This window comes from Trachurus japonicus, chromosome 24 (assembly GCF_045865225.1).
Source record: "Trachurus japonicus isolate A0001 chromosome 24, Traja_1.0".
Taxonomy (NCBI): domain Eukaryota; kingdom Metazoa; phylum Chordata; class Actinopteri; order Carangiformes; family Carangidae; genus Trachurus; species Trachurus japonicus.
Window position 1 is genome coordinate 16,436,211 of NC_140930.1, and position 110,325 is coordinate 16,546,535.

The 110,325-nt window shown below is 42.5% G+C and overlaps 3 protein-coding genes across 8 annotated transcripts; 2 read left to right on the plus strand and 1 right to left on the minus strand.

Moving 5' to 3' along the window:
- The first annotated feature begins 2,147 nt into the window (after positions 1-2,147).
- On the plus strand, positions 2,148-36,196 carry mettl24 (methyltransferase like 24). The gene is made up of 5 exons (XM_085770055.1): positions 2,148-2,936; positions 20,383-20,481; positions 24,376-24,521; positions 30,261-30,486; positions 34,860-36,196. Exons 1-5 carry the CDS (start codon positions 2,616-2,618, stop codon positions 35,175-35,177), a joined length of 1,110 nt encoding a protein of 369 aa, XP_085626181.1. The 5' UTR covers positions 2,148-2,615; the 3' UTR covers positions 35,178-36,196.
- On the minus strand, positions 34,846-52,330 carry cdc40 (cell division cycle 40 homolog (S. cerevisiae)). The gene is made up of 15 exons (XM_085770053.1): positions 52,127-52,330; positions 51,663-51,749; positions 50,810-50,939; positions 50,625-50,711; positions 50,356-50,495; positions 50,079-50,175; positions 49,569-49,708; positions 48,697-48,771; positions 47,091-47,136; positions 45,362-45,463; positions 43,811-43,926; positions 42,697-42,830; positions 39,545-39,621; positions 37,553-37,697; positions 34,846-36,847 (listed from the first exon to the last, which is right to left on the minus strand). Exons 1-15 carry the CDS (start codon positions 52,316-52,318, stop codon positions 36,670-36,672), a joined length of 1,746 nt encoding a protein of 581 aa, XP_085626179.1. The 5' UTR covers positions 52,319-52,330; the 3' UTR covers positions 34,846-36,669.
- A 643-nt stretch (positions 52,331-52,973) lies between these two features.
- Positions 52,974-109,979, plus strand: wasf1 (WASP family member 1). 6 transcript variants are annotated; one of them, XM_085770093.1, is made up of 11 exons: positions 53,067-53,436; positions 76,984-77,138; positions 78,290-78,424; positions 88,750-88,903; positions 93,507-93,624; positions 99,516-99,599; positions 103,372-103,428; positions 104,240-104,403; positions 105,345-105,521; positions 107,256-107,827; positions 108,225-109,979. In XM_085770093.1, the coding sequence occupies exons 2-11, from the start codon at positions 77,006-77,008 to the stop codon at positions 108,380-108,382; spliced, it is 1,752 nt and encodes a 583-aa protein (XP_085626219.1). In that variant the 5' UTR covers positions 53,067-53,436; positions 76,984-77,005; the 3' UTR covers positions 108,383-109,979. The 6 variants fall into 6 exon arrangements, with proteins under 6 accessions (XP_085626223.1, XP_085626220.1, XP_085626222.1 ...); XM_085770094.1 differs by lacking the exon at positions 99,516-99,599 and having other exon boundaries at positions 52,976-53,436; XM_085770096.1 differs by lacking the exon at positions 105,345-105,521 and having other exon boundaries at positions 53,065-53,436.
- The last annotated feature ends 346 nt before the right edge of the window (positions 109,980-110,325 follow it).

A 110,325-nucleotide genomic window follows, 5' to 3' on the forward strand; every position in this document is an offset into this window, starting at 1 on the left:
AGTGTGAGTGCATTCCTTCCACATCCCCTCATTGCTTCCAGTGCCATTACCAGTTACAATACCAGTTGACCTACATCATTTCAGACATTCAAAGACTGAGTGAGATCTAATCCAATCCATATGGTCAGGAGTGTTATGAGTGACCACTTGGTGGCAGTAGAGGTTGTCAGTGCCAAAGCTTTTCACATCTGTTTCCCGAACCTCTCTAATATAGAGTTTATCTCCTCTGTCTCTCACTTCTCATAATCTTACCGTCTTAACTAGTGAGGAAGAAAATACTAATTGTGCATAACACTTTTTCTTTTTGCCATTTGCCATTTTTGTGATGAAACCAACAAAACCCAGTCAGAGGTCACATGTTGTTGGAGGCTGAAGTTTGACAGAAACAATGGAGGGAAAATGATCTGAGAGGTAGAGAAGGAAGAGCAAAACCATGAACAGTAATTTCAGAATTTCACCAGTTATCTCATTGTCATCAACAAGGACATTACAGTTGCTCAAATTTCTTCTGTGTTTAAAACCTCTGAGAAAAGCTCAGAAGGGTTTCAAGAAGTGTGATTTAAAACTTGTGAAGAACGGGAATGCTTCTATATGCCTTTCAAAATATAGCTCTGCCTGTCACAATGTGTCTCTCTAATGAAGTCTATTTTCACACTTGTACTGTAGTACATATTCTAAGACAGATGTTTATTGTTCTCAGAGGACAAACAGATCTGAAAATACAACATAAACATCAGAGAGTAATCAAGTATTATTTTTATTCTAAAGAAAGCTAATAATACAAATACTGTATGTCATTGAATCCAACAAGCTGACAGAACACAGCTTTATCCTTGTCCTGCATTATGTTTTTTTTTTTTATGTATCTGTATGACAGTGCTTTGTGAAGCGAGGCAAATCTTATACCATAAATACCAATCCATCTCTAAAACATATGGACTGTTAAAATTAAATGAAACATATAGATGCTTTGTGTTTACTTGACATGAACACTCATCCCTTGTAAGCTGGACATAAGAATGAGTGCCGCAGAAGCATTAGAAGAATAGCAGATTCAGTTGACTTTGGAGGGAAATCATTGACAAAGTCAATGAAGTGACTTGAAAAGAAGGCTGACAAATGTACATTTTTGAAGATTGTTGATGAAAAATGAATACAAAAGATAATTTCAGCAAGTTGTCAGAGGCAAAAAACAGAGTTTTATGCAGTGCCTGAAGATACACCTGAGCACTAAGAATAAGTAAAAAGCTGAAGAAATTGAGGTGGGATTAGCCTACTGCTTTCTGCATAAACTGAAGCTCAAATGTGTTGCTGTCTAGAATTCATATGAAGCAGTTGAAGTAAGACATGAAGAAGGGTAGAAGAATATAGAGTGCAAAAACTTTGAGAGATTAAACAATGAGTCACATTGTTTAATGAGTTGGGAGAACAAGCTACACAACCAGCAAGCTAGTGGCTATGGGAGGTGGCTAACCTCCCCCCAAAGAACCCTGCGCCATGGTCAAAATGATTTTGTGCATGCCCATGTAGTGGTTAATGATGTTACTTAGGCGTATGTTCTACTTTTCAAATGAAAGTGCTTTATTCAGCTAGCATCAGTCCCCACATGCTTGTTGTAGCAGCACATTGACCACGTCCATGTTATACCCCAAATTATCTATTTTGCCAGAGTTCCATATGGGGTATATGGGACTCTTGGCCACAGCACACTCACACACAAAAAAAATCCTTCTTTTTTGTCTCCAGTCTCTTAAATTAGCCTTTGATTATTTTCTGTCCCACCAACTGACTCATTAGAAAGAAATGTGCTGAGGCCTGATATAGTGGGATTGCAGCAATCCCATTGCATGATTCACTAATGCACTTCCCCAAAAGCTGTATGCTGGGATATTTTTCATATCCCCTTTTTATTTTTGCACTTTTAATATCTCATGTTTATGCATTTGGCTGAAGTTTCTAGGCAGAGTAGTCCTGCTCTGTGACAGAATTACTGTACTGTAACTGTGTGCAGATGCTGAGAGAGAACTGCGTGGACCCTTGTAGTAGCAGGCCCTGCCCATATCTAGAGTTACACAGTAACCGGAGTCTGTGGGGCGGGAGAGGCAGCTGCAGGGAGGGGGCAAAGCAACAGAGGGGGGTGTGTGTGTGAGAGAGAGAGTGTGTGTGTGTGTATGATGTGAGTTAGATAGAGAAAAAGAAAGCAAATACAAGGGTGTGTGTGTGTTTGGGGAGAAGGGGGACTTGAGTGCGAGGAGGGAGTTCCCAAAGTTTTCAAAGAGGGCGGCCCACATCGTACTTGTAAATGTGTTTGCAGAGGCTCATGATACACACAGCAGCATGCACACTGTCGCTCAGGTTAAGATGCAGGCACGCACATGTGCGTTGGCTCACGTGCAGAGGTGTTTCTCGACATGTTCGTGTTTCATTAACTTCACTGTCTCGGTCTGATGGTGGACTCTGGACCTGAAGGAGAGGCTGGAAGAGAAAAGAAAAGAAGAGAAGAGAAGAGAAGAGAAGAGAAGAGAAGAGAAGAGAAGAGAAGACAATGGGCAAAAACCAAACTTCCAGCTGAGGAGATGGACTGAGTGTCTCGGAGGACAAGATCTTGACTGGACATGGGCAGAGAGCTGTTCACCCTGGGGTTGCTGCTTCGTCTGGGGATCCTGCTCACTACCGTGTATGTGTGTGTCCATGTTTACCTGGAGACAGGTGGGAGGAAAACACCTGCACCTCTGGCTTTGGAACATCCCATCCAGTCTAAGATGAACCCGGGCCAACAGAGCAGAGCCAAGCGGGTCAGTGCAGACACAGAGGAGCAGGATAGGAGTGTGAAAAGGAGAATCTCCTACGTTCGAACGCTGAAGAAGGACGGTCCAGCTAAGAAGAGGGATGAAAGCAGAGAGGCCCCCTCACCTCCTCTCCGCCCACACAGAAAGGTATGTTAAAGCTGAATATCCCCATCACCGTCTGAGTTCTTAATTGCTGCGATTAAGATTCTTGTAAGGTTATCTGATCCTAAATCAGTGTAGAAGGAGACAGAGCAGCTCAATAAGGAGCTTTCACTCCATCTCCGTGAGTCACTGGCTTAAATCTCAGTAATCCCAGGAGGGTGATGAAGGAAGAACAGGCAGCAGAATCAATGCATGTTCACCGGGCGCCTCGGAAATGCTTTGAAGCTGAAAGAGAGAGTTTGTCACTGGAGTTTCTGAACTTACAAAGCTGCAGTTATCGATTTATTTTTATTTATTTTTTGGGTGAATGCAAAGGATTTGAACAGGTGTCAAAAAATCAAACAGTGGCTGTTTTGTGTCAGTAGCAAGTCTATACAAAGCCTGCTCTAACAAAAGGAGCATTCAGATTCAAAGTCCTTTAGAGCAAACAAAACTATTCACATACACACACATGCACACTCTAGGGGCTTGACCCTTGACTTTTGAAGGGTGTGTTAAAGCACCAGCTTAACAAAACTCCCACTTCCCGTCTCTTTTACTGTCTCAAGTGACTTTTCTTTTTTTTCTTCTCTCTTTGATTCATCTCTGCTCTCTTTCCCAACTTGGCAGCCTTTATTTTGTCATTTGATCTCTGCGTCCATCCATCTTCCTCTTTGTTCTCTTTCACCAACAAATTCTACCAACCCCCCCACACCAACACGTATAACCACAACAAATCTGTCTTTCTTCGATCTTGCTTTCTTCTCTATTGTTCTCCTTCCTGTTGCATTTCCCCCTCTCTGGTACTTTGGAGGTAAAATGCAGTATGTTTGTATTACATCTGTCTTTAAATCTTTAATGACTTAAACCAACTGAGTTTTCCTGTAAATGTCATGAAAATCACTGCAGGGTCTATTATGCTTCACTGAGAGAGATCAGCACTCATGCACCATCAATAACACATACCACCATATGCTCACTCTCCTGCTTCTTAACACAAAATTTATCACATAAGATGCCCTGGAGGGACCCTTAACAAAATTTCTGTGTCATGTGCTGCCACCGTTTAACTCCCTCTCTTTCTTTTTCACACTGCCTACATTTCTTCATGCTTTTTCTCCCCTTTAGGCTCACATCTCCAAGATCACTGCTCTTTCGCTCTGTCATGTTACCTTGTTCCTGTTCTTCGTGCTTCTCATCCTTACTCTTGCTTTTTCATCTCTCCTGTCTGTCTCAATTTGAAATTTCAGTCTCGCCTCCCACTTCTAACCCATATTCCTCTTTAGTTTTTCTCTCCCTTCCTTCAGCCTCTGTCTCTCTCGCTCTTTCTCTCTCTCTCTCTCTTCCCTTTCCTGCTCGCTCGCTGGCGCTCTCCTCTCGGCACATCTTCCTGCAGATGAAATAATGGGCAGGAAAAAAGCAGGACTGCTGCTCTGCAAGGAAAATGACAAGGACGCCTCCAGCGACCTTGATGAATAGCAATGAGGTCTTCAGAGTAGAAGCACAGTTATCAGTGGGCAAGGTGAAAAAGGTGAAAGTAAGTTTTTAAACGCTTAATTGCCGTTAAGCTTACAGTGTTTATACCATTCTAAGCACTTACCGATTTTAGCATTTCTGCATTTTATCATTTGGTTTGTTTATCTTGGCATTACATGAGTTGCAGTGTACTATATGAGAGCCAGCATGCCTTCCCCCAAGTCCAGGTGGTTGGATTGCTGTTTAAAAGGTATTGGATGAGCTCAGGCCAAAAGGGATCACACGTTTAGTGGTAGTTTATGTTTCTGTTCCCTTGCCATGTTTGGTGTATTAACTACAGTTTAAGTGTTTGCGCTTTCAGCAGACTGGGGAAGGACTGAAGTTTTATGTTGCTGCAGAGCATAAACAAACTGTTGGCGGCAACTCACAGTTATCTATTTATGAGCTGCTGTTTGCGACAGTGGTAACTTCATCCACAGGAAACTGATATTTGTATTTATCTACCCAGTAGTTTTTCACTTATTCAGTATTAATAGTCTGTAAAAACTGAACATCCATGGCCACATCTCTCTCATTAGTGATAAAACAAATCAAAACAGTCAATCGAACAGTTTATCCACTGATTAGGCCTAGAATAGATCATAAATCATAGAAGAGCAAGCTAGTGAGCTTTATGGAAAACTCTTAGAGTTTTGTAATGAGTGCTGAGTGCTTCCCTTTGGCTTTTTGTTCTTGTTTGCATTGAACTGACCTCACGGCTAATGTTTTTATTGATTGTCATTTAATTTAATGCAGTCTTTATGGTTGATTGGTGCAGACACAACAGACGCTGCCAAGTTTGTCACCAGTTTTAACTGTGTGTATATGTGAGGTCTGCATGGTGTTTAGACACAAGTAAAATGCCTTTCTAACGGACAATGCCACATTCATCTGACTCAATTTTTGTAAAATTTCCACGTTCACAACAACTACAAGGTGAAACAACCTCAAGAACACACTAACGTCTTTATCGTCCCTGCTGGTGTTGGTGCTGAAATGTTAAAAGTTGAGGATCTTTTTTTTGTTTTGGTGCTTTGAGGCTTAGTCTGAGCAAAACAAGGCAAGAACTCATTCAAAACCTCATTCAAGAAGCTAGAGTGTAGAAAAGTGACTTCGGTCTCCTTTGTGCGTGGATGCTGTTTATAGTATATGGTAAATGGACTTGTACTTATATAGCACTTTTCTAGTCTCTTGGACCACTCAAAGCGCTTTACACTGTAGGTCACATTCACCCTTTCACACACACATACAGTGCTAGGCACAGTGCAGATACATTCATACACCCAGTGGACGTATGGGGGGGACAGGTGTGGGTTCAGTGTCTTGCCCTTTGACATGTTGACTGGAGGAGCCTGGAATTGAACCACCAATCCTTCCGGTTAGTGGACAACCCGCTCTACCTCCTGAGCCACAGCCGCCCACGGCTTTGTGTGCGTGTGAGAGAGAGAAAGAGAGAGCGAGAGAGACGTCCATGAGCTTGTTTCAGTAAAAACCGTAAAGAAAATATCATCTTTAGCTGTCAGACTTCGGCACGCACACATTTTCTTGAATCATTCACTTCTTGTGGGCTTTATTCCTCGTTGTCAAAGGAGGAGTGGGATGAGTTGGTAAATTATAGACATATATGAAACGTGTTGGGCCAAACAACAGCAGCAGCAGCAGCAGCATAGATGGAGGGAGAGAGAGTGAGAGAGGCAGGCAGGATGAGAGAAAGACAGAGAAGAGCAGACACGACATTCGCTGATGACTCAGCCTGCTGATTTTAACACACTAATAAACAGACTGCTGCCCCCAAGTCACAGTGACACACACACATACACACACACAATGTAATTTAAATTTATAGCTGAAAGCTTTGAAAAAGACAAGTAGTTGTTTGGCGCTCATAAAGTCACCAGATGACACCATATGCCAACTCGGATGAATGTATTTACTACACCAATCTACTGCTACTGGGACTAGAGGAAGTGCAGCTTTTAACTAGTACCATTAAAATGTAACCTACTCTGAATAATTTTAAAAATAAATACATTATGACAAAGTACCTATACATCAACACAGCAGCTGTGTGAGGTGCATGAAGCCAACACGATGCTTGAGGGTGGCTCCAAAAACGAGTCAATCCCCATAGACTCCTATGTCAACATGGCCGACTTTGCAGCAGAAATGAACATGTTTACAACGGGGTGCACTAGATGTTTTGGTTTCTAGAGCTAATTTTCTCCTACATGACAATTGCACGGGGGCTGAAGTTTTATATAACTCACTAGTTTGCATTTTACTGAGGCTTAAAGCCATGCATAATAGATGACGTTCTGTTTTGCATGACAGGTGAGTGAGTGTATGCTTGCCACAAGCTGGCATGCACCAAAATCTGGGCTCCACACATTTTGCAGAGTCAGGTACTGGGAAGGCAGCGACAGAGTAACAGCCCATGCTAAGCCTTCTTCCATCCTACAGTCTATGGTTTGTGGTTCTAATTCCCTTGAAATAGGTGTCTAAGTTCTGTTTTTGCATTTTACAGCTCATCAGCACTGGCAATCAGATCTGGATTCATAATCATATAGTCTGGGCTAGAGAGGTTCTTGCCCTTCCTGTGGATTTTCCCATGTTTATTTCCTGCCACAGTGTGTTTTTATGGTGATTTAGTCCTTATCTGGACATAGTGGCCCTATGTAAAAAATGTCAAATGTTGGAGAGATTAGAGTGCCCTTTGAGACAAACTGATAGATGGGTTGGGGTTACTATGAACTCTTTCCTCAGAATCCTTTGTCATTTTCATGTTATGCAACTTCCTGTCTCTCATGTCTGAACATTCAATTAGCTGAGAAATGTTGCTGAAATAATAATGTCACACTGACAAATTGAGGTCTACAGTCAATAAGTAATATGAAAGTACAGGAAAAGGCAAACATTTATATTCATTAGACATATTTACTTTCTTATTATGTTTTATGTGTAGTCTGCAAAACATTGTCCACACGTCAGCAACCATTTAACTTCTTGACCCAGCAGTGAACAGCAACAATTGTCTCATTTCTCTCTGTGTTGTCAACTTTGAAGTGCACAACTTTCCGACAGTATGAAAATACAGACTGGACTTTATTTTAAATTTAAAGACCCTTTTTTCCCATATGTCCTGTCAAAAAAAGAGAGAATATAGCTGCTTTTACCTCCAGCTCAACTCGGCAAGCCTCTCTTTTCTCTCACATCTCTGAAGACAGTTTCTTCAGTATCTTCACTTCACAGCTTTGAAGTGATTTGTTCTTCACTTTTCTCTTAAGGCACTCCACCCGCACCTACCACTGACAGAAGTCTCCAAAATGAATGTAGGAATGAATATTTAATGTTAAACTGTTATCCACCCGTGCCCCCGTTCGAAGTTGTCCCATTTCGCAGTAGGGGTACTGCGAGTGTGAGAGATTTGGTACAGGATCTCTTTCCCAGAGTCAGAGATTTCTCCCAGATAGACCAGCTGTCATTCACATGTCACACGTGCTCAACCTCAAAAGCCCAGAGGCAGGCAGCGCTCATAACGCAGAATAAAAGTGGTGTCGTGGATTCCTCTCAGACAGGCCTTGTAGTTTCTGGAGATTTTCTAACATGAAACAGTGAGACAGAAGGCTGAAATGATCATCCAGGGATGTCAAGCTGACAAAAAGGCAATCTGTGTAACCCTGTGCAATAGCTGATCTTTTTATGGTTTACACAGCGTTAAATCATTAATAGAAAGTAGCAGTTTTCTTCGTTATCCTGTTGATTTTGGCAACAATGACAGCCTGTCAAAAATAGACAGTAAGAGACTAAGATGTTTCTATTTGTTCACTGACAGCCCTAGAGAAATAAAAGTGACAGGAATCCAGTGAAACAGATTTCAACACACACTGTTATGGCTCTGTTATGATTCTACTTAAATTCACTCTGTTTCAATAGAGAAGAATACTTGTGATTACGTTAATTGATTCAACCAAAAAACAAAAAAAACACTAATAACCCAAAGCAGCCTGCACTGTAAATGAGATGGTTTCTTTTAATTAGATGGGACACAAGTTCATTTATCCACAAGGCAAGTATTAATTACCTTTGTTCAAATAAGCATCAGTGCGATTCCAAATGAACACTGTGCTGCTGAGTGCGATGGGATAAAGCGAAAGCAGAAAAGGCCACTTTGTGCTGTCTGCGCCAACCACTGCCAGCCAGCGTTGGGCCCCCACTGGAATTTCTAATGCAGAAACCCGGTGACCTTGGTCATGTCTTGGAGAGCTGAAAGACCTCGGCTCAACGGAGAGAGGGAGAGAGAGAGAGAGAGAGAGAGGATGGGGGGTGGGGGGGTGTTAGCAAAGAATGAGAGGGGATGACTTCTGTAATCCCAAAGGTGTGACTGGAGTCAGTTCTCAAGCATCTTTAACCTCTTGCTGGGGTATCTTGGGAATCAGGGAATCACAAGAAACCATCAAAGGGGAAAGCCGACATGTCACAATCAGCATCTAGTGCGGCTGCACTCTGCAGCTTGGGTTATTGACTAATTCTTCAAAAAAGTTGCTGTAACATGTTAGCAAGATATTTGTTCAAGCAAAAATGTACATGTTTACTCACCATGTAGTCCATTTTGTCAGCGTGTCTTGAGTCTTGATATGTAAAGTTAGAGTGCTAAAGGTAAAATTGAAATGTAAATACAGATGAAAAGGTTTCCAGCAACATGTTACATCTTGCTTGTTCAATCTGTACAAAACCAGAAGCGTAAAAATGACAAAGTGCAGTTTTAAAGCGGATTTAAAACTATTTTGGATTATTTCATGTTCTGTGTAGGCACAGACAGCTGCAGGATAACCACCTCAAAGTGTGCGATCAGCCTTGAAAGAAGTATATACAGTGAGGTGCAACAACTCCAGGCGTAAGAAAGATCAGAGCAGGAAAATAAGGACACATGTTAGGACATATGAGCCCTTTGATTTCCTACATTTTTGCTACAAATCAAAGTGACATTCGCATCACTCTTTATGCAAACACTAACCACCCCAGAGAAGTAAACAATTTTACACGAGGCAAACAGCTTTGCTTGTGCAATGTAAGATTAGTATCCAAGTCAGACCAAAAGAAAACAGGGCCGACATGGAATCGTTGCCAAGTTTGGAGAGGAAGAAACACAAAGAGACCTTTTAGATAATCAATCACCCACTCTGCAAAGTTTTTAAGGCACATGATAATTCAAGGGCTTAAACACTGTGTCATAAATAGAAGTATTGAGGATCCCTAAAACAAGCTTTAGTTTTCAAACCTGTGACTGTGTAAAGACTGTTTTGACACTTGTGATCCTGACTTTTAAATATAGTTAGATGCAAACCTTGCCTCGGCCATGATCATAACCATCTGTTTGCAGATGGAGAAACACGGACCGCTCAATGCACTTTATGTGATTGACTGAATAAACAGTGGGTCTGTTGTGCGTGCTAACAGCTTTCGGACAAAGCCGCCCACTGGAGGGGGGAAAAGTCAGTGTCAAACTGTCAAGTCCAGAGTCCTGATCACACAATACTGCTCTCAGACATGGGATGCCTTGTTTGGAACATTCCAGAAAGTTTGCAGCCTCCCTCCCGGCTGATATAAATGAGCGCATTGACCTCTGAAATGGGACACCCTCGCTCTCATCTCATCCTCTCCAGTCACCTACACTGCCCCATCCTTGTACACATGCACTCAAAGAGAACCAGCATACCTGCTTCCAGCAAATGGCACTTTGTGCAGTGTCGCCGAAGAAAGCTGCCTAAGGTTTGTTTGTGTAGCAGAAAAACCATTTCGGTTGCATTTGACATGCACCTCAGCTACCTGTGTTGGCTTACAGAGACAACAGACACACAACCAGCGCCACTTAGCCCCCAAGAGCAGCAGAGAAGACCGCTCAACCTCAAGAACAATCATTTAAAGAGCCTGTTGTTTGCTCTCAGCCTTGTTTAAAACTCTTTCTTTGCCACGTCATCCCTGCCTGGCAAGGATATTTCTGCATCTGTCTCTCATTCTTGCTCTGAATCTGTGGTAGGCAGCTGATACCAAGCGATAATGAGAAAGGAACACATGGAGAGGAAGCGTGCAGAGTAGGGAGATGATATTAGGAGAAATGTTGGCTTTAAATCCCGCAAAACATTATCAATCATAGCTATGATGAGCTAGAAAAATCCTCCCTTGCCATGTCTTTCAATTTCCTTCTGTTTTCATTTTTCAGTAATCATTTATGTGTAAGACACAGACAAACTGGCAAAAGGTAAATTAATGAGCCGGAAAAGAAAATAACCCCCTCCCTTTGTTTATCTCGCTGTCACTCTCTCTCTCTTTCTTTTTTTTCTAGCTACATCTCAGGAAGGAAGCATCATATGGTGCTCAGCATGCTCCCTCTGCTCCTCCCAACTAGACATCAAACACAGATCTCATATCTGGGATAGTGTCCAAGAAGACACTAGCGTAGATGAACGCATACACACACACACACGCATACAGGCTTTAACTGCATGCCCGCTGACAATAAGTCCCCATCTGTCTCCCCGGTCGCTAGCCAAGAGGGTGCAATTCAAAGACAATATGATCACATCAGACAATGTGTCCTCAGTGGTGTCAATCTTTTTTATTTATTTATTTATTTAGTTTTTTACCAAGCTGCATCTCCTACACAACCACTTCAATCCATGCTGTGGTAAATGGAAGCATCTGTGTATGTCCTCATGCATTTATGAATACACGCATGAGTGAAGTTACCATGAAGTGACTGGTTGGTGGGGGGAGTGGGGGGCTGTGTTTCCAAGGCAACAGGCAGCTCTTGAGAGATTTAAGTTGATGGCATGTGCCAGGACAAGTCGAAAGAACACAGCGACTTTGATGTGGATGTGGTTTTTTGTTCGTTTTTTTTGTATATGTATGTGTGACTGTGTGTATGTGTATGAGTATGTGTATGTGACACAGGGAGAATTATATCTGATAAGAGCAGCTGAGAGCTGACTAGAAACCACAAATGACTGCAGGAATCAATTGACAAACCGACACAGACACAGAGCTGCTGTTTCTTCTTTAAAACCACACATAGCAGTGCTGGGTATATTTCATGAGGCAGTTAACAACCGTGATTTCCCACCGTGTAAAGTGTCTTAGTCTGTCATGCTACTTCACCTTTTAAGTCCTGCAGCCTAAACAACCACACAGTGCCTTCTGATAGGAGGGTATAGGGACAAGTGATATTTCCTCAGTCAGTGTCCCTATCTGTGGCAAGAGGGAAACCACAATTAACCTGTTGCTCTGTTACATCACCAGATTTCCTCCTATACCTCTGTCATAATTATTACCACCACTAGGAGTGCTTTGCCATTTGAATTCTATCTCACATGGGCAAGACACAAGAGTGTCGCATAGCAATAAAAATGTAACTATGGGCCATAATAAGCTGCATGCATCAATGACTTATGAGGTCATTTTTACAGAAGACAGTCTCAGCTCTGTGGGTCGTGTAAAAAACGGAAAATGCAGCTTTGTGCTTGCAAGATGCTTTTAAGGACACTAGTTTGATTTAAACTACACAGACTCAAAATGCTGCTGCCATATAGGAAATGGCAAAAAATGCTGAGTGAGAAAGGGTGTGTGCCAGTCTTCAATCCACTTTGATTCACAGCACATGGGCAGATACTGCAAAGTAGTCAGCAGAATGAGAGTGTGTGTGTGGTAATGCAACAGTGTGTGGGGCGCGTAACTGAAAAGACTCAATGTCATAATAGGTTAATTCAGCCTTTCTAGCGTTGCTTCACATGTTTTGCAACTCTCTCTCATTCCCTCTGTCACTCACTTATAGTTTCTCTCTCTTAAAGTAAATGCATTCAAGATGTTGGTTTGTTAGATTTCTCCTTCAATCGAGAAACAGAGTGGAGAAAGAGAACAATCTCTTCATCCTGCATCTACACCATCTGTGCCTTCGCCTCCTACTTTGTTCCCACTCTCCATCCCGCACACACTCAAAACCAACCCTGTCTGTGCTCATGTGTCCCTCCACTCCTTCACAGACTTCTTCCACAGCATTTGCTCTGCCTTTGAGACTGCGGCTCAACTCTTCAGAGATTACTGCCTTTATTAAAAAAGATCAGCGTAATCCTTCGCTTTAATTCTGTTATACCCTCTCTGTCTCTCACTGTATTCTGGCAGTGAGCTGGGATTGGCCGATGAGCCGGGCCTGCCGAGGGAATAGAGATGACTGCAGCGAGTGGAGACAGCTGGGTCTGGTCTGACTGCCTGTCTCCCCATCTCCCAGATTAGTCAGAATGATAGAGCTTAGTCAGGCTGATTCTTTCTGATTATCATGTGTGTATCATATAGTCATGCTATGCTGAGAGCCTGTAAATCCTTTTATTTTACACTTTTTTATTATGATTCAGATATAATAACCCTGAGAATTATAGACTTTGTCCAGTACCTGCTGATATTACACATTATGCATTTAATATTCACCTATATGAAAGTATTTACTTTTATGCTAGTATGCACTCTTTGGTCAGGTCCATTCATTTATCTCATACCTCCAAGATACAGTACGTTCACAGATCTACACTGCAAATTAAATGACAAGGCCTGTCAGGAAATCCTTTAAAAAGATCAAAATTGAACCGATAGATAGAGATAGATAGATTATCCCTCCCTGGAGGTGTCCTACATTGTTAACGTAAAAATCTTTTAAAACATGCCATTGAGCCACACAAAAACACAGGGTGACACGTTACTTCATTGCTATGGATGAAACATTCATTACTGTGGTTGGTTTTCAGCCAATATGCTCCATCATGACACTGCAGTTTTTGACTAACTCTACATGTGTGTTGTATTAATCTGATTTTACTTTTGTATTTCTATTTTTGGACTTCCCCTGGCAGAAAAACAAAGTAACTATCTATCTAGAGTTGTGTTTATCTAACCCACAGATAAAAATATTACCCAACAAATTCCCAGTAAGAGTCCAGCAGTTTGTGGTATTCACTATTTACTTGGCCTCTTCTAAAAAGTGAAACTTGGAACTGGCTACCAAAGACAGGGTGAGGAAGTTGGAAAGTATTAGGCCACACACACACACACACACACACACACACAAAAAAAACAAACACATTGTTGGCTTATAGATATAGAATAACAGGCTCCAAATCCATTAGTGGCGAAACAATCGAAACTTTTGTCTAGAATTTCTTACAGGGCTTATCTCAAACCCCTGGTCAATGGTAGCTATTATAGTAAGTGAGAACCTTCAAGACCTAAACCTAAATTAGATCAAGCTTCAACAGCTTGAGAAATTTTAGCATTTTTAATGTATGAACTCAATGAACTTGGCTGATAATGAGTGATTCGTACACAAGAACCTAATCTTTTCATGCCATCATCTCACTTGAATAAGTTGCAACACCGATAATCAAACCATCATCACATTTAGGACCTAATAATCCTGTCAAATGCTAATGAGAGATAATAACATTATGATGTACTATGTGGTATATGAGCAGATTTATTTGCAGTCTGGTAGTTATATTTCCCCCCATTGGAGCTTTATAGCCAGTTGGTATGAATGAGCAGTAAAGTCCTGTGACAAAGGAGACCAAAATGTCATTCTTCATCTTCAAGTGAAATAGCTGCATGGCTGTCACTGCAAATATGTGAGACTGAAGAAATATGGGGAATTTGCATGTGCGTATAATATATTTAAGTGTCTTTGATTGAAACAGCAACAGTTTTCCCATTAGCACAGGCCTCTGGAGTCTCTGACATGGTCTGTTCACATGGGTTCACCACCTACTACAAATCAAAGAGAGGTTAGTGTCAATCACCCACCAGCTGTTTCATTAAACTCCAACTTCTCTGCCTGCCCACTTGTCCATCGCACGTCTTGACCTTCAATTGGCACACAGCTGAGTTTTTAGCCGTGCTGTCAGAAAAATACCGCCTGTCAGAAGCACACATCCTAACTTCGCGACACCCCACAGCGTTTAAAAAAAGGAAAAAAAGAAAAAAGATATTCCACATGCTACTGAACTGAAAGCTTGGCCTCTTGACTGCACAGCTTCTGAAGCGTCTGGACTCTGGTGAGAGCAATTGCAAAAAAAAAAAAGAAATAAAAAAAAAGAGCAGCTGGTCTGCCACTCAGTCGCCCTGGCACTTCACCAACAGACGGGGGCTGACTTGGCAGCACTCCTTCTGTCGCCTTATGGTTTCCAAATGGGCAGACACAACTCACCTGTGGCTGGCTCCACCGTGACACTCGATACACTGGTGGCAATTTGTTTACTCGGGCACTGATTGTGTGATGTCCCCTCTGATGCTCTGACCACATTGTTATCGATTGTTAAGCTGTGTTAATTCATAGTGTAAATCCATACACAGGTGTTGAACACCTCTTTCTTTACAGTGAGGTGCAGTTCCTCCTCCAGCTGTGTGTAAATCCCTTTTTTTAAAATCTATTTTTAAATTCCCACCTCTTCCACTTCTTCTCACCTACCTTTATTGTTCTGGCAGACAGTCTTCTCTTGTTTTATCCAGCCATCTCTTGTTCACCCATCCATCCCCTTCTCCCCAGGGGATTATTCATGCTTGGCCTGGCTGCTAACACCCAAGCTGAGAGGCACAGATCCACTAACACACACCCAGCTCCATCAGGACATGCAGAGCAGGCAGAACGGCCCCATAACAGAGCAATCAAAAAATGAGACTTTTTTATAATCCTTTTTATATCCCTGAGAAATAAAAGGAGAAGTTAGGGCAATAATGTATCAGTTAAAGAGTAAAATTCAATTAAATTACTCCTGAAGTAAAACTTGCTCTATCAACTTTCTTCTAAAAATTAATTCAATTTATCTTTTTTCTTTTTTTTTTATTTATTATTACCTGAGTCTTCTGCTTTCAGTCATAGTACTTCTGTTCACATTTCAAACCATTTCCGGCCTCAGATCTTTACTGTCACAGAAAACAAAGAAAGAAAACACCTTTTCAAATCTTCAAACTTCCACTCTTAATGCACTGTTTACCCCATCTTTCAGTGCTTTCACCTAAACTGACACCACCTTTCAGTTTCTACAAGTCCACACAGGGCTCTTCCACCTCAGCAGACCTTTTTAGCTCAACTTTCACTTACATTATAACTTCTTTCAGTGTTTGAAGTTCAACTGATACTTCAGTTGGTGCAAACTCAATTTCTTTCCCAACATTTCTATTCTAATTGTCATTTCAGCTTTTCCTAAAAAGAAAATGTTTTAAGCTCACTTAAGATCATTTTAGTGTCCATATAGCAATACCTGACAGCATTGTACCACACCAGCTAATGCACTGGCACCAGTTCCTTCCAACACCTTCAGTTTGACTGCGCATCAGACCTCACTTCATTACTCACAGTTTCAGCTCAACTGTAACTTCAGTTTTACCCACTGCCTCATTTCTTGACATTGAATTGAATCTTTCAAATTTACATTTAAACCTTCACTTCAGCTGGCACTATTTTTTTTGCGTATTCAAACAAATTTAAATGTTTGAAGTGCACATTTCTATTCCAATATCATCTGACTAGCATAATCAATAAATCCCTATATCCATAAATGACAAGGCAACAGCCTTAAATGCTGTATTTGCACTTCTGTCTAATTTTCTAATTTCATGGAACTAAGGTCTGAGGGGCTGAGGCTCATCAGCTCTCAGTGATGTTCTGTGTGTTTGTTATTAACACTGATTACCTCTGTTGTCCCTGAGGTGAGGATGACTTGTTGTTGCCTGACTGAACATGAGGCTTTAGACTAATCGCATCAATGCTGCATGATGATTCAGCAGTTAGTAAGAGCTCGTGGGCATGTATAGTGTGTTGAGCATAAATACAGACAACACATTCAAAACTCAAATTAGGCGAAGAAGGTTGCACAAAAGCTGTTTAGTATCATGTGTTCTTGGATAAAGATTATTTTTCATTTCCACTGAAATAAACACGAGAAAAATAATTGCAGCCTGTGAGGAAAACACACTCTGGTTGTTAGCTTGAGTTGTACAGATGTCAGTCAGACAACTCCAGGGCAGTGCGGCTTCCATTAAAATCTTCACTGACTAGAATCCCTGGATGCACACCTCGCCCCTGGGCAAAAATGTGCCAATAATTAAATTTCCGCTGTCCTGTACAGTTCACGTAGTATGCAGATGTGTGTGTATCTGTGTGTATGTGTGGGTGTATTTTCAACCCTCATTCTATCCTTTGTTTCTCCACTTCTCCCACCTTCTTCCTTCCTGCTCAGCTCCACTTTATCCACCGCTACCTCCCAGTGAGTCCATTGTCCCAGATATCTGCCCTCTGATCAGCAGTCCTGTCTCAACCTGCAGCAGCCTGATGTATGGGCCCTGACAGCTGAGCTTTGCAGGGAGGACTCAGTGAGGAGATGAAAAGGGCAGCATGCAGACAGAGAGCTCTGGGAGCTTTCAGAGTCCCTGAGATGCGGAAAGGTAGATGTTATTTGTCTACGTGCAAATAACAGTCTCCTAGACTGATGTGCAGTCTCTGTGTCTCTATCAGGATCTCTAAGCTTCGGCTGCTGCATCTTTAAAGTGAAGTTGATTGGAATTGGTATTTTTCTTTTCTTCTTTTTGTCAGTTATTGTTTTTCAGATTGCGGGCTTTGCCAGAGAGATGCTTGCTGTGTGGTCTGAATCAATATTGAACAACAAATACTCCACATGGAGGCTGAGTCAGGGGAAGAAGTGAGAGGACATCACACTTAATACTGACCCAGCAACCACTGAATAGGCACAGGATCTGTCCTGCTCTGTAACACATTAATGAGGACATGAGATCAAACATGAATATACATTTACTTGATTGAACTCTCTGCTGTGTGGCTGTCTAATCATCTTCTATCATTTATGGATGTACCGATGAAACAGTGCGAGATGTATCACTTTGAAACAGATTAGATGCCAGCATCACTGTCAAACTGATTTTAAGTTATTTTGCTTTGTTTTAACGATGACAGTCTATCCACTGAATGACACTGCTGGAACTGCACAATAAGCTGCAACTCTGTGTGATGCTTAACAAACATTTATCCTTCCTACTGATTGTGCACCCATGTGACCTACTATTTTTGGAGAAATATTGCAGAAACAAATGAAGGAATTTAACTGAATCCTTCCAAAGAAACAAGCTTAAAGTTAAAACTGATCTAAGACACAGCTCCCTCTCTTAAAGGGATAGTTCACTCAAAATTGAAATTTTGAAATTCATAGTCCTCCGTGCCTTCTCTGAGTTACAGCGGGGCTCCGTGCAGCGCTGCATGTCCATATGACGGTTGCAAATGGATACCACTTTTCTTGTAACAAAAAGACACACCAAAAAACATCCAAATACCTCCATAGTGCTCGTACTGTATGTAATGTCCGTCTTGTATTGAAGCCCCGAAATGAAAGTGGTATCCATTTGCAACCGTCATATGGACATGCACTGCTACGCCGAGACCCTCTGTAACTCAGAGAAGCCACGGATAACTCTGAAACTTCCTTGTATCCTACAACCTTTATCCAGTGAGGAGAGAGAACGGCATGAAGGGCTGTGTGTGCAGCCAAGGGATGCGTGTGAATGTGGTGACGTAGGGACGAGGACCAATAGATCCATGATGAGGGCGTGGGGCTGCTAACTCCATTGGCTGACAAGAAGTCAGCCAAAACGACCGGATCGCTTAATTCTGCTTTAAGGCCATTGTATCTTTCTTTTTTTCAGTTATATTTTGTAATTGTATTTTTGTATACGTGTCCATTTAACTATCTCTCTGTCTTATATTTTGGACTATACCATGTCAAATTTCTTGAAGGTGTATATGGCTGCCTAGCAATAAAAGCTGATCTGATTCTGACTGCACTGCAAACCAACTTAAATAACTTTTTGATTGTACAATAATGCAGTATGCATAGTGATTATACCATGTTAGTTTTGTAATGCAGGGTTCAAGACGAAAAGACCAGGATTTTAAGTAGGAGGAAGAGAAGGAGGAGGAGATCAGTATACTTTCAATGCAAATTACTTTAAAAAATTTGCCACTCCTTTTCTTCATTGCCAAGCTGAGAGAGACAGCTTGAATGAGTGACGTGTGTGTGTGTGTGTGTGTGTGTGTGTGTGTGTGTGTGTGTGTGTGTGTGTGTGTGTGTGAGAGAGAGAGAGAGAGAGAGAGAGAGAGAGAGTGTCTTTTGTTTATGTAACAGGCAAATCTAGAAAATCAAACTGCAGAAAATTAAAGCTATGGTCTGAAACCCACACATGAAACATCCATCACCCTATTTGTCCTGCAGGGTAATTAAGTTGTTCATGCATCGTGGGTGCAATTGTTTTAAGACGGTGACACTGCAGAGAGAGAGAGAGAGAAAGAGATGGTGGCAGAGAGAGGGTGAACGATAAAATGAGTATAAAAATGTTCCAGCCAGAATGGGGGGGTGGGGTAAAGGGAAACAGAGGGATGACAGGTTGCAGAGAGAGAGAGAGAGAGGAGGGGAGGGGAGGGGTTGAGGCACAAGAAGCATTCAGACGTTTTGACACGCTGCAAATCGATTTAAGGCCGAACGCCAAACATTGACTCGTGTTGTGTGGATCCAGATCTGTGGCCATTAAAGGGGACAGCTGATTGTGTGTGTTAGCAGGTCCAGGGTCAGCATGAAGGAGGACACATGTTGCTGTTTTAGATAATGTGTTAGCAGAGTGCTGTAAGTGTAAGTGCATGTCCATATAGAGCAAATGCATGTATATCTGTCTGCGTGTGCACAATTGCAGTGATTTAAAACATAAATGGTGTAAATGTGTATTTGTGTGTGTTTGACCAAACTGACCTGTGCATGATCTTGAAGATAATCAAACATCCAAACATAAACTTTTAAGACAAATTGCACTAAAACTCTTATTTTGAATTCAACAGGATGATTGCAAATGAAAGTGTTTAAACTATGAAGTCCATTGTGTTGTGCTTTCCATCACAATGTAAACTGGAGGGCATGAGTGGAGCCATGGAAACATGGGAGTGAATTCCATCACAAGGTTATTTTTCCTAAACCTGATGTCACCGTGATGCCTTTTACAGACTGTTAACCAGATGTGCCAACAGCATCAAACAAAGCCAAACATGATCTTGTTAGCTAAGCCAAAAAAAAAAGATGCATGCACGGCTGTGGAAAATGTGAGAATAAACTGCAGCGCTCATAAAACTCAGAAGAAGGTAGGAGTGTCTTAGGGAGTTGGCTTTATCATGAAATCATTCAGAGTGATTTACACCACAGCTGCTAATGAACGCTTGGCCGCAGCGTTTGACCCGAGAAATAATTGTGCAACCAACAAATGCATCATCGCAGCTCTGCCTTTTATATTCTCTCCGTCTCATCGTGGCCTCTCCTCTAATCGTAAACAGACACATTCCTGCAGAAACGAAGCAGGCTGCAAGGCAGAGCTCTGCCAGGTCTGAGGAATGTGATCACACAGCAAGCTCTTCACCAGGCTCTGCTGCACCAACCCCTGCTACAGCACTGGCTGATGATGAAGTCTTATTTTTCCACTGTCAAAAACAGCTGGACTAATTATTATTTTATCTGTACCCTGCAGTGCAGGATGCGTAAGAATAAATAGCAGTCAACATTTTTACTAAAATAACAGTGGAAATGAACTTCAGTGGTTTATTTGTCACTAACACAGGTGGGAAAAATAAAATCCTCCACTGAGCACATTGTGACCTAGTTCCATCACTGGTGCACAAGTGGCTTATAATACCTGAAAGAATAATGCTCCCTTTGTTGTTGTCCTTGTACTGGATTTTTTTTCAGTGGCCTACTTTGATGTTGGTTAATTGTCAGTTTTTATGCTCTTTTTTATTCCTAATCATCACCTTTGTATATGTTTGTGTGTCTGTGTGTGTGTGTGTTTTCCTCCGCAGACTCCTCGGTGGCACATAGACCTGGAGCCATGGGCCAGTGAGAGTCATTCCCTGGAGGAGGAAGCTAAAAGGTTCCTCAGCTACATCACAACGCCACAGGTGAATCATAATCATATGTGTCTGTGCAAAATCTGTGCATAATCATATGAATTCTCACAGGCTTGTAAAATTTGAGCTTTAAATATTCAAAACATCTTTTGTACTGTGTGGGACAAAACAACATTAGTAATCAATGTAGCCATTGGTTATGGTCAAATGCAGGTTTTAATGTGTGAACAAATGCCGATATATCTGAACAACTTTTACTTTACTTGATCGTCCTCGTTTCAAGATACTTCACACTTCTGTCCACAGTTCAGATGTTGAATTACACAATTACACTTTTATGAAGTGTGGAGCAAGTCACAATTAAACCATACTCACAGTATTGTATTGTAACATTGTAACATTAAGCAAACATACCAGCATATGTGTACAATTATGCACAGTAGACTGTCTAAATGCATTGGGTTGAAGGCTCACCGTATCTGATCGGGGACAGCAGATATGAGGTTGCAACAGTATTGTGAATGTGTGCAACAGAAAACAGGCTTGTTACTTTATTGGTACAATATGCGCCTGTGACTCCATGTGAAAAGAGTTTGAACATGTCTTCAGAGAGTACAGAAAGTGCTGCTTCGTCAGCCTACAGGCCCCATTCCTATGCTAATGTGGTCACTTTTTAGTTTTTAAATACAGTATATTTAATTCTGTAGATCTGGTCGTGCAGGATATGCCTCATCTCGAAACCTGGCTGATCTGTTTGAAGCTGTAAACTGATGCCTAAATACACCAATAGGACAGTGGTTTGATATAACTGGAGAATCTGCTGCTATTGGAAGGCAGGAAAAGCTTTATTTTGACTGGTCATTGTTATGTATATCAGTGTGAAGCTCAGCTGTCAGTCCGTGGCTGAGACACACTGGCCCCCCTTTTCACATTCACCTCAGCCGTACAGTATTTGTCTTGCTCGAGAGCACACACATAATTCATTACTCTATTGATTACCATACAGATGGAACTCACAGCCCCTCTATTCATACTTAATCAATGAGATGTTGTGGTTGGTTTGTTGGTCTATGTCACAATTAAATTACCTCAAATCGATTAAGACGTTCAGCTGCATAATTTGAAATATATTGAGACATTGACTAAACCCTGAATTCTGTGTCCTCATCTCTGTTGTGAACACACACATTTTCATTTTTACTGTCCCTCAAACACAGATGGACATTTTTTTCTTTTTGTTATGGGTAACATGTGCTCCGTTTTTTGTTTTTGTTTTTTATTGTAATGTTATTGAAATTGGCTCGGGGATAAATCAGTAACTTATCTTTCTTCCTCACACAGCGGAGCCAGAACACAGAGCATTCCAGTCCAAATGACTAAGCACTTGTTCTGTATCTTTCACAAAGCAGACATTCAGCTCATAATGAATTAGCCCCGGGATATGCGTGTGTGTATGTGTGCATGTGTTTGTGTGCATGTGTACACATACATGCAACCACTTGTGTGTATTTGTGTTTGTGTGTGTGAAAGCAATGAGACAAGGACAAGAACAGAGAGAAAGGGATTGTCTGAGCGAGCGAGTGTGTGTGTGTGTGTGTCTAAAGTGTGTGTTTGTGGGAGGCTGTTGAAGGGAACTGTCCGTCATAGACACTGACAGGCGAGGGTGGAAGGAGTTGGTGGGGGCATAGCAGCATCCTCGGCTGTAATGCTGACTGACACAGTGCCTGGTGGAGCTGCTACTCAGAGTGATGGCTTGCGACACAACTGTCCAATCAATAGCAGTCAGTGTATCTTATATGCACCAGCACACACACACTCACACACACACATAGACAGATAGGAGAAAGTTCTTCTATGGTAACATTTTAAACATCCCGAAATGTGGTGTAGATCACTTTCTCCGATTAGGCTAACAACACGAAATAATTACTGTTCAGCCATTTTAATGAATTATTAATGAAAACATTGTTTCAGGTCAATTTCCACTGTTCAGTATTAGTCTTAGTGCAGCAGCAGCAGTCAGCAGTTCAATGCCAACAGCAAGTCTGCAGATATGAAGTGGCAAAATAATCCAGAGTGATTTTGTATTGGGTTGCAGAGTGTGTATTGCGTGCTGATGAATGCTCTCAGCCGGAACACATTAACAATGACGGGCATAATGGAGCGTGTTCCTAATTCATTTAAATACATTACTGCACCACCCACGTGTACAACGCAGGGCTTGTAATCTCTGGGACAAAAACACATCAGGTGACTTTTATTCTTGGTGAAAAACGGCGTCACTGCACTTGACTCCCTGTCTGACCTGTCACCTAAAGGTCTGATTAGACCGAGGCGTTCATTTAAAGGGCAACACAGGAACAAGGCTGTGCCAGAGATTTTCTTTAAAGCTGTCAAAATCTAACTCAGGTGGCCTGACAATGTAGACGTGAAAGTTCGAAATAGAAAAAAAAAATGTAAATTTCACCGTCTTTCTCTGACAGCAGAATATATTTGTAGAGCAGGAATCATTTCTCCATCCATCATTGTTTTTACTTTGCAGTGATGTAGCCGAGAGGCACATTCACATGTTCACACCCAAACACACACACACACACACACACTATGTTGTTTACACTTGAAAGCCGTACAGTAGAGCAGCACACAGGTTTATGTTTCACATCATCCTGTCTAACCCAATATTGTTCTTTCTTCTGCACACTGAATCTCTGCAGCAGCCGGAGCCTTAAGACAGGAGACAGCAGCTCCATTGCAAAAGGCTTAGTGGTTTATAAAACTGCAGGTGTACAACGCAAAACCAAACATTTAGTGCATGTATGTAAACAATTTATGCAGGGCCATGCTCCATATAAACATACAGAACTGACTGTAACATCATCACAAACATACTAATGAGGTGTAGTTTCTGAGTGAGCAGGAGATGAGTTGAGAACATGGTAGAAAGCTGAGCAATAATGAACATTAAAGCAATGCTATAGTTATTTTGCTGTATTAGAATTGAAGCCAATTGCTTTATGGTCTTCTACACTTCTTCTACCATACACATACAGTCACACGCTGATGATACATCAGTGTTTGGGTTCAGTATCTTGTCCAAGGACATTTCAACAGTTGAGCTGGACAATGAAGGAGCAACTCTACTCCCTGAGTTCTAGTTTGGTCACTGAATTAATAATAATAATAATAAACCCTGTCAATCTACACTCACTGTATGAATTCTGTCAGTATATTGGGTACTTGAAGAAGGAATACCTCCATTTCCCTGCTCTCTCACTGTGCTGTAATAGTGAAAGACTTGGCAATTACGGCTGATGCGTCGGTTCCAGCTGCGCATCTCATGATGAATAGTCCGCATGTTGTAGTTTTTGCTCAGAGGTCCAAACCAAACACAGACACGTGGCCAGTGAAAGGTCAAATTCAGTAACAGTTTCCAATGATTTCTAAGGTTTATCTTAAGACACCAGGAGGAAAAGATGTTCAGGAAAAAACACTGCAGACAAACTGCCACAGCTGACTTTCAAATGCTGCTGTGAGTGTCAACTGTATGTTCACACATAACCTCCATACACAAAATCTCTCGCATACTACAATGGTGGTCGTGAACGCTCACTGTATACAGCTCATATGGTTCAGATACTCACATTTACTTTGCAATGTTTGCTTCTTGTGTATTACTGAACTCCATCCATGATTTAAAAGCACAAGGTCAGACGCTCGGCAGCTCTTTGGGAACAGGAGCATTGTGTCAACACTGGAGAATGTCAAATAACAATACAACTCATTCCTCTATTTCCCAGTATAGTGCTTGTTTGGTTGAGACTTCAGACTGCACATTATATCCACACGATGCAGGGAGATGCTCTGAGCACTAGAACAACTTTGGCAGGAACCTTTGCTCCTTTGTGATGTGCAAAATGTTATAACATATGTGTGTTGTGTGTCCAGGTGCTGTGCTCACCATTGGCTGCTGCTGAAGAAGCTGCTGAAGAGGGATCCAAGGGGGCCACAGGTGCCTGGGTGGTGTGCCTGGACCCTAAGTACAGCCTGACCCACAGGATACACAGCAAACACTGCAGGATCTACTCTTTTGGGTACAGACACACAATCACAAACATGAGCTCTTGTTTTACTAAGTTTGTGTGGTCCCTAACACTTTGACAATGGTCTTAACCTTGACTACCACATGTATAAAATTAACATTCAGACTAGAGAATCAATCCTTAATGTGTTTAATGTCTTATTTAACGACATCTACAGCCTGTACAACAGCTTTGAGACATGTACAGCATCTAAACGAGTGATGGGATTGTTCACAGAGCTGATTTTCTTGCAGTCGGTGATGGTGAGTCATCTGCAGATGACAGGGCATCTGGTGCTGTGACAGGCTGTGATATATCTAGTCTCAATTGATGCCACCGTCACTTCACCAATGACAATTTAGATTTTTTCCTTCGTTATAAGGCAGAGAAATTCAGATTTTCATTCACTATTTCTTCAAAAAAATGGGTTATTGGGTATGTTCCACACTCTTTTCAGTGACTCACAGAGCTTGTTTTTATTCAGGATTCTGTTTTTTATGTCAGGTTGCAGTTTGGTTTCTTTGTATGCATATTCTGAACAACTCTGTGCAAACTGTTGTGTAACACTATAATGAGAGTAAAGATAATCCTCCTCTCTCTCAGCCTTAACTATAAACCCACCTGGAACGTCACATCCACTCCACTCCACCTTTGCTTCCTTTCACTGAGTGGCAAGTAATCTTGAATCAAATCAGCCAGGCCACCGAGGTATTTGACCTTCTTAAGATTGTAGAGTCAATCACTCCCAGTTGGCTCTGTGTTGTGGATCAGCTCGGCCCGCTCCCGCCCCGCTGGGTCTCCGCTGAGCTGAGGGGCTGCAGAGGTCTGAAGGGATTTGGCTGCAGGAGAGAAGGAGCTTATTAATTTGACTGTTGAGAGACAGCACAGGTGTGCTGGCATCAACGCAGGCAGGGGCTCGGATATGGACGCAGGAGGGAAGAGGGGGGTGTTGGGGGGGCCGTGTTTCTGCTGGTTCTGGCTCTGTGCCTCTCTAAGGAGGAGGGGTCAAGGGTCAAACGGAGAGACTGAGGGAAAACAGTTCTGATTTCCTCTGGCTGACTGATGGAAAGTCACTCATGCAGACAAGCCACATAAAAAAAAAATGAAATAAAAGGGAACGTTAGGCTAATATGATTTAGGCAAACGTTTCAACATTTGACCTGAATATCAGCTTGGGAAAATGTGACTCACTGCTCTGATTCTTTTTTCAAGTCAATGAAAGCTGCATTACCATTTTTTTTTCTCCTATCAAACTGATCCCTTAAGACCTTTGGAATGAATTCAATTTATGCAAAGTCGCCCTCAACTCTGGCTGATGCAGTAACAGTAAGGAAACCTAAAAAAAAAAAAAGTCATAATAAAAAAAAGAAAAGAAAGAAATCCTATGGAAAACAGAAACTTTACAAGCCAAAGAAAGAGAGCCAAATGTAACAATCAAGTCAAAGTGAAGTTCCACTCTTCTAGATACGCCAAGTGAATGTCTCCTCTCTGTGTCCCCCATTCGGCCTAGATTCATGGTGCACTCATCCCCACACTTCTAGACTTCTTGGTCATACTGTTGAATGTATGCCATGTTTTCCAAATGTCCTATTGTCAGGAGGCTTCTGATTTGCTGTGCAAGAGACTTACAACGGCCTCACCGTCAGCCCACTGCTGCTCTTAAACTGCCTTTAATAGAAATGTCAAATACTATTAAGCGTGCGCTTGTGTACCCTGTTGAATGTGGTGCATTACCGAGTATGTACAGTATATGTGTGTGTTTGTGCATGCGTGTGTACAGTTGATACGTTTCATTTGCACGCTGTTTAACGAGCCGTGGACGGATGTGCCTGGGCAGGACGAGCAGCTGCTCTCTGATTGGTCCGTCACATGGTGGTGAGGGTGCTGTGGCGGGGGCGATGTGAGGGGGTTGCAGGATGTTTTTCCAGATGAAAGTCCAATTATCTACCTTTACCTCTCCTTCCCCTACATCGCTCCTTCTTCTCCATTGTGCCCACTCTTATAGTTCAAGTCTGTCCGTTTGATCATGATTATTATTTCCTCCTCATTCACCGAAGCACACGGGCAGCATGAGCATGTTGAGGATGAGTCATCCATTGCTATAAAAATAATTTAAATAAATAAATAAAAGAAGCCCACATCCTGGTTAATCAAAGCTGGCTTGTGCATGCTGTACTTTTTACCATTAGCGTGTGTCATGCTGTCACCACAGTAGCAATGGGAATATTCACAGTACAGCTGGGGGCAAAAGTGGCTCGTCGCTAGTCGCTGCCCCACTGCCCCTTCACCCTCAAGTGTCACTCAAAGTCAAATGAAGTTATTACTAGTTTTGTTGTTCCTGCCACTGTGGCGGCTGTTGGTAACAATTACATCATCCAAAAAGTTTGCCAAGTTTCAGCTCGGGGGCTGATAATAACATTATCATCTCATCTGTCGTGTTCATTTTGGCCTTTGTACACAAGTAAATGCAAAAACTCAACCAACTGACACTAAAACACAGGTGAGGCATCTCCCACGTCCTCCTCTCCCTCTTCCTTCTAAAATGCACTTTTAAACACATGGCTCAGACAAGGACAAAAAATTGTTGCCAGGGTAACAAAGGCCTGTCCAACATCTTAATTTGTTCAGCTCTTCAATGAGTATAAATCAGAAACAGGAACTTAAAAATTTAAATGAACTGCAGAGCTGTAGAGCCACATGGATCATAATACATTACTTTTACAAATGGACTCTAGGCATCAACTGAATTGATTGAGTCACTTCTTAAACCAAGTGGGTGAGGTTTGTTTCCATTATCTAAAAAGAACCTCTTAAGGTATTACATAAAAGCATAATTCAAGCTTTTATTTCTGTCACTGATGTGGTGTGCAGTGATTTATCTCTGGCCCGTTTGCTTAACTAAGAATGAAGTTACACCTTTTCATTTTATCTTGTAACTCTGTCTATGTCCTTCAAGATGCACAAAAGGGGCAGTCAGACTGTACAACAGCAGGGGGGGGGGGATGGTGGGACGGGCACAACATCTGCACTAACTGAAATTTTATTTTATGAATTGTATTTCTTTTATATGAGAGTGTGTGTGTGTATATATATGTGTACATATACTGTATATATGCATATATATATATATATAGGTGATAGTTTGTATATGTATAGAGGTATATTTTATACTTTATTTTATTCTTTTATATTATTGCTACATCTGTCTGCATTAGCTAAGTACTGAATGTTTGGAGCAGCTGACAGATGAGTTTCCTTCGGGATTAATACAGTATTTATCTATCTATCTTGGTAGTGACATCTCAGTAAAAGCATCGAAACATCCTGAACAGCTCATATCTGCTGTTGAAAAAGGTGTATTGTGCACTAAATGCAAGTGCGCTACATTTAAGTAAAGAAGAAATTCATTGTCTCTTTTTTTCTTTGCCCACAGAGACATGGTAGCAGGCGACAGTCTTGTCAGTCATTCATCTTTTCTATGCACGTCATTGCATTCAGCCTTATCGTGAGCTGACCCCCATCTAGTGCTGAAAAGAGTCCTGTTCCTTGAGGTCCACTCGTTTCTACTATCCTTGCAGACTTGCAGGCCACGTGTGGCGGTTGTTTAAATTTAGAGCACTTATATAGGCTAAAGCGCAGCAAGGGAATTAAAAAAAATACCTGCACTTCATCACTCATTGATCATGCTATGCTAATGTGATGCAAAGTGTGATAAAGGACAAGGAATGGGAGCACTGCAGAGGGAGAGAAACAGTCATGGGGCAGAAGTATTTTGAGAATACCACGGTATCTGAAGCAAGAGGCACAAAAAAAAAAGAGAGATGTCATGGCACTTACTGAATATATGAGTAAAAAAGAGAACAAACCCAGAGGAGAAACAGATTGCCTGTCAGCAAATAGCTTCCCAGCCCACCCACCGTTTGTTACCCAGTCTCGCTTCCAAGGTTCACAACATCCAGACAGTCTGTTGACATAGTAGTTCAGTGCAAGGACAGACGGATTTGAGGATCTGTTTATCAGATTTACAATCTACTGTATGCATGTAGCCCAATATCTCTCTCACACACACTCACACACACACAAGCACACGTTCACATCTGGTTGCCACGACACCTATTCAGCTAGACATCTCTTTGTATCCCTTACAACCCTCATGTTTTGAAGGTGAATCTTTCCCTCTACAGTCACTCTACATATCCTTTAATCCAGCGTGTTACCGCTCATGCACTCTGTAGTCTCATGAGAGAGGAAATTACAGCTAGTAGAGACCCCACTTTATCAGCATTGTCATCCAGAAGAGCTTCTAATGCACTGTGACTCCCCCCTTTAGCCCCCGTTGCTCCATGAGTAATTCCTGATCCCCGTCATCTAAAGTGTCACTGTACTGATTCCCAGCCAAAAAACACCTCACCAGAGAGTGAAAAAACTCTCAATGAAATATTTAGCGCCGTAAAAAAGAGACGTCTAGTTGCATCTCAATCTCCCCCATACACTTATCTCTCATCTCCCTGCTAGTGGGATGCTTTCGGGGGACCCGGTGCCTCATCTGTCACAGACGTGCACTGTGAAATGTACTCCCTCTGCCACAATTACAGAATACAGCCGCAGCACAAACAAGACACGGGGGAGCATGGAGACAGCGACTTGAGAGGAGGAAAAAAGGAGAAAATTGCAGAATTAGAGGAGGGAGGGGCTGGATAAAGAGAGAAAGAGTCAGCGAAGAGTGGGAGTGGGAAGGAGAGAGTGAAGCATGAAAGAGACAGAAATGCAGGGGAATGTGTCTGTCTGCTTTCATTTGCACACATCATAGCTCAAAATGGAGACGCAGGCCACTAGAAAGAGGAAAGGTAGCGGAGGAGAACAAAAGACAGAAACACTAAACGAAAGAGACATAAGAGAGAAAAGGAAACACGTCGTATCTCCCGGCTTAAAGCTTCTGTTCTGTTTGTTTAGTTTAGTTTTAAAGAAAAAAGTTTTATTGATTTCTTTTTAGTAAAAAGGTCAAGTCTGGATCGCACAGTGAGGACGTTTGATATATGGCTCGTCAGTAGCATTTTATTCCAAGAAATCTCTCTACTACATTTGACCTTTGTGACAACTGCTGCTGGTGTTGTTTCATGTCACAACGAAGAGTGATGAGGCTTCGAGGGAATGTTTTCTCTTGATGTTAAAAGTTTTAGCTCACTTCGGATAAGAATAAAAACAGGAAGCCCTCATCCTGGTCTGGGCTTGTAAGCAATTGCCCTCTGTACCATCAAATGACGGCATGATGGGCCTGTCATTCCTGTTTAGTAAAATGCAGGAGATCTCATTCGTAGCTGCTGCACTTTTCTTTTTTCTTGAAGTATATTTCTGACCCTTTTGCCTTTATTTGATAGTAAGTCGAGAGAGACAGGAAATGGGGAGGCATAGAAAGGGGGAATGACAAGGGCCTGCTGCACATTTTAAAGCTGCATTCATTCATTATTCTGTGTCTAGGGCTGGGTATTGTTTGAAACAGTTCAACAAGTGGTGACAAAATACTAGAAACCATTCTCCCAGTTTATGGATGATTTGTCACTTTGATAAGTGTCTGACTCATCCTGTCACCCACCATAATGTTGACATCATCTCATTATCTATGTCCATATTTCCATATGTTGCCTTGCTAATAAATTATAATAAGAGATAAGATAATAGATAATAAATATTTATAAAAAAAAAATTAGGATTCAGCCTGATGATCTTTGTCCTGTGTGGGTGTGTGTGCAGGCTGGGGGCGGACGACCGGACCCTGGAGCAGTTCCTGGCCAGGTCAGGGTGTGAGGTTCACTGCTTCGATCCCAGCTTGAAGCAGCCTCACCTGCAGCAGGATGAAATGTGGCTCCACCGGCTCTCCGTAGACTGGAGGGATCCAAACCCGGCCATCGCGGCCCAGCGTCAGTACGCCAACACGAAGAAACTGGCCACCATCCTGAGCAACTTTGGGCACAGACAGGTAAGAGTTAACACGATACGGCATACCTATGAATAAGTCATGGATGTAAAAACCACCTGGAACTATATGAAAGTGATTTTTGATTCCTCACTGTGCCAGCTTCACTTGCACGCTACATGCAAACACAGGCCCCTTCCTTCCTGTGCATCATCAACATAACACAGCTCATCAGGATTCATCCCTCTCAAACTCCAGGTGAACAAACTCCCATATACGCATAATGTTGCCCCCCCCCCCTTTAAATATTATCATGCTGATTGCTCTTCAAAGCCCCCTAGGGTTTGTGGTCCAGTTCATCAGATAGGGATCAGCATATATGATGAATCACAGGCGCACACACACACACCAAGCCCACGGATAGCATGCATACTAATACACACAGTTATAGATTCAGTGAACACACCTGTTTAGGACTAGGCTGAATGATAATTCAAGGTCAAAGAAAGCAGGCGTCTCTTACATAGTAATCAAATCACAGCTGAGAGGCAGTCAGGCTCTGGTTTCTTATCTCTTTCTCATGAGAAGAAAACTAAACCCATGTGGAGCTTTTCTGCAGATAATTCTTATGGACTTTTAGATTTTTTTTGCACCACAATCAGAAAGTTTATTTTTATTTTTATTGTAGCTTCCTAATCTTTGTCCCGCTTTGTTTTGACTCAGAATGAGCTATAAGCCATTTATATTTACTTATACTTTAACTATATAATTATAGATATGAAGATGTTGTCAGTAAGATGTGGGCAAATTTTGGCATATGTATGCATACGTAATGGCAGGTTTGTGCATGATGCTGTTTTATAGATGACAGCACTCACCTGTTTTGAATGCAGAGCCACGCAGGCATCCTTGTAATGGCGTTTTAATGTGAGTACACAGTGTGCCAGAGGAGCAAGCAGCAGCAGCAAGCAGCTGAACGTCTTCTCCTCAAAGGCTGTGGCCCAGCATCTGTGACGAGAAAAGCGGCAGTGGAGAAAAGGAGAAAAGGTTGAAATATGCATTTGTGCAGCATTTCTTATCTGCGTTGGTTAAAATAACAACACCGATGACTCATTGACCGAGCAGGGGGCACCACGGTGACCAGCTGAGACAGCAGACACTGTCACCACAGGGACAAATGTCACAAGCAGGAAGTCACATCCCATTTATTGAAACGGACTGCATATTGATCATGTCGGTAACTGGACAGTGGAGCAGTATCAGCACTGCTCAGCCATTCTTCCATAGAAAAATCTAATTAGCTATGTCCATATTAAACCGTAGATAAAAAGGAACAAAATACAGCACATCATGCCTTTTGTTTCTGGGAGGGGCTGTCTGTGTCCTTAATGTTGCTGCTGGTTTGATGTGTGTGTTTTTAAGATTCCCTTCCACACTAACCAACCTGCAGTAAAACTGTGAGACATGAATACACTCTTGTTTGTTTTGCAGTCTTTATCACATATTGTCTGAACACCGAATGCACAGGTGAATATGAAGCTGGCTCCTATCGTGGGTCCTTTTGCCAAACCAATTGTTGAAGAGCTCAAAACAGCACAGACACAGCAAACCTCTAAGATGTGTAATTAAATATCTTTAATTGTGATCAGCTCTCGAGTGGCAGGCTCACTAATTAAAGCACATAAAACACAATAAAGGTTGGGTAAGCTGCAACGTTCAGATCTCTGGTGTGCAGGAACAGTTGAACCGTTCTGATAAGACGGTCATTGGAGGCAGGGAGGCAGGGAGGGGAGGGGGCAAATAAAAGTCTCGTTAACAGATGGGATTTGCCCACCGTGAAATAGGCACTTTTCAGACCTCTTAACAATCCAAAGTGTAAACTTCCATTTAAAGTTGTTTCCTCGAATCAGCAAACTTGTTTGTTTACAAAGCCTCAGACAACTCCTCATCAAAAGTGCCTCTAAATTAAAATTTGTCCCAATGTGCTGCCTAATCCTGAGAACCGCTTCACAGAAATAATTACCCAGTATATTTTGATCACCCTCTACTTGAGTCACTGGGACGGAAGGAAATATTTGCCTATTGGTTACCAAAAAAGAAAACTGTTTGCAGAAGTCTTACATTAATTTTTCAGCAGTGGAGGGCTGTAGAGTGCAAAATTATTTTACATAATATTCTACAGAGGCCGTTCTGAGAGATCAGCTGTTATCGAAGAGTGCAGTTTGGTTCGTGGTTGTTTTGAAAGTTATCATGACATGAAGTCTTACAGAATTTTAACAAGACTCTATGAATGACACTCGTCTTTATGCATTTTTGATTTGGGACTGCTCGAGGAAGATGCTGGAGGTCAGAGCGGGTTTGCTGGTGCAGCTCAAAATTCAAAAATAAGCTTAAACTGAAGAAGTCAATTTGTTTAACAGTTTAGGAAGCAGGTAAATTGCTTCCTTGCCATTCCATTCTTACAGCTGTTTGGTGTATCTGTACCTGAGCTTAGTGCCAGAGCAAAGGGAACAAAGGGAAACAGTTACTTGAAATTAGGCAAATTACAATTACAACCCCAAACACTGTTTGTTTAATTTGTAAAAAACTAAACAAAAAAAACTGCAGCTTTGCAGGAGGTCCTGTGTGTGTCTGTTTCAGTCTGCTCCTGGAGTTTTTATTCATTAAAGTGTAGTAAACAGAAAAAAAAATCAAATTGTTTCCTGTGATCCCCTTTTGTCTTGAATAATGTTCAGTTTTTGAAGGGTCTTACCATGGTGGCTGTTCCAAACATCTTGGCGAACTTGCCACTGTTCCTCTGTGGATGCCGGCCGTCTAAATGTCTTTTATCTTGTCATGTAAATCCCAGACTGACTCCATGATGCTGGAATCAGGGCTCTGCTGTGGCCAGACCATCTGTTGCAGAACTGCATGTTCCTCTGGTCTCTGAGGATGGTTCTTTATGACCGTGTGCTGTATGTTTGGTGGTTGTAGTCATGCTGCAGAACGAATCTGGGAGCCATCAAACGTCGCCCTGTTGGGATTGCATGATGGATAACACTCATCAGGCAAACATCTGAATTGCCTAAAACTTTTGCCCTGTGCTGTATTTCACCCAAATGACTTCTGTTTTTGATAAAGAAATAACTTTGCTATCCAGCCACAAGGACTCTCATCATATCTAAGCTCCTTCCAGCGTAGTTAAAGATCACTTAGCGTGGCTGACTCTGCACAGCAGTGGAGCAAAAGTCATCTTTCCAAAGCCCCGACACCATATGGACTTTGCTGAGACCAGACAGGAGCCTTGCCAGGGCTTGTGACTCCTTCCTGCAGAGAGAGCTGATATTGGCAGCATTGAATCGGGGACCACTGAGACAGAGAGGCAATTTAGATCAAGTACACTGAAAAATGAACAGACCTTACATCATTAAGACAGATTGAAGTTGCATGAGCTGCTCGCTCCCGACAAATGCACACAAACACAGTGTGACGCCCGCATATTCTCAGACAAGACGCGCTCTCTCCAAGAAACAGAGTAAATACATCACCTCCTGTTGACACCACATCATTTTCCATTACGACGTTTCCTTCCAATTAAAGAACACATCTCTGCTTGTGGGAGTTTGGGAGAGGCCCATGGGAGGGACGGGGGACAGCATTTGGACTTGTTCTTCAAAGATAAGAGTTGTTTGAGAGTTTTCTGAGAATTGCTCAGTTCCACTAATGAGGCCTGGGAATTCTGTGGCACCACCAAAGGCATCAATTGGAGAGAAATTTCATGGACACTTTAGTATCTGTGCTGTCATAGCGGTAGACGATGTTCACGGTTGAGGCGTAGAACATTTTTCTCTACTAAAAAAAAACCAAGAGAACTCCTGAATTTCCTTTAGCTAGCATCTCAAAGGATTAATGAAATAATCCTTGACAAAAACCCTGGGCTCCTTTTCTGATAAATCCTGTAATCTGAATCTCTCCTCAAGTATTATCATAACTAATTTAGCGGCTAACATGATGTACTAGCTGGGAAAATGCTGAGAGAACAGGGGATAGAAGTGTCGTTGCCAACAAGCCCTTTAAACACATAGAGGTCAGGCAATGGACATCTTCAGCAACCCAGCCGAGTCAAGACTAATCCCAAGATCCCGAGGATGTGCATTAAACTTTGGCCATGCATGAGTCTCCTTACATGGATATAACCTAAGGGTACGATTAACATTCATCTTAGGAAGTGCTTCCTCCCTGCTCCAACACAGCGGGCCTCGTCAGGCTGCTCTCCCGCTCAATTCATCATCAGCATCACTAAAGCAAGAACAAAGGCCAAGCTTCACTTGCTCCTTCTCATCTTTTAATAGCTTTTGAGTTCAATAATTCCACACAGTTTAATGTCATTCCAGTGCTATAACAGAAATCATTTATTACCTGAAGATGGAAAAAAATGTCATCTTTTTCTGTTCCAGGTGGATGTACTGAAGGCAGATATGGAGAGCGCAGAGTGGAAGATTTTGGAGAATCTGCTTCTGGAGGGAGTTGTGGACTCTGTGGGTCAGCTGCTGTTGGAGGTCCACCTGCACTGGGCCGGTTTCGAGGTGGCCGGCGACGACCCGTCCGTGGTGCGGTACTGGTACAGTCTGCTCAAGGAGCTGGAACGCGCCAACTTCCGGCTCTTCCACGTCCACAGCGACCCGGCCAAACCTCACCTCTTCCTGCATAAGAATATCCTCAATGCCAGCAGTGCTTACACATTGAGCTGGGTGAACACACAGTGGAGGCCTTGAAGGATGCCAGACTGAGATCAAACAGGTGCAGCCAAAAACAAGACGTTGGCTGCAGAGGCCAGCGAATTAAAATGTGTAGCAGGAGTTTTTTCCAGTGTGAGCACATATTCTTGATACAGAACACGACTTTTCTCCAACAGACTGTTCTTATCTGGCTTGACCTTTTTGTAGAGCTAAAATCCCTGCTCCTACTTATCCTCCTGCTCTGCCTCTCCTGGCCTGTAATGACCTCAGTCAGTGTAGAGGGACAGAGTAATTGCCTCCAGAGGCTTTCTGTGTTCTACCTCATAGTAGTTGTGTTGTTGGCTGCAGGTCAGCCTCTGAGTCACGCTCGCCCATGTCATCATGGTCTTGTCTGGACCGGGCTCACAGCCAGACGCTCCTGCCTGATATGAGACAACTTAAGTCTACGCAAGAACCAGAGACTGCTGCTCCCAAAAATAGTACATGAGTTTCAGGAAATAGATACACAATGTCAAAGGGGAGAGGTAGATGTAAAGAGATGAGATCCGCTCCGGAGGCGGAAGATGATAACCGTCTGGGCGAATGGACGCTTCGCTGCAGTTGAACCTTGTATGACTGTCTAGAAAACAAAATGCAAAAGTAATATGAAGAACTGGACATTTATGTCTCTAGACTTGTACACAGTGTACAGAGTGTTTTTTGGGATATTTGAATGAGGATGTGTGGGGGAGAAAGCGCACAAAAGACAACGGAATTATACTGTAGTTATTTTTGCATACTGCAGTTCCCTGGGTTATTAGAGAAAACCATTCAGATTCACACACAGAAACATTTTGTGTAACTGTCGGGTGTTTTTTTCTGTCCCTTCTTCGTCTGGTGTTCAGTTGGCCTTAATTCACTATAATTCACTATCTGTGATCCACTAGAAAATCATCAACAACTTTCATCTCCAAATATAGCACAGGCCAAAAACATTTTGGAAAAACCTTCAAAAATGATCCCACTAATGTAATTTGCCAAATCTGTTGGTGCAGTTGAATAAACTAATAAAGAAATGTCTGGGTCTTCTTGTCATGATTTTGTTCTGAATTATCAATGGCAGAAAGACTTTTGCTAAGGAAACTATGCTTCGTTTTACAGAATGTTTATTTAAGGGATGGTCAGACAATTGAAAACAAGGAATTGTTACCGAGAATTACAAAAAAAGTATACTACATACACAGGACGATGCCAATTAAAATAACAAAACATTTAGTCAAAAAATGCCAAATGACTCCCCTAATACAAGTTTTGCAGAAGAAACTGTTTTCTAAAAGTATGCTTGTGTTCATCTTTGTACAGATTTTACATGAGTTTATATTCAGATCTCATGCAAGGATACAAAAATACACTGCTATAATAAGACTGGATACCAGTCCTGTGGTTTCCACTTAAAAAATGTTCACAAAATCCATGGGACAAACAGTTTTGCCCAACATTTTCCAGACCCCGCATACTCCTGTCCCCCAAAGACGCACCCCAGAGACTTCTAGTCCCAGAGTTTGATTTGTCCATCCCATCCGCAGGTGATGACCTTGGAGGTTTCATGTGGATGCCACAGGGCGCTGATGCAAACCTTGTCATGAGCCTTGATCCGGTGATAAAGCTTGGTGGTCTTCCAATCCCAAATGTTGAGCTTTCCGTCTGCATCGCCGGACACCACATAGCTGGTAGAAAATGAAGAGAGGGAAAGAGAGAGGGGGCAGGAGAGGAGAGGGTGGGTGATGATGGAAAGATTAGCACTTTGCTAAAAAAAAGTATTTCTGTCTCCACTTCACCTGCCAAAAAGGTGGGAGTCTTTGAGTTTTTTGGTATTTAGTCTATTCGGGAGTGTTGCTATGGTTACTGAAAGGACACGAGGGCACCTGCTCACACTCGTGGGTGGCGGTGGACGAGAAGAGGGGAGAAAACAGGTCTTAATGGGTGTTTTGTCTAAAATTAGGCTGCTGGACTGCCCTAGTTAGCTCTCCTTGTGGAGCTTACACAGTAGATAACATGAAGAGCACAGATACCTGCACAGGGTGGTCTTTGTGAGCACCTTTTTCTGCTCTTTGCGTTCATTTACTGGAATAAATGTACTCTTTCATTTGGTTCTCATTTGCCTGATTATTCTGTTAATTTCTTTTCCACTTCTCTTTCATTTTTACTTCCACCTCTCTCCACAACTAATCAAAAGGAAGAATTTAATCTCTTTTGACCTGCTTTTATTTTTTTTCCCTGGCACATTTAGATTCCTGAGTGCCAAACAAGTGCTTAATAATCAGCGTGCATCAAATATTAATGAGCTATATGAATCTCTTGCTGAGTCTTGCTTGTATCTCACTGATGCTATCTTTTATCAGAACATGCAGAAACAAAATGAAAAGGTTTACCTCATGTCTGGGGAGAAGTCCACTTGGCAGGCATAGCCAGCCACCATGTGGCCCTTGAAGACCTTCTTCTTGTTCAGTCTGAAGCGGTTCTGGGCTCCAAAGATAAGAATCTGGTTGTCCATGGACTGACATGCAAGCCATTTACCTGTGGTGCGAAACAGGCAAGGTGCATTACATCACACTGCTACAGAACACTTTGTACCATAATACAAAACGCTTACAAATGGGCAATAAAAAAAGGTGCTATTAAAGCATGGTGGTTATCAGAAGTGTTCAACACATCTAAGCTGTAAAAGGTTGTCCCGGCACGTTTTCAAGTGTGTATTAACTTGCTATTTTGTCTCGTTAGCATGATTCTTCACAGCCAATTGTTTAACAAGCAGCCGTGAGTGTCTTTGATGCTGCCTGCCTGTGTCGGTGTTCTCGAAGCGTGCCAGAGTAACAACTCTGATCTGGTGGGACATCAAGAAGAGTGAAACATTTTTAACGACAGGTACATTGTAATTGGTGGATATATGCCGGGCGATTTAGTGAAGAATGAAAAGAGGGTTTTCATCAGTCACTGCTCAGGCGAGATCTACTTTACAGAGCGTTTTCTGCTCCTGACGCCGCTGCGGTCTCCAAGTCACTACACAGTGATAAGAGGCAGCGCTTCAGTGTCAAAGCATTACACGACTCAGTGCACCTCTTGAAAGGAAACATGATGGAAATTATTAATGTGGTACGAGAAGGAGCTCAAGTGTTGGTGTGTGTGTCCTTCACTCACATCCTCCCTCATGAAACATAAATGGAAAAAGACGCTTTTGTCCACAAACAACCGATGCGATAAGATTCAGAGGAATGACAACAACTTGACCGATTTCACTGGCGGACTGAGCCTCTGTCGGTTTCTTGAAGACGATGAGAGGAGAGAGAGGCAGAGGATATAGTGCTGGGAGGGGATGGGAGGGTAAGGGAGGGGGGGGGGGGCATTTAGGCATTAGAGAAAAACTGAATGGCTTCCCACTGAGAATGCATTCATTATTCACACGCTGAGGAGAAACAAATCATGTTGGGACAAATAAGAACGCTGCCAGGAGGAAGGAAGAGAGCATGGAGAGCACATAAAAGGGAGAATCAAAGGTAGGCAGTGAGGGAAGGAACAGCCGACGACAGAGGAGCTGAGTTTGATGGTCGTTGAAGCCGAGTGGGTACAACAGGGAATTCCTGATTCAAACAAGAGGCTGTATATTTGAAGAGGACGGCCGTCTGTTAATCCTGTTATCACCTGGAATGCGTCCTGCTTACAAAACATGGCAACATGCCGCATTCATATCTGTGTGCCGCTGTCATCTCCCGCCGAGTCGCACGTCTGCAGAATACTCTTAAATCAGAATAATATCACACACCACACGTCTTTGTCTCTGTCACATCTGTAGTTTTACTGATTGGCATGTGCAGGGACATCTCTTGGCTGGGTAAGGGCGTCATATGACAAGATGCAGAGGAGTTTTTTTTAAATATTTGGACAGAGCCAGGCGCTTTAACTCTGTATTTAACGTCTCCTGGCTGTGGCTTCATATTTTCTTCAGAGGTACGACTGTGGTTTTCTATTTTCTCATCCACCTCTTGGCAAAAAATCAAATCAAATAAAATGTCAAACTATTCCTTCTGCATCAATTTTCCTTCTTAGTTTTCATTCATTATTCAACACACTGCCCAACAGTAGATCTGTGAAAGCCAGAGTATCTCTCTTCTTCTACCACATGAAACACAACTCAAATCAGCCATTCTTTAAATGCCATGTGATAGGTCACAGGACAATGAAAGAAAAAAGAAAACCAGATGTGTATTGTCCATCATTGTTCACCTGATCCGAGCCAGTCATTGCTTTTTTTGTTCCTGCTGAGCAACAGCCAACAACTTCAATCTGGCGATATAGGCTTAAGTTCCCCAGAGTCCTTTCTGCTGTGTGCTTGTTTGTGACCGTTCTGCCATGATTTCACTACTCACCATTGGGAGAGAGAGTCACAGCTGGCATGGAGTGCATACTGGGCTCAGCGATGTACTTGAAGTCCACAGGGATATCCCTGAAAATAAAAAGCACAGAGCATTTTGAGCACATTTGAAGATGGGTTAAACGCTGGATGAGAACACAATCTGAACAAGAACAACTCAAGGAAACAAGGAAAACATTCACGCCACTGCTGTGTGTTTACAACTACAACTGCTTGAGTCATCTAAAAGAAAAAAAAAAAAAACACTTGTTATGAAAGAGACGACAATGATGAAAAACAGGCGCTATCACCATTAGAGCTACAGAATGTAAATAAATCCATGCGATCTGAAAGAACTAGAAGCTTTTGATGATGCACTGCCGTCTGTACCGGCTACCAATTACTTATTAATCCTCTCTGTCTCTAAGCTTTGGAGGAGCCAGGAAACTTGGGTATTTGATCTTAAGTGGTCTGCAGAAAATCATCCTAATTTACACTGCGCTGTGTTTGTGTGTGTCTGTCGGAATAACAACATGCCAATTTCTGTTTTTCCTCTACTGACCTCTGGAACTTGTGTAAACTCAATCCATGAGTGTCTGTCTGCTTTACTCTGTGTGTAATGAGCACTAATGAGCAATGGCCCTGAACTCATCTTGCTATCTGCTTAAACCAAGGCCATGTCTCTGTCTCTTCGTGTGACGTGTAACAGCTGGAGGAAAGTGACATTGCTGTGTTTGCACACACACAAGCCCAAAAATGGTCTTCGAAGAAGTGAAGACGAGGGTGAAATGAGAAATGAGATTCCTTGCACTCATAAAACACTCTTCAATTCACGTGTGTGCACACAGTCAGACATTAAAGGGGCCCCAGGGTTTGTCAGAGCCAATGTCTGCAGACAAGCCAAGCTAAACTCTGAAGAGATAACAAGGCCATTGGATCTCTTCTTCTGAGCTCCAGAAATAACCGGTGTAAATGTTCTGCTGTCTGGAGAGCCATGGGAGCAGAAGAAAAGAAAACAGATGATAAACAATCTATACACAAGAGATACACCATTCATTAATATTAAATGATTTATCCTTGTTTTAATCATTGTCTGCAAGCTTGATTGACATGGAAGAGCAAACAAAAAACAGCATTTTTGTGAGAACTTTAGCTTTTAAGGCATCTGCAGTGGGATTTATGTCTTTTTTGTTTTTTTTAATCAAGACTGAGCATCTTTCACTGAGAAGGAAATGAAGGAGACCATCTTTGGTTCTTATTTGAAAATGAAGTGAAAAGAGGATTTGACAAAATGTAATTACTATTGAAAGCCCAATAAATGATTTGTTTCAGTTATATTTAGTGGACAAATGTTTAGATAATGTCTGATTCAATGTGGGTTGCATGAGGAGCGTCTTTAGGAAGAGGACTCATTTAAAACAGCTTTCCAGACTGCCTCTTGTCAAGCTGTTTAGTAAAATCATATTGAAAATAAATAAGTAAAATCAAGTTTTGGGGGGGTTTCCTTACTGTGCTTATCCAACAACAATGTCGTTTGCTAGTCAGTGTTCTGCGTTTTTCGTCCTTCTCTATCCATCATCACCCAGAATGACCCACCGAGCCCAACCGTTTCATTGCTCACTGAATGATGCCTTTATGATCAGGAGCTAATTCCCCTTGCTGGCAGCGAGTGGCACATTTCATATTGATTGTAATCCTCCTCCAACGCATACAGCGACTGTGCGCTCGTCGATGACAAACCTTTCCTTCAGATAAAGACGTGAAAAAATATCTTGAATATGAGTAAGAACGAGGAGAAAATTTGAATCGTGTGTGGGTGTTTGCCACTGTGATGTGAATGACTTGTCGTATTGCTGCCTCACAGTCTTTTCTAACCATCTGGCCCCGCCCCCCCTTCAAAATCACCCACCCTGCCCCTCTCTAACAGCCCCTGTTTCCCTTCTAGACATGTGAGACTTTTATTTTTGGTAAATTCAGCTGCTATGTAACGGCTCTCATATGGAGTGTTAGCTTGTTGGAGGGGAAAGAAGGCAAGACCCCAGAGCCAGGTGGAGTCTGTGGGAGAAAGAGGGACAGTAAAGCCTCTCTTTAGCCCGACATACCACTCGCCTCCTCGCTCCCACGCTGCAAACACTGTGGGAGTCTCCCTCCCAAACATGTGTAGAAAGTAGACTCTAGGGATGTCTTTCTTTTGCCCTATGGTATTCTGTCAACAATTCATTATATCACTCCATTTGGACTTGGCATTAAATAACCAAGTCTCAAGCTCTGGAAGAAGAAAAAAAAAAGGGGAGGAGGGGGAGTTCTGACAATGATAATTTCTAAAAACAAATAAGCTCGAAAAATTTATTTTTCTTAAAATTGGATTTTGTTGATAACAAGACAGGAATTGAGATTTTACAAGGGAAAATTAATTTGAACTTTGTCTAACCTGTCAGTCGTCCAAGCAAATCTGTCTTTCCAGTAATATATTATGTGGAACCATTTCATATTCTTATTTATTAAAATATACAACCGGCAACAGAGACCGGGATTAGACGGCTTATTGCTGGAGCGTTGTCAGGGAACAATGTTAACTCCAGGGTATGAAAAAAACAACAACATTGACTCGCAGGATAATAGATGCATGTAAAGCAGGCAAACTGTAGCAGAGGCTGTGACTCAGCACATTAGCAGCACAGCTGGGTGAACCGTCTCAGGCTGGGTCGCGTGGAGGTTTGTTGATGTCTCGTCGTTCTTATTAACGACTAATGAAAGTTGCTGTGCAAGACTGTGACTTCTTCAGGAAACAGTCCCGGACAGAATATAGAGTTTGAGTATTTTAAATGTTGTCTTTTTACACAGAAAACACAAAAAAAGATGGATGAAAACTAAAGTACACTTTGTATCAGCAAGATGCACATTAATGAGGGGGTTGAAAACTGAAATGGTTCCTGCGAAGAGCCTCGCAACCTTGTATAAATGTCTCATTGTTTTCTATCCTTTATTTATCGAGTTTTGGATGACTGAACTTCATCATGTACTTCATTTGTCTGAGCTGCTGCCCATTTCATTATTAACCCTGATACGCCTTGCTTGGAGGCAGAACAACAAACACTAAAACAGCACAACAAAATTCTGAATACATACAGCATTTCAGGCGTAATTCAGAAATAATCCGTTACTCACCATTCCCAAACTCGAAGACTCTTGTCGTCTGATGTGCTGACAAACCGGCGATTCTCATCAACAAAGGTGATGGTGTTGACGGCTCCCAGGTGACGGTCGTACTCTTGAACCACTTCACCCGTTCTGATGTCCCACTGTTACAGGAGAAACATAGAAGAGGAGACAGAGAGGAGGTAAACACAACTGTTTTTTTTCTTATTGTCTGGAAAAAAGTAAAATGAGACACTAATATGAAGAGCCTGTGGGAGACTGGAGTGAAATGACTTAACTGCAGTGGTGTGATGACAGCTATTCACAGGCCTCTGTCTTGAACATCAGTGTTTTTGGAACAGTTTACTCACATTAAAATGTAAAAGAAATACAACCTCATAAAACTGGTCCCCAGGCTACAAACGAATAGGACTCATTTCTGTCCAAACAGATTTTACATCTAATTCTATTCATGCTCTTTTTTTCTTTTTATTCCAACCTCTTACCCCTCGGCTGCTCACGAGAACAACCATCTGTTCTCAAAACCCAGAACAGAGCGGCATGATTTTATACTAACCCTGATTATTGAGCCAGATATTATGGTAATGGTTATGGTTTGGACATTGGGGACATTCAGACATATTTTCAATTTAAGCTGAACTAAAAGTAAAAAGAAATAAAACCAAACTGTTGCATTTTTAGTAATCCCATTATAGAAAAATAAAATCATATTCCAGGCTATCTGTTCTCCCAGTTGGTACGGCCTCGGAGATCCAAGCTTTCATCGGCTCATCATCGGTTCAGGGTTACCCCCCCCCCGCTCTGAAAACTGTCTATTCGGATTTCTAACTTTTTTCACAGATTGTTCTCTTCCCGTTGCCTCTTTTCCACCCTAATGCTGCTTGTGATTAATAACTTGCTCTAGTCCTGACAGCCTGTGAAACCCTTCTCTCACACTCACACTACATCTAGACACACTGTAATGCCTGGAAGTTGAGGCGGGAAGTGTATTTCATGCTGCTGTGGGCACAGAGGGTATACAAAGAAATTCACGAGTGCATCAGCTTGGTCAACTGGGAAATACATGGAGGTGATGGCGGGAGCCGAATTGAATTGCTCACATTGCAGCAAATGCCAGCTTTACCTGAACAATCTTCTTATCCGACATGCCGGCCACAAAAAGGTTCTGTTTGTCCTCGTCTGGGTTGAACTTGACGCAGTATGGCACCTTCCTGTTGGTGAAGCGGGAGATACACTGGCCTGTGGAGGTAGGATTAAGAGTCAGAGCTTCAGAATAATCCACAGAGGCTTCTCAAAAAGGTAACTCAAGCCGTTTAAATTTTAGGGACAGTTTGCAACTTTTCTGTTCTGTATGCTCTTGTCCCTGTGGGGGCCAGGGGCTCAGCCACAACACAGAAAATTCAATATCTCCTGATGTGTCCATTGAGCAGAGATGAATCACCATCGATGCTACCACAATTGCGAGAGCTGAGAAACCAAGAAATTAAAATGACTGCAACATCAAGAAGCTCTTAAGTTTAGAATGGAGGCTTTTCATTAACATAATTTCTGTGTCACATTCAGTGCTTCAACTGCATCTGGGACAAATCTGGAATAAAATCCTAAAACGACCCCCTATACGCCCCTATACTATACAGCTACATGGAAAAGCAACTGCTGTTTATAAATGTATACTAAACAAATCCACAAGAAGTGATTGGAAAAGCAAAGAACCCTTCTCATTTACCAATGATTAACTCTTTACACACACAAGTATTTGGATGACATGGCTACAAAGGGGGTGGTGTTATCAACAAGTGGGGGATTTAACTCTTTTCTGCCCTCTGCTGGATTGGCACTCCTGAATGGAGAGGGGTGGATATACGGTAAAAATGGATGAGCACAGGGGAAAGATAACAAGAGGACGTTTGGGACGAGTGAGAACAGGAACCCGTACAATTCACATAGACATGCACAAAGGAAATCATTTGTAATCTGATTTTATTTATAGACCTGAACCGCATGTATAAAGCGAGACAACAAATTCAATTTGAAAACTCAATACTGTCACAGAAACCGTGAAAATATGAAAACCCATGAGAGAATCTGTCCCCAATCCAGACAGCGTTTTCAAATAAAAGCTTTTGTGCGTTTTTTTTTTTTTAAATATGTCTTCATCAAGTCTGCAAAACCAGAAATTCATAGTTTGTAGTACTGTGTAATTGGCAACTTCATTTGAATATAAATGAGATGCTTATGATTTAGAGAGACTAATGTCCCACTGACCTCTACAGGATTTCTACATACAGCCATAGCAAAGTGAGAAGTAGGCCTTCAACTAACAATTACCTTCTTTAATAATCAATATGCAGATAACATTTAGTAATCAACCGTTTATTCTAGAAATGATCATAAAATGTGATTTATATTATGGTCACAAAAGACAAAGAATAGCTGATTTGAAGGTTTGCAGGTAAACAGTCCAGGTAAAGGGCACGGTTATTAAATGTTCCTAGACTGCATGTTAACATCCTCCTACCCCCCGGACCCAGATAAAAAATGTAAAAGTGACACAGAGATAGAAAACTGATCTACTCTATAATTGGGATATTCAAGTTTACATCTTTCTTAATCCAGTGTTTTCAGAGAATCGTAACAAGATGGAGAGCTTGGTGAAAACAGTGGCAGGACGTACCTGTCTCAGAGTCCCAGAGTTTAAGGTAGCGGTCATAGGCAGCACTGAGGAACTGGGTTCCAGTGTTGTTGTAGCAAATGTCTCGAACTGCTTTGCTGTGACCTAAGACACAGTGGAAGAAAAGTTCACACATAACAAATAAACAAATATGTGCTAAAAAAATGACATTTTATATGTTGCCAAGTCTCCCCCAGCTGCCTCCCTTTGATACCCAGTTCATTTGAGGAATGTGAAATCTAGTTAAGGGAAATCGGGGATGTTGAGGAAGAAAGATGAAGTGGGCTGTGGGACACGAGGGGAATGAAATCTTTAAATGAGCTTGGAGACAGAAAGAGGAAGAGAAAGAAAAACATTACATGCTCCATCTGTCTTTTCGACCGCGCTCCACCTTTTTTCTCTCCCTAATCCCAATCTATGCAGCCTTTTGGCTTTTTCTCATACGGCGTAGGAGATGTGAGGTCCCAGTGGGCTCGGTGTGCGCAGATGCCTCCCTTGTTAAAGCTGGCTTTTATCAGGGTTACACTGTTTCCACGGCGATAACAGAGCCCACTGAGGCTAAGTGTCTGCCTGCTCGCTTGCACTAACCCTGCTTGCTGGCAGACCAAAGGCAACGCCGCTGCTGCAGAAAGCCTTGATGATGTATGTGTGTGTCTGTGTGTGTGTATGTATGAAGGAACATATTACACATAACTACTCAAGACTACTGAAAGCAGGCCAACCTTCATGAAACATACCCTATGTGTCAGACTGTATCCAAACATGAATACAGACACAAAGATAGGCACAATCACTTCTCCACCCATACATCAGCTATTCCCAGTTCTTTTGAGATTCTTCTTACATGAAAAACTAAAAATGGCAATTGAGTTGAAATTCCTCTATTGAGATTGTAGTGTAATGAAAAAGGAAAACTGAACAGTGTTGTAAACAAGAAAGATGTTTCTAAAGACCTCAAGGTCATCCAGACACACAGTGAAAAAAGCAAACAGGATTGTTCATGATGCTGAAAAATAAGTAAAATGGACAATAGATGATCAAATTGAAGGCACAGCAGTGACAACAAAGAGAAAATCTTGTATGTTCTTTACAATCTTGCCCTGCACTACTACCACCGCTCTGCTCATCATCTGCATGTCTGCTGCTTCTCCTACTCACAAACTCCCAAACCCCCTCAGCCAGTCGCGCTGTCAGTTTATTCACTCCTAAACTGTGTTCTCTCTCCCCCTGTACCCCCCACTCCTCCCTGCGCCTTGTGCTCATCCTTGGCCCTTGTTCCTCCTCAGCCCCTGGGCTGCTGAATTATGGATACACTGTGAAGGAGCTGACAAGCAGAACCGCAACTGCAAACAATCTCTATCCTGACAGTGCACCGTCTCCGAGAAGGGGGTGTAAGAGTGGCCCGCATGTATTAGCCTAAACGCCCCAGACTCCATCATTTAGTCAAAATAAATAAATAAATGAACTGCATGCGCTTTGTTAATGGTCAGCAGACGTGTTATTAGCGTTCCAGAAATGCTGAGCTCACAGTCTGTCACTGCTGTGTATTTTCCAAAAGGCTGGTTGCATTTAACCTTCAGCATATTTCATGTCAGCACATTTGCTGACGATCCATTATTGTTAACATTATACCATTTCACACAGTGAATTGTCAACATCTCTTAATTAACTATTATATTATATCAACTACGGATATATTATTAAATGGGAGACTTTTAATAAAGACACTTACCAATAAATGTCCGCAAACACCTCCTCTCGCCATACACTTCCCATAGCTGTGATGGGACAAAAAACAAAAGTGAAATTAGATTTGCTACAGCACCACATTAAATTCAACCACCAAATTTATACCAAAGCTTTGCATTTAGTCTTGACCACCACACTATGTGTAAGATAATGTTGGTATTAACATATTACTTAAAGGGATATTTCAACATTTTGGCAAATTCGCCTATTGCCATAATCCCTATAGTTTTAGGAGTAGGTTCATTACCTTTAATTGTCGGTGCAAGCTGTTTTGAGATCGGCTGGGCAGAGACGTGAGCTGCTCAGCTAAAGCAACAGAGGCTCATGGTATTTCTATGTTTCCCTCATCAAACTACATACACAATCCAACAACTCCAAAATGCTCTTGTGGACAAGTTGTCATCTGCACATTTGCCACGCTATGAAATAATAATGTATAATTATGTAACATTACGACACATGAAGCAAATACTCTGAACTACTTTCACGTTTGAAGTCGAGTAGCCCTGTTGGGAAATGTAGTTCCGGGTACATATTTACCTCGACAACAACTGCGTCTCGTAACGTTCCATTATTATCTCATAGTGTGGTGAATGTGCTGGTCACAGCTTGTCCATGAGAGCGTTTTGGAGTTGTTGGATTGTGTATTTGATGAGTTTGACGAGGGAAAGCCCGGAAATACCACGTGCATTAACAGCTTGCACCGACAATTAAAGGTAATGAACCTACTATTTGGGATTATGGCAATAGGTGAATTTGCCTAAGGCCCCGTCCAGACGAATACGCGGCTTCACCGAATCCGATCTTTTTCTTAATCGTTTTGAAAAAAATCTCCGTAAACACGGCATCGTTTTCAGAAATATCTGCGTCCACACGCATCACCTGAAAACGACCCAAAACGCTGTAGTACCTACATACTGCAGGCGTGTGTGTGGAGCGTGTGTGGCGCTGCAGCGCTGCCTGCCACACATAAACACTTAAGACAGAGAAGAAGACGGGAAGTCCCCGCTGTAATTCAATAGAAGAAGTTCCCCGCTGTATTCAAACTCAAACATGGATTAAATGTTGACAGGGAGTCGTGTCAGAGTAAATATGATGATCAGTGATGATTAAACAGGCGCGATTCAGCTGCAGCGTCTGAGCGACCTGACGGTAGTCGGCCGAGACTGTCAGTGTGCAGCAGCTGCTGCAGCGGTGTGTGTGTGTGTGTGTGTGTGTGTCTCAGGTTACAGGTAGAGCGGCGGGGGGCATGACATCATCGTTTCAGAAAAAACCCGTATTGGCCGTCCAGACGAAAACACTGGGGCGGCGTTTTCAAATTTTCCCACTCTAGGACCCGTTTTCAAAAAATACCGTTTTCACCCCCTGAAAACGCCGGATTCGTGTGGACGCGAGGCCAATCCGATAAAGTATTTATCCGGATTCGAAAAAAACGGATTCGTCTGGACGGGGCCTAAATGTTGAAATATCCCTTTAAAAACCTCACAGCTGACATTGTACCCAGCCATCATAAACTACACTACAAAACATAAGGAATAAATGTGTCTATTAATTAACTTCTCTGAAGGTACTTCTTTGTGAGTATTTACCTTGATCTTACAGTCCATGGAGCAGGAGAGCAGCAGATGTCCAGAGCTTGGAAACAGACGGATAGCACTGACACCCTGGAAAATAAATTGATTTATATAAATGAAAGCAGTGACTTAAAGGGGGAGACATCAATTGAGCCATAAGGTAACCAGAGCAGAAAGGGGTGTGTGTGTGTGTGTGTGCAGATCACAATGCATCTGTGATAGTCATGAAAATGATGATGATTCTCTTCAAGTTCTTCAACCAAACTTTCTTCAAAAAATGCTCGAAAACTTTGGTGACACCATGTGGGCCAACCCCATCTATTATCTCGACATCAGCACTTCCACACACTTATTATCTTTTCAAACCTCTTTGTATTTCAAATTAGATTGTGAAGGCTGTAACTTGCTGCACAAAGTGGAAAGGAGCCAATTTAAAACTTGAGTGATTTCTGTCTCCCTGAAGCTAGCTGGCAGATCTGAAACTTGGATCAGATCTTTCTTGGAATAGCCCCGTGTTTGCCTTTACATTTGAATTATAAAGACGCTGTTTTGAATGAGACAGAATAATCTCGGATATGTCAGGAAGACGCGGCTCCTATACTATGTTATCATTTTATTCAAAACTACCCAGGAGGTTTTTACTGACTGCATCAGAAAATCTTACAAGGACTGTATAATGGGATTTTCTCTATGTATACAGAGATTCCTATGTGACACAGCTCTCACTTTGCATATCAGAATTATTTTAAACAACGCTGCAGTACTAGAACTTATCAGCAAAGCCGTGTAGAGAATTACTTACAGCTGCAGGATTTTTTTCACTGGCAGATAAAGAGATATTCACGTACAGTAAGTCACGCAAATGATTAATGGGCCTTCCCACTGACCTTGGTGTGTCCAGACCAGACGTGAATCTGTTTCTTTGGCAGGTAGCACTTGTCTGGGACATCCGCAGAACGCAGGTTGATACCAACATCCTGTGGGACATGGAGGTAAGATCTGCCCTGGTAGTCATACATGTCTTTGACTGTGGGGAGAACAGAGAACAAAATGTCATGCAAGATGGTGGATACATGTTTTTTTGGAAAGAGCGAGGGCTGTATGCTGCCAGTTTCTCATGGTATTATATCCTCAAGCGCTAAAGACAGATTGCCACTGACCAACCAATCTATCTTGGGTTTTGAACACTATGTCAGACTGTGATGTGAGCAAGAATTTCTTACTATGCTCAGAAAATTACAATTAAAAGGGCAAATCTGCAAATTTATGGTGACCTTATTATGGTGAGATGCTGTCTCCAAGGTCAAATTTAAAATAAATTTGAACACTTGATCATTTCACTGAGATCCATAGCCATTCAAATTAATCCACAAATAAAATTAGAGTAATCACAGTACCATGGAGTATGGTCTTCTCCTCTGCTGGAGCATCTTCCTCATTCCTTCCCTTCTTCTGTCTCTTGGCCAAGATTTCATCCAGCTCTTTCTTCTCGTCCTGTAAAGCGGGGTTAACAAATGAGCTACCACTTATCATGTTGAATACAGGTACAGAGCCAAACATGGACTTAGAAAACTGAAGTGAGTTTACTCTCAAATCTTTTCCCTGTAGTAAATTGGATCTGGTAAACATGTAAAGAGGTGACATTCTCTAGTTCCATATTGTACAGAAACTTACCTCTGAAGGTTTGGCCAGATCTTTCTCATCTACATATTTCGCCCATGGTCCAAGGAAGTTGTCAATCTCTTCAGCATCTCCCCCTTTGACCTTTTTCCTTTTCTCTGACTTCTTTTGTCCAGTCTCAAACACAGTTAACCCTTAAGAAAAGGCAACCAAAGATTAGTGTTCTGATTTTCCTCTAAATACTACGTAACTCCACATATAATTCGATTTATACAGGTAAATGTAAACAAACACATGAGAAATAACGTATCAACTATTATTACCTTTATTTTTCTCAGCCTCATCTACTGCACCAATGTATGCACTAGAGGACATCTGGTGTATGTCAACAGAGGGATCTAAAGCATAACCTGTGGAGAGAGTTATAAAAGGGTCATTAAAATTCTCACAGGCTCCATATATTGACCACATCAATGAAACCCAAGACAGAGGTCAGAGACAAGCGTACCGAAGGTGGAGAACGTCCTCCTCTGCTGTTCAAACATAAAGTCGTTGACATGAGCAGGTTCTGCATAGCCAGACAACATGTTCCTGGGGGCAGCCATCTGCTGGGTTTTATATGGGTTCATTGGGCCAAACTATAAGGGAGCAAAAAAAAAATTATTAACAGCACTAACTCAAGGGGAGGCAGCTTTTTGCATCTACGTGTATGCCCCACGCATCTGGAACAATCTGCCCAAGGCAGTAAAACAGGCAACATCAGTGACCACAAGTTAAACACTTTCCTCTTCACAACTGCATTTGATTAAATTGCGCATGATACTGTTTTGATTTTGTTTTGCCTTGTTTTAAACTTTAAAAGCTCTGCACTTCTTTGTTGTTTGCACTATTATTGCATTGTATTATAATATATAACACACTGAGTCTGCCTTGTGCATGATATACACTTTATAAATACAAATTGATTGATGACAACCTTTTCTAAGAAGCCTCAAAGATGGCACAACTTGTTGAATAACAAGATATGTTCTGGCTTATGTAATAGTAATTGATAAATAGTCCACTTTACTTTTAAGAGGACAATATATACACTCAAGGAGCTTGACTCTACTCATGTTTAGCTTGCAGCTGATTAATAAATAATAAAATAAAATAAATAATAATAAAATACCCCAGTAATATAAAGACACCTTGGGATATCACTTATTATTACGCATGTAATATTTAAGACACTCATATTATACACATTACACATACAGGCCTTCACTGAGGCTGCATAACATATTAACATAAACAAAACGTAGCCTTTAATCTAGTATCTCTCACGTATACAATTGGATTCGGCTGAAAAAGTACATCACCTCTGGTGCAAACATGGTTTCGAAGGTCGGGTTGTATGCGACTTCTTTCAACGACGGGTCCAGGTGTATGCCAGTCTCCACAGCCTCCTAACATGAAGACATGAATATCAGTAAATCAGTAAACGGGCAATTAAGGTCCGAGAGTTTATAACACTTATAGAATGAGAATCCCAACTCGACGGCGGTATCGCTAATGTCAGTGTTACCAACCAAAAGCAAGATGTTTTTAAGCAAAGTTTTACAGGTTAGCATACAGCATCCTCCCGCTCGACGCCCAATGTTTCCCCACGACTTTCTACTTCATCACCAATTCTTAACGCTGCACATCAAAGTGTTTCACGTAGCACATTAATATAATATGTCTTGTTAAAACATCTAAAGCACGGTGCGACTCCCATCTATGTCATGTTTATCGTCTTACTATAACGGGAAGCTAACAAGAGTAGCTAGCTTGGTTAGCTTACCTTAACGGCGACCTCGGGAGCGGCATTGAGTAAAGCCACGGACATCGTGCGTCCAGGCTGCAGTGGTTTGAGGTGAGCCGTGGCGTCTGGGTCCACTTGCTCCACTTTGTCGGCACCGGTGCTGGATTCTGACTCATTTTCTGAATCGGAATCACTGCCGTACGAAACGAGGGAACTTATGGCGGCAGACATGTTGGATGTTGTGAATTGGACGGAAGCAGGAGGGCGGGACTTCCGTTATAGCAAAGAAGATACAATAAAATAAAATAAAACACCGGAAAAATAAAAAATAATGCCAAAAAAAACATGCCATCGGAGAAAGTATAAAGAATATAAAATTTGAAGATAATCGAGCTGAAGAAAATTGTTGGTTTTGGATCCTATTCATTTATTTTTAAAGCAAATATTTCTAGCTTCTTCAATGTGAAGATTTGCTCCCTCAATTTCTGACTAGCCTACTACTTTCTGGTCCAAGACAGGCACTCTTAAAACTACTTAAAACTTCCAGTTTTAAGATTTTTTTCTCATTTTGTTTTATAGACACGTTGAGCCATACACAGACAACAACAACTACCATCAACAGTCTCATTATAATGGGGTGTTGTTCAGTATATTTCACACTATTAAAAAAAAAACAAAAAAACTAATAGGATGTGATTCACTTCATATGACATAATAAATAATTCCGCAGGAGATCGATATGTTTTTTACTGAAATTATTTGTATGTACAATGAGGGCTGCAATAATCAAATCGAGGTCCTTCCCTGGAATCGATTAGACGGCACTAAAGTGACGGTTTCAGATAACAAGCCAATACTGCAAGCGCGCACGCTATCCACGAGCGAGCCTCCGATGAGCGAGCACACATCAGTTGCATGGGACGCTCTCTCTCGCTCTCGCGCCCCAACAATAGAGTGGTGCGTACCATTATCACTGATTATAATGGGGATATTTTCCCGCGGATAAACATCATTTCACAACCGTTCCTTTAGAAAGAACACACCTGTCACATGTGGGTAAATCTGACGGGTGTTTTGTTTTACTACCGGACGTGTTGTCAGCTTGATTCGGCTCGCTTTAATGCCAATTTCACCAATATCTTGCCAGAGAATCCCTTTGGAAAAAAAAGTGCCTGGGCTCTTCTCCTCCTCCTCCGCCGCCGCCTCTTCCATCAGGAGTACATTTGATATCAGAGACAGTACAATCATGGATCCGACCCGGGGATTTAAAACCTTGGACACGGTGGCATGCTCTGCTGCTCAGTGAGGATGGACAGAAAATAAAGAGGAATTTTAACAAACATAATCAGGTAATTATCCGAACATTGTGTACTGAAGCCACGCTGTGTTTTTTTTATTAGCTACTCTGAAATGTGACTTTACTAACGTTAGCTTAACCGTATTGCATCTTAACCACAGTAACCACTACTAAACTAACCCGAGTCACCATGTTGCAACCTTGGACTTAAAAAACTGGAGCTGCTTGACTAAATAACGGTCTCGGTAATTCAACACTGCCTGGCCATCACTGGCTGCCACATTAACCCAGTGCACAGGTGACAAAATGTGGCAACGTTGACTCCAAAGTGGGCAAAACCTTGAAAGTACCCGGTCGTAGGTTTATTAATTAGTGGAGAGAAAAACAATGCTCGTATTTGTCACGGGACTGCTTGAAGGGTGATAAATGGCAAAGCTCAACATCTGCATGAGCTCCCGCAGCAGCAGCGTCTTGACATATTCAGACTGAGGAATATCATGTTGGTGAGAAACCAGAGAGCAAATATTTGGTTTCCCCCGTAAATGATTTAACGTTATAGCAAAAAAAGGAGTAAAAAAATGCTTACGTCTTATATTAGGTGGATTTTATTCGTTAGCGTGTTGTGTTTGAGTTTCAGTGTGATACAGTATGATTAGGTAAACCGCTGGCATCGGCAATACGTGATTTAATTTTCCCACTAAGAATGCATTGACTTGCCTCAGAGAGCAGGATAGGAGCTGGGGTCTATTCCAGCCAGCTTGGTTTGCAGTCATGGGGGATGGTAGCCTTCAGCCCAGTGAAAAATCATGCTTTGTGAAATCCGAAACCTTCTTTGTACTACTTCAAGTGCAAAAAAAAAAAAAGAAAAAGAAAAAAAGTGGGCATGAGCAGCATTGTCCTTTTTGTGATTGTTGTACAGTGATCACCTATAATTGGTGTCTGCCTGAAGATATTCGTTGCATTACATGATGCCAGCTCACGTGGTGCTACATTAAACTCATCATATATTCTGCAGCTTGTCAAATGTAAGCACCAAATGAGAGCAGAGAGCATTGGATGCTGCTATACAGTGAAGCAGGGGTTGCCTGTTACAACACAGAGAGAGAGAGAGAGTATCAGAAAAGTCTGTAATGGAAATGTGTGTTTTGATCACTGATTGGTGATGAATGAATCACCTTTGGAAACATCAGCTGCAGAGCCATTGATAAAAGTCTATGTAGGCTACACTGCTGTGCCTGCTGCGTTTGACAGTAGATAAATGGCGCTGGTTTGTCACTCTAATGCACTAGAATTATATCAAACGCAGTGACGATACAGAGGAGACACGAGGCTATAAGTGTGGTGTAGATCAACTGGCGGCATGTGAAGCATAATGGTTTTATTCATGTTTATTCATTTCCTAAATCCTCCTGTCAATTCAGATCAAATCTTTACCATTTCAAAAGAGGAAATTCTTTTATCTCAACATCAACAAATATGGAGATAACTGATTTTTAGAGCTAAAATCAACCACCCAGCTCTGTACACCTACACTGTCTGGAGCATATACACTGAAATCCATAGAGAAGACATTCCAAGATTTCATCAGGATATTGAATTTAACCAAGGACATTCTGATACACATAATCTGAACCAAATGTGCACACTTCCCAGGAAAGTTTGCAGGGTTAAAGAAATGATTAATGTGCAAAATATATAATGGAGCATGTGGAGGTAGCTCTGGCTCCGTGGACAAAATAGAGTAAGACCCCTTGCAGCTGTTACAATGATCAGTCTGCAACAGTGGTATCCACACACTCACATGACATGAGTGAGTGGAAGCTTTATAGGCTGGATTTCACAACAAGCTCCCAGGGATCATGTATGGGCCTATGCATAAAACAGCGGACATATTGGCTGAATTTGATGTTGGCTTCAAGACATTATCCACTGTGTCTACTCCCAAAATGACATTTGCAGAACCAGTGAACCAAATTCACCCTCGCTCAGTTCTGAGAGGATGTGTGCTGAAGTATGTCTGTTGTTTGCCCCTAGTCCTCTTGCAAGTGGGCATAACCTCCTGGGCTTTTATTTTATACCTAGTTTCTTGTGCTTGCAGGGAAACATAACACGCTGGTGCAAATGTTGAAAGTCTCACCATGTAACTTGCACTTTGATACACGGATCTGCATGATAGGTGCTCAGTTTTACCCAGCGAATGGCCCATACCTTCAGGTACAGTCCCAGAATAGAGCCGAACATATTGCCATGGTTTTTATCTGATGCCGTTTGTGAACTCTTTGCTGCAAGGGATGACATTCCTGCACAGTTTGCAGTTCTCATGTTTTTCTGTGTTTCAGAGGCCCCCGTGATAGAAGAGCTTTGGCATGCCTCCTGTGGAGGCTTTTGGACCTCTCTTATTTGTTGACATTGCTCTGATCCTCTGCCAGTCTCTGGCTTTCTCATGCTAGCAAGAAGAATATCTCTCTGTATCTCTCTCTCTCTCCCCCTTTGTCTTTTTTCCACTGAGGTTGAGTGGGGTGATAGGAGGACAGGCGGAATAACAGGGGCCATAATGAAAGAGCTTGTAGTAAAATGAAAAAAAGAGATGAGAGTAAAATGAGTGATGAGGAGGAGGAGGTGAGAGGAAGGTAGGCCAGAGATTCTGGGAAAGGCAGGGAGAGAAAATTAATGTGTGCGCCATGTGCAACGCCCCTTTAGGTGCCATTTAGTGGACACAGACAGACCTCCTATCTCCCAGCTGTTAGGATGCTCCAGAGGCTCCGGCACACAGGAGCTATTGTTCTCCCTCTTGGCCAGACCCAGCGCTCTATAATGCTGCTTCTGTGCGTGGTCTGAACCGCCCTGACGGAGGGACACCAGGGCTCAGTTAGCCCGTGTGACTAGTGCTTCTTGTGTCTTTATGGCCACTGCCTCTACCACCTCCGTCCCCTCTTTGTCCATATATATGTGTCCATCCTCGCTCGTGATGTTTCGCTCGTAGACCGAGTTACCAGTGACTGTCTCTTGGTATTTCTTTCTGCTTTTTCACTCACTTTTTTCAATTGGTGATAATGTCCTCATTCTCTTTGTTCCACTACTCTTCTCCACAACTCCAGGGACAGAAGTTATTATAGAGGGGAAAATACTTTCTGGAACCTGAAGCACTAAAAGTACTATTTTATTTTTCTGTGATGAACAGATTAAAAAAACAAAAAAACAACTCAAAATATTTTGAAGCTTTCTTGTGTCACCTTTTATCCATCTCATCCATCTCCACATTTCTCCAATAGTTGCCATTCTGGCTCCTTGAGACTCTGTTTCATTCTCTCACTGTCAGCCAGGAGAGGAGAGACGGTTGACAGGGTCTCTCAATGAGTTGACATGAGATAGCTGAAATGGACTTGTCGGACTATGTCTCAGATGCTGCAAACAGGGAGAAAATGTGAAAGTACCAACCGAGCTCAGAGTTCTGCTTCTACACTGGATAAACTAAGCCTCATCTCTATGTCTGTGCCCTCTTTTTTCAGTTCTTTCCCTGTCTTAAGTTTAAAGTACCAGTTATTTTCTGTCTTCTTACTCTCTGACAGTTGCCTTGTGTTTTTGTTCGGTCTTTATGTCTCATACATTAGATCTATACAGCATGTCCTTACTCACTGTGATGCAGCTGCCAGTGTTTTTGACCACAGCTGCTGTTCTTGAATATGCACAAAAGTTTTGTCACTTTAGGCTCTAATGAGCTTTAGAAAAGATTTGTCTTGTAAGGCGTTGTTTTTTGTGTGTGTGTGTGTGTGCGAGTGTGCCAGTTGCAGCTTCGGGTATAAAAGGGTATGCTCTTGCTTTCGAGGTTTAGAAATCATTTCAATTATTTAGACTGAGAATTTAAGTGTCACAACAACAGACTAAATCTGGTACAGAGTTTATAACACTGCCAAAACAAATCCTGCGGTATTGGCAAATATATAGTCAACAGCTACAGGTTCTTGTCTGTTTTCTATAAACTGAACAAAGAATGATTCATCAGTCAGTTAAATCCAGGTACTTGGTAAATGGCGTACCGTGGTGTCTTATGACTGACCTGGTTTCTGTTCTCAGCTGAAAGCCAAAATGAGCCACACAATGGTGTAAAACCATGGACTGCCGAGGCCATTCACCTGGTGTCATGTGTATGTTTGGATTGTAAACGTAGTCTGATATCTTCCTCAGCACAATGTGGCCTTAGTTTGCTGCAGGAGTGAATTGGATACGGGTTCTCCGCAGTCACTGTTAGCTCAAGCACTGGCAGTTGTGTGTGTGTGTGTGTGTGTGCAGTGTCCATGGTTTGGGTATTCTTCGTGTTGACTTTTAAGCAAAGCAATTACAATGTAATGTAGCTGCCCTTTTAGGTCACCATCATATATTTCTGTTCTGTGCATAATGTGGCTCTAAATGCTGCCAGCAGACTTTAAAATGATCCCTGCAGCTGCACTCAGAGAATTTGTGTGTTTTGAATAGATTTGAATATGCAAAGTTTAGCAAAACTCCATGATGAGGAGCACAGCGTGTTCCTTTTTTTCTCCGTTCTGTCCTTCCCTCTCTGTTTATATCCGAGTGCTCTTTTCCTCTCCCCTTCCAGTGTTCAGTCTCGTCTTTCCTCTCGTTCACTGATGGGTTCTTATTGAGCTGGAACGGCCGTTGCCCTGGTCATCGCCGTGATGTGTGATGATTGATGGAGGCTGGAGAAATGGGAGGCGAGGCACGGTTATCCCGTCGGTAGCTTGAATCCCTCTTGTCAGGACTCGGGCGTCAGGATTCAATTACAGACACACTGAATTTTCATTAGGATTTTCATAAGCACCCATTTTTCTTCTCCCGTCTTCTTCTTGCGCTGGGCAGGAGTACAAGGAATAGTAAGGGAGAGGTAATGAGAGAAAGACAGTGAAGGATTAGAGAATGAAACAGAAAGTAAAAGATGTAGTCGACTTTTATTTCTAGCACATAACGTACTACACACTTTATTTCTTGAATTTGTTGCCGTTAACAATTTCAGCCCTTTATTTTCTTGTCATGACTGTCTGGCAGAAACGATCTTTAAAAAAAAAAACTGGGAATGTTTATAAAAATAATCTTTTGAAGAGGAAAAGATCAAGGCCATTCGTTTGTGAAGAGAACAGTCGAAAGTGGTGAGAAAAGAGAATGGGAGCAAAGGGGGAAGTAGACTCTTAGTGTCCTGTGTGTTTGTCCACAGTTGCACAGCAGGGGTGCCTTTGCACACAGACAAATGCTGCCTTCAATTAAGAGCTAATATTTGGCTGTTCACTTACCGCTCACAGCAAGGATCCAGCTCCTCTTTGTATTTTCATGAGGCCGGAGCACAAGGCTCATCTGATTCGTGCTGGAAAGAAGCCCAGCTGGGACCGCGAAGGGTACGCTGCTCCTCTAGCTCAGATGATGAGGAGATTGGAAGTGGAGGCGAGCTCGCCTTCCTTTTTTTTTGTCTTTGATGGTTAGCAGGAAATGCCAAATTCACTTAAACCCTACACAAAAAAACAGTCTCACTCAGTGGTCATTTCATCCGTGTTATCAACGCTTGCGATGCTGTCAGATCACCATAGGACAAATCATCGCTGCAGTGCAGAGGTCAGGTAGAGGTTAGGAAACTGTTACTGATGAAAGACACATCTGCTTAAGAGAGACAGTCAGCGGATGGAGGTTCTGCCTCAGTGAATAACGACACATTATAGTTTTCCTCCCTCCAGTCAGAGCTGTGCCAGAGGAAATGTAAAGACGCGGTGGTTGTAGATGTTTGTGCTTATACAGCCAGACCTAATCTAAACTGTGCTATATTCAAATTTCAGCTGTATAATATTGAAATCAGAGCTCTCACATTAAGCTACGGGAAATGATCTGACACAATAGCAGTCTCTTACATAACTCTCTTTCATTTATAGACACATGCCCACAGCTTGGCGTGTGTCAAGACTACTATTATATAACAGGGTGAAAACACTTTGTGGTTGCACATGTATATACATTAGGGGATGATAACAATCTGTAGCTAACAATCATCCATCTTTGACTTTGACACCGTCCATAGGCGTCGTCTCCTCGTCCTTGCTCTGGAGCAATGGTGTGCAGTGTGCACTCATGTGTGTATGCATGAGGTCAGATGTGTATTCCTCTGCTTTTTTTTTTCGTGCTAGTGCTGTTGACTGGACCACAAGATGGCGGATGTGTGAATGTGATTCATTGCCTCGGAGGTCCGAATGTAGCCATTCAGCCGGCCAGCCAGCCAGCCAGCAGTGAGCTGGAGCTGTGAACCATCATCCTCTTGACATAGCTACTCCCTACAACACTGTTGGCTGCTTAGGATGGGAGGGAAAAAAGGACAAAATAAGATTTAAGGAGGACCAAGGTAGGGGTCAGTGTTGAGCCCCAACTAATTGAGTAGGTACATGTAGGTGAAACACAGAACAGTGTATAAGAACTTACCATTCACTGTGATTGAAGGATGCTTCCCTTCCTCTGGATGGTGTCGTCTGGCGTTGGCAGCTCCAGTGTTGTCTGACATGATATCTTCAATACATTACTGTTTATGTTCAGATTTGCTTGAGCTGTTGATGGCATTTCTATCACATACAACAAATGTTGCACTAGAGGATGCGCCGTTGTTTCTGTTGTTTTAAACATTTTGTGAATTTACCATTAAGAACTGAATTCTTCATGCAATTACTCTTGTGTTAGCTGTAAGTCTAAATCTTCAGTAAATCCTGCAGAATTCAGAGTCAGTCGCACTTTATTCTCACCCCTTATTTGCACAGTCTCTCCATCCCTGCATGAGGAGAGAGGTGCACTTCACTGGCAGTGAAGGGTACACAGGTACACAGGGTACGCCTCGGATAACAGGTGTTCAGGCTGGTGCACCTGTTTGATAAGTAACACAGACATCTCACACATTCTGAAAGTGAATCTGAAATGAGGAGGGAAAAGGATCGGTAGGTCTTGCCCCTTCCCTCTGCGCTGCACTCCAAAGAAAAGCTACTTCATATATTCACTTAAAGTGTATGAATGTATCCCCCCAAAAATCTAAATGTTTCCCCCCAGCTTTCCTCCAACCTGTCGGTACAACAGGTGCATGTTTAAATTCAATAGAAACACGGCAATCATTTATTTAGAAACAGCCACAGAAGTGTGTTTACAAAGCACACAAGCATTCATGCACACACACACGCGCACACACACACACTCCATTGCGAGCTGTGAAAGGAGCGCTGCATGAATCCTGTAAACAGCAGCAGATGGACTGCGGTAATAACAAGGCTGTCGTTTGGCAGGTGATGTTATTCGGGGCTTGTTTAGGGGCCTACATTAAACCAAGACGCCGCGAGGAAGAAAGGGCTGCATGATGGTGCAGTTTCTAATCTCGGAATTTGGGGAATATTTTTGATTCATCCTAGCACCGCTCATTTGTGAGCATCGCACAATGGCTTCATTGTGTATGAATGTATGTATTAGGGACTGACCGATCTTTTTTTTTTCAGGGTCGATACCGATACAGATTGTTAGTGATCAAGGAAACCGATATTTAGAACGATATTCACTTGCAGTAAAAATGTCAGAATTTAGAATAACACACCTGGGATTAGACTGAATAACTGTTTGTTTCTTTTTTTTTACACTGTGAAAATCTGTAATATATTATAAACCTTAAATTTTTGTAGAATAATACTTAAACTCCAACACAGATCTTGGTTCAGTGGGCGGGACATTGTTATACAGCTAGTTGTGACTTCAGGCAGAGAGACGGCTAAGTTAGAGCCAAAGGAGCGCGTTTAAAAAATACATTAATTTTATTGGTCATCGGTGAAAAAACGGCCGATACCGCTTATCAAAAAATGCCGAATATCTGCCATGCCGATTATCGGTCTATCCCTAGTATGTATGTATGTATGTATGTACTGTATGTGTAAAGTGTGTGTGTGTAAGTGTATGCACATGTGTCTTGGTTAAATGCCAGACCAGTGTTTGGAGTTAAACAAGCTTGGCGTGAGCGGCCTGGAGGGAAACCGTGTTCCTCCGGCTGAACAGTATAGCAGCAGCTCACATGTGTAAATCCTGCAGTGTAGGATAAGGTCAAGGGTCATCTCACTGTTTTGTGTGTGTGTGTGTGTGTGTGTGTGTGTGGTTATATAAATGTTACTGGTGACTTGAGGCAAGTGCCTGGTTTGTGTTCCAGAGCCTCTGGAGGACAGATAGGTGCTGACAGACAGGCCTGGCCTCGGCGCTGGGAGTTACTGCTTCTGCCACTGCAGAGGCTCTTCTTCCATCCGTCTCACTCTCCATTATTCTTGTCGTACTTCTTTTCGTGTTTATTCTCTATGTCTCTGTCTTTTCTTCTGTGTCACCCCTCCCCTCCCCACCCTCCCCTCTCCCTCCATCTGTTTCCTACGCGTCTACGCCACACTCCATCTCCATCCTACGTCCTACTTTACATAAGCTGGAGCTGCTTTCAAGGAGGCCAATGGTGACTGCCAGTTTTGCAGTGAACGTTACGTCTTGGTTGGGCCTCGGCATGTTGTCTGGGGCTTGACCTGGTTTACAGTGAGTTCAAACAAAGGTAATATTACTATGGAAGAGAGGAAGCGGAAGGAGCAGGGCATTATTCACCAAGCCAGATGTTGCCCGGAGCTGCAAATTAAAATTTCCTCATGCAACGTGGATCAAGTGTAAGAATAGTGGAAATCTTTGATGAGGCTAATTTCAGTAAACCGTGCTCTCTCATTTCATCCAGATTGCCTAATCGCCACGTAGCCGGTTGCATTTTACACATTGTCATTGAATTATTATGAGCGCTCTAACTCTAAAGATTTCACAAGCATATTTTTATTTTTATTATTATTAACACTCACACACTTTCTTCTTGCAAATCTCTCAGCTTCAGGTCCATCATGATGCAGCTGTGTTTGCCACATTTTGCATGGATATCCAAGTGAAAATGAGGTCATGAAAGACGAATGCTTAACTCGTGTACTACATGACTGCAACATACCCACTTTGATTCCAGCTGGGGAACTTTCTTGCATAGCGTATCCTTTCTTTCTCATTTCCATTTGCAAATAAGGGCAAAATGAAAAAAAAACAAAAGAAAAGAGAAAAAGAACGTGAGGCTCTTTAACCATAGTAGAGAACAGGAGGAGTGAAGATGTCTGGACATCTTAAAGCATGTAAATCCCCAAACTCTGCTTGCGGAAAATAAGAGAACAGGGTTGAGCGTGTCTTCCAGCACTTAATTGGTGTCAGAAATTATTCTAAAGCTTTGTGGGGTTTGCAAACTGGTGTAACAGTTCAGTCAGGTAAAGAGCTAAATTGTTATATAGTATGAGGGGGATCTGGGCCTGCTTCGGTGGTCGTGAGGTGAAGGGGCCCACCTGTGTGGCTAACAAGGAGAGATAGACCATGAGCAGACTGAGTAGTAATTGCAACACGACTGAGAGAGCTCCTGGTTCTCGAGCAATGCTCCTGTGACTGACTGTCAAAGGTATGATGACTTGTATACACACACAACAACAACAACAACAACACACACACAAACACACAGCGGTGGAGTGATGCAGGGAATGACAGACAAGCCAAAGTCTGAATGACCAGGATAGATAACAAGAAGAAGTCATGTGGGAGCAGTGATAACAGCTGCAGTGTGTGTGTGTGCAGTCTGTCTCTTATGTAGTTAGTTTTGTACACAACGCACACACACACTAGCCTCACAAAATACTGAAGAGGATACTGCAGGGACTTGAAATATGCCCACTGATAAGAGTGAAAAAAAAGGAAAAGAAAAAGAGGCAACCAGGAGGAGAGAATAGGGGAGTGAGGGGACTTTGTACCTGCAGGAAGAATTTGATTCGCTTCCCTTTCAAGATGTGTCGATTGGAGACAAGCAGAGAGCCTCACAATGCCCGGTGACGGCTGAAAAGCAAAGAGGGAGAATAGGTACCGAGAGGTGCTTTTGTCTCCACCCTCTCCGTCCCATTGTCCCCCCTATCGCCTTCACAAGACACAAGACACCGCATCGGGCTTGATCTAATGATGAAATCTATATGGACGAGCAGAATATGTGTCCGTGTGTGTGAGTCAGCCACGTCAGTAGATTGAAGAAGACCGCATTGTCTCGGTCGTGGCCCCAGCACTCAGTCTCAATCTAAATATAGCAAAAACTGAATCATACAGACATCGTAAGTAAGTAAGTAAGAGTCTGCCACAATGTGAAAATCTCATCTCGCTCCTTGTAAAAAAACAAAAAAAAACTGCCTGCCAGGCACCGTGGATCAGTGTCTTTATCATTGTTCAATATAACGGCAAAGTAAGTGGATGACCGAGGCCTTAATTGAGTCAGTCCTCTATAGTGCAGTTAATACGAGCCTGTTAGGCCACATTTTGTCCTCTTTACCCCCCCCCCCCCTCCTTTGCTCTGCAGACACATCATCTTTTCCCTCCCACAATGACTTCCTTTCCTTTACATTTGCATGCAAGAGAATATTCACCACACGGTTTTTGCCTCGCAGTGGCATGTTTAAAGCGTAGCTGTCAGGACCGCGTGTGGGTGCACAGGGCGGAGGGTGGTGTAGGGGTGCTGACATGTCATGAGGACATAGGTCACATGACGCCTGCAGCTGACCCTTTGACCCCTAACGAGCGCTCTGTTTCTATAGATAGAAGAAGCTCCTGAGGACCGTGACCAACCGCTGCCTGTTTAGCTGCCACAGGGAGAGAGAGAGAGTTTGTGTGTGTGTGTGTAAATGTGTTGGGTGATGATTTAGTAATGTAGCCTGGATAATTTTCCAACCAGATTTGTATTTGTTTAATGAATAACTAGATGATGATTTTGTTGTGTTTTTTTTTCTTCTTTCTTCTCCGTGGCCTTGCTGATTTTGGCAGTAGTTGTTGGGTGATGCATAACAAGGAGTTGCAAAAGGAGGTGCAGAGTTTCCACATAAATCTGAGGTCATCGAGAAACTGTCCGATGAGATTTAACAATGACGTGACCACCTGCTTTTTTCTGATTAGAAAAAATTTCAAAAATGAATGAAGACTTGATCAAACCAGAGCTTGTTGTTGCCTAGTGGTCAGTCCTGCTGCTCTGCCTACTACTGGCACTGCCTCAAGACTCCTTACAGCAAGGGCACTTGTTCTGACCAACACCACCCAGCACTTTGTTACAGATTTGTCTCTCGTGCATAAACTCTGCGACGTAGCACAAAAACTCAAGAGGTTTGCACAGCTGCCCTGGGCACTGTCTGATCCGTCCAGTTTATCCCACAAACCCCCCGCCCCCCTCACCCTCTTGTCTTTTCATCTTCACATATCCACCCCAGAACTGCTGCCAAGTCCCTGAGTTCACTGAATGGTAGTGAATAGGTTGTTGAATTCATTGTTGGAAGGAAATTCATCCTGCTTAATCAGCGTTGTTTTTATGAGAACACTCATTGCAATGGTACCCACAGTAGGTTTCTGTTTAGATAGTTTCCACATTCAACATTATGGAAAGTTTGGATTCAAGATAAGATTTCAGCTGCAGGCGGAAGTCCCTACTCTTGTTTTGTAACAACAGCACTGCTGTTTTAATGCAAAGTGTTGATACGTTTTATCTTTGGTTTTCATTTTTACAGATGATATCCTTTGAACTTCCTTTTTTTTTTCCTCTTAGGGCCACTCTCTAATCTTAAAGAGATTAGACAGAAAACCTAATTCATTAAGTTTAGATTCAATTAGATATGATGATGAACATTTAAAAGAAAAGTTAATTGGTTGGTATTAGAAGTGGCCAGGCTAATGTCAGCACCTTTTTTTCCCCAAAGTGAAAGGTTTTAAAAGTTCCTGTGTTTACACATTTCCCTCTGTGTGCGAGAGGCAGTGGTGCATGAGAGACTGAAATACACTTTGCCTCCGAGCTATACCACCAGACTGTAAAACCGCTCCTCTTTTCATTCTCTGACCGTGACATTATTCAGAGATGTACTGTAGATTATAGAAAATGGATAGAAGAACAATAGAGAGGTGTGATAAAGCAATGGAAATGAAAAGGTGTGCACATCTGAGCACTTCAGATCCATTTGATTCAAAGTGTAATTTCTTTTGACGTGCCGCCCTCTGGGATATTTACTGCAGTCAGATGAATGTGAAACACAGTTCATCACAGTGCACTGAACAGCACTGAATCACAATAGCTATACTATACTGCAATATAGTGACAAAAATTGCAGTTATGAGGTAAATGCTGCTACTCCAGAAATGGGAGAGCCTCTTTCGTTATCCTGCCTCCCCTGGCCTGAAACACAGAGCCCCTGGTGTGGGCATTGATCTCAATGAGAGACGATGATCTCTCTCCCTCTCCCTTTCCCCAGATACCACCCACGCTTTTTTTTTTTTTTTTTTGTATTTTCTCTTTAACTCTGCCTCAAGCTGTCTCTCTGTCTTTCCCTCTCCCTCACTTTCTCTGCTGTGCCTTCCCCTCTACACCTCTGGACAACCTTCATCTATCCACAGGAGCCCGGAAACTTTTTTTCTTTTTCTTTTTTTTAAAACTTGCCACAGAAGGTGATGATGATCTGCTCCTCTTGAGACTTATACACCCAGAGTCACCTTCTGGAGACTCGGCCCATCTTCTGTGACAAAGCCGTTGTGTGTTCATAAGGGGCAACAACAGCCTTACATTATCTATTGACTACAAAATGAGGGAACGCATTGAACGGAACGACTCAAGTTTCACTTGGCAGTCACTCACATCCACTTTATTTAAGTGTTTTACCCTCCTAACTAGCCTGTTGGCGGCTTGAGTAGCTCTCCGGTGCCTTGGGTTTGTGACCATGCATGTTGTGCGCCTGCTTTTTGGTGATTTTTTTTTTTCTTCTTCTTCTTCCATGTGAGCAGACAGGGGTTGACGCAGTGGTTAGTTTGTGTACATGTCCTTCACGTCTGTATGAACAGCAAGGGAGTCGGTATAATGAAATTTCCCTCACAGGCCAAACAAGCGCAGCTGCACAGTGCGAGCATGCAGACATTTATTATTGAGCAGCAGGCTTTCATTATTCATACCAGTGGGTTTCTGTGCACTCAGCAGATAAACTTCTTTGAGTCTGTTTGTTCATCAGACACTCTACTCATTGATGTTGGCACACAGACCTCCATGAATATGTAGCTGTGCATGTCTGCAGTGGAATGTTTGCTAAATGAATGTCTAAAGCAAGTTATTCCCTTTGTTAGAAATTCAGTGTGTCCAGCTAGATTCATCATTGATCAAGCTCTGAATGTGGTGTGGTGAAAATAAATGTATTATCTTTTAATTCTTGGACATAGAAAATACTTGATGAAAGGTTTGAAGATGTTTTGATACTTTGATGTCTTCTCCAGTCTGTATGAAGGGTAGTATTTCTATACTGCAATAGCAATATAAAATGTGATTCATAGTGACTGCCTTAATACACTGATTAAATGAAATAAACTAGGAAATCTCCAACTAGCAACACTGGATTGTGAATTTGCGTTTTCAGCAATCAGCATTGTAGTCAGTGTTCAATCTTGTCTGAAGCAGCAAAAAGTGCAAGTAAAGTTCTGAGTATTGGCTTCGTGTGTTGTAATGCTACATAATTATACATGATTATTTCATAGTGTGGCGAATGTGCAGGTGACAACTTGTCTACCAGAGCGTTGGAGTTGTTGGATTGTGTATTTGATGAATTTGATGAGCTACAGGGGACCTGTACCGTTCGCATCCATTGTGTTCGCTGAGCAGCTCACGTCTCTGCCCCGCATATCTTAAAAAATGTTGAACTATCCCTTTAAACTTTACTACAAGTGCCGACCGGGCAACATAACTGCCGAGAAAGCAAAGGCAGCCAGTGGATCTGTGCCATCTGAGTAGCGTCTCAGTGCCAGCCTTCCAGGATGCTCACTTTTATCTGTGTTGACTGTCAGGAGGAGAGGTAGGGCACAGTGCTGGATGACTACCTTGCATCACACCCCTGCCGGATTGGGACTTCCACATGTACATGAGAAATGGCTGCAAACTTACTTGTGGGCTCAAACTACCGAGCTCAGGTGAAGAAAAGAAAAAAAAATTCAATAAGCAATTCTGTAGCATGTGAAAAAAAGCTTCCAACACAACAACGCAGCCATTGCTTATACAGAAGTTGGACAATGTGCCAAGGAGAGTATCATGAGAAATACTGTGCAGTCAAAAAAAGTCAGAGTTATTGAGGCGAGGAAATAAGTTTATTATGTACTGGTATCCCTTGCTACAAGCACTCTGTAAAGTTTCCCACAACTGGCAAACCTAGTTAGCATAGCTGTTTGAGCCCAGCCTGACAGCACCGGTGCTGCAGGTGTATTTTTAGCCCAGGAAGAGGTGTGTGTGTGTGTGTGTGTGTGTGTGTGTTAGCACCTCAACTGGTGCAGGCCTGCAAGGTGTCATCTCACCGCTGAAGGGATTCTGGCTGGTACAGAACTTTAATTGGCAGGAGGGAAGACGCACTGGCACATGCCATAATATGTTCTGCCAACATACGTGGTGCTGTGATGTGTAGGGAGCAAGGTGGTCTCACATGGAGGGGTTGATGTGTACAGGTTGTTTTATATTGGCCCACTACTATTTGCATAGAGCCTTTATGTCTGAGAAATGCAACATGATCAGTGTGTTTTTGCGCGTCTTATTTGGTTCTGCACACCTCGTTCTGCGCACGTATGTACCAACTCTCCTGTCAAATTCGACAGCAGCAAAGCATTAAGACTAGGGTATGCTCAGAATTAACCAGGTAAAGCAAAAAAAAGAGTTGGTAGCTGTTCAGAGTTACCACTCCCAAAAGTGGAGGGGCAAAGCTGCTGAGAGGTGAGATGCAGTGCACACTTTTAGACAATCCTCAAAGGAATCCATAGTATTGCACTGTTTTGCATGTGCAAGAAAAAGTGACTGAAGTATGTCTATGAAGAATTTCAAAATGTTGACTTCCTTACTTTACTTTAGCTCAACTCTTCAGTTCTTCCGTGAAGTGGCTGATGCAGGTACCCAGCTTATGCCCAAAAGGATCTGGGGAGATGTTCTGAGATGTAGAGGAGGCGCTGGAGCAACGTTGGGCATCTGATAAGTTTTGCAGCGATCTTGAGTTCAGAATCAGGTCTTTGTTTTTACTATTTTATCAGAGTCCTGAAACAAAACTCATTTTTTTAAAAACTTTCCCAAGGACATCCGATTCAGTTACAGCCACGGCAAATAAAGGATTTTATTATCTTGTGATAAAAAGTGTCTGGGCATTTGAGCTGCTTTAAAGGGAATACAGATGTAATTCCAGCCATATGTGCTAATGAGAGAGGAAATGAAAGAACAAATAGCAGTTAAAAATTTATAGCTAACTCATTAGAATAACAAAAAAGATGAGCTAGACATTTTATTTCTTCTCTTGAGTCCCTGCAATCGCAAAGTATTTTAACCAGCTAAAGGAAACATCTCCTCGTCTGATCATCTGTGAGTTTGACAGTGTAACCACCTCCCCTCCAGTCTTAGTTTTCTTTGGAAGCTGAGCTGTGGTAGTTGTCCTGCTCCACATCTCTGCATCACTGATGTAAACCAGCTGCTGGTGAACTTTGCCAGTTTGATCCCTGCTCTCTCTCTCTCTCTCTCTCTCTCTCTCCTCTCTCTGCCATTGGCTGCTGTGGCTCTGCCAACTTCCTTGATTGGACGTCTGTGTTTTTGTGTTTGCAGCTGCTCGTAGTGCAGAGTGAATAAGTTCCCCCCGAAGCACTGGACAAAGGACAAAACATTCAGGCTAATTTGATCGAGAGAAAGGCAACCATCCTCAAGCTGTGGCTTGGCTCTGAAAAAATAGTTTTAGATGGAGAGAGAGCAGCACAGTATTGTAAATTACTTAGTTTTAGGCATTCATTGAGTGAGTGTGGCACTAAATAACTCCTGGCTCTTGACTGACGTGTGGGTCTTTTCCAAGAAACTGAGTTATTGACCCTCACAGGTTGTAGGATGTAAATAAGTAAAGGACAAACCGACAGCCCTTGGAATTGCTTCTATGTAGTCAATCTATCTATTCCGAGAGTATCCACAAATCACAGATCCAATATAATTAAAAATATTATAAATTTCTTACAAATGTTAGATTCTATAAATTAGAATTATTGCTACAGTATATAGGAGCTTAGAAGTACTGGAAAGATGTGATATGATAATAAATATTTCTAGGCCATATCCTGGTTTTGAAAGTATTTAATAAAAGTATACTTTGATTAAAAGTCATAAATTTGACTCAGTGAACGCTGCAGAAGCCGTGCAACCCAGTATGTGGTCATATGAGTCCATGGACCCTTGTGTTGGATTCTGTTTAATGGTGATCCAGCGAAAAAATCAGACCATGAATTTTGCATCACTTAATGATGACATCTCTCTCGATGGAGAAGGTGGAGGCCGTTTCATTTCGATCCCAGCCAGCTCGCTTTCGGTGGTTTCCAGCTAGTTGCTCTCTCTATTGCTTCTCTCCTCTTGTGAATTTTTCCAGCTCCATGGGAGCAGCGACTGTGAGGGCAAACCAGGGCTAGAAGAATTGCAACACTGCTGGATGGTTAGTTCGTTGTGCTCTCTGGACATGCAGCGCCTGTTCATGTCATGTTTGCTAATTTCTTGCTTTCTGGACCGAAATAATTCCATCTGTGACTTACAAAATAAAACCACAGGAAACTCTGGTTATGTGTGTCTGTGTCTGTGTGTGTGTGTGTGTGTATCTAATCCCGGCTAATAGCGTATCAAGGGGTCTGGTGTCTCCTCCAGGCCCTCCAAATAAAAGGCCCTTGACCTCCTCTCTATTGAGGGGTCTGCAGCCATATTGTGCGGCAGTATGAGTGAGTAAATGCTCCATTAGGATTCATTTGAGCCTCTAGTTGGACATATTGTCCCAAGTGCAATGAGCCGCACCACTGGAGGCCTCCCGCTCGCCACTGGCACGTGCCGTCCCTCACCCTGCTTTGTGTTCAAACACAATGAGCGAGCAGCCCCCGGTCTCCCTCTTCCTCTCCTTCTTCCTCTTCTCCTTCTTCTTCCGTCTCATATTGAATTCATTTATCATTTGCTATCACTGTTTTGACACATCGCCCTGATCTTAGCTCATTCTTTGCTTCCTCTCCCCTTCACCCCCCCCACCCCGCCCGCCCTCTTACCCCTGCTTCCTTTGTCTTTTCCTCTCTTGGGATATTATAAAGTGACCAATGACATCCCACTGCAGGCGTTGCCATGGTGATAAGTGACAGCGGGAAGCACCACCCAAGATGAATGGACAGTAAAAGTAGCAAGACAGTGGTGAAGTGGTAGTGTAGAGGAGGGAGGAGGCTGGCAGGGTGGAAATAGAAAGACAGGAGGGGGGTTAGCAGGTTGTGCAGAGAACATCCCTGTTCATTTGATACTTGTGTACGGCCTTTCCGTATGTTAATGACGAGGCACAGCCCAGAGAACAAAAGAACAAGAGAAGTTCTCGCTCGATTCAATCAGGATCAAACTGTAAATGGACCAAGTGTAATTTTCTCAGTGTTAGCTCTGTCAGTTCTGTCATCTACATCCTGGTGGTTTTTTGTGCTGAATAGTCGGGAATTTGTCTCACACTAATCACCAGGCAGTCGTAAATGCCTCGTACGCTTTCAGCCCCAATAAAACGCTGTGGGATCTCCGCAGGGCGCCACGGACGTCACTGACCGTGATTGACCATTAGCTAAAAAGTGAAAACGATCTGTTTGTTGGTGTGGTGTGTCAGAATAATTGTCAAACAGCCGAGCGGAAAAGATCCCACGCTCACCCAGCCAGCTGTACATTTTTTAAGTCTACTACAGGGTTTTAAAGTGAGCGCAGTCAGTGGACATGGAGAGTTTAGGGAAGTGGTGTGTGACCAGAAGTTTTTAAACCCCTTGGATTTGCTGTGTAAGTCTGGTCAGGAAAGAGCCAGGGATTACCGTGTCTGCTCAACATTTAAATATATCTTTTTTGACTTGACGTGCTTGATGTGGGATCATCATTCAGTCTGGACGTTATAAACCTTTATATCCAGTTTGCGCAGTGTCATTTGTTGTGTTCAAAGACTTTTCCAGTGCGATCGCTTCGTATGCAAACTTGGTCTGCAGTTCTAATAATCCAGGGTGATTACAAAGGCCTCTGGATTCACAGATACGCAAAAGATGATTCACAGAGATGGACTCGATGTGAGGCTGGTTGGTTACTGTTATCAGGTCTGAGTAAGTAGTAACCAATTCTTTCTGCAGCCCCTGACACTTTGAGGAGCGTGTTGTTATCAGCGTTATACGCTTGTCCGTTAAAAATGGTCTATAATGCTGGAAATCAATGTCTTTCTCTCTCTCTCTCTCTTTTGCCTTTTACTCTAACATTAAAGGGATAGTTCACCCAAAATTCAAATTTCCCTCATTATCTACTCACCCTCATGTCGACTAAGGGTTGGAAGAAGTTTCAGACTTATCGTCTGAGTTACAGGGGGGCTCGGCGCAGTACTGCATGTCCATATGACGGTTGCGAACGGGGCTCACTTTTCTTTGTCCAAAAAGACACACCAAAAAACATCCAAATACCTCCATACTGCTCGTCTGTAATGTCCCTCTTGTATTGAAGCCCCGACATGAGAAATTGTTCCGAAAAAAAAAAAAAAAAAATCTATATGTGACCCGATCCATCAAAATGAGTCACAGTGACCCAAATTTCAAAGTTGAGATTTTGGTATCAATGGAAAGATTAGAAAATAAGCTTTAAAATGATACCCTAGTCAAAGTCATACATTTGATGGTTTTCAAGATGTGGCCATTTGAATTACGATCTCCTACTCTCTTATTCCGTTCTAAAACCTGAGAAAATAGCAGTTAAAGTTTTTGCCAGTGACTCTGGCATCTGTTCCTGTACCACGTGATTACGCGCACCCTATACGGTACCTTGTTGTCATAGATGCAACATTCAATGACCCTCGGAAAGCAGGGAATCTCACAATTCAGATGTTTTTTTTTACAGCTTGTCTCTATCATAAACGGTTCAGAAGTTGTCATGTTTTGTTGACATTTTGTAAAACATGTGCAAGCGTGTACGTTCGGTTTAGCATCGATGCTACGCTCTGTTAGCGTCGATGCTACGCTCTGTTAGCGTCGATGCTACTCGGTTTAGCATCTGTTTCTGTATCCGTCCCTTCTCGTCATAGAGGCAACATTCAATGACCGTCGGAAAGCGGAGAATCCCGCGATTCAGATGCAGTTTACAGCTCGTCTCTATCATGAACGGTTCAGAAGATATTTCATGTTTTGCACCGAAGCAACACTCATTTTCAGAGGGTTTAAGTTGCAGGTCAACTTTAATCATCATTTACGTGCCTTTCCTCAATTATCTGGACTGTGAAACTTTGGGAGATTGTTTTTGAATGTCATTGCTTTGAAATTAGGGTAAAAAAATTTTTTTAATTTTCTATGGGTTTTCCATGTTATCAGCTGATTATCTAAAAATAGAACGTTGCGACTTCCGACTCATTTTGATGGAACGGGTCACATATAAGCTTGTCTGTAGTGTCAGTGCACAGAGCAGTGAACTGAGACACTGGGAGCTTCAGCTACAAACTTAAAATATAGACAATTTTTTTTCGGAACAATTTCTCATGTCGGGGCTTCAATACAAGAGGGACATTACAGACGAGCAGTATGGAGGTATTTGGATGTTTTTTGGTGTGTCTTTTTGGAGGAAGAAAAGTGAGCCCCGTTCGCTACCGTCATATGGACATGCAGTACTGCACGGAGCCCCCCTGTAACTCCTAGAAGGCACGGATGGCTCTGAAACTTCTTCCAACCCTTAGTCGACATGAGGGTGAGTAGATAATGAGGGAAATTTGAATTTTGGGTGAACTATCCCTTTAAATATCTCTCTAGACGATGTGTAAATGTTTTCTCATGGGAACCTATGAGAAAATGACAGCACCGTTCTCACGGGAATGGTCGCTGTCGTATGTCATCTTGTCATAGTATGGTATGGAAATCTCAGTGGACAACTGCAGCATGTACTGTATGCGTGTGTGTGACGTGTGCGCCTTTGTGGTATAATGGTGCTTGTGTGCAGAGAAAACCTTCCCTCCTGTGGATACCAGCCTTGAGTTAACTTATGTCCAATCAGTGAAGCAGCAAATGCATGCTGCAGTCATTCATCACACACACAAACCCTTGTGTGCTGTACAGAGACAGATACAGGAATATTTTGAAAGGAAAGGCAAGTTAACAGTGTTAGAGTCAGACATCCCATTATAAAGTAAATAGGTGTCATCCTAAGGTTGTGTTTTTTTGATAACCTAGTGACCTTGCTTTCACAAACTAGATCCACAATAGCGATGAAACTAAAATGACCCTGTGGCTCAGATGTTGAAAATACAGCACTCACTTAATAAAAGAGAGACATATCTCATTACTGACTTCATGATTTTGTGCGTGACTTTGAGCCACAGAACCTCTCCACCGCTTAATTTTCACCGTGGCAATTTAAAATCATTCATAAATCTCTACTTGAGATCAATAGAGGAAACTGTCAACACCTCTGCTATTTGAAAAGCCCACCCTGAGGAGCACAGGTTGGCAGAATCAATATCATCTCTTAACACCCATTTCTATGTGCTTTTATGTTATGTGGCTTTGAGGGGTTGGAGCAAAATGATGATTCTCTTTCATCTGCTGCCACTTTGTTTATGAATCCAACTTTTTTTTCCCCACCTATGACAGCGTTTTTCCATCCATGAAATGTTTGTTTTCTATAAAAACAGAGCGAATAGTATTCCTTTAAATGTGTAGTCTCTTTGTCTCCTACTTTGTTTTCCCTTAAAATGGTTGTTTCATCGCCCGTGTCATCTGTCTTCCACTTCCCCTTAAAACATCGCTTTTATTTTCCCAGTTTAGACAAATCTGTTCTCTGTCATCCGCAGAAATAACTCATATGACCCGCTCGGTCGGAGGAAAAAGTTGCTAAGAGGACAAAACATTCCTTTATGAGGAGATGAGACAAGAGAGGAGCCTTGAAGAGGGAGAGATGAGCACAGAGGGGAAGGGGGTACAAAGACAGTGTGAGCTTGCTTGCAAGATTTGTCAGCGTCTGTGTGTGTGTTTGTGTGTCAGAGAAGTGCACATTCATGGCAGAGAATACACAGAGGGATGATTTACTGATTTCATTTTATTTTTGCCTCCCTGTTTTTCTGACTTTGTGTCTTTCTGTGCACTTGTATTCCAGGTTTTATGCTGAATCTCATAATAGTGAACTCATGAGGTGAATAACAGCCAAAAAAAATGTATTGATTCCTGATATTGAATCCACGTTAATCCCCAAGAGAGTCAGGACGAAGACTGCGCAAAGATGCAACTCAATCTGAAGAACATTAGATTAATATTTAGGTTCATTTTTAAATGATTATTATTGATGTGTTGTGTATGAAAGAAAAGCTTGACATTTTGGGAAATGTGCTCATTTCCTTTCTTGCTGAATGTCAGATTGATACCAGCAGTGTTTTGACTGACCACCAGTGCTTAAACTCACTAGTTTGGATGTTGTTTCTTTGATCCATAAAAAAATTGAAGTGTCAAAACAAACAACTGATTGCTTTTTGGGAGGTTGTGTGCCTTACTACTTTTTAGTCGGGGCCCACTTGGCCTGCTACCAGCAGAGACTCCAAGAAATTAGTGGTGTATTGTTAAATCAATCAATTCAGTCAATCTTTCCAGCGCTTTGGCAAGGAACTGTATTTCCTTAGCAGCGGCTGCTGTCTTGGATTTGAGATTGCGGTGTTGGGTGTCAATGTTAAACATAAACACAGCCACAGTCGCGTTTACACCTCCACCTTGGCAAGCGATAGCTCAGGGGTTTAACCTCCTTTACTTAGACCACCAGAGGCTGAGAAAAATGTCAGTGTGCATTGGATTGCGAGATGATCCCAATCAGGAGGGAATGGAGCGCGTGTGTGTGAGAGAGAGAGAGACTGTGAGGAAACAAAAAAAAAATCTGTGAGGAGTAGAGAGGGCTTCTTGTTATTTTGGAGGTGGGCAGGGCTCTGGCACTCTGTTTGGGTTTGTGTCACACTAACATCACCCTCACACCTCATTCCAACCACTTTAACGACGGCTTCGAGAGAGGTGTGCGCTCTCGTTCTTGCCTTTTATGGCAACCGATGCCCCCATTTAAGTTGATTCCAAGATGAATCACCTTAACAAAGCCTTTTACTGGACTCTCCCCCCTCTCTCTCTCCGTCTCCCTCTTCCCCCTCTAACCATCCCCGAGCTGGGCCACTTCCTAGAATAGCACTTCCCTGCCCTACATTTTTATGGATATGGTCAATAATCATGTTTATTCCTCAGCGACAGCAATACTGCTAAGGATACGGCAGGGATATTAAAAGAACCAGACGTCAATTAAAGTTTAATCAGCGCTTTAACGAGGCCTTATCATTGTCAATCACTCAGTCTGTCTGAGCACCTGATCTCCACATCAATGGACATGTTTCCTCTAATTAAAACCAGGCTAACAGTGGAGAGACAGGGGCTGGGGGTTTGGTGTTTCTCAGCTCTCACCTTTCAGCTTCACGTTTTCAATCAAGTTGCTTTCATGGGTTTTTTTTTTTCATTTATATTTAATCGTTTACTTACGATTGTAAAAAAAAAAATTTCCATGCTAGTGTCTTGGCTCCCAGTAAGACAAATATCAGAAGCTGCTTCAGACTGGTATTGGATGTTTGGTGCAAATATTTATGTCTGTTGTGGTATTAGCTAATTGCAATCACTTTAGTAATCCCTTAAATGTCAGATGGTAAATATGGTAAACATTACACCTGCTATACATTAGCATTCTCATTGCGTGAGCATATGCTAAAATTCACAGCCTTACAGAGCAGCTAGCCTAGATGTATAGTCTTTGACTGGTTAAGAGTGTATTGTGGCTTTTTGGGGTGTTAAGGTACATTAAGAACAAATGGGTACATTAAGAGCATCTGTTATAATTTCTGTAAACACATCCTGGTTGTGGATTATGGCAGTTCTGTGGTTTTGTTTTTGCTCTCGGTGTGAATGGAGGAGAACTGGGCCTAAGAAGCCCTGCACTGCAGCCTTAATGCCATTAGCATGGCTGAGTGGGCAGACAAAGTGCTGAGGTATGTTAGCCTGGCTATGCATGATGAAAAGGAAAAGACAGTGCTAAGTCAGTGAAACAGATGAGGCAACATGGCTGTTAGCAATGTCAAAACGTTTCTTCCCCGCTGTTCGGCTGCATTTTATATTTCTCCAGGATCCTGTTTAACCGTCCTCCTCGCACTGTGTTCAATCTCTGCACGCTCTTTTTACCCTTCAACCCACAGCACGTTTCATCTTTTCTTTCATCTTTCTCTTCTATACTAATGGTTTTCTCGGCCTCCCTCTGTAATTCTGGTGCCATTAGCAAAACAATAATTTAACCAAGCGTTTTCTCTACCTCCTCGTCTTGATTTTGTGATTTTGCAGCTTCAATTGTGAACCCAAGTATCTGCGCACTAATGAAGTTTTGTCTCTCTCTTTTTTTTGTTACCTCTTCCTCCTTTCCCTCCTCCGCTCTGTCCTCCTGTAGTTAGCGGTGTTGCAGCAGAAGGATGCCGCTGGTGAAGCGCACCATCGAGCCCAGGCACCTGTGCCACACGGTGCTGCCAAGAAACATCAAGAACGAGTTGGAGTGTGTGACTAACATCTCCTTGGCCAACGTCATCCGCCAGCTCAGCAGCCTCAGTCAGTAGCACAAGGACACACACGGACACACACATACTCTGTCATGATTCAAACACAGAGACACACACAGACAGCATACATACCATACATCCACAGCTGGCCATTCAGCTGTTAGACACTGAGTCAGCTCGTCAGTCAGTTCTCAATGTTAACAGTAAAAGGAATTAAAGAAACAGGGTTACTTTAAGTACATTAAAGGAAGCTGAACGATAGAATATTTTCAATTAAAAAAAAAAAGTTTGACATACTTGATAATCCTCCTCACAATTGCGTATTGTGAAGTAAAGTTTGTGAGGAATCTGTGCTGCTTTGTTTAGTAATGAGCTGTTTGATTATAAGTTTGATTTTATTGTTGCAATTTTAATGAAAAACAACTTTTAAAAAAACACATCAAATCTATATGTATGCTATGTGTATATATATTTTTTTTTTTAAGATTTGGTATTTCTAATGGAAAGCCTTGGGTTTGAAAGTACATATTGTGCCATATGGTCATGACTGATCTGCTATAGCATTGACAGATTTATAGAGATACAGTAGGTGTCTGATTATCATTTAGTAGGGCAGAAGTCAGGGCACACACTGAAGTAGTGCAAAATGTCCCAGGTTTACGTCTTTCGTCTGGTTTAATCTGTAGCTTTGTTTTTTCTTCTACCTCTGGTATCACACACTCTTGTCTGTGGTAAAACATCTCTAGCACTCACATCTCCATCAGAGCAGTCAGCCTGCAACAGCAGATCCACAGGGATTTACAGTCACTACTGACACAGCAGTTCTCCAGCTCTCAGTAACAGCGATCACACGTGTTAGAGCCTCGTCGCTTTACGTAGAAGAACCCCAACAATTTTAGTTCCAGTGATTGGACTTCAGCTTTTCTTTCTTTAAAACATAATTTAGGTGTTAGAGTGATGAATCCCCAACCAACTGATGTGAAACATAGCAAAGAGCAAGAGCAGGTGAAAGTGAAAATCCGTTAAAGAGCGTTAAAGTAATGAATAAACATTTATTCATTTTTAGACAATTAACAAATTTTCTCAATTTTTTTTTTACTTTTAACACTTGGTTTTTGGTTATTATAGCCGAGTGTTAAGAGATTTTGAAGTGTTTTTGTGGCTGTGTTTATCAGTGCTTGTTTTTCTATGTGTGTGCAGGTAAATATGCAGAAGACCTGTTTGGAGAGCTGTTCAACGAGGCGCACTCCTTCTCTTTCCGGGTCAACTCCCTGCAAGAGCGCGTGGACCGCCTCTCCATCAGTGTCACACAGCTGGACCCCAAAGAGGAGGAATGTGAGTACCATAAACCCCCCTACACACACACACTTCCCCTCTCTCTTAAAAACTTTTCCCACACTCACACCTCAACTGCCTGTGTGTCTGTTACTCCACCAAATTATATGTGTACTTGTGTGTGTGTGGTTGTGGCTTTGTGCTGTGTGGCATCCTCCCCTCCAGTGTTAATGGCTGTTATTAGAGGAACAGGCAGAGAGATGATGGGTGACATTTCTCACCCCCAATTGTACAAACTCCAGCCTCTATTCCCAACATTCAGAGTTTCACTTTGCCATTAGGGTCCTCATTTCCCCACTGAGGGCCTTTTCTTTGTGTGGAGAAATTGGATCTCTGGTCAGCCCGCATCTGCACTGAGCAATGAGGAAGAGGAATGTGATAGGTAATCCAGGTTATCCTGGGAGAGGGGAGGCGGTATGACAGTGTAGCATAGCTAGAGGAGAGTATAGTTGGTGCAAAGTGGAAAAAAAAAAAAAGGGGGAAGAATCACAGCAGTGTAATACCATGCTTCAAGGCGCCATATCGATTTTCCGCGGGCCAGCGATGTGTTTACGGCTTTGCACAATGCTACTCTAACTGCTTCCTTGTCATTGACACAGAGACAGTAAAATGCTCACTGGGCTGTAGCAGCTGCTTATGGCTCTTATAGCTCTTATGTGCATGCGAGCGCAGGCCAGGCGTTGATGCATTCTTACAAGGCGGTGAATTGTTCCTGAGTTTTTGCAGAATAATGAGTTTCTGTTTTTAACACAGTCGAGAAACAGACACTTGCAGCCGCAGATTACTCACAGATTGTTCATCCTAATCTTCCTTTTTTGGTCCGTGCTCCATTTTTTTTTTCTCCCCAACACCAGCTGTGATAAAAATCTCCTCTCCATTCACCCTCTGAATTGGTTTGCACCACTTTTTTTTCACCACATTTTACCTCTCATCTCATTTCCTGCTTCCTCTTCCTCCTCTCCAGTCCAGCACTTCCCCCTCCTCTCTCCTCACACTGTCTATATACTGTAGCTGATCTAATTGAATAATAGTGTGTGATCTAATTGTGGAAGTCTAGGCTGAGTTTATTCTGGTAAGTGAGTTCATATTGTCATGAGCAGGTTGAGGGTCAAACGTGGAGACAATCTTTTTTTTTTTTCCATGTACACAAGGCTGCAGAGGATAAGATATAAACATTTGATTCAATTAATTAGATGCAAATCTATGGTGTTTGGTGTTAACAACAAAGCCAGGCCTGATGTTGTGTTTACAGAGGCTACTTGTTCCTTTCAGTGTTTAGACACAGACCGCGATTGACTCTGTGAGTGTGTGTGTGTTTCAATTTGTACATATGGTTCTTATCTATATCTCTCTCTATGAATAAGAGTGGATTCCCCACTCTAGCCTTAAGTATTTGCTTGGGAGACGGTGGATAAGGATCAGCTCAGTTGCAATTTAAGTGTATGGAGCTGGTGGAGGTGGGGGTGGGATGTATATGTAGGGGTGGAGTCGGAGGGGAAGGAGGACAGTAAGAAAGATGGAAGGAAAGAGGGATGGGTGCATAATACAGGGCACTGCAGCAGAAGCAGTGGGGTGTAAAAGGATTGTACCGCAGAATTTTTTCTGGGCCAGGTTGAAATGGCCCTTCTCTGCAGGTTACACAGATTTCCCACTCTGTTCAACTCCTCCGTGCTCGTTTATGACCAGATGAAGTTGTCTTGTAAATGGAACAACCTGCACTTTTCTCCACTTTTCTCTTTTGCCAATCGTTCATTAAAGATCTAATGAATAATAATTATAACAACGAGGTATAGTGTAGCATACGCGCTTGCCTCTTAGTCAGATGAATGTGACAGAACGAGGGGCAGTCACCGTTCCTGTTAATGCCGCCTTTGCTTCATCCTTGCCGACAACCCTTTCTTTACCCTCATGTTCTCAAACACACACACACACACACAACTGTACACAGCTGTGCAAAGTGTACGCTTTTAGCACAAGCATATGACTTGTCTCGTAAGTGTCTGTGTGCATCTGTGGTCGGCCTGAGAGGAGCGAAGGAGAGAGGGGATTGAGTGCAAGCAGGAGTGGGACCATAAATCAGGGGTTGTGGAGAGAACTGAAGATTGCAGGATGGGGGTCGGGCAGGATGGAGGAGAAAGGGTGAGGACAAAATAAGAAATTCACAGATGCTGTCCTCGGCAACCCTCGCAAGCTTCTTTCTTTGAAGCCCTTTTAAAACCCGTAATGACCCATTAAAACTCAGGGATCCAATGACAGATTACACTCCCTCCAACTGGCTTGAAAATGTGGATCAAAACAGAACGTTTTAGAGGCAAATTGGTACAGAGATGCAGCTACACTACAGCTCGTATCTGATGTTAACTTTTTCATAGTGATGGAGGCTGCTTAAAATGAATACTGCAGAGATTATCACAGCATTGTTTTTATACGATTGTTTTTATTGTATTTATTAAAATATTCTTGGTCGCATCAGTTTAAAATGTGTCGCATTTGAATTTAATGGGTTAATAACTGAATTTGTTTGATATAGATGTGACCAATATGATCCATTTCCATTCATTTTGACCTGATACAGAACAGTTGGTACAGAATAGTTTCACCGAAGCAACAATAACCATCATCGTTACTGTTTTAATATAGAGCAGATCCATTGCTGCAGTATGGAGGAGCTGTAAGTATATTATCCTGAGACGACTTACTCACATATACATAACAATAAAAGTGTCACAGAGCCCCCTTATTATATTATGTAATATTATTACAACATCTCTGCAGCATTTACCTTTAATGAAACTAAGGCCGTAAAATCCATTGAGGAATCTCTCTTGTACCGTTGAACTTGTTATCACTGCTCATCTTTCTATGCCTGTGTTTGCCAGTCATCGTGATCTCTTACAGCTTTTCCTTTAGATTTTTAATTGTGGTATTATTAATGCAGTAATCACTGTCAATTCTGTTTAAAAATACAGCAGCAGTGATTTATCAAAATTAAATATGTGAAACAGTAAAGGTGGCAACATATATGGTGAGATCAGAGCTTAGTTGATATTAACTAACACCCAAATCATTATATTTTTGTTGTACATACTGAAGGAGTCATCGTAAAAAGTTTAGATAGTCCACTGTCAAACTCTAAAAATAAAAAAAAACTATAAATTGTGTTAGGTTAGGTCTGTAGCAGCTCTCAGGAGAAGTGGGTGTCAAGCTAAGATGACACAAAAGGCTTGGTACAGGATGCACAGTTAACATCTCTGTTCATCAGTCCACCATCCACAGATCATGGTATCATCGGTGGCATAGGCCACCTAAGAGGAAGCTGCTGCTCTCCAATAAAACATAACCACACAGCTAAAGTTTGCCAAAGAGCAGCTTGATACTGAGCAACACTACTGGGAAAAGGGCACCGCATACCAACATGAAAACAATCATCCCAACAGTGAAGCACAGTGGGGGTGGGGGCATCGTGATTTGGGGCTTTGCTGCCTCTGTGCCCGGGCAGCTCAACATCATCTTTGGGAGGGAAAATGAATAGCCTGCTATAGACAATATAAAGGTCTCTTACAGGATAATGTTACTGGCTGTCTGCCAGATGAACGCTCAGTGGAAACAGGGTGACAAAGCCAGAGAATTAGCCTAAACATCAAATCAATTGCAATCAAATCTAGTAATCTACCACAGATAACTTCAAACGGAAATCCAACCTTACCTTCTACTGTAGTCAGAGCACACACCATGATCCTTTAGAGATGCTGTTGAATGCTACTGACACCAGACACATCCTACAATTGTTTGCATTACGTCTGTACTATGATCAATTAGGACAGAAAACCAACAACACAACAGTATATGATAAGCATAACATCTCCTAGATTTCAGCACATATATGATACCTCATGACCTTGAGCTTATTTACATTTATGGTTTGAATAAATTGTGTTTCTTTTCTAAATGTAAAAAAAAAATGTTGACAGATGCAATAATGCTTCACATTTATACCTTTAACCTAACATGACAGGTGTTTTTACACCCATGAACTAAATTTAAACTTACACTCACACTTCAGACAGTATGTAAGGTGATGAATGTCAGTTGAGTTAAAAAAAGAAAAAGAAAAACAGTTACAATCTTGGATCTCTGTGTGCTGTACCGCCTAATCCTGGTGCAAACATCTGTACAGGCACACTCTCTCTGTTTAGCCTCCTCCACACATACAGCAGAGCGGTCGTTTGACAGGATCCAGCGCTGGTGTCAGAAAACACACTGAAGTGAATTATGGTTTACAAGCCCAAAGCGTAAGGGCAATGTGAATGTGAGATGGAGGAGACGTGAGTGATGTTTAGCTGAAGGTCACAGTGATGCGAGATGGAGAGATGGCCTCGGTGATGTAACGCAGTGTCATTGGTGGCGCAGTGGCTGAGGTCAAAAGTGAAATAATGCTCGTTCAGGCTCAAACACACACTCCCCTGACCTTGCCCACACCTCACCAACCCATAAGCCTTTAAAGGGTACCTTTCCTTTACTTTTCCCTCTAGGCCTGCACTCCCCTTTTCCTCTTCTGCCTCCTCCCTTCCTCCTACCTGCTCCCCCTCCTCCCTCACCCCAGAACACCTCCTCTCTCTTTGTTGTCCTCCCCAGCTCTCTCTCATCTTTCTGATTGATCTCTGTTCCCCCTCCATCTTGTGTGGATGCTATTTGTGTGCTGTCAGGCTCTCTTTCCCCTATCACTCCACCCAGCCAAACTAATGGCCTGGATCCCCTATTTAATGGGACCGTTATATCACTGCACTGGCTGCAGGCCATTATGGAAGGCCACAAAGCCACCTCGAGTCCCTCTGGGCTTTAACTGTTTCTTTATGTACTTCATAGTCTCTCTCTCTCTGCCCTCGTGCTTTTCTATTAGTTCTTCTGAGCCTCTCTGGTGTCTTTCTATTCCAGAGGAGGTTTCTGCTGAAGTATCAGCAGAAACCTGCCAACTGGCAAATACTTGCTGTTTTTTTTCTTTGGTTTTTATCTTTCATTGCGTGTTAACTCTCCTTGACTCCTTGATAATTTTTTTCTTTCTGGCACTTGTTACATACCACTCTCTATCTTCCTCTTCATCTCTCTCACTCCTTCTGTCACTCTACATTAAATCTATTCGAATAAGCTTTGCCTGTACGACATTTAAAATGCTGAACAAAGAAATACATGTACATCCTGCATCATGGCATAACAAAACAAACTAAACACATTCCACCTCCCCAGTATTGTGCTCCTCTCCCTGTGGTGGATGGTGCTCCACTACCACCTGCTCTCTGCCTACAAAACTCTAAATACCCAACACACTATTGTGTGTATTGTTTCTATCTATCTTTCATTCTTTCTTTCTTCAAAATACATTATATTACCTTGTGTTATGTTACCTTATGTTCCATAAATGGCATTTTACATAACTTTATGTTTCTTGCTCTTGCTGTTTTTGTACTGGTTTTCACTTTCTGTTGCAGCTGTTCTTATAGTTTATCATGTGGATATCCATACAATGTATTCAGTAGACAAGATATACTATTTAAAAATTGCAAAACATATAAAAAATGGCTTAGCCCTTCATTTGTTGTTCAGTATCCGTTTTTGTCCGTGACTGGAAAAACTGAGTCTGGAGTCGAGGGATGAGTCATTTGCTTGAGGGCATTTGAAGTTTCAAACGATCCTGTTTACAGGGGTACGCACATGATCCCAGAGATCCTCAGCAGAAACACATGCTTAGATGAGATTCAATTATATTACTGTAGTTGTGTGCTGTTACCCTCCCGCTTGTATGGGGTTAGGTGCGGGGATGGGCACTTTGAATAAAAAACTCAAGGTCAGCACTCTGCTAAGGTTTAATTTCTTGTCATTCTCTCCATATACGGAAGTCTGTATACAGGGGGAGAAAATGGCCTTCAGTGCTACAATAGAAATTATAAGAATGGCTGCAATAAAATAAATTGAAAACAAGTATAAAGACAGTAAAAGCAAGATGCATTAAGATGAGTAAAATGCCATTTATGCAATATAACGCTCCACTGGATGAACATGTTCATAATGTACAATAAGAAAGAAATTATCCTCCATATCTTTTTATCTTACTGTTGTTTTTGAATTGACATGATTTGTTCAATTACGATAGACAAATAAAAGTCCTATAATATATAAAATTAGGAACAGGCTATGTCCCACAATACAGTGTGTATATTACAATAGAGGATTTTAATGCATGTCACCTGCTCCTATTTACTCACACGATGCAGTGTGTCTTTGTGGAATGCGTCATCATTTGGCAAAAAAGGGGGACATGGGAAAATGTATGCCGCACAGACTCCAACAATTGTGCAGTTGTGGAAACGTATCATTTATGGTTATAATAGTTCAAAAAAATATCCACACACAACAACTTGGAACACATCTGTGAATACTCATACAATGAATGCCCGAAGTGTAATTGTAGATGGCTGGAATAAACTTGGTGTAGTTCTGCAGAAGACAGACAATAAACAAAGGTAGTAAGCAAAACAAAGAAAGGATGGTTGGAAAGAGAAGAGGAGGAGCAAAAGCCTGAGTCAGAGAGAGGAAAGGTGCAAATCAGGGCTGCGGGGGGAAGTGTGAAAGAAGGGAAATATAGGGCAACATTTGCATGGAAGTACAAGAGGAGAAGGAGCCATGTCATACTGAGCATGCTGGGCCTGTGTCTGTTCTCACCTCTAGTGTGTAGAACTGCGTCTCTGTGAACGAGGGGGATGAAAGGAGGGGAAAAATGTTTTCCTGAAAACTTTGAGGGGAGCTGAAGGAGACGGGGGTGTGAGTGACAAGAACTTCCTCACCTCTGGTTGAGAGTGTTATTTTTTTTTTTTTTTTTTGCGAGATGCTATCTGTCGAAGAGAAAGATATGAGAGAGAGAGAGAGAGAGAGAGAGAGATAAACTATCCAGCACTCGCTTACTGATAAGGAGCTTCACAGGCGGAGATCAGAGGCTGCTGCTGCACCTGGTGCTGCTCGACCTGACACACACACACACACACACACACACACACACACACCAACAGCACCGCACCAACTCATTCTCTCACAAACACATACACACATTTTTCCCATTAGCTAAATGTCTTCACTAAATGGTTGTAATTGGTAGCTCGGCTGAATAAATGACATTTTGTAATTAGGATGTAGAACATCATGTTAAGATATCCATCTGTGTAGTTTGACTGATCCACTGTGTGTGTGTGTGTGTGTTGTGTTTCCACCCGCATTGATTAGTACAGTGTGCCTCTCAGCGCTGAGTGTTGCTTGGCAGAGGTTTAGAGTCGCCTCACTCTGCATCAAATACATCCTGACACACACTTCTGCTCTGCCTGTGTCGTGTTTGTCACTTTTGCACATACTTGTCACACCATCTGACGGCCCTCTGCTCTCCATAAATGCAGCGGGGCACGGCGTCCCTGCTCAGTGTGCAGCACCAGCAACAATAAATTGATATGCACCGGTTGGACAGTGTCTTCTCCTCACCACGATATGGTATTATGTGTCTATAGTTTTTTTTTCTATTCTGTAGCTTTATCCTATAATATGTGTATAGTGAGTAGAAGAGCACTTGTCTGTTCATCCTGACATTGACTGTTGACCTTCCTGTGGTAAGGGCCCTAGGCAAAGAGTTCAACACCCTACAGGATCAAAAAGAACCATCTCTTTTAAAGTTCATATCTGCACTTCCACAAACCTTTATCCCTTACCTTCATTTCTTCGCTTAGGGGGAAAAAATCTACTTCGACTTTGTAGATCTGACCATTACTCCAGCTTATCGTTGACATTGCTCTCCTCTGAGGAGACATCACTGTGGACAATGTAATTGTCATGCAACTGTGGCTATGACTTTGAGTTTTGCCCTTTAGTTCATCTCTTATACTGCTGATCTAGGAACTGAAATTTGAGCGTTGAACCACCTCATATAAACACGAGGTAGTTCTTTAAGAAGTTCCAGTTTAGTAAAACTTTACAGATTTCGCTTCAAACAAAACAATAGATAAGTCAAACTTATTTGGATAAGAAACATACTTAAATTCCTACAACATTTCAAATTCCTTAATGTTTCATTTTTATTTCCAGATACAGTAGATCATCTAAAAACAAATCATTTCTTATTTCGTTATTCCTTTGGTATTACTTTGAGTTAATCCCTTAACAGTTATAGTTATTAGTAGTTATTGCTGTTTCTACCAGCCTCTGCCATCTGTTTTATATTACAGACAACCAGGTTTAAAATCTCCTGTGTTGCCCTATGGCCCAGAGGGGGATTGTCCACAGGTGCAAAACAGCAAGACAGAGATAAAGCTGTCAGAGCTTCTCATATTAGCCAATAAGTTAAAATAAAAATATGCTGAAATGTCAGTTTTAGTAAAGTTAAAAGGAAAAAAAATGAATATGGAACGATGCAATTAAAGTGTGCTGTGGGCAAATATTTATAACCCACACAACAGTAAATCCCAGGAAATGTAACACCAGTATCAGAGGTGTCAGCTCAGACTTGCAGTCAAATTTTAATAGGACATAAATTAATGTTTAAAAGCACCTTTTCAAATGTGCTCTGTGGATTTTAATGACTGATCGAAGCAGGAGGAAACAAGACGGCGAAGTAACCACTCTCACTTTCCTCTTGTGGTTATGTGTGGTTTGATGCAGAACTATATGTTGTGTATACACTGTGTTTGTGTGTATAAATGACTGCCAGACTTTCTCCCCTGCATTGTCTATGAATCCAAGTCCGCCCTCCAGCTCTGCTCGGGTTACTGCGCTCCTCATGGGATGCCTCACTCATGTCTGTCTGTTTTTCTCCTAGAAGTCATACGACATGTTTTTATGTGTTTTCGTCATCTCTCCTGCGCCACCCCTTCCTCTTAATGTACATGTTTCCATGTTCGTCTCTATCTTCCCCCTCTGCTCTTCATATTCCCTCCCTCCTGCTGCCATTTCCTTGTCTACATTTCCTGTGAATGTCTCTTTTTATTCCAGCTCCTTCTCTTTGTTTTATTGTTAGAGCCTCTTCTCCCGCTCTCTGTCTGTCCCTTGTTTCCATTACCTCTACCTCTGTTGCGTCTGTGCGGTTTTTATTATCTCCCTCTTGCATTCTCTGGCCTTGGTTCTTTCTCCCAGAGCGGAGTTACTTACTAAAACTTGGCTCCCTGATAGTGTTTGTTCGCGATGATACCTCTGTGCCTCAGGTGCCCACCCCACCCCCTTACTACACTGAGAGTCTGTGGAAGTCATTATCCAGCTGTATTGCTGCAATATAGAGGAGCAGATTGTTGTGTGTGGTCATTTATGTGTTTTGTTTTAATACAGTGAAATAGCTTTAGTTGTTTGTTTGTTTCATTAAGACATATGTTGTTTTCTTAGCTTATAGCCTGGTGTTGGATTCTGTGGCGCCATGTTGTTTTGTGTGTGGTTAAAAGGCTAATAAGAGAGGACTGTAACAATACTTTTTCTGTATGGCACATGACTTTTTTCAGTCTCCCCCTGGGCAGCAGTAAAGTGTATCCATTTGTCACTCCTTCATGTATAATTCAGGTCTGGTTGCAACGCTCTGGATTTCCTTCCAAGACCGTGCTGTTTTTAACTTGGCCCTACCAGATTGAGGGTTAGCGTTGGTCTACTTTGTTTCTTCTCTTCCCCTCAGCCATTTCTCCAACCTGTTTTTTTTTTTTCCGAGACGCCTCAGCCGTGCAGCATCGATTTCCTCTTGTTATTCCAAAAATGTCAGCTGTTCCTGTACGAAAGAAGGACGATCAGTCTCCCCCTTCTGATAGATTACTATAGTCCTTCCCCAACTTATCTTTAGCTTAGTTTAGCTCAGCTGTCATGTGCTGGTTTGCTTTGGGGGGAAAATTGAAATCAGCCAATTAGGACACCAATGTGGCATTAGCCCGAGAGAGAGAGGGTGATTAGTGGTTTTCTAATAGGTTTAGTGCTCTGTAATGATGATTGCAACTATTTGAGTGATGATGTCAGTGTCGATTTTGATTTGCGATAATGACGGGATGGAGTCAAATGCTAATTATTGCCTTCATCAGAGACATGAGAGAAACTGGGGGTGAGTTGGTGTGTGTGTGTGTGAGTGAGCCAAGGGGACGAACAACCAGGGAGCAACAAGCATAATTGTCTTTCTCTGTCTCCAACACACTCCTCGCACACACACACACACACACACACTGAACACGTACCACACATTCCACTGGGAACCTGATGAAATAACAATAACGTCTCTTCTCCCCCTCACCCTCTGTCTCTCTGTCTCCGTCCTCCCATCCCTCCCTCAGTGTCTCTTCAGGACATTACCATGAGGAAGGCTTTCAGGAGTTCCACCATTCAGGACCAGCAGTTGTTCGACCGCACGTCGCTGCCCATCCCGCTGCAGGAGACCTTCCAGACCTGCGAGCAGCCGCCGCCCCTCAACATCCTCACACCTTACAGGTTTGACTCCCGTCACCATCCTGAAGTCACTGAAAAGAAAGACAGGCAGAAAGACATTTTAAGCTGCTCAGTGGTATATTGGTAAAAAAATAAAATAAACAAATGTGTAGGCAGGATATTTTCTATATTGTTTTGTACATTGTGACATTTTAAAAAGGAAAAACCACAGGTCACTGCAACTGCATGTATCGGCTGAATAGCAGCGCTTTCTCTTAGCCCAGCATGGTGCTTGATACGCTGACCCTCATATGCATTAGTGGGTTTTCACTCCTCATCTGGAAAGTGAATACATTAGCATGGAACTGAACTACACAAAGAAAGACTGATTGCTCACCGCTGTCTTAACACGAACATACCTAAATGGCCTTGAATTGTGGCAGCTGCTATTTGAACTCTTCTTTGTGTCTGTCTGCTACTATAAAAGCTTTTATCGAGCAACGCTGACAGCGGGGCACCACGCAGAGACGCCCTGAGCTTGGAAGTTTGACTTGATCTAGAGTTTAAAGGGACAACGAGGAGTTTGTACTGTATTTGGTTATAAAAAAGTCTCACATTAATGTGGATGAATCTACGCTACCCACACTTGTTAATGGCTCCATTTTCAATAAATATATCGTTTTGTCTCTATCGTTATTTTGTTATTATAATTAGTGGTGGAAATGCTGCGCGAGTCGACCAGCGTTTCCTTACTTTCGGTTTCGCGGACGCTGCCCGGTGGGTCATGAGAATAACGCCGTCGAATTGCCGTTTATGGTCGGAACTACGACGGTATCTGATCGTCTTTGAAACTTCTGACTTTCATTCTTGGTTAATGAAAACATTCTTGGCAAGACGTCCGTCTTGCGCCGGTCCAAGAATTTCACCGTGCGCGTGGATGCTCATGGTAAATGTAGTATGAAAACGCTTTGCTTTCCAAAACTCCTTGTTGTCCCTTTAAAGGGATAGTTCAACATTTTAGCAAACTGGTCCATTGCCATAATCCCTATAGTCTTAGGAGGAGGTTTGTTACCTTTAATTTTTGATGCAAGCTCTTTTTTATAACCAAATAGAAACTCCTCGTTGTCAATTTAAAGGTAACAAACCTACTCCTAAAACTATAGGGATTATGGCAATGGGCCACTTTGCCAAAAATGTTGAACTATCCCTTTAAAGTATGTGAGATGATGCCTAAAGTCTTGTGTGGTTTGGTGTGTGTGTGACGATCTGCATGCACCTCTCTAGTAGATCACCCAGATGTGTTTGGTTATTATTACAGGCATTCCTGTGCCTCTCTCACACCGGCCATTTCTCTTGGCTGTTGAGGTTGAGCCAGGCGAGCAGAGCGAAAGGATTCACCTGAAGATGAATAATCCATAACAAGCTCAGCTGGCCAACTCTTCCGCCCTTTGTATTTCTCTACATTCCCATCCTGCTGCTTTCACACTTCACCTTTTTTTTTCACTCCATTTTCCTTCCACCTCCAGCATCTTACATGACCCTTCTTTGGCTCAAACTGTCACTCTGACGGTATGAGCCGTTTGAAGAGTGTTTCGGGCCAAACACAATCCCTTTACGTTTAGTGTGTGTGTGTGTGTGTGTGTGTGTGTCACAGGTACAGGTGTGGGCTGTGGTATTTAAATCTGTTGTGGGCATGTTTTTAACCTCCTGGCCTTGATGTGGCCTCAACCAAGCAAAAGGCAGGTGTGGGTGGTTTTTCCTCACTGACTTTATTCTCCAACCACTCTCTGAATGCCCTGTTTTGCACTGCGGCTATCCATTTACATTTAATTTGGTTTATTTAAGAAGAAATAATGCTGCTGGTTGAATTAGGTGTAAATAAATGTACTTTTTTTTTGCTTAAAGGCTCATTACAAGTTCTGCGAGCCAAATGTCACCAGCGATTTTTTTTTTTGTGCCAATAATTTTTGAACTAGTGCTATCATCACAATTCTTAAAAATTAAATTTCTGTCAGTCAATTAGCGGATAAAATGTTTCATCTCTAATTAATATTCTGCTAGAGACTGTTGAAGAAGAGCAAGAGCAGCAAATCATCACTGGATAAAAATAAAGGTCATAATGTGATACATTCTGCTGTTTCTATTTCAGTGAGTGAATGAATTTTGGTTTAGTCTCCGTGTAGCTCTGATCCCAGAGCTGGTTTGTTCATCAGCTCTGAATGGTTGATTGGGATTATCATGGGTGATGATTTCATTCTTATGATTCATAATTTAAAATACTGTACTTTGATCTTCTCGGTTGCTTTGCCATTCACTCTCTCTCCATCTTTCGTCCTCATGCTTTCTTTTGCTTTTACTCTCTCTTCTCTTCTCATCTTTTTCTTCTCCTTTCTCTACTGTATCTCTCTCCTCTCCTCCCATCACATCACATCACAGCAGGAGGCTCTGTGGGATCCATCACACACACAAACATGCACCTCAGGTTTACACAGAGCGAATACTATACATAGTCCTCTACACCAACACACATAATACTACCCACAGTGCAAACACACACACACACAAACTCACACATCCTCACACTACACTTAAAGTAGCTGTCTCTCCACTCTTGCCTTATCCCATTATTGAATTCAGTTGTCTTCCCTTTGTTGTGGTGCATACCATTAAACTTTCCACTCCTGACTTTTGAAGCTTTTCCTTTTCATGCTCCGTGTTCTTGCTCTAATCAGTGTCATCACCAAATAATTGCCTCCCAAGGCGTCGCAGACACCGGTCGAGGACATCTATCTACACATGAGTTCAAATTGGGGTTCGAAGTCGAATTTTGGCCACTGACTAGACCGGATGCTGCAAATATGCCATTGCATTATTTCTCAGTTTGAAGGCAAACCTGAAATGTCCCTTTGAATGCCCTTCAGCAGAGAGACAGCTCTGAAAGACTGGCTGTCCTCCGGGGGCGATGCAGTTGATTTGCACCACACAATTGGAGGAGTGTATTCTAACGAGGAAATGTATTTAAAAAAGAGTAGAGAGGTCATTTAAATGGAGGGAATTACAGCATCAACAGCTGTTTATCTCAATCCGCTCAGCTCCTGATATTTGCAGTGGATTTATGCAACAATGCAATGAAAAATCAAGCTGTTGCTTAGGTGATATGTAGATTATGCATGTTTGCACATGGAAAATATATTATTGTGTTGATCTTTGACTCAGATTTTTCAGATTTATGCAACTGAGTTTGTTTCTTTTTTCCATTTTGCATTAACATTTACATTCCCTGCTCTGGAGGTGCAATGGTTCAGAACATTTCATGGGCTGAACACTGATATGGACCCGAGCACATTTAAATAAAACTGGGCTGCAATGCCGCAGCCTCTGACAGACCTCTGACTCACTGCATACAATCCGTTGTAAATGATGGAAAGAAAGACATTTGAAAACTGATAAGAATTGAAAGAAGACAAAGACATCAACAAGTTTTGATATGAAATGACATTTCCAGACATCATGTCTGGGCATTTCTTTGTAATCATTTCATTGTCAAGATAATTTCCTTTTGATGTGATAAATACTTGCACCTCTTCGTTTCCTTCCCTATCATCATAAGGGCGCTCCCTGCAGTGAGCACCAGCCACAAAAGCCTCTGTAATGAGAGTGAGGAGGAAAGAGAGCAGAGCAGAGTTGAGAGGGGATGAATGATAGAGCAGGACATTAGCTATTATTCATGACAAAGGGTAAACAGATATGATTTCATGAAGGATAGCAGACCGAGACAGGCGAGGACAGGAGTCAGGAAAATAAATGTGATTTGATCAAGCATGTCTCTCACTCTCAGTTTTTCAGTTGTCCGCCTTCTGCAACAACTGGTTCGCAAAGAAAACAAAAAGTATAATAAAAGAGGAAAAACTGCTATTTGTTACGGTTTCCCTGTGCCAGCCTATCTTTTAGGAAAAACATTCTCTGATGTCAAAACTTAAGCTTTTTTTAGTCTAACATTTGAGTCAAACTGACATTTGCAGACATCAACCTTTAAATGTCTTGTTTTGGAAATTGTGAGCCATTCTCCACTATTTTAGTCCAACAATCTATTGGTAAATTTAGAAAATAATTGGCTGATTAAATGATAATGACAACAACTGGTGCAGCCTTTCCATTTATTACAGCAGTATTTGCTGTTTTGGTCTTTGAACAGTCACATACTATAAATAGAGGCAAAGGAATTTAAAATATGTATCTGTAACTGCAACTAACAGTTTTTATGGATTAATCTATTGATTGACACCCTTGATTGCTTCTTGTATTGCTTCCTATCCTCTATTGTTTATTATAAGATCAAAATGCTTCATTGACCTCACTTCACTGACCTTGTGGAAAGTAGTTTTGTCTGACTGACAGTCCAAAAACGTAAAGACATTCAGTTTCCTGCAATGTAGAGAAAAGCATCCACATTTTAGATGAGGGGCATTTTGTTTTAAAAGTAACAAAAAGTTGCAGATTAATTTTCCACTAAATTAATTCAACTAATCACTGCAGTTACAGTGTCCCCCAAAGCCCCACATTTTTTTCCCAGGATGTATGATGTTTTTATTTTGTTATTTAGCCAACCAAGTCTCCAGAATACCAATACCGAGATATAATGAGTTTCCTTTCTGTCCGTCCACAGGGACGACGGGAAGGAGGGGCTGAAGTTCTACACCAATCCGTCCTATTTCTTTGACCTGTGGAGAGAGAAGATGCTGCAGGACACAGAGGACAAGAGGAAGGAGAGGCGGAAACAGAAGGTAAGTCTTGATAATTACCAGCACAGGGCGCCCGGCACTGCACACTTTGAGTTTGTGTTCACGCTCCAGTTGAGCGGACTCGTTGTATTGCAGCTATAGGCCGAGGCTTCCCCAATCCTCCGTACAGATGCAGATTGACGCATCCTGCTTGAATAAACCCCACAGTGTGATTCACCGACACAGTCACAGGCCTGGCTTAGCACCATGTAGTCTAATGCATTAATTAGCCACCACTCATAGATTAATCAACTCTTCCTCTAGTCAACCCTCTTAGTTATTACTTGTGCGATCATTACATCTAATTAATGGGAGCATCTGCTGTTCACTTGGCCCGCCACTGTGCGTCATCTCTCTGCCTCTGCACACACACACACACACACACACACACTTACCCTCCAGAGGACGCTCTCCACACACACACACACACACACACACACATGAAGCCTGATGAGCCTGTGTGTGTTTAATTTTGATTAACACAGACACATACCAATTAAATTAAAAGAGCTCTTTCACATCCATAGAATGCTCCTCTCCCCTTAGCTAATGCCGAATAAAGGGGTTTCCCACCCTCCGAACCAGGAGCTCTAATCAGCACCAGCTTGCGTCTCGCTGCGTGGGAAAAAGGGCGTGCGCCACATTTTGCTCCCTCGCCGTCAATCAACGCCTTTTTACAGTCGTGTGTCAATGAGAAATAAGGAGGGTGATGTTTGCGCAGAGCGTCCGTGTGAATGAGGAGCACGTCATTATGAGGTTCTTAATGATTGTGGGAGCGGGGGCAGAGAGGACAGAGGACAGAGGACAGAGTTTAGCCAAGAATGAGTTGGACGGACGGACGGAGAGCAATTAACGATATTTATACGCCGTTGTTTTTTTGCAGTTTAATATTCATCAGCTTTGTTACAGCAAAAGAAACATACATTATGTTTGTTCTGAATGTAAAATGAAACACAAAGCTCATTTGCAACAGTAAACAGACGTTATTTACTTCAGAGGGTTAGGTTGATGTGACCGCTTGTAGCCAAAGCTCATTCCAGTGATTTCATTCTAATTAAAGCCCCGGGTGGGCTCAGCTTGTAAAGCCTCGCTCATTTCCCTCCTCACCACACTGGCAGTTAGACAGACCCCATGGAAAGGCCTAGAAGACATTCACAGGGAGAGCAGGATGGATTAGAGGGATTATGCACACATATTTGTTGGTTTGTGTAACCATCATGGCGGATAAATGGTCTGAATGAGGATCAGGGTAAATACAGTGTGGAGAAGTTATATGTGTGTGTTTATGGAAAGCATGCAGAATCAGTCGTTGAATAGGGAGAGGAGTGGAAAATAAGAGTTACGCACGCACGCACACATACGCACATGTATGGAGTGTGCGAAAACGAACGTTGATAGATCCACACTTCATCAGTTCGCACATTGAGTGGTTCTGCCGCATCATTTTAATGTGCCTCAGTCATGCTCTTCATGAAGTGTGTGTGATGAAGTGTGTGTGTGTGTGTGTGTCGCTGTAATTATGTATACTCTTTGTACTCCTGCCTTATTATTTCACCAGTAGATTACAGACATCCACATCATTCGTTGCTTCTAAACTTCTAAATATTTCTCATAATAACAGCTTTACCATTGTGAGCTTGGACACACACACACACACACACACACACACACACACACACACACACAGACAAACAGATACACACAGGCACTGATATGCACAGACAAACGCTTAAAAGGATCCAAATCGACCATGATCTACCATGCAGCTGCGGCGTCGGGGGCCTGACAGGCCGTGCCAGCTGTCAGTCAGCGTGAAGCTATCTGAGATTGGCTGCCAGCACATTTTGTGCCGTGACAGGCAATGTTCCAGTTTTCTCTCATTCTCACTCTCTCTCTCTTTCTTTCCTCCTTAATGTCTGTCCTTCAGTCTTCACTCTTTTCTCTTTTGGCTCCCATTCATCTTACTTTTTCACAGCTGAGTTGTGGCAGAGAAATGCCGTCAAAAGGAATATTAAAGTCCAAATTAGAACATTTTGTAGATATAGTTAAAGTAAAAATAAAGGGGAAAAAAACAAAGGAATGAAGGCTCAGTCAATTTTCAGTCAATAAAAAGAATAAACTTAAGATAAAGTGCTGGTACGTTCAGTAAACAGACATCAGCTCTGGTCTGTAGAGAAGTAAAGCTTTTTGTAGCTGACTCTAAAAGTTTTTTTTCCAAATACATCACCCCTTAAATCCACTGAACCAGGAAAATCGTTTTGGATGCCTTCCAACCAGTAGCAGGAGCAATTGAATCCAACCAAGGCACAGAGAGAGACAGTTCACAAGTTCAGGTCAAAGTTTCTTACACCACAGAGGATCGACCACAAATCAAATATTTTAGCTCAGGGCGTCTCAGCAGGAGCACACTGAATGACTGGAGGAGCAGAGAGGCAACGAGGGCATTTATAATGGAGAGGTGACATTTAGACGGTTTGAACAGTACAAGTGGTTTGATGGATAACACCTCTTCTCTGATGTTTTTGCTCTAAAGTAGATCCAGTTCTCCAGCAACTTTGACATTTCCTCCATGTTCTTCCAAGTGTCAGAGCTCCATTACATCGTTTTCATGTTTGAACCACAGTGCTGGCCAAAACTTTCAGAACAACTCAGCTTTTTTTTCTACATAATTCAAGGCCTCTGTTCATGCTTCTTCTGAAATTAGAGAGCAGAACAACTAAACAAGTGGAAATTTTATAAAACAAGGAATCATGGCATCATCTTGTTGAACTAAATATTGATATAAAACCTGGATTCAGACTCTCATGTCGTCCTTTTTACGAACCCCTGACTAACTTATTACTTCTCAGTTTTCTGAAGGCAATGTAGAGCACTCCTTACTGCAGTCCAGTGTTGTGCTTATAATGCATCAGTGGGTGTAGCAACAGACAGTTTGTAAGTCATCAGCCTGGAGGAAATGTATGCAGTAACTTTAAAGGCTTCATTTACTTTCACTGCAGCAGGAAACTGTACCCAGGCCTCATCACCCCCCGCCCCCGCCCCACCCTCTCTATTTCTCTCCCTGACTTCCTTTGTCACTCCATCTTCCTATCTCAGTGCAAAAAATATAGAAAAAATAGGTTTTCTCTAAACCCTTTGATCAGAATTCTAATAGAGGTTTGCAAAATATAATAAAATGATAAAAGAAAAAAATATTTTTAAGTTTAAAACACCATTTTAAATCTAGTAGCCTATGTGAAAACCAACTTTCATCCATGGTCCGTTGTCAAAATGTGAACTCAACAGCAGAGGATGTTGAATGTTGTCGCTGTATCCCCTGCTTCGTCATAGTCAACCAGCAGACATTTCATCATGTCACTAATAGCCTAAAACCACATTTACACACTACTTACTACACACACACACACACACACACACCAACACACATACAGATTAGCAGCTGGTGATAAATGAAGAGCAGCACAGGATAGAGAGAGGGGGAAAGAAACCCGCAGTGTCCTAATCTCATTAGCTCCTGTGTTAGCCTCAGCCTCACTGGATTAGCAGTGGGCTATGTGCTGAGCCAGTCAGAGGGAGACAGAGCGAGCGAGAGGAAAGTCCCAGGGACACATGAGGAGGGAAAAAAAAACAAGAAAGAGAAAGTTGGGAGGAGAGTGGGAAGAGAGAAACAAAACATCTCAATGAGATCAATGCCTGAGTCCACACTACATCGATGTTTGTCTCTAGCAGTGGGCTCCCCCGTGGAGAATCTCCTTCGGCTCTTCCTCTCCTGTTCTCATCTCATTATAGCACTGGCAAGCCTTTTAATGGCAAATACTGACAATTAAACTTCAGCCTGTTTTTTTTCTTATTTAGTATACTAAATCAAGAATGCACTCTTCTTTTTTTTTTAACTTGCTCCAACGAAAAAGTATCGCTGCCAGTCCTCATTAAAATGCAAATTAAACAAGCATGATTCAAGCCTGTATAAAACTTCTTTTTTCCCTGCATCACCGCACTTGACCGGAGAAGAAATGTCGCAAATTTTTGACATGCATGTCACACAAAATGTTGACATGCAGTTTTAAGGGTTAGATGCACCAGAGCTTCTCTGTTCAATAAAATGTTGTTTAGGATCTTTCTTTTTTTTTTAGAGGCGTAGGCTGCTATAGCCAAGAAGACATAAATAAATAAATAAATAAATAAATAAATAAATAAAATAAGACACCTCCCTGTATCCTCAATGCAAACACTCACACAATTGCAGTAAGCAAATAGCATCACGTCTCCATCACTTTCTGATACGAGTTCACATTTAATTCCTCGCCCTGCAAAAGTCACTAAGCCTTTTTACCCCACTTGCTTCAGTTCCGTTGCCCTGGCAACAATTCCGGTCCATTCGAGAGACTGAGACCGAGGGGGCTCGGAGCAGCGAGATGCAGAGATGGAGCGAGACTGACACCCTGAACGGTTCCCCCCGCTACGGGCCACAGCGGCCGCGAACGTCCCAGGCCGCTCCTCCACCGTCAACATGGACACGCTGAGCCATTTGTGTGCAGCAGGGAACAGTTCCCCTCCGGAGGGGATGTATGTGTGGAGCGGAGAGATCGAAAGGGATCTGTGAACTCCTGTAGAAAAAAAAAAAAGAGTGACTTATATCTAGACTAGAGGAGACAGCGTGTTAGAGCTGAATGTGCAGACGGTGTATTGCTCAGACACCTCAGCACATGCAAATAAATCAAGGAAATTGATTTCATGCTACATGCTGACATTTCATATTGATGCCTTGGCAGCATATTGCACTGAGTACATATTGTTTACAAAAATCATTATTGCCCAGCAAATGAATATGGATGTTAGGTATTTCAGAGACTGGTCCACAACACAGCTACAGCACACACCAGACAACTGTAATAATGACGGTCACTTTAACAGCAGATTGTTTCATTTAAACAGCACCTTTTAACACAGGAGGGAGGACTGAGCAGAGTGTTTAATGTGATTTGGAGCACATGTTTCATTAAAGCAGCAATTTCAAAGTTGGCAAACATAGGTATGCACAAATGAACTCCTGCTTGTCACTTAATCTTGTAAAAACAAGGCACAAACAAAGACACAAACTCACCAGCTGCACAACAAAAACAAAAGATTTTCAGAAAAAGAAAAAAAAATCTGAACTGTGCAGGGATTCGACAGGAAGACACGGCCATGGCTCTGCAGTCATTGTAACTATATGCCAAAGGGCACTGAATCATTCAGCTGCAAGTATGAAAAAGTGATGACTTCAAACCTGATTGCTGTCGAGTCACATTTATATGGTGCAGCAGCCAGCGAGTCTGACGGTTTCTTAGGAAGCTAAGAAAGTGGACAGGATGCTGCATCCGCTGGCTTTAGAAGAGGGATTTTTTCAAGCTTGTGCCAACATTATCACATCCTGCTTGTAGCTTGTTGCGAGCGAGTCATCGCAAGTGCAAGAGCAGCTCAGGAGAGTGAGGGAGCACAGCAGTATGGAAGTGGCATTCAGCTATCTCACTTTGGATTGACTCAGATAATAAAAAGCGTGACTGAGTGTTATCCAGCCATTGCATATGGTGTATTTGCAGTAATCTAAATTTATACCACTACTATACATAAACTGAACTTTCATGCTGTGCGTGTTTACCAGACAGAGATTGAATATAGTCATGTCAATTTTAAACAAAGCAGGTGATAACGTCCCCTATTTTATCCACACAGACAGCTGAACATATGTGTTGTGTATGTCAGTGTCAGTGCTGCACAATTGTGTGTCACGGTAGACGAAATGTGTATAAACACTGCCTGAGGATCTCTCCTCCTCTGACTTTGTTCCTCTCCACATTTTCTGTGCGTTCTCTCCTGCGGATCCCGGTCTAACTCTGTCTAACTCTGTGCAGCTGGAAGTGCCTTATCTTGTGTGTCCCAAGGGCCCTATAAGAGTCCTCTCTGAAACCCCTCCTCCCCTCCTCAGTCCCCCAGAGGTAAGACCCACCCCCTACCGCCCCTACTCCCCGCTCCCCACACACACACACACACACACACATACACACACACACACACTCCCTGCCATCCAACAGAGCATCTGCTCCCAACATGGCAGCCTGCAGCCCTCCCTCCTTCCCGCTCTCCTCTTCCTCCCTCCCTCTTGGTTTGCTCTGGATAAAGTGAGCTTCCCATCTCCGACCCCGTTACTAACAACCCTCCAGTATTTTCACCTGTCCTGGCTGCATCCCAGGTCCCAGGACTTCTTGAAAACGTCTGTCAAGTGAGAAAAAACACAATTATGAATTTGACACCCATCTAAATTAAGTAGATTTTGAGAAATCTGACTAGATGTCCAATTACTTCTTCGCTGTTGAGTTTTAAATGTACTCACTGGCCTCATCACGCACAGAATTGTGGCTTTAACACACCGCCAGTGTCAAGTCAGTGCTTTAACAGCCACTACGTTTTCAGCCTGAGGTGAAAAGTCAAAGTAATGATGCCTTTCTGCTTCGCATGTCGTATGAAGATGTATGAAGTTCCTATGAAAATCAGAAATTTGGGACACAGCCATGGAGAAGACTTTTAACTAACCAGATAACTCACATCCGTCTCCTTTTGCCAAACTAATAGTGTTGATATAACTGCACCTTGGGAGCCCTCCTCAGACGCCTTGTTTGCCAAGTCTGCACCGGTTCAGTGGTCCAAACTAACTCTCTGACACACGTTTCAACAAAGATGTCTTCCTATGTGTCGCCTTGATTGTTGTTAGAAAAATATGTTGATTTTAAATTCTAATAGATACATTCGCCTCAGCTCATGCAACATTTTCTAATTATTACTTCAGAAAAATCAGTAGCAGCAGATAAATATACAGTACAGGCATGTACAGAACAATTCCAGTAGATGAGCAGCAGCAGTACTGTGTGTGTATTGTATGAGAGGTTTGTGTTATTGTCAGCACCAGGGGGGTCCAGGGGCCGTATGCCTCCCTGGGCCTCCCTGGGGGGGTTATTTACCCCGTAACATAGATGCAGTACTGCTGAGTCTGTCACATTGAACATGCACTCAAAATGCAGACACACACACACACACAAGACCACACTCAAAACGACTACACATACCGTATACAGTATGAATATGCACACAGACCACCACGTGAGTGCGCTCTGTATATAACATAAATCTTTAACTGCTGTATCACACACACACACGCTTGCTCGCATTGCTTACACAGCGACACTCCCTCTGCCAGGGCCAGTTCATTCAGATGAAGGATGACGACCCACGAGAGGCACACACAACCTCTGAAATTAGACACATTTATAACGGCTGTGACAAACACGCACAAACATGGGAGACACACTGTTTCTCATTTTCTCTCATATACAAACACAGTGCACCTCCCTCCCTTGTTTACTCTTTGCTTTTTTTTTTCCATGAACAAAGACTGTTTTCACCTCCACGTTGCTGTGGCGCTCTGTTGGGCAGATGGTTGTCTGATGGACTTATGAATCTGGACTCTTTTACCTGCTTTATCTGTCTGCCACCTGCCACCTGCCACCTGCCCACCCCGACTCTCCTAATTGTACTATCAATACAGCCAAATCCCATAATAACAGTCTATAAACCTCTAAGTAGTATTGCATTCTTTTTTTTTTCTTTTTTTTCGCTGATGATGCTCTTTAATACCTGATTAAATATTGCCAAGACACGCTGCCCGCAAACCTTTCAGGAAGTCAGAGGTCAGTCGGAGTAAAACTAATCTTCCAAATTACATGGCAGACGACGTGCAGCTGAATTTTTAGAGGCTCAGCACAGTTTGGAAAAAATAATAAGTTAAAATGTCTGACCTTCTGACGGAGCTCCTTCTGCCTCAGCGGTCAGTGTCGTTGGGACATGGTGCTGTCTCACGTTTGTCAGCTCAGATATATGAATGTGCAGGAGAAGGTCATTTATCTGAGTGTGTGTGTGTGTGTGTGTGTGTGTGTGGAGGCTATCCCTCAGCCAATGCCTCATCAGGGGTAATGGGCCATGATGAATCAAAACCTAATCAATGTGCATTACCATTTATTCCCACGTTCGCCCTCTGCCGCCCGGCGGGCAAAAATCAACATCATTTAGTTAGACCAGACCAGATGCAGTCCGCATCCCATGTTGTGTTGAATCAGTCAGCATGTTTCACTTTGATGACAAGGCATGTACACACACACATACACACACACATGCGCTCAGTGTGGAATAAGCAGGGTAGGGTACACCCTGGAGGATCTATGACACATAAAAGAGATCGATTAGTATTGGTTTTACTGGAGAGTGTCAGTGTCGCTGGAGCTGGAATTATATTTCCAAGGCCTTCGCTTTACCTCACCAAGAAATATTTCTGGAGGAAGTGATACACACAATGTTGTGATACATGACAAATGTGCGCTCACACAAGTACACAGTCTATAGGGGTGTTCCTGCTACTGGAAATAGAACTGTTAGATTCCTCAGAGGCTAGAAAACCAACAGTGTTGTTGAACTGTTTTCATTTCATCCATATGTACCACACTTTTGCTCCATATCTGATTATGTAATGACCACAATCTCTTCTGAAGCTAATGATCGACCTTTAAAGGATACATCCGTCAATATTGTGTATATAATATCGACAAATCACATGAAAAGGCCAAAATCAGCAACAAATTAATCCCACTAACAAGGATTGCGACTATGTCCGCCCCCACCCCCACCCTAAAAAAACTATTAAAAAAAAAAAAAATCTCATAAACTACACTGTTACACCGCACATATAGAAATCTACAATACCCAGCTGGTTCAGGAGAGTTTACAGCTTTAAAAAAAAACTAAACTATAAATTTGTGGCCTGTTTTTGAAGATTCATATCTTCAGCATGAGGCAGTGTGGGCTCGGGGCCAAGTGCCGCAGGCAGGTCGGGGGGAAGTCAGGAAATATTGCTCATGCGTTGCTGTTGTTAGTCTTGTCATGGATTTGTCGACATAAAGGAAAACACAGAGTAACAGCATCCTCATCGTTAAAATCTGTACTTACACAGGAAGACGTTGTGTTTTCAAATGGAACTGTTCATGCCAGGTTGTCATTGACTAATATGAATGCATAAGGTGGCTCAGGATAACTGAAGTGGCTGAAAAGGCCTTGTCATGCATATCAGTGTTTAGTTGTAACTGTAAAATGCCCCTTCTTCATCTTAGTGTCCTCCTTGTGCCTACAGTCGGTCATGTTTTATTTATGTGTTGACTCTCGCATGTGTTGTGTGTTTCTTTTGCATGCCATTCTTCAGTGTGCGTTGTTGTTGTTGTTGTTGTTGTTGTCATACAGTAGGTCTCAATGTCTTTTCCACATGTAGAAACACACCTTTGTTAGTTGTCCTGCCATTCCAGTGAGATCTCTCCCTTTCTACCGGAGTCTCCTTTCTGTTTGCGCTGTTTCCCCCCTGTGTGTGTGTATGTGTGTGTGTACAGGTGTGCGTTTGTGCTGGACCATGGTTGCCGCTGTGTCCCACCTGCATTGTGACGTCCCCGGGGGGTTGTGCACGTTGTCATTTTCTGTTAAACAGCACTTTTCTTTTCCCCTCTCTTCCCCCTTTTGTCCCATTTGCTCACACCGCCCACTCTTGTTGTTTTTTTTTTTGTCCCCGTTGACTGTGTGCGGCGGCGTTGCGCTCAATCCTGTGCCGTGTTAATTTTTTTGAACCCCCTCCCCTCACCCCTGGTGCTTCTCTTGTGGTTTTTGTTTTTGTTCTTGTAGTTGCAGGACCCCCGCATGTATGATCAGGTCTATAGGTACTTAGACCTTCCAGGGCAGGTATGTGAAAATACAGCGATTATTTCAAAAACACTGTGTGATTTCTGATTTCTGCTACAGCTGCTCACTTTCTTTCTTTCTTTTTTTTCTACAATCCTGTAAAAGTGTGTGTTGAAAGTCAGTCATGCTGAAGTCTGGGAGACAGGGAGTGCTGTTTGATGATGATCATGAGATTCTTATTGTTGCAATATACACAAATATTTTCAAATTGTCACTTTTTTTCTAAGTGCTTCACCCACTATGGTGATTTGATTTGGTCAGTCACTGAGCACTCCCTGTTCCCAGGCTTGGATGATGTATTTTTCTTTTCTGTGAAATTCTTCCCCCTAGAAAAAAAACCCTCTGCTTCCCAACACCTAGTGTCAGACAGATAGAAAGCTCTCCCATGTAAAAAGACAGTGAACTGTTTAAGTGGGAGGCTTTGTATGGATATTTATGTGGGAATGTAGTGTAAAGGGCCAGAGGGGGGGGAGTCGTTTTAAATTTGGATTGGATTGTGTGTTTGGTGTTGTACCTGAAACAGTCAATAATGTTTTTCTTATTTTACTTTTAAATCTCACTCACCTTTTCCTGTTGATGTAGTGAAACAGGCAGTGTGTGTGTTTTTTTGTATATAAGCTGGCATGAAATATATTCGACAGCAGCTGATCTTATCCTCTCTCTCCTCTCTCCCGTCACTATGTTCTTTCCCTCCATCCTCCCAAAACTACCTCTTGTGGATTCATCCTCTTTGATTCTCACCATCTTCCACCTCTTCTCTCTGCCCCCTCTTGTCCCACACCGTCGTCACCGTCATCTCATTCTGAAAAAGCTGAAGGCGATAGACCGTCCGCAGGAACCGGAGAAGGTGCCGCGGGCGCCTCACGACCGTAAAAAGGAGTGGCAGAAACTGGCGCTGGGTGCTGAGCTGGCCCAAGACATACCTGAAGAGAAACACAGAGAGGCCAACGGATCTGCAGGTTACCACAACAACCGGTATGTGTAGGTGGAGGTTCAGTATTTATCAACCATCGTCGGACATTTGTTCGTATCATGCTTAAGTTCTCAGACACGCATTTAGATCTACACTGGGCATAAAGGACATATTTTAAGTGAATAACAGGTGTCAAACTAACATGGAAGCAGCAGAAATATAATAACTTGTAATTTAAAATATCAGTGAGCTTCAACAGTGCTGATTGGGTAAACACCGATTTATCAGCAGGTTGCCATCACTCCATCTACAAAAATAAATTGTACCCACTCCGCTGAGAATGGCTCCTTGCAATTTACACTTCACTGGTGCGGAGGAAACGCAGCTACGACAGCAATGATTAAGGTCCCCTCGCAGTTGTGATTGCATTTATTGTGCCTCAAAGCTCCAACGCCACTCATATTCAGTAATTTCCCTGCCAGTCAACGTGATAAATAAGAAAAGATTTTATGCAAATTGGCGGTTTTCTTGGATTTGTCAGCGTAACGAACAGCTGTCACAAATATCCTTTCTTTGCGCGCAGATGAGGATGGATTTCATGCAGAGTATCAGCTCATATAGGTGGTCATGAACGCATGCTAAGGTTTGCATGATGGACAGATGTGCACAGCAGCACCACTCAAGTGATTTTTTTGTAGCTAAGGCACATTTGCATTTATTGTTTTAGATTTTTTTTAAAAAGAAGAAAAGAATATATATTTACACAGAACCAAATGAAAGTCTGGTGTGAGCAATTAGCAGCGACGCAAATTAACTGTCATTTTCGATGAGGGCTGAAATAAAAGCGTGTACGAGTGATGGGTGGTTTGTGGACCGGCAGGAAAACGCACAACAACAGTAACAAAGAAATTAGACCAAAAAATAAAACAAAAAATCAGAAGAACAAAAACACAAAGACAAGTCAAGGACAAGTGGGAAAATGAAAACGTAACTCTCTGCTCAGGGCTCAGTACATGGAGCATTTGGACGGGCATTTCTCGCTGGCGGCGCTGCCCTACAGCCAGATGAACGAGCTGCTGAACCGTACCGGAGACAGAATGTATTCACGGCCCCACGACCCTCCACCGCCACCTCCTCCCATGCACCCACTGGGAGAGATCAAGCCACCCTCTGTGATCAGGTGGGACAGGAGACCACACACACACACACACAGACACACACACACTCACACAGTCTCAGTTTCATGTCCCCTCTGAAACCTTTATTTAATGGTTTTCCATAGTAGTAAAAATAACAATCTATAGGAGGTTAGTGCAGCTCTGGGATTAGACTCTCAAGCAGAGGGAATGTGTCTCTCTCAAAATTTCAACCCTGTCCTCGTCGCTTTGTTTCTTTCACTTGTTTTTTTCCCACCTCCTCCTTTCTTTTATGGATCAGTTGACTACACGTTTCTTTTTTTGTTTCTTCGAGTATTTATTCTGTGTAAGACGACAAAGGTTTTTCACTCTGTTAGAGCGTAACGGGAAAAAAACTGAGAGAAAAGGAGGGATGGAATGAATGGAATGCTAGATGGATGGACAGATGAAGGTTTAGTGGACCAAAGACGAAGGGGGGAAAAGGAAAAGGCTCAGAGAGAAGGGCAGGATCAATAAAGTGTTAAGGCCACTGAGCGTATTATGGGTTGTTTTTCTGCTGTGCACTTTAGCTGCATATGTCACAGTTTGAAGGGATGGAGAGATCAGAGGGAATGATTAAGGCTGCGGCTGCACCACCACAGAAATATCATTGATTTTTTTTTCTTTTTTCACAAGTCCTCGCGGCTATCGTCTCCTCTTCCTCAAAACCCTGTCCATCCCTGTCTTCGTCTGTCCCCTCTTCTTATTTTCATCTCTTTTTTTAGTCTTTTTCTGACCTTTTCATGCCGGCGTCTCTTCCCTCTTACAACCGACTATCATTATGTTCCGCGGCTCATTTTCTCACTTTACCCCCTCTCAAATCTTCTCCGCGTTTAATGCAGCTCTTTGTGTAGATATTGATACGGATTCGGCCTTGGAGGAAGTACTCAACACGTTATTTTCCACCCCCATTCTCTCTCTCTCGCTTTTTGTCTGCAGCAATTTTCTCCGTAGGAAGAATATTGTGAACACGTCTGTCTTTGTGTTGCAGTGTACTGGTTAGTGGCTCCATCCACCCACACAGCCTCAGCATCAGTCAACGGCCAATACTCTGTCTTTAATGTGCGAGTTAGCTGCGGTGGGGCTTCAATACTTCCCTCTGATATGCACCATCCTTTAACCTATAATTTGGCATGGTGACACTCAGTCAGACATTCTTTGGTGTACTCGGATTTCCCGTATATAACAAGGACAGGTGGCGGAGATAAGAACCCCCTACTGCGCCGTCACCGCTCCGGCCAAACTCCTAAACCTCTCTGGCAACATGGCAGCTTTAAAAAGCCACTGTCTGTGTGTGATTATGACTTCCGCCGGTCTCAGCCTGTGTAAACAGGCTTCACAGCAGCCGAGTCTGATGCACCGCTGCACATTTTTAATTGAAAAGAAATGATTTGTCTCATGAGCTAATGGAGCACTTAATTTCCAATGTTGTTGAGCAAAACAGAAGAAAATAATCTTGATCTTGGTTTGTAGTCCTTCAGTGACACTCGTGAATGGACACCTCACTGAGCCCTGCCTCCACTCACTACATTGCAGATGAGGTATTACGCCGTGGCTAAAGCTGCGTCCCCAGCACAATAACACAACACTCAGCCAGCGACGATCGTGTGGAAGCTGTGGAAACAAAGAGCCAGAGTTGTCCGGTGTAATAAGGAAATAAGCAACAGACACAGAGATGAACTTCTCAGCTGTTTCCCATCATCATCCTTCTGTCTGTCTCTCTCTCTGCTTCCCTACAGCTCCAGTTCAGGTTTTTCCGACAGCAGACCCCAGTCTCCGGCCCGGACGGCAGGCCTCAACTCCAACACTCCTCCTCCTCCGCCTCCCCCTCTCCCCCCTCCTCCTCCTCCCTTACCATCCTCAGGCCTGCGGGGCACCCCTCCGCCTCCTATTCCTCCGCTGCCAGTGCAGCAGCAGCCCCCAGCCATCCCTCCGCCCCCTGCTCCTCTCCAGATCGCCCCCGGCGTGCTGCACCCGGCCCCTCCGCCCGTGGCGCCACCGCTCCACTCCTCCTCCCCGGCCCGTCTCCAGCAGGTCCTGGACAAGGGCCCACCCATGGGCTCTGGGACGCAGTCGGACGGCACCATCCTGCCTCCTCCCCCGCCGCCTCCCCCTCTGCCCCTCCCCGGAGCGCGGAGCTCCTCTCCCTGTCTGTCGGGCCCGCCACCGGTGCCGGCCTTCCCCTCAGCAGGAGCCATGGCCTCGCCGCCGCCCCACGCCATCCACGATTTGGGGTCCAAGAGGCACCATCCAGCCAATCTGCCGCCCATCAGCGATGCACGCAGCGTCCTGCTGGAGGCTATCAGAAAAGGTGGGTCATGTTTTACCAAAATGTTTGAAACCTTCCACAGTTTGCAGCTAAAAGTGGAGGACAGGAGCCACAATTTGGTCGTCAAAATGTGTTTGATGATGAATTCAGTGGCTCCAGCTTCTTAAATTTGAATATATTCTACATTTGATTTTCTGAAACATACAAGACAAACATATAGGAACGTATATTCGTTGTGTTTTGTACTGATGGCCAAACATGGGAAATGAAATATTTGTTTGCATCCAAAATTTTAATGAGATTGAACTTGATCAATGAGTTTTCTATCCTACTTTGTCTACCAGTCAATAAAAGCCTTGATTATGTTTAAGTACTCGGAACAATTAGACTATTGTAAGCCATGACATTGGATCATCGTGTTCTTTATTTTCCTGCACAGGCATACAGCTGCGAAAAGTGGAAGAGCAACGAGAGCAGGAGGCTAAACACGAGCGTGTCGGGAATGACGTGGCCACCATCCTGTCACGCCGCATCGCCGTGGAGTACTCCGACTCCGAGGACGAGTCTGAGTTCGACGAGGGAGACTGGATGGAGTGATGGTGGGAGTCAGGAAGATGGGGAAAAAAAAGCAGCAATGTGGCAGGAGATGACGAACATGTTCAGGTGCTCCCTCCCCCCTCAAGAAAAAAAAAGAGCCTGCACTCCACACCTCGCCATCGAAGAGAAACATGGTTGTTTCCCACTTTTTCTCTGTCGAGCTTTTTTATCTCGTCATATCTCTGTCTTGTTGTGGTTTGTGTTCAGAGGAGAGTCTCCACGTCGCCCTCGTCCGTCTTTCTAGTGTTCCAAGACAAGTTTTTTTGCATTCATTCTTCTCTTCACAACCACACGACCTTGTTTCCGCTGGATTTCTTGTGATGAAATCCCCCATGTTTACTATTGTTATACAGGAAAATAACTTTTTTTTTTGAAGAACCACTTGTTTTTGTTAATCTGTACATTGCTATAAAGACAAAAAAAAGGTAAAAAAATGGAGGCATGTTGCATCTATCTTTAGTTCTTTAACACAGTTTTGCCACCTGGTGGCTCAACATGGCATTGAATGAATGCTGTTTTTATTTTATCGTCTCTTATTTACCTTTTTTCTTCTGAAACATTTGCGGTTTTATTAGGCCAGTAGTTGCCGATGGTGACCACTAGATGAACGGTCACTCAGTCTGAACACCAGCTGGGTCATCTTTTGTTTTCTCTCTCTCGTTATCAGGACTGACTTTACCACTAAGAACAAGCAAAAGATTGTGTTGGTTTGTCATGTGATGATTGTTGTATGGTTGAAACATGAGGAAGGGGAAGCATATGGTCGCCTCCGGCAACGTGTGTGCATATCCATCCACTTACATCTGACCTTTACCCCAGGGAAATGTATGCCAAGAGATTGAGCTTTCTGTGTCTGTCCAGGTTCTGAGGAACCACGTACGCTCATGTTGACATCAGGCAATGTCTACCATAAACACTGAGCCATGGGTTTTTAAGTATAACGAGCTTGTTACGTCATTCGCCACAGATATGGACACTGGAAGTGATTAGATGCTGTAGATGTACATCAGATTTCCTGCCTCTCTTATTGTCCCTGATGAATATTCAGTGTGCCGAGGAAAACTTTGAATTCCGGGAAAGGTACCCATGATGAGGTACAAACCACTCAACATTACAGAAGGCAGCTTTTCCCCTCAGATCCCCCTTTTACCGTGTACCTGCCCACTAACGAGACGCCTTACCTCGTTTGGTTCTACAGCAGCAAAATAATTAATACTGCGCGATACTGCCTTTTCAGGCCTAAAAGAGGAGGATACATCATGCCTTGTTCTGGCTCATTTCAAGGAAAATGTCTGCCATCCTTTTCTGTTCGTTTGTTTGTTTGTTCTTTCTTCTACTTGCCTTATTGTTCGTACAAAACGTATCGTTGAGTTGATGAATGTATTGTGCTGTTACTACTTACTTGCCTGCGCTTGTATGGATTTGCTGTTTCTATGTTTGGGGGACAAAGGGACGAGGGGACAGAAACCCTGGTTTAAAAAACAAGAAAAAAAAAGAAAAAGATTAGATCAATACTGTATACCATGTAACTTATGTAACTGTTGACTGTAACAGTTTGCTTGAATTAATAAAAATCTAATGTTATGTTTCAGCTCTACATGTTATGGGTTGATTGTTGTTGAGCTGAGTTTGAATTTCGTTGTTGTTACTGGATATGACTGATGTGATTGTTGGGGGTGGTTCAGTTCTACAGAGACAACTTGAAATCTGTCTGTAGCTGTTTTCATAGTAACAAAGGTCAAACCCGTAAAAGTGCTAATTAATCCACAGTAGGCTGAAACATGACCAAGACTTGATGAGGTGAAGCCCATGAATGAACTCATTTTCAGATACAAATGACTCCTATTTTAAGGATGATTGTAAAATGCATATATTATTTTAAAAGCACATATTCAGGTTATTGCGAAACCAAATCAAACCAAGTTTGTCGGACCAGTGGAACC

What these genes read in the sequence shown, in the direction of transcription:
- mettl24 (XM_085770055.1), top strand. Translation starts at nt 2,616, where the DNA reads ATGGGCAGAGAGCTGTTCACCCTGGGGTTGCTGCTTCGTCTGGGGATC. An exon ending in CTCTCCGCCCACACAGAAAG is followed by an intron (nt 2,937 to 20,382) that starts GTATGTTAAAGC and finishes TTTCCTCCGCAG; the next exon opens with ACTCCTCGGTGGCACATAGA. An exon ending in TGCAGGATCTACTCTTTTGG is followed by an intron (nt 24,522 to 30,260) that starts GTACAGACACAC and finishes GTGTGTGTGCAG; the next exon opens with GCTGGGGGCGGACGACCGGA.
- cdc40 (XM_085770053.1), bottom strand. Translation starts at nt 52,318, where the DNA reads ATGTCTGCCGCCATAAGTTCCCTCGTTTCGTACGGCAGTGATTCCGAT. An exon ending in TGAGGCTGAGAAAAATAAAG is followed by an intron (nt 50,496 to 50,624) that starts GTAATAATAGTT and finishes CCTTTTCTTAAG; the next exon opens with GGTTAACTGTGTTTGAGACT. An exon ending in GACTTCTCCCCAGACATGAG is followed by an intron (nt 36,848 to 37,552) that starts GTAAACCTTTTC and finishes ATTTTCTACCAG; the next exon opens with CTATGTGGTGTCCGGCGATG.
- wasf1 (XM_085770093.1), top strand. Translation starts at nt 77,006, where the DNA reads ATGCCGCTGGTGAAGCGCACCATCGAGCCCAGGCACCTGTGCCACACG. An exon ending in AACATCCTCACACCTTACAG is followed by an intron (nt 88,904 to 93,506) that starts GTTTGACTCCCG and finishes GTCCGTCCACAG; the next exon opens with GGACGACGGGAAGGAGGGGC. An exon ending in GCTGGAGGCTATCAGAAAAG is followed by an intron (nt 107,828 to 108,224) that starts GTGGGTCATGTT and finishes TTTCCTGCACAG; the next exon opens with GCATACAGCTGCGAAAAGTG.